The 144,179-nt window shown below is 43.1% G+C and overlaps 1 protein-coding gene across 2 annotated transcripts; it reads left to right on the top strand.

Annotated features, from left to right (window-relative positions):
• The first annotated feature begins 73,045 nt into the window (after positions 1-73,045).
• JADE1 (jade family PHD finger 1) lies at positions 73,046-132,783 on the top strand. Of its 2 annotated transcripts, none has more exons than XM_090036556.1 (11): positions 73,046-73,252; positions 85,964-86,041; positions 100,610-100,692; positions 104,123-104,280; positions 109,473-109,660; positions 112,990-113,201; positions 114,823-114,990; positions 115,838-115,954; positions 119,571-120,101; positions 125,590-125,707; positions 128,946-132,783. In XM_090036556.1, exons 2-11 carry the CDS (start codon positions 85,990-85,992, stop codon positions 129,845-129,847), a joined length of 2,529 nt encoding a protein of 842 aa, XP_089892682.1. In that variant the 5' UTR covers positions 73,046-73,252; positions 85,964-85,989; the 3' UTR covers positions 129,848-132,783. The 2 variants fall into 2 exon arrangements, with proteins under 2 accessions (XP_089892682.1, XP_089892683.1); XM_090036557.1 differs by lacking the exon at positions 73,046-73,252 and adding an exon at positions 77,275-77,618.
• Positions 132,784-144,179: the final 11,396 nt, after the last annotated feature.

Raw genomic sequence — 144,179 nt, 5'->3', positions numbered from 1 at the left:
ATTTTGGAGAGTTCGCCAACACAAAATGAGCCCATCAATGTTTTTTTTCCATCCAGTTGTTATAGGAACTGGTCCTATTAAAGCAGGTATTTCTAGTCAAGGACATTACCATGACTTTCTTCCTGTTGTGTAGAAAATCATCTGTGAAAGGTCATCATTTTTGGAGGTAAAGGAACTGGTGCTAAAAGGTAAAAATAGAAAAGTTTCTGATACTTTTAATTTGGATGACTGAATAATACTTGTTCTTCATCCTAACAAATATCTTAGCATGCTTAGAAATGCCATACAGAAACAATATTATAAAATCTAGACTATATTCTAAACTTTTTGAGAGCTCTTCATGGGATTCTTGAAAAGTACAATTGGAGGCAAAAAGTCTCTGCTCTCCAGGGATTCGATTAAAAACAAATTTGGGAAAACAAATGGCTAAATAAGCCAATCTGTAGAGCTGTAGCTCTGTAAGAGCTTATACCCTGCTTGCTTCTATGTAAAGCAAAAGTCAGTATGGTGTAATCCTTCCTTCAGCTTTTCACCTCTCCCCACTCTTCAACAAGGGCTATAGCTAAAAGGTCTGATACATCTTTCAGTAATGTGCATGCCCTACATGAATATGCCTTTGGATACACTTGAAGAGTCATGTTGTTGCTGCTTGGGGCTGGAATTTATGAGTCTTTGAAGGTTTGATGTTTTAAGCCTGAAACTTAGGCCACTAAGTTACCTTACTTAATTGTTTCCTGCTCCACTTACCATTTCCGCCCTTGTCAGCAGTGAGCAGCAGGAGCAGGGCAAAAGAATCTCTCTCCCTCTGTCCTTTCTGATGAGATGGGGATGGTAACCTGATTCTGTTGTTATAATCTATCAGATGCTTTAAAAAAATCTCCTCTATTACAGTAAAACACTAAATGAGGAGAGACAAGTTCTAGGATTCTGACTTGCAAGTGTATGTTGGCTTTGTCCATGGGAAAATGTTCTGGGGTGAGGAGGGGGCAGGGGAAGGGAATTGGGAAAAATGGATTTTGCTGCACTGCATTCCTGTGTCAGGTGTAAAGAATGCAACCAGATCCAGCAGCTGTCTCCTACTCCTTCTGGGCAGCTTGCCAACATGCTGGCCTGGCACTCTGCTGATGGGGAAGCAGACAGCAGTGCACTCTGATCACCACATGTATCCCGATCTGTTAATTTTATTTTTTACAATATAATTTTGGGGAAGAGAAAAAAATCAGCACACAAATATCCTGATCAAAGTACACCTGCTATTTCTTCGACATGGGGCAAGGTCTGCTACGAATGTATTTTTTTCCTTGTGACGGTTATTTAAATTTTTTAATGTCCATGCTTAGACTATTTCGCATTGCAGGCTATTTGGGATTTTTTTTATCTAGGTCATCCCAGCTTTTCTTGAAAAGCAGAAGGAAAAATGTCCCCACTACATGGTAGCTTTTCTTGCTACCTTTGTCATTATGTTTAGGATGATTGCTATGAATTTTATAATAGAAAATAAAATACCATTGGGAGTTATGGTGATACCATCCAGTACCATATAATCTAGCATAACCATGCTAAAAACGACTTCGAAAAAGTACTAAAAGAATAGAAAGATGGTTAGAGAGGAAAAGAAGGCCAGATTTGGAAAGAGGAGGATTACTGGTAACATGAATGGGGCAATACAGTATTATAAGATGATCCAACTGTTTTCCTGATGGTTTGGAGTGACATGGGTTTGAAGTTTTCTACATGGTGTCACCCCTTGAGTCTCCCTTTGTAAGTTAAATTAAGGTCTATGCATTGTGAATGGGTGCCCAAGATATTGCAAAGTTTTACCAGGTTTGTCCTATCCAGCAAATCTAGCATGGGACAAACAGCCACATGTTTCTAAACGTCAGAATGAAGGGCTAATAATCTATTCAGAAATGTTTGTGCCTGTTCAGAAAAGGCAGAAAATTTCATTTTGAGTGGCAAGTAGCAGTTCAAAGGAACCAAAGGACATTTGCATGAAGTGGAATTAGTTTCATTTCCTCATTTTAAACCCAAACGAGTAGAGTTTTACATAGTTTAAGGGTTTCTGATGAGGTGTTCACACAGCTCTGGTGGTGACAGTATCTTGGCTTCAGTTCTGAATTTTGTTCTAAATTTAGGATTCCTCTTTGCTGCTCTCTTGGAAATTTAGTTCTCCCCTCCCCTGTTCTGTCACAGCAGCTCTCTATCTATCTCCTCCTTGCATTATTCTAACTTTCAACATTCACATCGTTTGTGAGTCCCTTGTATCCGCCATTGCCTTCAATATCAAATACATCCTGGACATGTTGTTGCCAGTTTTACAGACAGGGACAAACTGCAATAGCTGTCAACTGTATTGGGCGGTTAGAGAGCAGTTCCTTCACAAAGCATCACTTCCCTGAGATGAGGGAAAGTTTTTCCTGCTTCTGCCATTTTAGGTAGGTCTTCCATACCTACCAAACTCTCTTTAGCTAGCAAGGCAAAATAGCTGCAAAGCGGTTAATTTCTTGGGTGCAATATTGAATTGTACTCCTTCCTCAGACCTTTTATTGATTGAGGTTGATAGAGATCTGACTCCATTAGCAGTGCTGGCAGTTGTGTGAAACAGCTTGTCTGCCATGTGCAATTGAATCTTTGGCAATCCCTCGTAGTCAAGGATGATTGTCTTCCATGATTGTCTTATTTGTGTGTCCAAAGATAGCTGGGGGAGGGCCTATAGACCTATCAGGGATCAACAGGATGGACATGCGTTTCCATGGAGGGGTGGTTCGCGACATGCTATTTTTGCCACTCCCACTTTCCCATCTCCTGTTGTTGTTGTGAGGTTTCAGAGTACTGAGATTGTTGCAGCAGACTCTTCCTCCATTTGGGGCAGTCCTGGGCAATAGTCTCCCATGAGTTGACATCAATGTTGCCTTTTGTTTAAGTTGGACTTGAGGACATCCCTGAAGTGCTTTCTCTGCCCTTCTCTTGAGCATACAACTTGGCTGACCTGGGAGAATAAAACTTGTTTCCAGAGTAAGACATCTGGTTGACATGGCCGGCCCAACAAAGTTGATGCTGGATGATCATTGCCTTAGTACTTATGGTGTTTGGTTTCAGGAGGACACTAACGTTGGTGCATCTCTCTTCCTACTGGATTCAGAGGATCTTCCGCAGGCAGCATTGATAGTATTTCTCCAACTACTTTAGATGTCTCCTGTATGCTGTCCATGACTGAGCTCCATATAGCAACATGGGAATCATGACTGCTTGACAAATCAAGAGCTTGGTTTCGGATCTGATGTTGCATTGTTTGAACACCTGATTCTTCAGGTGTCCAAAGGCTGCACTTGAACATTTGAGGCGATGTTGGATTTCTTCATTGATGTCAGCCTTCTGCAAGAAATAGTTTCCGAGGTATGGGAAATACTCAACCTTCTCCAGAGTCTTGTTGTGGATCAGGATTACCAGAGCTGGGGTATGAGACTGAGTAGGTAGCAGTCACCAGACAATTGATTGACCAGAAGTATTTAACCCAGTCCTCTGTTATTTATACCAGGATCCATGGTGTTTTACAGCTATCTAAGAGCTTCCTGCCTCAAGGAGCTTACAATAGGCTTGAGTATATCCTAAATCTAGCAAGATCTCACATCTCAATGGCACTAGGTTACAGGAGGAAGAATACAAAATAGATACCTTGCTTGCTAGCTGTATATGTGAAGGGTCAGGTATGCTTAAATACTACTTTAAGGGGTGGACTGCAGACTGGCAATGGAACTTTGGTGTCTTAGATACAGGCCAGGAGAGGCCGAACCCTTATTTATTTAGAGCAAAACTTGAGATTCTAAAGTTTTGCTCATAAATTTGTATTTAGACACTTAAATAAAATGGTTTGATAGCTCCCACTGATTTCAGAGCACTTTTATTTGGGAATCTACCTATGGATTTAGGCAGCTAACTTGAAGAGCTCTGTATTTATACATTTAGACATCTTCATAGTATTATTTCTTAACAGTGCTCAGATTTTTATACACATTTAAAATAAAAATGATTAATCAAATCCCAAATCAAATCACGCAAACCAAAACCCCCCAGCAACTCAGAATATCAATAATGCCAATTCTAAAGAAAAAAGGCGGGGTGGGTGGGGAAACCCAAACCCAAACTAAAATAAAAAGCCTAAAATAGAAGAAAACAGCCTTCTACACAGACCTAATCATGTGTCACACATACACACCCAGAAATCCCCAGATCGGGGGAGGAATAATAAAGAGGAGCCACAAATCTGGAACCTGCACAATGCAGGAAGACTGAGTTCCAGAATCAAAGACACTTCACAAAAGCTTCATGCCAGCAGCTCTTTAAAAACAGGGAGTTGAGTGAGTCTGTTTAACTGCAGTGTTATCACACAGAGAAACATGCCATCATGCCAGGTAGTCAGGTCTGATGCCTCTTCATGATCTCAACTCTGCTTAGAAACTCCAGTTTTCAGAGTACCAGTGTGATATATTCTCTGTGAGAAGCATTGCTAAGTAAGTAGGCAGCCACATTTTGCATCAAATTAAGTATCTCAAAAATACTTCTAGGATGGAGAGCACCATGTCCCATACTTTGGATATACTACATCAGTTTACATACTAGTATCAGATCAGTATCTACAAGAAAGAGAGGTTTGGAAACTCTATGCTAATTAAAAGGTAAACTGCATTCATTGCTTTTTGTACCCCTATGTGACCAAGCAATGATATGCTTCAGGATGCTTTACAGATGGCTTTCCTTGAGAGAACTGTTGACTGTATTTTTGTCATGGTAAAACAACTGTTTTTTAGCTGCTTTGGTCAGCCTGAAAGAATATGGGTCCAAGTTACAGGCCGAGATGGGGAAAAGTGTTTCTGGCTCCTGATACCATCTGAATGTCTAAGAGCAATCAGAGAAATTAAACTTATTGGTGATCCAGTTGACCCAGCTGCTGACACTCAGTAGAGCGAGAAAAGATCTAATAAGCAGAGATAATGAACTACTTTCTGGCCAAGATCAACATGTATTGAAGTTGAGTCATACTGGCGCAGCACTGGGGTGATTATATTGCCATTGCCTGTACTCTACTTGTTCTCTGAATAGAAGAATGCTCTAGGGTTTCTCAGACCAGTTCCTCCCATAAGTGTAACATTTGATTATGATTCTTAAAAAAGAATCAAAACAGTTCCTTCCACCCAATCACAGTTTCCCAAGTAAACAGATATGTAAATGCTAAAAAAAAGTTTTTCAGATAAGAATGGGATTTATGATTCTAGAGTGAATCCCTGAAATGAGTGTCAGTCCACCAGCAGATCATGACCCCATGAAAAATTCTAACCTATCACTACATTTTGACTCATAAAATTCTTCTCTACTTGGACTCACAAGGATGTCTCTGAACTGATGGAATCCCCCTGAGTTCTGTAAATGTTCACATCTCTCCCTCTCTCTGAATCTGTTGGTTTGTTTCATCTCTCAGCACTTGTTTCTATCTGCCTGATGCCCAAACACACCCCTTTGTATTTGCTTGCCACATAATAAGAAATATTTACTCTGGAATTCATGAAACAGTTCATTAACTAGATTTTTTTCCCCAGGCAATATGAGCGGTTGTTGCTAAATGTACAAGTTATCAGCTTGATTTTCCAATTCCAGTATATCCCCATGTTGAGAAGTAAGATTACTTTATGCAAACACTGGGCGTACATTCTGGGGTTTTAAAGAACAAGTTTTGTGGTAAGTGCAATACCTTACATACCAACACCAACTGTTTTTGCTCTCTCTAAGAGGACAGATTTATTTTTGTTTTTTAAACAGAAAAGATCAGAGTGAGGGGAAAAACAGCTCTACAAAATCTCTTCTGGTAATGATGCTCAAAGGGCTATCTCCTTGATTTAGCAAGTTACCAAACTGGTAGTAAAGTCAGAAAAATGATAGCACATACTTTGATCTATTTAGCAGCTGTTACTATGGCAGAATCCTAACCTTCCCAGCAAGATCTGATGAAAATAAGTTTTACAATTGTTTGGCTTGGTGGAGTGGGGAGGTCAGTCCACCCGAGTCTAACAGTCCATTGGGCTAACATGGTTAAGACTCCATCGCGTACCTTTGGCTAAGACAGAAGTTTTATTTATTTATTTATTTAGTTAGTTAGTTAGTTAGTTAGTTAGTTGATGTATATGTCACCCTTCTGAACAAAAGCTCAGGGTGCCTGACAATATGACAAGAGAGCTTATAGTAAGAGAGCAGAACATCTTATAAAACAGGAGAGTGATACAAGCAACCAAACAACTAAAAAGGGAACAAGAATATGAACAAAACACCCTAAACAATATCTCAGCCTAGCTTTGTTTGCTAAATGCCTGACCAAATATGTGGTCAGTAACACATCCAGCCTAAATGACCTGGTAGTCATTTACAGCTGGGTCATCCATGAGTGGTCTTCAGTATGAGCTCAGCGTCAGGCATACCTCTGAAGCTGTAACAAGATGTCTTAACCACTCTGGCATTGTGCCTCTTCTTTGACATTAACAAAATGTGAGCTTTAAAAAAACAAGGTAACACTCTACCCCGTATATGTTTTTGTCTCCTGATTAAATGAGTAGAGAATATTGGCCATTGTGCACCATATGGACTAAATTATTCTGTCAGAACACTTTAGACAAACCAATACAAATACAAATACAGTAGCTTGATGTCCACGTTTTGAAATTAGTTATGTAGTCTTGCTTTTGTGATTATGCATTCATCTTCGTCAGTATTGTCATCTTGCTTGTGCTGGTAAGTATTGCTGCATAAGTGCAAAACTTAACCTGTGAAGCTTTTTTCCCCTTTTACATAAAATTACAAGGCTATAGAATAAAAATGCTGACTGTAGGGAGTGCAACCTGAAAAGCAATTTCATGGGCTCTCGTACTTTGATGGTAATAAATTCTTGAATATCAAAGGAATAAAGACATACTTTTCTGCTCCTGATTTTGTCCTTAGCAAGTGATTGTATTGAACTCTTTGTGGGCTTACTTTATAGTTTAATTCACATTTTTCCTGCCACTTACTGAAGAAGTCATTTATATGTTTAAAAATGCCTCAATATGCCATAGAGCTGGAATTTTATATTGGCTTATTTTGTATTCATGTGGTCTTAAAACTCAGGGCCTGATCTTTCTGGCTTTATTCATTTGTCTGCCTCCTTCCTTCACCCAGTTTTATCTGCTTTCACTCATGCTGTCTCTCATGCTTGGAGCTCCCTGTAAACATCAGCAAAGCTAACTCATTTTTCTCCTTCAAATTCCTCATTAAAACTCTTCTTTGCTGTGGTGCCCACAAGATACTTGACAAGTTAGGCTGCAAATTTGTTGTGATTACTGTTTTTCGTACTGTCTCACTCTTTTCCTTGTGTTCCTCATCTTTCTTTGTCCCTTGTCTTATTTGTAGCATATAAGCTCTTTGGGATAGGCACTGCTTTTTGTTCTGTGTACAGTATCTGCCATAGTGAGATTTTAGTTCTTGAGTGAGACTCTTAGTTGCTACAGCCATATACATAAATCATTTGCATTCACAAATATAAGACTTCACTTGCTCAATAGGCACATCCTTGCCTTCCCCAGATCTTTGTAACTGCTTTGGTCTTTGATTACTATTAACTGTTTTACAAATTCCAACCAGATTCTGCCTTTACTAACACTACATGTAGTGCCATGTTGAGTTTCTTCCTCTTTCTCACTAAATGAAAACAAGACTTTGTTTTTCAAAGGCTATACCATTTTTATCTCAATGTTACCTTTCATTGAAATATCAGTTAAATGATGGTATCATGGTGTATAACACCACATTTTAACACTGAAGGGGTTAACTAGCATTTAAGAGCTCCATTATTCTCACCTCTGTACAGGGGGTCAGGGTGCATTAATAATTAAAAGAGGAGTTCAGGTTGGAGCGTAAAGTAACACATCTATACTAGTGCCGATACCTGAGCTCACCTGGCATGGCACTGCTCTGTGCTGTATAGATGTACCCTTCTGTATAGATGCACTGTGACCCAAGTAAGGGTTGATCTAAGGTGACTGCCTCAGGACAGCTTTGGTATTCTTCTGGAATGCACAGTGTGGTTTGATGCTGAGTGCTGGTCTATAATAATCTTTTCAGGGAGTTTTCTTTGACGGGGGTATGTGTGGAGGATAGAGAATATAACAGATATTCTCTATTTTCATTGTTCAAGGGAATCTGAGAGTCAGGATCCCACACAGAAGTGTGACTTGGGGCCTTAATAGAGATTGTGAGAAAAAGGATTAACAGTGGGTGCATTTACACAAGATGCTTTACTGCGCAGTAGAGCTAATTACTGAGTAGTAAACATCTGCAACTACTCATGCAGACACTTACTGCACAATAATTAGTTCTAATTGTGAGTAATTACCTGCACATGAAAGTGGTAAGTTTACTCGAGATTAGTAACTGCGCAGTAGCACATGTGTAGAACCCTGACTGGGAACAAATGTGCTCCTGGTCAGCAGGGCAGCAGGGGGTAGGAGATTGCTCCCTGCCCCCGGGAGCTGCCTGATGCTGGGGTGGGGACAATGTTCCCCAATCACAGCAGCAGGGAGCTCCCAGGTCCTGCTTCGTGATCATGGGGCCGGCACTGGGAAGTGCCAGCTTTGCAGTCATGGCACTGGTGCTGAGAAATCTTTATTTCCCAGCCTGAGCCCTGTGGTCATGGGACCAGGGCTAGAAGATCTTTATCTTGGATAAGGATCTCCCAGCACAGACCCCTGCAACTGCAGAGCTATCACTGGGAGATAAGAATCTCCCAGCCCCAGCTCACCAATCACGGAGCAGGGGCTGGGAGGTCCCTGCTGGCAGGGGCTGTTGGAGCCTGTTCCCTGACCATCTCCATGATTGCTGAGCTGGACAGTGAAGAGGGTCTCCAGCATGTTCCCTGCACAGCTGTATGATCACGGAGCTGGACAGGGTTGTCCAGTCCCAACACCACCAATTACGGAGTGGGGACTGGGAACTGTCCTGGTGATTGAGGTGCAAGGCCTGGAAAGAGCTGCAGGAGTAAGGCAGGTCCCAGCCTCCTGCCCCATCCGCCAGATTTCTACCCAGCTGGGGCCTCACTGTTAGCTGTCCCACCAGTAGATCAGGACAGGGAGCTGGAGCCTGCTCCTCCCCTGCAGTTCTTTCCAAGTCTCCTGCCCCCAGCTGGGGAGCCAGGCCAGGAGCAACGGTGCTGCCTGGGCAGCAGGTAGCTCCTGAGGGGCAGGCAGCAATGTCCCAGTCCCCACCAGGAGGCAGCTGTCTTCTGAACTTGTGCTCCCTGCCTGCCTCTGGACTGGCATCCAGGGGGAACCTAGAGCTCCCCCTGGCTACTGCAGGGGCCCAGTGCAGGGCCAATGGCAGAGAGAGCAAATTGCTGCCATGAGCAGCAAATCTGTTCCTGAGACACTGAAAGTGTAGGTGCCTGCCTGGGAGCATTTACTCACGAGTAGTTTACTTGCGAATAAACTGCTCCTGATCAAACGCATGTGTAGACACACCCAGCATGAGGTACAAGCAAATGAACAACATCTGTGTTTTTGTGCTCTGCATTGGTCACAAATAACACAAGGCAAGTTGATGCTGTTTAACTATCTAGTACCAATTTTATGGACATAGTTCACAGTTTACACCTCGGTTTACATGTGTCTGTATTTAGGTGGCTCCGCCTAATATAGGTTTAGTTTGCCCTTAGTAAAAAAAATCTCACCTTGTTGATTTTGCTGGAATGTTAAGTCCTGATAAAACTTTCCAGTTAGATTACACTGATTTTTAGAGGATAATGTATTGAAGAACCAAGAACCAAGGGAAGTTTGCTCCAAAGGGAGCCAGCTCCAAAGGAAACCAGCTCCCTTTGCTTTATGCTTTCAGTTGTGGTTTAAAAGAAAAGCAGTAGTTGGTGATTGCAGCTGCTTTGTGAAAATTGGCTTAGCATATAACTAAAATGTGCAGCTTTTAACCTAATTGTGAGTCTGAAACATACTTCAGAATTACATTGAGGACACTAGTATACTGTGCATAAAATTAAAATACTTATCAAATAGGTGTTTTCATTTTCCTATCCTCCACCCATATCCCCCTCAAGGAAAACTCCCTGAAAATCCCACTAGGTACAATAATATTAGATATTTTACTTTGAAATGAAGTATGAGACTGAGAAAGAGAATATGAAAGATGCGAAGAGTATTAGGTTATCATAACTCTGGCAATTGAAAAATCTGCAAGGGATGTAAGAATGTGTGCAGCACTCTCCTCCTCTGGGTCTTCCAGGTGGAAGGCAGGGTAGATATGCACTTTATAGACTAACTAAATGAGATACATACAGTATAAGCTTTCTTGAACTCAAGCTCACTTCATCAGATGTTGTGAAAAGACAAACAGCAGTGTATAACATGGAGTGAATTATTTGAATACAAAAGGTGGGAAGCGAGGTGGGAGAGGAAGGGAAGAAAGGGGGAGGGGACAGAGCTGGGACAGGTAAATAAGTGAAGAAACCATAGGAAGAAAGGGTGTCACAAAAGCTAAATTAGGTAATGAGATAAAACACTGTAGTCCCTGCTTGAACTGTACTTAACACAGTCCAGCTTGTAGATGATTTATTGTTCTTAATTTCTTGTTCAAACTGGTTTTAAAAATTTTGCTGCCTGAGGACAGCAATCCTGAGGTCAGCAATGGGATGTTCAGGGAAACTGAAGTGATCTGCCACAGGCTTTTATGTCTTTCTGCAGCTGAAGGTAGATAGGTGTTCATTCATTCTTACATGTAGAGGTCACCACGTGTCCAATGTAGACAGTAGATGGGCACTGTAAGCGGGTGATAGCATATCTGACGTTAGTAGAGTTTCAGGTGTATGAACCTCATGTTATATTCCTTGTTATTTGGTTCAGTGATTAATACAGTCTGTATTGATGTGGGAGCACATCAGGCATTTGGGTCCATTGTGAGGTGTGGTGCCTCACTGGGGACAGGAATTAGTATGTTGCTTGAGAGATGGCGTTTGAAATTGGTGGGGGCTGTCTGTAAGCCGGACAGGTTTGTCTCCCATGGCTAACTTGACATGGTCATCCTTTCCTAGAATGGATTGGAGGCAGGGTCCCAGACAGAAAATGGTAATTTAAAAATTATTATCATTATCTCTGGAGAACGGGGGCTCAGTACTAAAAGTTCACCCGGGGCCACCAGGAGCCTAGGTATGGTGTTGGTTGGAGGCCATTAATGACCTGTCTAAGGTGTTCAAGTTGGACACCGTCAAATAGGTGACAACCAGAGGGAGTCTGTTGGTCTTGTCCCAGAGTTGGTGTTGTATCATACCACTGTACGATGTGGTGTTACGGCTCTTGTGTGATAGGAATCTTTTCTCTGCAAATATTGTTCCAAACTCTTTCAACATCTGGAGAGGCAGGAGCCGCTGCAATGCACATGTCTCTGTCAGTACCTTTCTTACTATGGGCAGAGCCTGGTGTTATTGAAAAGACTAGTCAGTCAATCAGACAAAGATTTTAGATGTCACGAAGGAGCTCAGTTTCCACCATCAAAGTTACTGTGGAGTAGGCTCCTACAGACCTACACTCAGATGGCACCTGTTTCTCCTACCTTGAGTTCAGGCTCTGTTTGGGTTTGGTGGCATATGCATAATCCCACCTCAAATGGCATCCTCATCTAACTGAAGCAGAGCTGACAGCAGAAAGACAGGGTAGGGGTTCCTCCAGCACTCTAGCAAGCCATCTTCTTTCTGTCCACCCCCAGACAGTCAGAGCTCTGGGTCTGAGTACTGATGAAGATCTGTGAAGTAAAGGTGCAAGTCTTTTCTATATTTTTTGGGTAATATAAAAAACAGAATTTAAAAAATTGTAATAGGTTGTTATGGAAGAAGGAAAAATGATACAGGGCAGGTCAATATTATATGGAATGCATAGTTAGTGAAATGGGAGCAGCACTGAGTAGTCAAAATTGTTCTCTTAATGCTTATACTATTATTAGGGCTTGGAATTATATGTGGCCACTGAGCAGGAAGAAAATGAAATAGGTTTTTGTCTTTTTTTAAATATTAGAATGAAAGCAAAAGTTCTTACAAAAGTACCCAGAAATTGTCTATCAGCCTTAATTCAAGAGCAAGTTGAGTACAGAAAAAGACATCTGAAGAAAGAAAGCATTAGGGCTGTGCAAAGCTTTGGTCCCTGAGTCGAGTCAGTGGAGATTTGGCCTGATTTGGTGGCCAAATCTCTGACTCCAAATGGAATCAGAGGACCCTTTAATCTCTCTGAGTCAAATTGGAACCCTCTGAATTGATTTGAACAGATTTGGAAAGATTCAGTGATTCAGACAGAAACAGTTTTAAATACCTTTAGGGACCAGGCGGCTTGTAAACACTGCGATGCTGGGGTGCATGGAGCATCCCACAGGAGCATGGGGGGCTCCCCAGTGCGTTCAGCAGCAGACTTGTAAGTGGACCACAAGCACTTCCGGTCCACTTCTGGGTCTGCCAGGGAGCATGCAGGGGGGCTTCCCAGCACTTCCCCTGTCTTGGCAACAGCTGCCTTCTCGGTCTGGAGGGTATTTCTGGTCTACTTCCGGGTTCACCACCAAGCACATGGAGGACCTCCCCACGCGCCTGGAGGATGCTCCATTCACCACAGCATCGCAAAGTTTACAAGCTGCACTGGTACCGTGAGGTATGTCGAAAAAACATTTAAAGCTGTGTCTATGTCTGAATTGCTGATTCTCTGAATCAGCATCAAATCTTCAGATTTGGATGCAACTGAATTGAATCAGGGACAGTGATCTGAATCAATGAATCAAATCACTGTCCCCAATTCAGGCTGAATCCTAATCAAATAGGGCCTGCTTCGCACAGCCCTAGAAAGCAGGTATACATGGGTAACTGTCATTCCATAACTATGATTCCAGAATTGCAACATGCCCCTGTGTGCTTGAAGGCCAGTTCCCACTGACTCTAAGGTCTGGAATGGTATGGTTTATAGCCACCACCCCTACTGATACCAAGATGGCCCTGTACAGCACTGTGGCAGAGCACCCATGTTTTTGTGTGGAGTTTTCAGCTGCTCAGAACTTGGGGCAGGTAATCTTAGCCAAAAAGCTAAGATTTATGCCAGGGGTCAGCAACCCCCATCACATGTTCCAAGCATGGCACGCGAGGCCATTTTGCTCGGCATGCCACTGCCGGCTTGGGCTCTAGGCAGCTGCTGCCAGCCACGAAGCCCAGGCTGCTCTCAGCAAGCAGCTGAGAGGCTGCAAGCCCTGCCGTGGTTGGCAGCAGCTACCCAGAGCCTGGTCTGGCTGCAGCCAGGAGGCTGTAAACATCTGCTTCAGGCTCTGGCATTAGCTCCATACCAGCAGGTGCACACATGCCTTGGAGCAGACTTTGTCCAGTGGCCCAGGAGCCCGACTCTGTGTACTTGCGGATCTGGTTCTGTGTGTCTGTGTGTGCACACGTGTCTGGTTCTGGATGTGTGTGTGCATGTGACTGTTCTAGGTGTGTTCTGGTTCTCTGTGTTTGTGCACGTGGTTCTCTGTGTGCGTGTGCGTGTGTCTGGTTCTCTCTCTGCTCTCCTTTTTCTTTCTTTCTCCCTCTCTCTCTCTCTCTCTCTCTCTCTATTATTTCTCTCTTTTTCTCACTCATTGCAACATGCTTAACAAAAAAGGAATACACAAAGGCAACATTTATGATTGTTAAATATACCACTATGCAGTGCGTCCTGCCATGTACCTCCCTGCCCCCTACCCTTATTTTGTTTTTTTGGCATGCCAGCACTCCAACACCTTCCAAGGTAGACCTTGTGGGTTTTTTGGCACTCCAGCCAAAAAATGTTGCCTGCCCCTGATTTAGGCAGTAATAATAGAGAGAAAACCTTGTTTACATTTTTGGTTTTCATCTACAGAAACCACAAAATGATACAGGACATTTTGGCATGTGTTTTTCCAAGAAAGCATGTGTGCTACTACAGGCAGAACTGTGAATTCAAAAGAATTAGTGAGTTATAACAGAACATTTATTAATTATCTACCACAATGACCTCTTAAGGAGAATTTGAGGTTGCAGATGTGTATCAGTGCTTTAAGGACATAAGTTAATACATTATAGATGATAAATCCAGTGGATGCAGAGAAAAGATTGGCATTCTCAGCAAGGCACCTAAATTACCCCTCCCAGATCTCCAGAAGACTTGGGATTCTGTGTTGTCTGCAAGGACTGGCTATATCCTGTACTGCCCTCAATTAAAAACTAATAATGATCCCATGGACTAGATCTCAGCTAAGGGGGTTCAGGAAATCAATGCTTTATTTTTCAATGCCTTATTTTTTTAAATTTTAGGTTTGGAGAAAAAGTTAAGAATTTTACAGAATATTTATGTAGTCAGGATATCACAATTCTGGAACACTTTGCCCAACTCATTTGCAGCTTTGTAGAAATTTGAGAAATCCAATTTTAAGGTAAGCAAGACTTTTTGGTGAGCAGGGACCAAAACTGGGCCTAGACTAGAAATAGTTGTCTTATCTAGGAAGTGACTGCCATGATACCACAATGTCTGATGTTTTCCTGGTCTTTGGCATAACAGGTAGCTCTTGTAAGGACTGCTAACCTCTACGTACGGCTGTTGGCTCGTATTTCGCTCATTTTGTTGTTCTACAGAGCCACATAAAGGAGAGAGTTTGTAATTCTCCTTGAAGCTACTTTACACTTATTTCAGGTGAATATGTTTAAAACACCTGAGCTATTATACATTTAAGCCAAGATCAACCAATGGTTTCCTCTTCTTGCTCGTGCATGAGAGAGAACTTCCTGTAATTATGAATCCATTGTTAACTCTTCTTATTAATAGTATGTTAAAATATAAAGCCTTAACTTATTCTCCAAACTGAGCTTTCAGCTCCAAGGAAAAGAGAATCTGTTCAAGAACTGTGCAAAGTTATACTCTATAAATTGTTTGCCAAAATAAGAGGGCTCAGATTGCAATTTTTGGCCAGACAGAACTCATGGCTTTCTAAGGAGTGCAGTATTAGGTATTGTGTTCCTTGCACCAAATTGTTCTTCACTGTGAGGTCACAATGAACAACAATTTGGTGCAAGGAACACAATATTTATTTAGGGTAGTGTGGGCCAACATTTTTGAGGATCAAGCCTGCTTGCCTGTCCACAGTCAGGACTGGGCTGATGAAGCCCCCTTCCCCCCAGCACTGTCTATAGGAAGGGAGGGTGGAGGAAGGAGGGAGGGGGGGAGCACCATTCTACCAAAAGCAGCTTTCCTGTCTAAATCTCTCCCAAAGCCCCCAGTTCTGAATTATATTAAACATACAATAAAGGGGGGAAACTAAGGAAATAGGATCATACTCATTGTTTAAAATAAATTAATTAGCATAATACATAAGAAAGGCAAGTTCTTTTCTTTGGCCTCAGAAACTCAAAATTGGAAATGTCCTAAGGAGGAACATTATTCCAATTCATAGTGATAATTAGCACTCAAATTTTCCTGTTTGTTAGAAATTCTTATCTATGAAAGAGATACATTAATCTCTCACTGAAATTTTGCTTCAGCAAGTCATTTAGAACAAGAGAAGGAAAATAGAAAACATTTCTTTGTTCTTGGTGTTCTGAATACATTGAGTCTAGCAATTATACTTTAAAAAAGCCCATATGCCAATAGTATGAATAACTAAGAAAAGAAAGGTGGATCCTAACTTTGCTGAAATCAATCATCCAATGAGAACCTACTGTTAACCCATTCAATTTTTCCTTTAGGCAAAGCAGAAATATATAGCTTTGTATGAGTACAACAAGCCAAAAAATCTGCTGAACTTCTAGCAGGAAAAAAAGACTGACTAGGTATTAGTAAGATCAATTAATACTAATACTTCCACGCAAGAAGTTTAACTATAACTGAAAGGTTAAAAAATAATATTACAGAACTTTAGTCAAAATTTGGTCTGTCTTTGGAAACATACAGATATTTGGGGAGTTTAGGGAGAAGTTAGACTGAGTTAAAAATGGCCACCAGATCTAAGGTAGGTCAAGATGGACTCGATGATCTCCCGAGGTCCCTTCCAGCCCTGATGTCTATGAAATCTATGAAAGATGGGGGGGGGGGCTATTAGAGGGGCAAGCAGGGTCTGTGAGGGGGTTGGGGAGATTGGTGGCAAGTGGGGTCTACAGAGGGATTGAGGGGATTGGGGCAGGTGGCATCTGTGGGGGGACTGATGGAATTGGGGGACAAGCAGAGTCCACAAGGGGAATTAGGGGAATGAGGACAGGTAGAGTCTGTGGGAGGGGGGATACTTGGGGACAAGTGGGGTCTGCAGAGGGGTTTGGAGGGGATGGAGGGGCTAGCAGGATTTGCAGGAGAGGGTGGTAAGGTCCAGGAGGATTTGGTGGGATCAAGGGAGCTAGTGGGATCCATGGAAGGAGCTGTCTCCCTCCTGAGAACAGGAACTCTTTTTAGCTCCCTAACCCTCCTCCCACCCTGGATAAAAAATCCTCCTGCATGTCCCCACCCCCAATCCCTCCTGCCCATCTCCCCACCCTGATTTACTTCCTTGGCTCCCTGCACCAGTAAGTGCTGGTAAAACTGGCACTGGGAGTGGCTTACAGGATGGGGGTTTGGTGAGTTCAGGTGGGGTGGCTGATCTGCAGGGGGGGTTGTCTGTCTAGGGGAGGGGCAAGGGACCAGGGAGCTAAAAAGAGCCCTGTGTTAGTGGAGGTGAGTAGGAAAAGTGCAGCCCTGGGGCTGGGGCCAGCAGCTGGGGTTTTCCAGTCTTGGGACTGTATAGAAGTTCAGTTAGATTGTCTCATTAGACTACCTCTAAAGTACCCTTAGATTGGGTTGGCCATTTTTAGACCAATCTAGCCTTCCTGAACTTCTGTTTGGTTCACTTTTAGATTCAGTCTAAGAGTAAGGTCTGGACCTGCATGAACTAAATTGATTATGTGGCCATCACGATGTAACTCACCCATAACCCAAACATCCGTCCTAACCTTTATCTTCTTTTTTCTCCTAAGCAGTGATGGTGAACTGTGGACCTGTACTGATTTCAGTTTAGGTACTGAAATCAGAGATTTTGTTAGTGCAGACCTCAAAAATCCAAAATTCATCTAATTAAGAATTTGGATATTTCTCCATGTGAAAGAATTTGGTTTGTCTGATTTAAAAAAGGGGAAAAAAAGGGAGCAAATGTTTCTGGGGTTTTTTTTACTTTCAAAAGAGAAAGCTTCCCCCTTTCCCTCTCTGGCTTAATGTTCTCTTGATTATTGTGATCTTCAGCTTCCAACTGGCCATACACAAACAATACAACAATCTTCCTCCTTTCACCTTTGTAATCTCTGTTTCATTTAATGACTTCATAGGAAGTTTGCTTGAGTAGAATAGCAGGTTCTGAATGTCTTGTTGCTGGAGTCCTTCCCTATTAAAGTTAATGAGAAAATTCTAGCTGGCTGGTTTGTGAACAGAATCGTGGTCTTAGAAAACACAGAATTATAAACCAGATGAAAGTTTCACCAATTATTCTTCAGAGAAATCCCCATAAGCCTTACTTCTTCCTTCCCTTTTATTCTAGCAGATACATTGAGATCAAATTTCACTAATAGTATATCAGAGGATATACTATCTCACTCTACCGTGTCAACTCTAACACGTAGGAGCTTATGGCTATATAATACAAATATGAATAAATACATGTACACATATAGAAACAAAGTGTTTTCAGAGCTACAGTATGATTACAATGAGCGTTATTCTTTGTCCCCCTTAAATATTACTAGAAGACAATATACTTACAAAATTAAAGGCAACATTTTTCTGAACTAATCTGGACTCTGGGTTTTGTAACCAATGCTGCAGATTGTGGCACATGGGTCACATAGAGATATCACTTATGTCCACTTTTGGGGAAAAAACAGAATATGCAATAGGCAGATTGATAGCACAGCGGGCAGAGAAGAGTATCAATTTAATATCTGTTATACAAGTGGGGACCAACCTTTATGGTAGGAATGCCCCAAATTACCTCCATACCTTCCCCAAGTGCTCCTCCAATCTACTTTCCCTGCCTGATTTGCTGTTCTGCTTTCTGCTTCCTGCTCCATCTGCCACTGAGTTCCCTGTCTTCTATCTAGTCTGCCACATGCCACACAGACAGGCTGCCCATGCCACTTGCACTGCAGGTTGGCCACCCCTGTTTTATGCCATTCTTAGATATCTGTCTTGCAAAGTTTGTCTGATCAAAGTTGGATAAATTGGATAAATTGATAGTTTGGGCCTGGATAAGTGCTGGGCAAGTGTTCTTAAGAACACTTAAGGATCTTTGCAAAAACCTCAGAGGCCACTTTGGGAGCTTAAATATCAAGTGTAAATGGCAATAAAGACAGTCACCATTACCTTCTAAGGTCAAAGATCAACATTTAAAGATATCATGTAAGCAAGCAAAACAGGTTTCGCCATCTTGGTATAACTGTTTTAGTGCTAATTGAGGAAATATGTTCAGGGGTGATGTGTGGGTGGTGCATGCGGGTGCATATGCACCCCATGAACATGGTGGTGCAACCCCTGCAAAAAGGCCCCCTGTGGGCAATCACCGCTCACCACCCCACTGCCGACACTGCCAGCAGCATCTGCGGGCAGTCTGCGATCGTTGCTGGCTGCCGCTGCCGGCAGCGCTTACAGGTGGTCACTGACCCCAGTCAGAGCTTGCCACCCCCCTCCCGCTGCCACCAGCACTGGTGGTGTCTGTGGGAACTCTGCATTTACTGCTGCCATGCTCCTGCTGCCGCCAGTGCAGCCGTGCCCCACCCAGCTGCCAGGGGCATGCGCCTTTCATGAATATGTGAATAGCATAGAAGAAAATTAAAGAAGCTCTGGTTCATAAAGTTTAGAAAACTATTATTAGGATTTCTAAAGAATCAGAAATATAAGTGATTGTTATATAATCAATACATATAATAATATGTCAGAAAAGATAATTATAAAAATACTAGCAAAATGCCCATCATGAATGACAGGGGGATGGGGATGGAAACCAGCATCTGGCCGCATGCCCTCCCCCCACTGCTCTGGTCCTGTCCTGCTCCCCCTCCTCCTGCTGCCACTCTGGGTCTTGCCGTGCTCCTCCTTTTGCTGCCGCTCCAGGTATTGCCCCATTCCCCAACCCCCCTGCTACTGCTCTGGGTCCTGGCCTGCTCCCCCGCCCTGCCGCTGCTTTGGGTCATGTCCCACTCCCCCTGCCACTCTTAGTTCAGCCTCACTCCACCTCCCTCCCCACCGCTCTGCACATGAGTGAGTGTGGCACACGGCTGTGCGGGGGTAGTGTAGTGTATGGCCGCAAGGCATGACATGGGGAGTGGCCAAGGCACAGGGAGTACTTGAGGTCTGCCTTAGGGTGTGGCATGTGGTGGGTGCCGGGGGTGTGGTGCACGGCTGCATGGTGGGGTGGCGTGAGGCCACAGGGCAGGGCATGGCATGCGGAGTGGGCATGGCATGGGGAGAATCAGGTGGCTGCAGCTGGTGAGGCCCTGGGGTATGGTGCAGAGCGTGTGGGGGGGAGTGGTGCATGGCTTCAGGGTGTGGTCACAATGGGGAGAGCAACTGCTGGCTGCGGCCACATGGTGTGGGTCTTGACTCTGGGGTGTGGTGCAGGGCATGTGGGGGGGCATGGTGTGCATCTGTATGGGGGGGTAGCATGTGACATGGCCACGGCATGGGGAGTGCCTGCTGCCTGCATCCACATGGCATAGGGCATGGTCCTTGGGTGTGGCAGAGGGCACGCAAGGGGTGTTGCATGCAGTCGCAGGGTGCTGCCTGAAGAGTGGGCATGGGGGCACCCCCCCATACCCCTTTCCCTCACAGCACCCTGCAGCCATGCGCCATGCCCCCCCTGCATGCCCCACGGCTGCAGTTTCATAGTTTCATGGTTAGTTGGGTCGGAAGAGACCTGAGCAGATCAAGTCTGACCCCCTGCCATGGCAGGAAAGAGTACTGGGGTCAAATGATCCCGGTTAGGTGTCTGTCCAGCCTCCTTTTAAAGACCCCCAGGGTGGGGGTGAACACCACTTCCCTTGGTTCCAGATCCTAGCTACCCTGACTGTGAAGTAGCTCCTCCTGATATCTAGCTTGAATCTACTCTCCGTCAACTTTGGCCATTATTCCTTGTTACTCCCAGTAATGCTCGGAGGAACAGGGACTCTCCCATTGCCTGCTGTTCTCCCTTGGCCAGTTTATAGATTGCCACTAGATCCCCCCTCAGCCTTCTCCTGTGGAGGCTGAACAGGTTCAGGTCCCTTAGCCTCACCTCATAGGGCCTGCCCTGCTGCCCCCGATCATGCGAGTGGCCCTCCTCTGGACCCTCTCCATGTTACTCACATCCCTCTTGAAGTGCAGCGCCCAGAATTGGACGCAGAACTCCAACTGTGGCCTGACTAGGTGGCGGGCTCTCCCCATGCGGGGGGGCATGGTGTGCCACTGGAGAGTGCTGCACAGGTCATGGGGGGCATGCCCCATCCCACAGCTGTGTGCTGCAACTGGCGGGTGCTGCCCATGCCTGCTGTCCTTGCAGCACTGTGTGGCCACGCGGCTCCCCCCTGCACCATGCCCCACCTGTGGCCTGCAGCCAGCAGGCTCTCCCTGCATGGGGTGGCATGGCATATGGCTGCATGCTGTCATGCAGAGAGTGGGCAGGAAGGCGCACCCTACCCCATGGCTGCGTGCTACAGGCAGTGGGTGCTGCTAGCACCCCATATGCCCGCTCCCCATGTGGCACCATGCAGCCACGTGCTCCATCCCTCCTGCATGACATGAGTGCCCCATGGCCACACCTCCCTGACTGCACCATGCAGCCACGCACTATACCCCGCCGTGCCATTCCCCCCATGCTGGCTTCCTGTGTGGCACGTTGCGGGCGCGTACCCGTGCACCATGGCCCCCAGCTTGCGGTCCGCAGCTGGCAGGTGCTCCTCACATGGGGGGGCATGGTGTGGGGGGGCATGGTACATGGCTACAGGATGCTGGAAGGGGAGCGGGCATGGGGGTGCGCCCCATTCCACGGCCATGTGCTGCAGCCAGCAGGCAATCTCGTGCCCCCCTGCCCACTCCCTGCGTGGCATTCTGCAGCCTTGCGCCACACTCCCCCCACACATGGTCGCATGTCATGGCCCCCACATGGCCGGTCCCCCTGCCATGCCTTGCAGTGGGGAGCACAGCCTGGCCCCAACTGCCTCCACCTGTCTGTCTCTCCATCTGTAAGGCTCTGGGCCACTCATGAGCATTTGGCACGGAGCATTACGGACAGACAGACACACAGCCAGAAGTGGTAAGGCTTTCATTATATTAGAATGTGGGGTCTTTTAACATAGTACTGAAGAATATTAATCATAAAAAATATGTAAATCCTTAAGGCAGTAGGTACCACTACAATTTTATCTAAACATTTTCTCATTTTTCTGTAACAGATAGAGATTAAATTGCTCACCATGTAGTCTTACACAGTAGGGGTTGGAAATACTTCAAAATTACCCAGATCAGTCCAAGGTATGCCGACCTTTCCAAAACACTTCTGGTTTTCTCTCTGTTAGCAGTGACTATGAAAATTTGCATCTGCCTTGTTCAGTGTAGTTTCTTACAACATGGGTGATATTTTTCTTCAGTGTCTAATACAAGCATGCTAGGAAACATGTTTGTCATTAACTGGTTATGGTCTTAGCGTCCCTGCTGGGTAATTTTGATACTACAGAGATGGGCATATGACAACAGGATGGACTTCTAGCTATCCCATGCCCTAATATTTTCATCTGTGCTTGAGCTTATTTGGTGAAGATTCTTATGAATTTCCAGTCTCTTCTACTTTTCCTCCTATAGATTCTCTGCTCTTTATTTATCTAAATTCTTTATCTGTATAGCCAAATTCTTCCAGTTCCAAAGAGGGAATGTAATGTCAGTTGTACGGTATCTTAATTGATAAGGGTTCCAATGAAAAATTCTTAACGAGTTTTCAAGAGCTGGAGTTAATATTTGTGTCAGGGGAGATAATTGTTGTGTACCTTGGATGTAACATACTGTTGAAATAATTTCTCCTAAAGCTTCCTTCTGAGTTTCAAATTCTGGTGGGATTATTTTAAAGCCAAGAACTATCCAATCAGTACTTATTGCAGAGTTAACTAAGCCTGGTAGTGTTTAGCTGCATATGTAAACTGAGCTGATCTTCTTAGTCCAGTTCTTGACGGGCAGTTTTCCACAGCATAAAAATATCCCGGCGGGTATTCTTGCTGCCTTTCTCAGCCAAACGGAAAAGTACTGAAGGACTGTGGGAACCAGAACTATCATTTTATCCTCATAGCAGGTCTTTTCATATCGAATGCTGGAGCAATGTGGGGAACCTTGCAGTAACTGTATCTTTTCTGTAGCTGTTCTGGGAAAAGAGTTAATTCTCCATTTTCCAGAGTGGTTAGTTTGGGTCCTCCTTTTACAAAATACTAAAAAGAGTGTTGGGTTTTTGTTGCTTGCTTTGCTTTTCTTAAGAATGAACTAATTGAAGATGAACACAAAGGAGATAAAACCATGAAATAAAACTTAAAAATCATATCAAAATATGAGCACATTTTAGACATAGCAAACTCCATACTCTTATTACTTTTCAAAATTATGACTACACAATGTTACTTGCAAGTGTTTTTACTATTTTACAGACCTTATTTCTCAGGTTTTGTATCATTCATAAATGATTTATTTTATTTGTACATCAGTGGCTCGTTACTATATCTGTTTTCAACATCCAGATCTAAATTTGACTGGACATTTGACAAGAACAAAACTCAGTCCTTAGGACTGATCTTGGTTAGCCTGTACAGTAGGTAGCCAGAACTTGGAATTTCTAACCTTCATCTGAATATTACCTCACCAAAAATATTTTATTAATAAAGGGTTTGGCACTATACATTGCAATTTAAGGGGTGAAAAATCTATTTTAATCTTTAAGTCTAATTTTTATTGGATCCTTGTCACATTTCTAGTCTGCTTTGGTTGAATCCTCTCAGTTTTGTCAGCTTTCCAAAACTTTTAATGCAGTTTAAAAGCAGCTGACAGCATTGCTGGCAGTAGCTAACAGAGTATTTGACCTAGTTGATCCTTACTGTATTCTTTGCATTTTTAACATCCTGATTTCCATTCAGCATCAGAAGAATTCCAGATGCAAGCTTTTATATGGGTGAATGTCTTAAATGAGAGAACTTCTACCAGTGCAGGGTTCAGGTTTGTACCCAGAGGTTCACATGCTGCATCAGCTTCCTCTTAAGGGCCTTGTTGCACAGTAATTTTAGGTGGTTTCTGGAGCTCTTAACCTCTGGATTGGCTGCACGTTAATAACTTTTAAGTGGCTTAAAGCACTTGTTATTTGTCTTAAAGTTATGCCACTCCAGTGTAGACTTATCTCTAATCTGCCTAATTTTGCTCCTGTTCCATTAAGGTGTTGCCACTCGAGACAGCCAAGTGAATTCCTGCAGGATCCCAGAATGCAGTGGCCCCTCCTGACTCAGGGTGAGTGAGGATCCCGGGGTGCAGTGGGGATGGACAATGGTGCCTCTGTCCTGCTACTTCTGCCAGGTAGAGCTAGCGCTGTGTCTAGCAGATGCAGATCCTCGTTAAACAGCTTGCTGTTCCAAATACTGGATCTGGACTCAGGCTGTGGTGCCTGGGAGGGGGAGGGGGGCAGCAGGCTGGTGCTCACCCCCATCACTGACCCGTGATTGAACCTGCACCCAGCTCCACACTCCACTGCAGCATATTCCCCCACCTGGTCCCTCGCTTGCTCTGGGTGTCTGATGGCTAAGGGCAAACAAGACATGAGGGCATCTAAACCCCAAGCCTCTGGGCTTGAGCCTGCAAGTAGGATGCCCACCAAAGGTTTTGGAAACATCTAAAGCCCCAGATACGGGTGGAGGATGTTTGCCAGTAGTAGGGTCACTTATGGTTCTGGACTCTTGAATATGGAATTAGTTTTGGCTAATTTGGCTTTGGATACAAATTAAAAAACAAAAACAAAAAAATAAATAATATATATATATCCCTGGCCGGGTGCCTATGCCCCCAGGTCCTGGACATATGTCCTGGCACAGCCAGGTGGCTGGAGCAGGGTGGAGATTGGTAGCTGCAGTGTGGCAGCCCAAGGCTGGTTCCTGCTGACCCTGTGCTCTGCCAAGCTGTGCAGGGTCTGTCTGCTGGCTTGCTCTGCCTGGCTCACCCATCAGCAGCTATGGCTGGTAGGTACCTAGAGCCCCTGAGCCTCCTGTTGCAGCTGGGAGGCTCCAGGCATGGAGTGTGGGGCTCAGAGCTGTCCATCTCGGCTAGGGCTGTACAGAGTAGGTGGCTGTGCTGCTCATAGCCACCCCCAAGTCCAGCAGGAGCAGCAAGTCCCATCCCAGTTCCCTCTCTGCTCCCATCAGCCAGAGCCAGTGCTGCAGCCGTGAAGCTTGCTTGCTCTGCTCAGTCCCAGTGGTCCAGAGACATGCTGTGTTGAGTGGATAGAGGGACTGGACTTCCCACCCCTGCTGGGAATGGGAGGCAGCTATGAGCGATACAACCTCCTTTTCTGCTCTGTACAGTCCCAGGCTGGACAGGCAGCGCTGAGCCCTGTGCTCAGAGCCATCTGGCTGGTGGGGGGTTCATGGTTTTCAGGTGCCTGCCAACTGTGGCCACTGTGGGGCAAGCCATGAAGGGGGACCCAGTGGCTGGATCTGGCACAGTGTGGCAGAGCACAGGGTCAGTGAGAAGTAGCCTTGGCTGCCACACTGCAGTTGCTGAGCTCCACTGTTCCTGCTGCCTGGGCCTGCTGGGGCATGTATCTGGATCCAGGGTGGCCCCATCCTTTATTTCCTCTGGAGGTCACTCCCCTGTGCTGCTGCTGGTTAGGCTGCCAGCCGGCCAGGTACCACCTGAGCTCTGAGGAGCCCAATCCTTTCCAGAGCTCAGGCAGCATCTGGCTGGCCAGCAGCCTGGGCAGGGGTGGCATGGCATGGGGACTTCAGAGCCCCTCAGAGCTCAAGTAGCAAGCCAGTCCGGGTGGTGGCCGGAGGCACCAAGGCCATTGGGCACTCTGGGGCTGCAATGCTCCCTCTGCCCAGTGGGAAAAGTCATGCACCTTGCAGCTAGTCCTGCCCCTGCTCACCAAGCCTCTATTGGCAAGTCACAGCTGTGCAGGTGGAGAACAGTCAGAGATGGTTTTTCACCTTTAAGGTGTGACTGCTCCATGAAGCCGAACAGCACTAACCGATTGCCATTTTTTCAGTTTACAGCGTAAGGTGTAACAGCACCCAAAATCAGGAAAAGTTACTTCCATTCTTCTTGCTTAATCCCTGTCTTTCATGGACTCCTCTTCCTACTTAACTATATGTGTTGTGAATGTGTGGAGCTGGGTGAAATTTTTCACTTTAACTTTTTTTTTATATAACCAAAAGGAAATGTTAGCTTCTGGTCAGCTGGAATTTAAAAAAAAAATATTTCAGTTTTGGTGAATTGTTTTTATCTGAAAAAAAAAAAAGAACTGGAAAAGGTTCTGAAAAATATTGAAACATTTAATGTGACATTCCCCCCAGTTTTGTTAATTTTGGGTTTTTTTAAATTAAATACTTGAAATTGAAACTAAATGTTCAATTTGTCAAATTAGTTTGACAAAAAGCAAAATTGTTATGAATTGTTGAATTGTCAAAAATGTATATCTTTCTTTGGTTCCAGTGACTGGAAAAATCTCTCCTTCACACAGCTCTGTAACTGGCCTTCTCACTTTAGTTTTTGTAGGTACCTTTCTAACTTTACATTTTTGAGGGACGCTGAGCAATCTACTATCTGCTAAGGCTGATTCTTAATACTAGGGAATAGAGGAATAACCAAGCATCAGATAATAGCCTGACTGATACTGCAAACCTTCTCTTCCCCAATCACCCTCTCTACCCATGCAGAGCACAATGGTATTTGGATGACCTGTGAGCGAAAAATTGAGTACGAAGAAAACATAAATGATGTTGGTGGAAGATATGCTTTCTTAGAGACAAACTTGAACATAGTGAGTTTTTGCAAAGTTATGCTGCTGTCATGGGAGTTGCAAAGAGATCTTATGTCTGTCTGCAAAAGCATAACAAAACCATGCCCCACAGAAGATGTCTGGACTGTAAATTGCTAAGTAAATCTGAAGTGTTTTTACTCCATCTAGAAAATGAGTACATCATAAGAATTCATCTTTTTATTTTATAACAGTCACTTATTTCTATGATGTCCTTTTAAAAAGCACCAAGAAAAATAAAATAAGTGTAGGGTAGGAAGAGTCCTTGCAAAAATCTGGCCCATTTACACAACAGACTCATGGAAACAGTGACTGCACTCTGCACTGTAACTCTCTTCTTTCTGACTACTAAAAGTTTAGATAAGGCCTAGGCTAACAGATGTTCAACAATTCCTTTTGACTGGAGGACTCTACCAGTTACCCAAAATCATCAGTTTTTAAACCAGGGTTGTTGATAGTGTTTTCCCAATGTCTGTTAGCCAATCTCCCTCTTATCAAGGAGCTCAAGCTCATCAAGGAGATAGTAGAATAACTGACTTCAATACTTCTTTGCAAAAATCTTGTTTGTCTAATAAAATATATCATCTCTACTATGAGTCCTGATTGACTTCAATACTAATTTTCAGCCACTGTTAGCATAGGTACCTCTAAGACAGGCTACCGCCTACAGGCCATAATATGGTAGAGAAGCAGCACATATGACACTGGTGATTGACCATCTTTTGTGATGAAGAAGTTATTTCTTAGTAAATGAAGAAATGAAGCTTGCTTCTCTTGAGTCATCTACATGAGACCTGAGGGAGAAATAGCGAGTGCATAGTCCTAGTTTTTCCCTATCATGCTGTGAATGCAAGAGTTGCAGGGATACCAGGCAAAGCAGTGCTAGTGTGTGTTTGTGTGTGGATGTCTTGTTCTATACTCCTGAGTGACTGTAAAAGACCACACCATGATTTGGCCTCATGAGAGAGTCCTTCCTTTTTCTTTTGATGGGGAAAAAAAATCAATTATCTTTCCCTAACCTGATTTTCTGCTGTTGAGAGACTGACCTTTGGCTCAAACTGAGATGCAGTTGAGTTATGAAACCACTAATCTCATCACCACTAATCTCATCACTTTAGCTGGGAAAATCTGTATATGAAGATAAGGCAAACATGCTGTTCTTCCATATTAATCCACATATTCTAAGGGAATAAACACTTAAAAATGTATAGCTTTAGTGATTAGGTCATGGTTCCTCCTCTTCATAAAGCAGCCTTTCTTCTGGCAACAGCATGAATCAGAAGCGACTCCCAGGTCACCCGTCCATTGCAGTCTGGTAAGTCTTGTGATACTGAAAGGGGAAATAGCATAAGATCATCAATACGTTGTTTTCCCTGCTTAATCTGGTTGTGATGATGTTGGGTTGTTTTAAAAATTTTGATTAGTTTAAAATTGAATTGTGTGGACAAAGATAGTGGTTGCTAGTTGCTAGATTCTGAAAAGGACCTCCCTTGTCATGTTTGAAATCTTGACACAGAAATAATGGTGGGTGTAGTGTATAACATTTAAGCATCTAACTGCCTGGCTATACCTGCAATAGTGGGGCATTGCCAATATTGTAACAGTTGGACTTTCTAAAAAAACACTAGTTACCTAAGAGAGATTGGGGAGTTGGCAATCTTTACAGTTGAGTTTCTATTTGAACAAACACTCTTTGTCCGGACTGTAACCATGGGAGGAGGCAACAACTTGGCAAACAAACTTATCTTAAGTTGCCCTTTGTGAGAGCTGTTTATATTTTCTTTCTGAAAGAGATGATAGCACAGCATGGTCTTCAACTCGTGTAGTCTGAATTAGCTGGGCAGGGGTGAGGTGCAGAGAAGACTGTGAAGTGGGGGAGGAGGCAGCAAAAGATATTCTCTTGAGAATTGTTTTCAAAATACATGCTATTTGACAAAAGCTACTTCATTCAGTTTAGCCTCAGAACAACTTGTCCTTGGGAGGGATACTTTAGCACAGGGCCAAAAGGTTGAGCTCACCCTTTTGGCCCCATGGGCCAGGTGAGTGGTGCAGGGCTGGATCCCTCATGGGGTTGGCAACCTCAGCCCAGCACACCTGGATTGAGCCCTAAGATGCCTCAGCCCAGCCCTGTGTGCCCAGTCTAGCTTACAGGGCCATGCTATCTGGCCCTACAGGCTCCCCAGGCATCTGGAAGTCTGGCAGCAGGGGAGTGACAATTATCACTGCCACCCTTCCCCTCTGGACAGACCTGTCAGGGACCTGCAAGCCAGATGACATGATTCTGCAGGCCAGATCTGCCCAGTGGGCTGGGGGTTGGGCACCCGATTTAGCTGGATCCAGAGAGGACAAGACTTCAGTAGAAAGAGGAAAATTGTTCAGTCACAGGTGTGATGGCCTAAAAAACACATAAATGGTACTAGTGCATCTCCACATATTGTCAGGTATAAAATAGCAGGCAGAGTTGCAGCACCTGTTTGAAAATTAGTTTTGTATCCCATCATCTCTTTTTTTAAAACTGAACAGAACTGCAGTTCTATGAGGAACTCCAAAGGTCTATCCCATACCCACTGATGGTTCTAGCACCACGTTATTACATTTCCCAAAACCAAAATGAAACTTAGTAAAACTGTTTTAAACCAATTCACACTTGCAGTTAAGGAAGAACCTTAGACTTTCAAAGAAGTGACACAGATGTGCATTTGAAAACTAACATTATGTTTAGAGGTTTCTTTATCTTGCTCTGACCTCTTTGCATTCAAGTTAATGGAGTGCTATAAAAATTAATTAATAAAAATGAATTTAAATGGAAAAAAAATATCTATAACATTTCTTTACCCTATATGGTATATTCAGAATACATAATGACATATGACATTCAATTTGCTTGTGGCTTTCCATGCGAGGGAAATGCACCCAACTCCAGATGACGATTAAATGTTTAGGCCGCACCATTGCATATTCATGTGCCGATAGTATGGCTGATCATTTTGTTTAGCATTTGAGACCATGACATTTATTCAAGGGTACAGGTAAGAATGTGGTAATATTGAATGTGTGACAAAAGTAACAATATGTATTATAAATTTATCCCTTCCAAAGGCAATGGAAATTGTTTGTTCACCTTTCTGACCATGACATTGCCTTTATTTGGTCCCTTTACTGACTTCCTGTTTCCTACTATATCAGCTCCAGTTTCTCATTTACCAACCCTGTCCCTCTACTTGACTTGTCATCTCTTATTACATAATCCTCTTCTTGTAAGACCTTCAAGAAGTCAGCCAGATAATAATGACTAGATTGAAAACAGCACTTTCATATGAATTTATTCTATATAGATTCTTATACAGCACTTATCACCGTACCTGGGTGACTTCTAGTAGTTCATTAAGTAACATGACTGACATCTACAACATGCTGTCTGTTCTCTCATTCTCTCCCCAGGGGCAGAAGTGTGTGCAGTGGAGTGCCTTTGTTCTGCAGTGCATACATATTACTGTATATTTATTAGAGGGCTCTGACTGTGGGGAGTTCATCCTATCTGGAGTCAAATCTCAAGAAAGCTGTATCCTTTGTGCAGAGGAGCTTTACTCACATTGTAGAAAGTTCTGTTCTGTTAGAGGAGCAAAGTTGTCAACTGCAATCTTCACCCAGAGCTTTTAATGGATCTTCTAGATGGCCTGGGTTCAAATTATTGAGTACCTTGAAGATAAGGAAATTACACCTTAAACTTGATGCACTATTCTACAAGAAACCAGCATGGATTTGATATGCTTACAGTACTGAGGAGATGCCCTGCAATATGGTATAGTAATTGGAGTTTCTATAGTACTATTGAGCACCGTGCTTCAGTACAGCTGAAAAGCGATGAAAGTGTGAATAACTGAGACCAGGTTTCTCAGAATGAGACAGTCTTTCAGCCAGCCAGAACCTCTAAATCTAGAAGTTATGCAGAAGCAAATTGAGCACACTTCATAAACGAATTAAGCTAAATTGAACTGAGGCCATGTTTAATTCATGCATCCACACAGGGTTTTAATGTGGTTTAACTAATCCACTTTTAAAGTTATTTTAGATTAATTTTCTAAATGATTTCTGTGTAGACCAGTGGTGCTCAAACTCCAGCCCATGGGCCAGATATGCCCGATGGAGCTGTGTCATCTAGCTCATGATCTGGAAATTTGGCAGTGGGGGCGGGGAGTGGGTAAGTGGTGCCAGAATTAATTGCTGCAGCTTCCACAGGGTGGTCCACAGCTAGATCTGATGCGCAGGACTGGGTCAGCACACTTGGTTGTACTCATGGCCAAGCACTAACCCTATGCAGGATAAGACCTGTGGATCAACCCCACCAGTGGGATCTGGCCTCCGGACTAGTTTACATCCGTCGTCTGGTCTATAGGGACAAAAAGTTGAGCACCATCGGCATAGACAAATCCTTTATTACTGCTTGTTGGGATTACTTTCCCACAGACTTAAAAACTGGAAGAAAGTTTTGTATGTTTAATTCCCTCTGTCTCAGCTGCGCTACCAATGTTCCTACTGATCTCAGCACTTCTTTCTTCCATGTTACAGTATGGTCAATGCTGATACAATGGAGCAGCTGGAGTAATAAGTAACAGGACGTGAATTTGGTGGCCTTAGTATGCTGTTTCAATGTTCTGTGTTCTTTGTAAAGCACATGCTACTTTTTTCAAATGCAGTCATATCACCACTATGGCATCTTGCTTCCCTCGTAACTGTTACAATTGTTACAAAAAGTAATTTTTATAAAGCACAGCTTAAATCTTTCCAGATGCTTCAGAATGAGCTGTTATCTGTAATAAAGAATAAAATAGCACCTTGAATTGCAGAACAGATAAGCTCCCCTGTTGGTGGTGGTTGCTTTTAATTGATATTGACACTGACACAAAGGCTGATGAGATGTGAAGAAAGGCCTCTTTTGTGTCTAGAGACACCAATGCCCAAGGTACTGATCTGTGTGAAGTACTCTTGTACTCTTGCATCCAACTCATTGGCTGCCATTCAAGGACTGTAGCAGTGTGTGTACCAAGCCATGTCTAAAAATAATTTATTTTCCAGTGTTGCTATAGTGAAATGAGTGGCAATTGCTCATTGTACATGACAGATTACAAGCAAGTTATCCCACACTATTTTATATGCAGAGATATTCACATGGGTTTCTTCTGGTTTGGTTAAAAAAAAGTGCACACACACACATGCGCACATGCACATGCACACTTACCAAAGTACATGATTGTTTTGTTTGCGCTCTGGAGAGCTTGTATGTGTTTATGAAGGACCAATGTACTTGTTCTATTTCCTGACAATCAAAGAATGCTCTCCCCAATGAGGCAAACAGCTGAGTTAAAGACTGTAGCTGACACACAGGAGAGTCGCTGATGTGACAGTACTATGGCTGTTAATGACAGGTTTACTGCTGTTCTCGCTGCCCTGAAGGTTTTTTGCTGAAGGTGGGAATATACCACAGGCAGTGAAGAACCAGAGGGCTGCTGGTTCAGATTGCTGGCTTTGCTTGTAATATTGCTTGGCATAGCTTGTAAGAAGCTTTTTGCATAACCTGAAGTTTGTTACTGTCAGCTCAGCTGCAGGCAGTTCCCTTGTATCCGATTGCTGCTCTGTCTTTGGTGGTGTGAAGAACGTAGATTAGCATCACCTGCAGTGTGGCTTTTTTTTTTCCCTTTGGGCAGAACTTCACAGTGCTGGCAGCAAGGAATTATCTTTCAGTGCTTAATATTCGGAAATGGTTGGGTAAATGCCCATGGCACTGTGTTACGCTTTTTATCAAGAAAGCAGATTTGGCTAAGATATTCTCCCTCAGAAGGAAGAGGACTCTGCATCCATCCTGCTTTTAAACTCTGACTCTGCTGTTCATCTCGTATAGAATCTGAAACATGGCCCTACAAGGCTCACATAAATACACCCTTAGCTTCAAATAGTGGCCCCTTGGGACCTGTAGTGAATCACTGATAGACTTCCAGTGGGCTGCTGGCACTCCTTGAGCAAGAGCTTTAAATGAATTGCAGAAAGGCAGCTTTTCAGTGCTGAAGGAAGTTTGTCAACATACTTTCAATACATCAGATTGTTTTCATCTGAATCTCCTGTTGTATGATCTTGTCATAAAATACAGTGACACTGTTTTGCTTAGGACTTGGTATAAGCCTGTTCTCTGGCTTTCCTGAGATTTCCTTAATCCTTTCCCTTATAGTTTCTCTGGGGAACAAGAATTCACTTAACTAAAATGTATTTTCATGAAAAAAGCCCCAAAGAACGTGGATAACTCAGATCCTTTCAGCTTGATGCCAAATTTTGGGTAGAATTCTCATGTGAATGAAAAGTGATTATGGGGATAACCGAGAATAGACTACTTAGTTTGCGTGTGCTGATCTCCCGGTTAAGGGAAAGTCAGGATCTTAAAGGGGTTTGGTGTAACTGTGAAGCAGTCTTTTTTTACCACCCTTAAACCAATAGTAATAACTACAACAAAACCTCAGCAAAGAATACATTAGTAAAATGGCAGATAATGGACCAAATTCCTCAATCAGAGGAGGCTGAGCTGCAGCTGGAAAAATGAGCATAGAAACCTGACATTTGCAAGTACAATCACTTCCACTCACAACTTTGATACTCACGGGTGCATTCAGTTTTCATATGCAAATATGGGATTGATTGTACATATCTTTGCAGGAGCTTAGATATCTGAAATGTTCATCCTGACTATTTAGGGGTACAGGAATCAGAAAGTGTTAGTGCAACAAAAGCAAATGCTAAGAAACAGACACTTTCCTTCTAAATCTTTTCTTACCATCCTTTTTGGTTCCAGATGCATCTCCAAACAACAAGCCCTACAGCACTGCACTAACTTGTGCTTGACATAGAGGGTATATTCAAATTCTGCTGCTGCTTTCAAAATGAGACAGTTCTTTTGAACTGGTGTAGAAGTGAACCTTGGAATAGGATCACAGGCAGCTTTATTTGATTCTTGAGATACTCTTAAGTGGCAGCATCTGGGAATTGCTAGAAAGCAGTAATATTCCTACTGTCCTCTCCTTGTGCTGTTTGCCAAACTGCAGCCCCTCTCTGATTTGGAAGGAGGGGATCATATAAGGAGATTACGTAGTCTTTCTCCCAGTTCTGCTCATTCCTCAAATCATGCTGCTTCTCTCTAACTCCTTGCAGTTTGTGGGACCAAACAGTGATAAAATATGAGACCAGAAAACTCTGAAGCAGTAAGCTGGGATCTTCTTTAGGGACATTTTAGATGCTCCAGAAATTTTGATTTTTAATGGGAGTTGGACATTTAACTTGTTCTAGGTTCCTTAAAGAAACTCCAGCCTTATACCTTAATTTATATTATGCTACCTTTCTTTTTAGTGACACAGGCTAAATACAGACATTCATGGGGGTTAAGGGGAGGTTAGATCCAGTCAACAATGGGCACCTGATCTAATTTAGCTGCCAGAAGCTGAGAAAGTAAGTCCTGGTGGGGGGAGTGCTGGGAGGTATGGGGACGTATGTTCATGGGGTGGGGGCAGGGGCTAAAAATAGCCCCTGGTCCAAAGTCCTCCCACAGACCCTGTGAGCCCCACTGATCCCAACAAACCCTCCTGGACCCCAGCAACCCCCTGTGGACCCTGCCTTCCTCCCCAATCCTTCACAGATCCCACTTGTTCCCCATCCATCCTGTGGACCCCGAATCCCTCCTGATCCCCCTCCCCACAGATTGTGCCTGTTCTTCCTATCCCCCACAGATCACACCAGCCCCGCATCAATCCTGTGAATCATGTCTGCCTCTCATCCCTCTGAAAATCCCTAATCCCCTCCCCAGCCAGCTTGCCCCCCATTCCCCAACCCTCCCCCCATCCCAATTCATCTTAGATTGGGTTGCCATTTGTAACATGATGAAACCTCCCCTACATCCCTGAATATCTGCACTTAGCCATAATGTCAAAAGAAAACCTGTTTTTAGATGGCCGTCTGCTTATAGCCTCAGGCAAGTGTCCCAAAAATCATGGGACTCTTCATGAAATTTTAAGAATGGGTTTTAGAGGGAACTTTTCTAAGGAGTCCATATATTTCAGTCTGAACCTCCAATATGTGAGGACTACGGGCAGATTCTTCCGTGCTTCCATTGACACTGTGCGACTGACTGGTTTTTAACTATTTATTGTGGTATTAAATCTCTATTTTAAGTAGAATCACATTGTTTCTGCAGAAGTTTCCATCATATGGTAACTTCTTAGGCTCCAAAAAGTGTAAACTAACAGGCATAAAGCTCCCCTTCCCCAGAGTCCAAACCCACTCTGAAATGGCTGTCACCTGAACCTTGTTTGCTCCACTTACAAGGCAAAAAATTGCTACAAATGCTTCATCTGCAGTTAGCATTTGACAGATACTTTGTAGTTAACAGTACACAGTGAGGTGTAATTTCTTTTGTTCCTTTGGTAATTTTGTTCAGTGAGCAAATGTAGGTCAGGTTCTCAGTTGTTTGATCAAATGCTTGGGAATTTTAAATATTTTTGTCAAATGCCAAGGTGAAATGGTCACAAAAGCCAAATAATAGTTTTTTTGTCTTTGTCCAAATGAACAGCTGAATATTCTGTAACATACACACAATTATGAAAAAAACATCTTATGACTGGCCCTTGGGGACATTAACTCCAGTAGCACTTTGCAAAAGCAGTGGAGCTTGGTAACAGTATACCGAGTCATTCACAGAACAATATAGCAGTGTGATATACATTTTAGCAGTGTGTGTGTATTATATAGGTATGTATGTATTGGTTTAATACAGTGTCATACATGTGCTGCAAATTCCTAAATATTCCTGCTGTAGGTACTTTGTAAAGGTTCTAAAGGATCAGGGCCAGAAAAGTAGAAGTGAGTTAAAGATGGCTTATCTTTTGCCTTTTACCTTCTTATTTCAAATTTCCATTTTTCACCCCTCTTCATCCTGAAGATCTAATTCAGCATTTTGTTGCAGGTACACAGCAGGAGAGGAAGCTAAAACTGCAGGTAGATTTAAAACCATGAGACAGCTGTTAGGACAAGGAGCTATATAAGAAGACAATACAATACATAGTTTGAAGAGCTCAGTAAAGAATCTTTCAGTGGTGACAGCTTGCTAAGTCATACCTGTGGTGACAATACTGAAATTTATCTTATTCCAGTAAGAAGCATTATTCCATTTTAGTTGTTGACAAATTGGATTCATGCTTTTTACATTGGAAATATTAAAATGCTAATACTAAAATAGATAATTCATGTCAATAGTAGAAAATATATTTATGGAGTAGGACTGTCAGTCAAGTAATTGTAATTATACAGTATGTGACATTTTCTCTAATAGCACAATTGCTTTCAGTTTATTAATGGCTCAGGATAGAACCCCCACTCATTCCTAAACAGAAAACCACTGGAGCTTCTGTTCTATAAGATGTCTTGCCACTCATAGTTGACTGACAGAAATTTCCATCCAAGCTGGTAGAGTGTAAATGTATTTTTAATTTAAGCATTGGAAAGTGGTAACATAAACTTGAGTTGGATGTTTTGTAATGTAGACATGCAAATAATAGAATGTACTCACAGATCCCATGTGTTCATGCATGACTCCATTTGTACCAGGTATGCCACTCCCTCCTTCAGATCTGTTCCCTGGTTTGCCCCCCACTTTCCAAATGAAGTTCAAGCTGTCACTGCCAAGCCCCTGCAGGGTGCTGTTCCTGCCTACATCTCCACTTCTATTTCTTTCTACTGCCTGGCTTTCCATATCTCTTTGCCTGTATCTTCCATTTTACTGCTCTGTTTTTATCTTCAAATGTTCATCTATCTCCATGTTTTCATCTGTGATGGAAAATATCTTGTTCCAGACCTCCAGTCCACTAAACCTCACCCTAAAATTCCCGTAAAACAGACTTTTCATCTGACTTCAACTTCAGTCCTGGTAAAGTTTTCATGTTAGAGTCAGTCAGACTACTAAAAAAGTTCCACTGGGTATAGAACCTTCTTTCCACTATGTACAAGTTATAATTAGTTTCACTCAGGCTCAAGGCACATTGAACAAGAGGCCCTCAATGTTGTGAAATTATGATTATCCAACGTACCTGCTTTTTGCAGTTGATTTTAGTCAGCTTTTCTGCTCCTCTATGAATGTCAAATAAGCTATTGCTTGCTTACAGTCTTCTGTCCACACTGGACAGGCAGGATGATCCCAAATTGAGAGAATGAACAGACACTGATTTGATCTCAGTTCCAGAAAGACACAAAAGCACACATTAATATTCCTGGATGTTCTTTCGTTCTGTCAGAGTAGCTGTTCTTAAGCAACAAAACTTTAAAAACCAACTTGAAATTAAAAATACATTTTTTAAAATTTGAAGAATTATATGAAATTGCAGAACAAGAAATCTTACAGAGACTGGGTTGCGTTAAGTACAGCCTCATCCTGATTCTTATCACATTAACTGTGCTCGCTTTTATAACCCTCATGTCCCTCAATGGGCCAACTGCTTTGCTGATCCTTTTCAATCTCTCCAACCTACTTTTACTTCTCTCAGCAGTGACTCTTTCTCTTTTCTTCCCTCTTTTCCTTCTCTTTGTATTTAAATTATTTTATTCATTTCTATTTAGTACTCCTGGTCTCTGCAAGTCCATTCATGGCATCTGACAAAGTATGCCATCGCATATGAAAGATGATGCATTTTTGAGTGAGGTAGTCTTTAAGGTGCCACCTTTCTGCCTGACTTCAGACTAACATGGCTAACTGCCTCTCTCTACTCATAAAAATATTATTCATCTTATAACTATTTCTAAAGAGTATTAAGAACAGACTTCTCTGCTCCCTTGTTTTTCTAATTAATAGTGTATGCTGAAGCTGGAGTTAATGTTATCATCAGAATCCCCAAAGTATGTCACAGCTGAGGAAAGCAAATAGGCTTTATAGCATGAGCTGAGGGTCAATGAGCTGAGTGAGGGTCAATAAACCAGATGTATTTTTGGATTAGGAGGGGGAACAAGGTCCAAAGCCAAGGGGCATTCACAGAGCTCACCCAGCTGCCTTTCTTGTGTTTGGGGGGGTCCAGCCCAATTGGTTCTCCTGATGGCCACAATGGCAGTCCTTTCCAGCTACTCAGGGTTTTGCAGCTCAAAATAAACACTTCAGATTACTACCTAGTACTCCATGGGTGCATCAACAAATGCAATTAATGTGAAGCAATAAACTCTGGCACATGTTGCACCACAGTTTATTGCTCCTAGATGCTGCATTTGAACATGTGTCCAGGACCCCAGCATGTTGAGCTGGGTCAGAGCAGCCCCTGCTGGCAGGAGGCCCAGGGGGTCAGCCTGCCAGCTGGGGCTGCACTGACCTAGGTCAACGTATTGCAGAGAGGCTGGCTGGGGCACAAGGGAACTTCATTAGCCCTGTCACAGTCTGCACATGTGATACTGCATAGTAAAAAAACCCTCTGCTGTAGGATAATACTTGCATTTACAAGTGCTAGTCTGCAATGGAATTTATTAGTTTACTCCTGCCCAATAGCCCTGCACATGTAGATGCTGAGACATTTAATATGGAGCTAATTAGGGAACTCCACAGTAAATGTCTTAAGTAGATGCACCCCATATAGTTTCATAGTTGGTAGGGTTAGAAGGGACCTGAGCAGATCATCTAGTCCGACTCCCTGCCATGGCAGGAAAGAATACTGGGGTCAAATGACCCCAGCAAGGTGTTCATCTAACCTCCTCTTAAAGACTCCATGGGTAGGAGCCAGCACCACTTCTCTTGGAAGTTGGTTCCAGATTCTAGCCACCCTGACAGTGAAGTAGTGCCTCCTGATATCTAGTCTGAATCTACCCTCTGCCAGCTTGTGACCGTTATTTCTAGTCACTCCTGGTAGTGCTCAGGGGAACAGGGACCCCCCAATGCCTGCTAGTCCCCTCAACTAGTTTGTAAACAGCCACTAGATCCCCCCTCAGCCTTTTCTTGAGGAGGCTGTAGCAAGAGCAGGTTCCAAAATACTGCTGTATAAAAGATGTAAGTAGTTGTGGCGGTGAGATGACCCCACAAGCTCCCGAAGGGGAGAGGGCAGGCCCCGCGAGCCCCAAACCCCACAAACAGCACCCCCCATGGGGGGACTTACTTCCAGGGGTGCAATCGGAGCCAGCATTATGCCGACTTTTTAATCAGCTGTTCCCTGGGTGGGGAAAAGCTGAGCCAATCGTGGCGGCCAGAAGATTTAAAAGCCCCACTGGAACCTGGGGGGCAGGGAGAGAGAGGGAGCACCCTGGTAAGGGGCGTGCTAGATGTGCAGAGGCTCCTGCAGCAGACAGGAGCAGTGCAGCCGGCTCGACACCAGCAGGAAGAGCAGGGGGAGGCATTTCAGCCCCTGTAGGAGGCTGGGAGGAAGGAGGGAACTCCACACCCCTCTCCTCCCCAGAGGTCTATTTCTTTTGACAAAAAAAACGAGAGACTAGGTGCAAGACTAGAAGTGCCTGACCCAGAGGTGCCGAAGAGGGTGCCAGCCACCTCAAGTTCAGCTTGCCAGTCTCCACAACGGGCAGGCTACTCATCGGGGCATCCTGGCAAGTCCAACAGAACCCATACGAACACGGGTTCCCCCTCTAGGCAAGCAGGGGTCGATCGAGCATGACCAAACCACATCATTGGTGCCCATCTGGTTGGCGAGTGGATGGGGTGTAAGGGAGGCAGAGCCCTGTGGAACATCAGACCCAAGCAGTGAGTACTGCTGTCCCCGGAGACCCCCCAGGAAGAAGATCTCCACTGAACACCCCCCACCTTTATCTAACAACACCAAGTCGTGGTAGTACATCCAATAGTGTTTGGGCCATGTAGAAATAAATAAACCAATATAATGTAAATAGATGTGTCTATGCCTACTTATGGACCTTGCAGCATGCATCTTTAGGCGGTCAAAGTTCTTCAGGGTTTACCTCCAGGTGCAAACCTAATTTACATGGCAGGCCGGTGTCAGGCTGAACCTTTCAGATAGTTTGGGGCCATGGGCACTATGAAGCCCCATGAGGCACTTGCACTTACCTGGCATCACGTGTGCCCCCTTACCTGACCCGGAGCAGAGGCGAGAGCAGCAGAAGCGAACAGAGCAGCAGCGGGGGCAGCAGCAGCTGATCCCCCTAAGGTAAGTGGGGCAGAGGAACAGACGCAGCTGAGCCGGATCTGGAGGAGAAGCCCCCTGGATCCCTCTTAGCTGAGCCGGTAGGGAGCCGCACTCCCGAGCCGTGCAAACAGAGCGCGTAAACAGGCGCGGAGTGTAAGAGCGCACCGGTGTTTGTGCCAGCGTTCGCACCGGAGGGGGAGCAGGAGGGGCCCAGAGGCTGACTCATGTTAGTGCGGGGCAGAGGACCTGAACTCAGCTAGAAACTCAGCGAGTCCTACAATGGTGTTGACACGGAGTGCTGCCAGGGCCCCTGCCTGGGGGGCGCAGCCTTCCCGGGGCTTGTCTGAGGCCTCCACCCAGACGGAGCCCACGGAGGGGCTGGCATCCCCCAACCCCCTGGCCTGTGGGAGATGCCCAGCAAGGCCTGGGGGGGCAGGGACTGGAGACCCCCACACCTGTCCTGCAGGCACCCGCCTTAGGGCCCTGGAGGCGCAGGTGAGGGAGCTCCAGGAGGAGGTTAGCAGGCTGAGGGGAATCAGGGAGGCAGAGGAGGAAATTGACAGATATTGTCTTTCCCTGCAGGGTTGTATGACCAAGGAGGATGCACCTCAAGATGAGCCCTCCACTGCTAAGTGGCAGACGGTCACCTCCCGTGCCAGGGCTGCTCGAGACACGGCAGCACCAGTTCCTCCAGTTCAGCTGGAGAACAGGTACAAAGTCCTGGCAGCCCTGGAGGAGGAGGAAGGAGAGGATGAAACCGGGCAGGGGGCAACTCCATGCTCACCACGTCCCGTGCAAGCTGAAGGAGGCAAGAAGGCCAGGAGGAAGAAGCGTCGCGTGATCGTCATTGGTAGCTCCATCCTGAGAGGTATGGAGGGCCCCATCTGTCGCCGGGACCCCTTGGCACGCGAGGTATACTGCCTACCTGGAGCGAGGATTCAGGATGTGAAAGGGATGCTCCAAACCATAATCCAGCCCACCGATTATTACCCCATGGTCCTAGTCCATGTGGGCACTAACGATGTGGCCAGGAGGAGCCCTGATCGCCTGATGGAGGACTACCACGCTCTGGGGTGTGTGCTGAAGGAGATGGGCGCACAGGTGGTTTTCTCTTCTATCCTGCCAGTGAGTGGACGAGGCAGACGGCATGAAATGTGCATCACGGAGACCAACTGGCGGCTGCAGGAATGGTGCTTCAAGGAGGGCTTTGGCTTCCTCAGCCATGACTGGCACATCACGACGAGAGACATGCTGGGATGGGATAGGCTCCACTTTCCCCCTAAAGGTAAGCATGTGTTCTCTTCTAGGTTGGCGGACCTCCTCCGGCGGGCTTTAAACTAGGCTCGTCAGGGGAAGGGGAAGATGAGGGGTGGAGGAAACATCAGACTGCCAGACCAAACAGCACCCACAACTACAGTCCAGCCCAGACCAACGAGTGAAGCGAATAAACAGGTAAGTGATAGGGGCCAGGGTAACGCTGGGACTAGGGGGTCAGTACACACATCCACAGGAGGCCTCAAATGCCTCTACACAAACGCTCGTAGTATGGGTAACAAGTAGGAGGAACTCACCCTCCTGCTGGCTGACACCAGCCTGGACATAGTGGGGATTACAGAAACGTGGTGGGATGCAACGCATGATTGGGCGGTCAATGTCAAGGGCTATAGGCTGTACAGGAGGGACAGGATAGGAAAGAGAGGTGGGGGCGTGGCACTCTATATTAAGGAGGAATACACATCCTCGTCAATTAGCAAGGAGTCAGGGGAGGGGCACTCTGAAGTGCTTTGGGTTAGAGTACAAGGCAGTCGAGGGGAAAGGGACTTAACAGTGGGAGTCTACTACAGACCTCCCAACCAGGGAGAAGAGCTTGACCAGGAATTCTTGGGTCAGCTCACAGAGGTAGTGAAGGCTAAGGATGTGGTAGTCATGGGGGACCTGAACTTCCCGGACATCTGCTGGGAAGAGCAGTCAGCCAGGTCTGAACGCTCATGTAGGTTCTTGGCCAGAGTGCACGACCTCCATCTAACCCAGGAGGTGCACAGCCCCACCAGGAGAGACGCCTTGTTGGACCTAGTGCTGGCCACGGGTGATGACCTGGTGAGGGGGCTGCGGGTGCTCGACCACCTGGGCGACAGCGATCATCGCCTGCTGGAATTCACCATCCAGTGCAAGGTGGTAAAGGTATGCAGTAAGGCAGCGGCCCTAGATTTTAGGAGGGCAGACTTCAAGGAGCTAAGGAGGATAGTTGGAGAAGCGCTGAGGTCCCGGAGGGGAGGGGAGCCAGGTGTCCAAGGAGAGTGGTCGCTCCTTAAGGAGACGATCCTCCAAGCCCAAACGAAGGTAATCCCAATGAGGATCAAAGGGAGCAGGAGAGCACACAAGCCTCTGTGGCTCACCAAAAGCATCCGGGAATGTCTCCTTGCTAAAAAGGAGGCTTACACCCAATGGAAAGAAGGGGTCATCACCAGGGAGGACTATTCTGCAGTTGCTCAGGGATGTAGGGGGGTAGTTAGGAAGGCCAAGGCAGAGATGGAACTGGGACTAGCTTCCCAGATTAAGGACAATAAGAGGTCCTTTTTTAAATATGTAGAGGGTAAAAAGAAGGTCCCAGGTAATGTGGGGCCCTTGCAGGACGCCATGGGAAACTTGGTCCTCACACCAGATGGCAAAGCTAACATGTTTAACGATTTCTTTGCCTCCGTCTTCCTAAGTAGGGACCAGAACAGCCACCTCCCTGCTGGGCCTCCTCTCGGGCCCCAGGGGAGGCACACCTGGGCCATGGGTTGCGAGGATTTAGTTAGGGAGCTTCTGGAGGGGTTGGACGTATTCAAGTTAGCCGGTCCAGATGATCTCCACCCTAGAGTTCTAAAAGAACTGGCCGAGGTCATTGCAAGTCCCCTGGCACGGCTTTACGAGCACTCGTGGTGCTCTGGTGAGGTACCGGAGGACTGGAAGAGGGCCAACGTGGTTCCCATCTTCAAAAAACGCAGGAAGGAGGACCCGGGAAACTACAGGCGGGTTAGTCTTACCTTGATCCTAGGCAAGCTGTTCGAGAAAATTATGCTGGCACACATCCACGGGTTCATCAGTGGCAGTTCCTGTCAGACCAACCTGGTGGCCTTTTACGATCAGATCACCAGATCATTAGATGCAGGGGTAGCAGTGGATATAGTCTTCCTGGACTTCCGGAAGGCTTTTGAAAGTGTCTCTCACCCTGTTCTCATTAAAAAACTGGGGGGCTGTGGTGTAGACACCCACACAGTCAAATGGGTCGCCAACTGGCTGGAGGGCCGCACCCAGAGGGTGGTAGTGGATGGGTCCTTCTCAACCTGGAAGGACGTGGGCAGTGGGGTTCCGCAGGGCTCGGTCCTCGGGCCCGCACTGTTCAACATCTTCATCAGCAATTTGGATGAGGGGGTAAAAAGCACCCTGTTCAAATTTGCTGATGACACTAAGATGTGGGGGGAAGGGGACACACTGGAAGGATGCAACAGGCTACAATCAGACCTAGACAGGTTGCAAGGGTGGGGGGACGAGAATAGGATGGATTTCAACACAGACAAGTGCAAGGTGATGCACCTTGGGAGGAACAACCGGCACCATACCTACAGTTTAGGGAACTCCCCTCTTGTCAGCACAGAGGCGGAAAGGGATCTGGGGGTCATCATTGACTCCAAAATGAACATGGGCCGGCAGTGTGGAGAGGCAGTCAGGATGGCCAACCGCACTTTGTCATGCATCCACAGATGCATCTCAAGCAGGTCCAAGGAGGTAATCCTCCCCCTCTATGCAGCACTGGTCAGGCCGCAGCTGGAGTACTGCGTCCAGTTCGTGGTGCCACACTTCAAGAGGGATGTCGACAGCATGGAGAGGGTCCAGAGGAGGGCCACTAGTATGATCAGGGGACAACAGGGCAGGCCCTATGAGGAGAGGCTATGGGACCTGAACCTGTTCAGCCTCCAAAAGAGAAGGCTGAGGGGGGATCTTGTGGCCTGTTATAAACTAGTCAGGGTGGATCAGCAGGCACTGGGGGAATCACTGTTCCCCCGAGCACCGCCAGGAGTGACCAGGAATAACGGTCACAAGCTGGCAGAGGGTAGATTAAGACTAGATATCAGGAGGCACTACTTCACGGTCAGGGTGGCTAGGGCCTGGAACCAACTTCCAAGAGAAGTGGTGCTGGCTCCTACCCTGGGGGTGTTTAAGAGGAGGTTAGATGAACATCTTGTTGGGGTCATTTGACCCCAGTATTCTTTCCTGCCATGGCAGGGGGTCGGACTAGATGATCTGCTCAGGTCCCATCTAGTATGTTAAATGAAGTAACCATATTTACTCTTAACAATTGAGATACTTTGGACAGGAACAAATTGTTGTATTGGCTTGCAAGCAAACAATGCTAAGAACATACATCTGCTTTAAAAAAACATGTCTTTTCTAGTACTCAAGCAAGTTTGGTTTGAATCCACGCAATTATCAGATCTTAGCTCTGCTCCTCATGATGATAACAAGGTTTTTTTTTTTCTTCAGTAGTATCTTTTATGCAGTTTGCATTCTGACTATGAGCATCACATTGATGCAGGACAGACTTGTCTTTGTCAAACAGATGTTAAGTCACTCTGTAAACCTAAGCAGCTCCATTTTACATATGGCAAAAGGAATTGAAGGAGTTCCCTTCTTTTATAGTCTTTATCTTTGACTGGTAGATGACTATCCTTTCAGAAAAGACTGTTCTTTCATTCTCATACTTGGATGCAAATTCAGAAAGAAAAGGACAACATTGTAATGGAAAACATTTCACTGGGTTATTATTTTCTATTTTAACATGTGACTCATCAAGAGGGTATGTCCACATAGGGGACATCAATAATAAAGGAGATCAGGTAACTTTTCTTTCAGCTGCACATTTATGCGCAATTTGGTATGCCTAATTTTTGAGAGAGCTGAGAGAGTAGAGCTCACTTGTGGCCTAAATTATACTACACTTACATTTGTATCAAGTCTCTTTATCCAATTTGATACTTGCTAGGCCTGTGCGAAGCAGCAAGTATTTGCTTTGAATTTGGATTCAGCCAATTTGGAGGAACAGTGATTCAATTTGGTGATTCGATCACTGTCCTGATTCGATTTGATTCAGTGCCTATTCAGAGATTCAGTCATAGACTAAACAGGCAGCAGTCTTCAGCCACACTGGACACAGGTGCCTCCAGCTGGTAAGTCTGTTGTTTGTGGGCGAAGGGGGGAGGGAAAGGGCATGGGGGGAGGGGCGACCAATGCCCCAAGGTGAGGGAGGGATTGGGACTAGGTCTGGGATAAGCTACCCAGCCAGGTTGGGGAGGTATGGGACTCAGGGAGGTGGGCTCCCATTGCTGCGTGCTGCTGCTCACTGCCAGTCTGGGAGCTGCTCTTCTGGTGGCTCCTCTGGCAGCTCTCGCCACTATCCAGGAGATCATGGGAGCAGGTGTGTGCTCCCGGATCTGCGCAGGGCAGGCTGAGCTCCTGACTGGCAGTGGAAGGCACTGGGAACGGGGCTATGCCCTTCTGCCGCTCACTCAGCCAGGGTGGAGAGGCACAGGACAGTGTTGCTGTGTTGCCTCAAACAAGCGATGTGCAGCGGCAGGCTCCCTGCATCTCTTGGACAAGCCGCGGCTTTGCCCCACTGTGCCCCAGCTAAGTGAGCAGTGGCAGGGCATGGGGGTGGGTGCGTGCACCTAGATCGGGGTGGGGCCAGCAGCAGGGGCCATGAGGAATTTTAGGGTGGCTGCAACCCTCCCAAAGCCCCCACTCCATTGTGCTCTGTGGGGTGGGCAGAGCCAGGGCTGTGCTCCAGGTTGCAGCTGGGGCTAGCTGCCCACAGTGCAGCTCTGGCACCACCTGCCCCATGGAGCACAGCCCTGGGGGTGGGTGGCTGGGGCTAACCTCCTGGACCGCAGCCTGCCCCAGCCTGCCCCAGACAGATTCGGGGGCACATGCCTGCTCCCATGCCCTCCTGGACTGGCAGTGAGAGCTGCTGGGAGAACCACTAGAAGAGCAGCCCCCAGACCGGTGGTGCATGGTGCTGTGCAGTGGCGGAAGACCCATGCCCCTCTGCCCTGGCTGGGCAGCTTGTCCCAGCCCCAGCCCCAACCCCTCCCTCACTAGGAGGTGTTGATCTGCCCCCCTTTCCCCCTTCCCTCCTCCCTCTGCCCACTACAACAGACTTATTAGCTGGAGGTAGCTGTGTCCAGTGTGGTCAAGGACTGCTGCCTGTTTAGTCTCTGGTCGAATCTCCAAATTGGCACTAAATCTCTCCAAATCAATTTGGACCCTTAATGGGTCTCCCAATTCAATTTGGATTCGGAGATCTGGCTGCTGAATCAGGCTGAATCTCCTCCGAAATGAATTGGCTACTGAATCTTTGCACAGCCTTAATACTTACATATTTTCCCAAGAACATTCACAGGGGAAGAGCCTCTTTGGCACTGGTCATGATGTCTTGGCAGGGAAGCGGCAGGACAAAAATCACCTCCTGGTGACCTTTCTTGCGTGTTGCTAGGGCTTGTTGCATTGCATAGGAACACAGTGCCTCATTTTATGTAGGATAATTCACCTAAGGTAATAAAAATGCTTTACAAAGTGAATCAAACAGAGGTGGAAGGCAAAACTGATATGCCACCTGTGTATGAAGTCATTATATGGACCGATTACAGCTCAGATTTCGGCACTTAAAATGGGGAGGTATTCAATAGGTAAGAAGAGTGGGGAAAGTATTCCTAGACAAATGGGCCAGCATAGCTGGAAAAAAACCAGAAAGACCCTCCACTGTGTTGTAGACAACCTGACAGAGCACAAGGACATAGGTGGATATAAAGTTAGATGTAAAGTGTAATGAAATGCATGGTGAGTCTGGAAAAACCCAGAGGTTAAATTAACTGATAGTTTAATCTTTCCACACTTGCACATCTCATTCAGTTTGATGGAAAAGACATATATTTAACTAAGCAATTGGAGAATATTCTAAAACTATGGCCAGCCTATACTTTCAATAAAACTGGTTTAAATTCAGTTGTAGTGAAAATGGGTTCAAACAAAAGTGTTAGAACAATGTTGAAAAACTGTACTTTGGTCTAGATGTTTTTCCTAGATTAAAACACAATGGCTTGAGCATGCTTTGGTTCTGTCCATTGCTTTATCATTTGGGTGCCTATATGACAATAAAGGCGAAGACTACCTACCTGACCACAACTACTATGAAATTAACTTAGTAATAGGATTTTGGTTCTTGAAACACTAAACAGGAATTACTGTATCTTTGTCAGAAGCAAACTCCCAGCGCATCTGTAGCATCAGAAGGAAATGACTATGGGTGTAGTTCTAATATTGTGAGTGCACCTTTCAGGTCTATACAAAGATACAATTCTTCAGGTTTTAATTCACTGCAGAATTGCTGCTCATTGTTATTTTTCCAAAAGTTTCCTAAAAACATGAGCAGATTAGCAGCACTTTTGCAATTAAATAAAAGGCTTTCTCAGCTGAGCCAAACACCAATACCTTGGCCAATACCATGGTTTTGGAAAGATTTGTAATTGGCAGGGAAATTCTTTGAGGATGCCCTGTCTTTGTTTATAGTATAGGACCTTGTGCCCTATGAAGGCTTTTGTAGAGTTACATAAACGTGTAACTGTGTAAGCCATGTATCAACTGTGAAGAGTTGTGGTTTCCAAAAGAAAAAGGGAGGATTGACCCTGCTAAGCCTAACATTCCAGTATTGGGAATTTAGATATTGCTTCATAGTCCTGAGGATTTAGAATGATTGTTTTTCATGACGCATCTTATTTTAAAAGATGAAGTTGAACACAGCTTTTTCAGAAGGTGGCAATTTGACAGTAGCAAATATTTAAGCTCTCAGCCTGTGTGCAACACCAACAACACCAACAACTATGATACAAGCTTACTCATGCTGCCTTATCAATGTCCTCCAGTCCTGACCTAGGAAAAACTATCTGAGTGTGTCTACAAGTGCTTTTATGTGCACCTAAACTTAATGTGCATTTGCCTAATGCACATTAAGGCAATTTAAGCACATGTCTACACATGCAAGTGTTAAGGCATATTAATGCAGTGTGTGGACCGACTTGGGACTAAAGTTAGTCCCAAGTCAGTCAACATAAACACCCTTCATGTGCCTTTGTGTGTCTACATGTGTGTTAAGGTGCTTTAGCTATTCGCGGATAGCTTAAAATTGCCATTTTTAAGGTGCATTAAGGGTGCACACATATCAACCCATGCCCTTAAGCAGTCTTAAAATTGGCTAAAGTGCCTTAAATTGGCACGTGTAGACACACCCTCTATATACATTAGAGGACAGCTTAAGTAAAATACTACCGTATTCTAAAGCAGTGATCTGAAACAGTGGAACTGCTGACTGTTGATCCCACCTGAGAATTTCTGAGTTTGGGAGTTATCTGGGGGGCACGGATCAACTTTGTATGTTTATGCAGTGAGTAGTACATTCAGACCCTATTTTCTGTTCAGAATTTGTAAATGTCTTTTCAATAGAAACAATATAAAACAATATTATGTTTATAAAACAGCAGACTCTATGCCTGGTCATTCTAAGAAAATTGCCAACTAGGGGTCTGTTAGAACTGGCTTTCGCAACGTGGTCATTTGTCAGCTGAGATTTATATCTGCAGTTTCTTTAGAATGACTAATTGAATTGGATGCTTGGAATGTGCATTTTCCATGTACAATAAAATAAATTTGTGGTGTGTGAATTTTTAATAAAATAACAACCACCAGGAAGAGCTACCAGGAATTAATTTCTAGACACTTATACAGCTTCACACTAGTGATGAGAAGGCTGTAAACTCAGGTGCCCATTTCCATTCCTTTAAGCCATCCAGTCTTTTCTTCCAGATTCATCTTGTTTGCAGACTACATCTTCCCTTGCTCCACAGTTAAATATTCATAGAAGGAATTGTTATAACTTGTGAAAGCTATGTCAGTTTTTGTAAGAATCTTTATGTCACACTTTATGGCTGTTTTCTTAATGAAGCAACTGCACAGCTGTTGGGATGTCATTTATATTCAGTATATTTTCCTTTAAAGAGTCAGTAGTAGAGATGGTTTTTGCTTTTTTTCTCCTACATTTGGCAGTGGCAGGTATTGCAGCAGCACATTGTATCCATCATGGCTCATATCGTTTAGTGTTGGCCTGCAGCCATATTCCAAAAGGTTGTGATCTTGTTACTGTTTGTAAAGTAATCAGGATTGGGTATTGTAACAGGGAGCCTATGGCTCCTGTTACTTACAAAGGAAAAAACAGTAGCAAACAGTGCTCAGGCAGACAAATAAGGCTAGCTGCAAAGGGATAGGAGCTGGAGGACAGAAGCTGAAAGTGCCTATTGCCATGCTAGCTACACAGCAATAGTACAAGAGGACAGAGTATTGTTGAAGCAACAGAGGCACCACTATAGTAGCCAGGGTAGCAACAACTAGCTATCCATTAGAAAGGGAGATAGGCAGCTGTGCCAGGGCGAGCAAGTCACTTGACCGGAAATAGGCAGGGCTTGAGTGGCATGTAAACCAGGGCCTGAGCCAGGGTGGTCAGTCTAGCACTGAAGACCAAAGTGGGGGAAAGGTCTGTAGTAAGATGCCTGTTGCTGAGAGACTGACTAAGATCCTGCAGTGCCTGAAGACAGAAAGTAAGGAGCTTAAAGAAAGTAAGGAGCTGAAGACAGAAAGTAAGGGAATTTGGGCTCCAGGATGAGTACGGGTTTATTACAGAGCCACTGGGCTAAGCATTTAGTTATAGCTAAAGGTCTTATGCTTTTCATGGGAGTTTTTACTGGTGGACTGGGTTTAGACTAATTAGGGGAGGTGGAGGTCCCAGTAGTGCCAGAGAAGGCACAGAAGGAAAGAAAGGGGATCATGTTTGGGGATCCAGCATCAATGAGGGACAAAGACAGGGCCACAGGCCCTGCAATAACAGAGAGAGATTCTAGCTCACATCACTCAAGAAGGATGGATATAGGGTCACGGATCCAGCATCCAAAAGATGGGTGACAGGGCCAGGTACCCACAACCCTAGAGCGGCAAGACCATGGCTAAGGGGCCAAGGATAATTAAAAGCATATAGAGATTTGATAGGGACCTGAAGTAATGAAAATACAGGTATTGAGGCTTGGATTATAGGAAAAGAGGCCTGGATTATAGGAGATTGAGTCGGAGTCCCCGTGGATGTGATTAACACCTGCAAGACATGGGCATAGCTATGGGGGGGGGGAGGGTCAAAGGCTGTGTATAACCCATAAAGTCATGAGTGCCTTGGGAGCCTGTGTGGACTGAGAGACCCACTTAACAATCAGTGGGATCCCAGAAAGGATACACTGACAGGAAGAAAGGGAGAGGCTCACTCTAAGACCTTTGGGCAGCCTCCTTTCCAAAACTTAATTTAGAACATCAAGGTATGGCAGGTAGAAGGGAAGGGAGGGACCTAGAGATAAAGTAGAACAGGAGTTGCAGGGTCACCTGAGAGCATCATGGCTACTCTTGTGACGTGTCCTGCTACAGATATAGTCACTGCTTTTATGTGAAAACAAGATGCTGTGGAAGAATTGGTGATTTGTCCAATAGTTCTCTTCCCCACGAGCCAGTATTTACTCAGTGGTTCAGTGCAGTGTTGGGAGGCACCATCCATCTTTGTGTGGTGCATGTCAAATAATAGGTTTTGACTAGTTCTGATAATGAGATACTTCGGTGACTTCTGCAAATAAAAGAGCATTAGTTCCTTTGTGCTTCCCAGATTTAGATGTGAGCCAGGATGGAAGCAGGGGAGAAAGTTAATCTACAATCTGGATCCAGAAATCCAGAGAGGTGAACTTTGAAAACTTCTCTGTTCAGAAGGTGGAAGTGGAGGGGATGAAGGGGGTACTAACACCTATACACACTGGCTGCCCCATTGATAAACTCTGGATTGACTTTAGTTAGTATTTTTTTGCGATCTGTTTTCCTTTAGCCATCTACAATATTGAAGTGTTTAAAGTAGCAACAACAGTTGATGAAATGCCTACAATAGAACTAAAGCAATAAATATTTCTTCCCACATGACTGTGAGGACAGCATCACAGGAACATGACTCTCCCACCCACCTGCCTTCAGTCCATGGCATTTTTAGAAATGATGTTTCCGATCCCTTGTGAGAAGACTTAGAAAGGTGGCTTTGCATTGTCAGCTAGGAAAGCAAAATTGTGGAGGGAGGTGTGTGAAAGGGAAGTACTTGGAAAGAAACCTGAATAAAACTAACGACTGTGTGTAAAAACTGAAAATAAGTAGTAGCCCTCCGGATGCTAAAATGGAGGATCAAACTGAGCTGTCTGGAAAGATGCTAAAGGGCAGCATGTCTGCTATAAAGGGAATTTACTTCCAAGAGAATAAAACGAGGTTGAGAAATATATGAGTACTTAGAATTCCTGAAACGACAAGGAAATCACAGGTCTGTTGTGTTTTGTTAAGCATTTCATGTCCTCCACCTGAATATTAATGGCTAGTTTTTTAAAAGTGACCCCTAGCTCTGCATCCAGAATTTTGCACCTGCTACCTCCTGACTTTCAGGATTCTGTGCATACAAACAACTGTGAGTGCAAAATCTTAGGCACAATTTATTATATACTGTATGTGCTTCCTGCAGTAGCTTATTGCAGCAGTTAAAGAATGAATACCTACTCAAGATTTCTAAACAGAGGCTGAGCTAGAATTCATATGGACCACTCCATTCTTACCAGTTAGAAATTCCTGATGTTGAAAAGGTGGAGATTGTTTACAGTTCTTATGATAGATATTCATGAGATTAAATTATACTGCCTTTGTGTTGGTGAGCATGTAGACAAGTATTATCCACTAATTTCAGTGAAACTATTTAAGCAGGGAAATGATCATCAAACTACAGAAGGGTTGGGAATCTAATATGTTTTTCAGAGTGAGCTCCTTTAAGAATGAAAGCCAAAGTCAACTCTGTGAGGCCAGATGGTGGTCTAGACAGAATTGTGCTAGGTTGCTTCAAGAAAGAACATCAGCTAAAGCTAGCTAAACTTGTATTTTGAGTTCTTGATTTTTGGAAGCATGTAGATGTTGAACTGCAAATTAACCATTTTTAAGGAAATCCAAATAGTTATTGTGTGACCCCTAACACAGTCACAAAGTAGGCAGCAGAGTGAAGCCTCTTTGAAAAATTGTTCCTAATATCAAAGGAGATTGTAGAGTGCTGGAAAAATTTCAGAGAATTCTTGTATGATGAATCAATCTAATATGAATTCTAGCAAGGGTGAAAGTGTTATAGTCAGTGCTGTAACATCAGGGACAGTGATGGTGGGCTAAATTTAGAGGTGTTATTTAAGGTGGTGTAATTTGACATGTGGGCACGTCAGCCTTAGGCTTGGTGGCACACATCACTGTACAGGCTGAATTTATATATTGGTGAACTTCTAGTGACTTTAGCCAGGCTATGCTTATCTAATTAGTGTAGCTAATTAGCTATATAAGTTCTTTGCAGTACGTGTGTCCCCCCCAGAGGTGGTGCAAGCACCTACTCTGGACTCCTTCAAAAAAACAGCTGGATTTATTTCTTGCTGGGGTCACTTGGTCCCAGCTGACTTCCCACCCATGGCAAGAGGGCTGGATCGGATGATCTCATGAAGCCCCTTCCAGCCCTTAATGTCTATGAAATCTATGAATTAAGAACAAAGTTCTTCTACTCACTGACATGTGATTTAACCATCCTCATATGTCACTTTGAATTTGACTCTACCGCCTAAGTCAATTCACTCTGCCAAACATATCCATAGGGACAAATATGTTTCTTACAAAGAGAACTCCACATCCAAGCAGCAGAACTAATTTCCTTCAGTCCCACCCTTATGTACCATATCATAATTACCAGTGAGCAGCCCCACTGCAGTTTCTAGAGCTTATGTTCCCTTTGGACAGAGATCTCACTCAAAACTTTTCAGCTGTCCCTAAATACCCTCTCAAAGGGATAGGATTTGTAATGCATCTGAAAGATTATCCGATTGAGTCTGGACCAGGGCACAGGAAGCATTCTAGAGGACAGAAGTTCACAGGGAAAACATGCTGCTGTGGCTATCTATGCCTAATGGGATCTACCTCCAATGCTTCTGCCAATCACAGCTGTGATATAATCTTGCCAAGAAGTCAAAGATAGTATTTAAACTTAGTATGAAAAAATATTCATCATTTGTAAATTGCGCAAAGTATCATTTTGTTAAATGTTAGCCGTGCAAACTCAGTGTGGAAGCTCAATGTAAAACTTTGCATGTTCTTCTTTCCTTATTATGCACCATTAAGACTACTTCTGCCTGTGGGATATGGACAGGCATTTGTTTCTAGCACTTCACATTTCTGGGAAATGTGCTGAACTAGAAACCGTCCCAAGAGAGGGAACTTATACGTGTTCCAGCCTGAAGCTACCTTCTTTTCTCTGCTTCCCACACCTTCCCCAGACCAGTGTGACTCCAGTCTGGGGAAGGTGTAAGGAACAACTACAGCACAACTCCTCCTAGTGCCTGGGAGGAGTGGAGTAGTGGGAAAAGGCTCCTTGTAGGGTCACTCTAGTCTAGGGAAGGTGTGTGGAGAGTTTCTCCAGTGCTTGACTCCTCTTAGTCCCTGGAAGGAGTCAAGCATTGGGAAAGTGTACAAATGTTCATTTCCGTGCAAGAAATATTTATGCAGGAAAGATCTTCCTCACTGAAACAGGGAGATGTTTCTTCTGGATCCAACATGTTTCTTGTAGGGGAAAACTGCATGAATACGAGTATACTCCCAGTTTCTGGCAGGAGACCTGCATTTCTCCTTCTAGAAATGTAACACCTGTCCATATCCTTAGGCACATGCACCCACTTTCAATCTTCATCTTGTCTTGTGAGTAATACAATGGCATGGCTTTTCCCTTCAGGTGTAAACAACTGGAATTTAGTAAGCTGATGATGCACAAGGAGAAATAGACTTCAGTTATCTTCCATAGCTGGGTTGGTTCTGCTCAGCCAATAGAAGTTCAAAGGATAAAAGTTATTTTTGTCACTGGAGAAGCTGATATGAGTCAGTATTCAGGGAGCTGTTTTTTGGAGTACAATGGTGCTATTTTTCACATTGGTGACTTTTAGATGAGAACAATACTTTAAAATGTAGGCCTGAATTTCATCTACCGGTGCTGCAGCACTTTTGAGAAAAGGCTTCCTGTTTAAAATCACACTGTATGTAGTGGGTATGGTCTTTTTATTGCTTTTTCTGTGAAATGCAGTTTTTTATAATTTAAAAGAAAGCCAGGAGAACTGGTGGTGTTGTTTCTGGAACAATTCTAATCACCTTGTAGACAGCCTCTATTGCTGCCAATATACTCAAAATGACACCCGTCTGCTGCTGCTGCTGTTTCCTGCAGAGGGAAATAGCCAAGTAGAGAAAGAACAGAGAGAGATCTCTATGAGGAACAGGGAAGAAGAAAGTATGTGTATGAGGCTTGGATGGAAAGACTGATGAACTTGGGAATATGAAAGAGTATGGCATGGATGTAATTAGATGGAGAAGAGTAAGAATAGATTTTATTTTGCAGGAAAGAGTATCCCTCACTGACTGAAGTAGGTTTCCTTTGGAGGAGCCTGGCATTAAAATTTTGGCAGCACATATCTGGCTTTTAATATCTGGTGAACTGCATCTATACAAAGTTTTAATTGTCTTTTTTCAATGAGTTTATAAAGTGTCATTATTATTAGACATTGTACAAGACTGGCAGTTAGATTTTTGTTCACACTGATATATTTACATGACAATTTTGCCAGTCTGCTTTTGGTGTTTAGGTAACTGCTGGGATAGGAATCCAAATACATGCAGGTATTGGGTTTTTTCAATTTTTTTGTTTTTATTTTTATAGCTAGCCTGAACTTCATATTTGTATAAGCTGCAGAGCAGTTTCTCCCCCATTGTTTTATTTATTTATTTATTTATTTTTATGGCTTATCTCTACCACCTGGAATCTCTTGTTCAATTACCATTGTTATTGTTTATCAGGTGACTTGCTTTTCACATAAAATATTTTAATGTTCATGGCCCACACTCAGATTTTAATATAAAAATATTGCTGGGGTATGAATAATCTGAGAAGAAGAGTATGAAATGTTCTGGTACTTAAATTCTGCTCCATCTGTCCTTTAGTTGAATGATACATGACTTTCTTGAATCACTTAACCCTTTCTGCAAATTACAAGGCTTGGTTTCAGATTATGGGACAGGTGCTCCTGTATATTCAAGATGCTTTGGCTTTGTAACCTGGGACTGAACTGGCCCTAGAATTCATTTATAACCCTCATAGAATATCCCAAGGTCATAACATTATAACACAATTTCCAGAGGGGGTTATGTCTTTCTGTAAGAAAACAGACAATAAACCTCATCTCTCAGTTCTGGTGGCCATTTTCTCTTTTCTTTCATAACAGAATAAATAGTCTTCTCGACATCTGATATACAAAACAATAAATAATACATTTGCCTTTTCATATTAAACTTAGCAATCAGCTGTTCTTGTATGGACGATGAAAGGGGCATGGGGCAGGAAATGACATCATGCCAAGCTCTGCATCACCCATCCTACATGTACACAAAGGGACATGTTGTGGTTTATCATTCATCAAAAACCCCTGCTGAGTTGTTTTTTTACATATGTACACACACACACATACATATTCCTCTCCACATGGCTTTGAAAAGGAGTGGAATATAGGATATTCCGTATACAGACAATATCAGTAGATATCTTTTGGGATCCAATGATAATTTCACATGAAAAGAAACTAAACACTATGAAATTTTTTTTCACATGAGGAAAAAAGATTTTAAAATAGGTATAAATATTTTTTTAAATTAGTAAAAATATGCATTTGTTGATGACCCAGTGGCTACAGTAATTTTAGCCCTATAGTAACTGTAGGGTCCATGGGATTTTAAAAAACCTTCGTATTGTAGAGATAATTTACAGTACAGGAGCTGAAAAATTATTAAATGAATAGATAACAAATATATAGATTAATGTAGGACATCACTGAATATTCCTCTGAGCCACACTTAAATAGGAATAAGCTGTGTGTTGCTTTCTCTTTCAAGGAAATGGACAATTGCCTTATTAAGGCCCCAGTCTTGCAAAAGCTTACAATATATCTGGTTTTATGTAAATATTGACTTCAGTAGGACTACTAAAAATCAAGGTCCCTAAATATGTATATATATATTCACTAACATAGGGCATACTGCAAATACCAATGAAATAAATTATTTTAAAGGAAAAATTTGTTATATCATTATATGGATATACATAAACTGTGATCCCTTATATTTCTCAGTACAGATTTTTATCCCCCCCAATCTGTTTTCCTATATTCTTATTTTAATTTTTTGATAGAGTCCCAGACCATAGTCCCAGAGTTCCAAATGGATTCTATACACAAAAATGAACATATTCATTTTAGGGTTCTTCTAAACCAGGAGTTGGCTTTGTTTTCATTACAAAGGTAAATTGAGCTGTGACATACAAATGTCTGATCTAAACTACTTCCAAACTTGGCCAGTCTCTACACCACCCTTTCATGTAGTTTGTTTCATGATATGACTTTTTCCAGAAGAGAGGTTGAAAACATAAGGGACAAATCATACGAGCAGAAGTAGTAGTAGCAGAAGGAGAGGGAGGACTTCCCTTGACTTCCTTTGTGTTTATAAGACAACCCCTTTCAAACTTTTAAAATGAGATTTATCCAAAAATGAAAAAATAATAAGCCAGACTTCCTTCTGTTAGAAAGGAGATGAAGGGGGTGAAATGAATGCAAGATTGCACAGTTTCTATAATGTTCTCTGCACCCTTCTGTTTTGTTTTTTAATACATGTAATTAAGTCACTTTATTAGAAACAGTAAAGATCTTCAGGCACTGAGTAATTCCACTGAAAAAATTCCATGTTATTGTGTAGTTGAGTGACTACTGGCCCATTCCTATAAGGTGTTCCTGGCCCTGTGCACTGCGCCCTTAATGCCTATTGATTTCAGCAGCTATTTATAGGTGCAACATGTCAGTAATTTGCAGTATCAAGGTGAATAACAATGCTCTAAGAATCTTAGAATAATCTTGATACAAGATTGATATAGATTTAGATTTGGAGGACCATGATAGTCCAATTAAACCCTTTGTTTACATGCAGCCTGTTTCAGGCACACAGTTTTGCCCATGTGGATTCAGTTGAAGTATTGGAAGTTAAATCTTTTCCATATAACAATCCAGCGCCAGCAGGGGTGGATACAGGGAGTATGGTCACATGACCCTCCTACTGGGTGCATCTACATGAGATGTCACCATCTATATGAGATGCACAGCAATCACTGCCTAACAGATTAGTCTAATGTGCCAAAGTGAATGTGTAGATGTTGATTGGGAGCAAATTGCTCCTGGTCAGCCTAGGCAGCAGGGGATCACAGGGGGCAGGGACTGTCCCAGCTGCCAGGCAGCTGTCTCCCAGCCACGTGGAGATGGGGACAGGTTCCAATCTCCATGGAGCTGGGAGAACTGTCTGGGTTGCAGGGCAGCTGCCTCCCTGCCCTGTGAAGATCAGGACTCGTACTGATCTCTGTGTGGCTGGGAGGCAGCCAGGACAGCTCTCTCTGACCCTGTGGAGATCAGGACCAGCCCCCATGCCCCCTGCCAGCCTGGGGCTGGCATCCAGGGGAGCCTGGAGCTCCCTCTGGCTGTTGCAGGGGGGCAGAGCAGGTCAGTAGCAGCCTGGACTGAACCACTCCTGTCAGGAGCAAATTTGCTCTGGTTGGACTCACGTTCAGATGTGTGCACAAGTGCAGTTAAATGTGCCTGAATTTTCTGTGCAGAAAATTCAGGCACATTAATTGCACATGTAGACATACCCACTGTGTACCACAATGAGCTCTCTACCCCCAGACCAGTAGGGAACACTCAGGAAGGGCCAGGCAGGGGGCAGGTACAAAAAGGGGGGACCCACCTGATTCTACTGCCCCAGCTCCTTGCTGAGCTAAGCCCCCTGTGCAGTCCCTTCCCACAGCTGGAAAAATGAGGGTGGGCAGGAATTAGGGCCCATCTACCGCTGCCATCATTCTCAGTCAGGACCAGCACCCTGCATACCCATTCCCCACAGCTGGAGTCCCTGGAAGCAGATGCAGGAAGTGGGGACTCACCTACCATTGTCATCACCACCATTTTTGGCTGATCCAGACTTCGGTGATCCTCAAAGCTGCTCCTGCAGCACTCCAGCCAGGGGCTGTAGAGAGTGCTTGTGTGGGGTGCCACAATCAGCTGGGAACAACAGCATTGCATGGCCCCCCTTCCTATGGTTGCTTTGTACCAGGGGTGGGCAACTTTTTGGGCGGAGGGCCGCTTACTGAGTTTTGGCAAGGCATTGAGGGCCACATGACAGGCAGCCAGGGCAGATAAATATTAACTTTCTAAATTTTTTAGGAGCCCTGCAGGCCAGATAGAATGACCTGGCAAGCCGCATCTGACCCACAGGCCACATTTTGCCCACCCCTCCTTTGTACGCTTCCCCCCCCACCCTCCAGGATGGCAGTGACAGTTGTGACTGCAACCTCAGCCTAGGCAAAAATGAGGACCCTCACTTGTTGCTTTTTCTCTTGAGAAAATATTTGTGATTTGTTGTCCCTATTGTGCGGCATAATGTGGCCTCACTCACAGGGATTAAAAATAAAGAACAATGAGAACTTGTGTGGGAAATTACCTGTGATGGTCTCAGCTACAAGATGCCACTGCTGCCCCTAAAGTAAGGGAGTAAAGTGCAAAGATACACTGCATGTGTTTCTTCCCTGCTACTAATTTCTGAACTTTTAAAAGGTGAGATATAAGAAACTAAAATTAGTAAGTGTAAATATGGTTATATATAATGGTTTAGGCCAGAGCTAGAAAAATGAACTAAATTTTCTATGAATATTCTAAAAAGAAAAAAAATACAGAATTTTAAATACCTAAAACTTACTAACCTATGGAGTCTGGTGAATAAGTAATTTACTATACTTAGACTTTTATTTAGACAAAGGTATTTTTGGTCTCTGGTGCTAGCAGCCTGGGTAGGTAGAAAGTATTGTCTTGTTGTAAAATGTTCTTTTCTTTTATTTTCTTATCATAGATGCAGAACTTTTCTGTTGTGTAGGTATTACTTTAGGGCCCCTGGCAGGTACACTCAAAATGTGATTAACCTGTTAATCATGTTGTAAATCCTGACCCTGCCACATGTTGAAGAAATTAATATCACAAAAGATGGAAAAGCAGCCACAAACATATTCCACCAAGTATGTGTAATTTTTGTGGCTGGTTTCCAATTCTCCCTAAATTAAATATGTGGCAGGGTAGTGACAAACCAGAGCCCTGGGAACACACTGGAGTCAGTTCCAGGGGCTGGTTCTGGGGTTGGTACCAACCATTAACTGATTTTCAATCCCAGCCCCGGGACCACATTGTGCAGAACCTGGCCTGGGACTGATAATTAGCTGTGTCAGTCTGGGCCCTGGGACTGGTCCAATTCACACCAGGCTCTGGACACTGAGGGCACCTACACATGCCCAATGACTCCTCTGATGTGTGCTAATTAGCATGCGTTGGAGCACACTCCAGCAACCTCAGCATCATGTGTATTCAGTGTCCTTGTGCTTCAAAATGGCAGCAGGGGCGCTTTAACTAAAGCTCCTCAAATGAGCTTTAGTTAAAGTGTCCCCACTACCATTTTGAAGTGTGGGACACAGAATACACAAGACACTGCAGGTGCTTTAATTAAAGTGGTTCCTAAGAGCCATTAATTATAATGCCCCCCTCAAAGCAGATACAAAGACACCCTAAGCTTTCAACTGCTGATGCAGGGAGAGTCCAGGAGTGCTTTTGTGATCCTGCACTCCTCCTGCACTGGCAAGCAGTAATGGCACCACTGGGATCTGATCCCAATAATCGCACCTCCTGCTATGCATGTGTGGCATGGCAGGAGATATGATTATTGGGATCAGGGATCAGAGACCATCATGCCATTAAATAAACTAGTAAATGTAACTTGTAGTCACTATTTACTTTTTTTTTTCTAGAACAGACATGGAAAAGATGAAAAGATGGTTCTACAAATATCTGCAGCAGATATTCTTTAATGTAGAAAGAAAGGATGTCCATGGACATATATTCCTCTTGTACTCATGCTTCCAGGTAAGTAATTACTTATATACACATGGAATAAAAAGTAAAGCATTTTACATCAAGGTGGTCATCTTAATTAGGCTTGTCAGGGCTGGCCAGTAGATAAAAGACTGTCCCTGTTGCTCTCTGAAAGGCTAGCCCATAAGGTTATGCAGTTTATTCTTGATTAATGAAATTCAGTTGTTTTGCAGAAGTTTTTCTTGCTCATACTGCTTTACAGTGCATGTTGGGATGCTGATGGCAAAGTGCATAATGCAACAACAGTTGTCTTTTTTTTTCATTTTTTGTTTTACTTTGGCTCTTTAAAATCTGAATGACACCGGCAATGAAAAAGACAAAATACACTGTCATGCTTCCTAATAAGAACTAAAATAAGCTAAATTTACTATTGGTTGATCCATATGTTTATAAAATATTTGTAAGAAAGCTTCATTCTGAATGATGGAAAAAGCTAGGGTGCAACTACCTCCCAGTGAATGAACATACTTGTCCAATAAAGCTTTATATCAGATCAATAAATAAAGAACTCTGTCCTTTTATTAATGTTAACTATTACAAATGTTTAAAATATGTTGTTTAAAATGCTTTTCAATGGGGCTGGGAATGCACTTGAAATTATAGATTAGCTTAAATGCTTTGTTAAACTGATTTCATACAAGTGTAGGGAAAGAGCCAGGAGAATAAAGAGCTAATCTTCTAAAATACTCGTGAATAATTTTACTTGTAAGTGAGTTCATGTGAACAGAAGTTAACCAGGTTTGGGTGTACTTTTGTAATATAATCAGGGTAGTAGGCTGTAACATAACCCTTGATAAATATGATTTAATTTGTGACTAGCGTATATGCAAAGTATGGCCCAAAACATTAAAAACCCTATACTCACCAGTTCCTTGTTTAATCTTTCAGGCTGAAATGGTCTGAAATCTTTAAAGAGAGAACAGTATCTTATGGATAGTATGTTGATTTATACAGGCAGCAGTATGTCATTGCCTACAGGTTATAAAATGTAGTCTTGTGGCAAAATACTACCCATGTTAACATTAATGGCAAGATTATTCTTGACTTCAATGAGGGAAGTATTTCAAGTCTTTCTTTTAGTTTTTAAAACTCACAAAGTGTAGTTGCACCTAAGGAACCTTAAAACGAGGCAGATATTAGTGTTTCTTTAAGAAGAGACACTTTTTCTTTTATGTATGTTTGTAAACTTCCTGGCTATCATTTTATATCCAGAATAATATATATGATAATATATATAATTTATCATTTGTGATTTGGAGCTTAATCTATAATTTGCTTCCTTAAACAACTGTACATGCTGTCTAGAAAAATATAAAATTCTGTATCTGAATATATCTGCAACAGCCATAAAAAGGATTTAAAATGCAAATTAGCAACATAGAAGAGCAAAAATAAGTTAAACAAAGACCTGCTGATAGCTTTGCAAAGGGGGTGTTTTCAAAGGGGTGATTGCAGCAGTTTTCAAGACATTCACTGGAGATGGAAGTTGCTTCGCACAGTACTGTAAAACACTCTGTTTGAAAAGCACAGAAGATAAATTAGATCTAATTAGGACCAAGCCCTTCTTCCAGATCCCAACTCCACCCAACTCCAGTAGATTCATGGGAGTTGGAGTTGAGGAATCCTTCCCCTCCGTCCATGGAGATGTTGTTCAGCTATGACATTAAAGAGCAGTTTCTGTACAGTTACTGTAATCTAAAAAGCTCATAGTGTTGGTCAAAATGGCTGCTACTCTGTGTGTTTGTGCATGGATGCATATGTCTGCACATTCTGAAAAGCTGGTGCTCTTAGGCCAAGTACAGACAGTCAAAAAACCCAAGGTGGAATAGATTTAATTTTCACAGGTTTCTCTAAGCTGCATTGCACTTGGGAAAGGCAGGAGGAGGCCTACACTGATGCAAACCAGAAAGTGGGGAGCACTAGAGCATGCTTCCCAGCCTGCCGGCTGTTGCCCAGCCCAGCCAAGTGGAGGCCAGCATATATTGGCAACATCCTGCTGTTCCCTGCTGGGGGGGGGCACCTAAGCCCCACACCTCTCTCTAGGCCAGTCTGTGACCTCCCCCCCCCCCCGGTTCTGGTCTGCCCAGGTGTGGGAGGGGTGAAGAGAATTCCCCTCCCCACCTCCCATAGGGCTGGGCTGCACGAATCACTATCATGCAGTGGAGAGGGGAAAAGGAGTCCCCCCTCCTGGGGCCAGCCCCTGAGCTCAGTGTCTGCCCACATGGGGGGCCCAACACCAGGGATCCCCCTGAGCGTGGTCTGTCCAGCCTCAGGGGGAACAAAACCTCCTACCTTGGTTTTAGCCCCCAAGCTGAGGTCTTCCCAGCTGGGGGGGGGGCTGGGCCCCAGGGTTTTCCCTCCATGCCTGCCCAGCTGAGCTGGCTTCATAGAAAGAAGGATTGGTTCCTGCCACCTGGCATGAGTCCCGGGGGCTGCCCAGTGCATCTTGCTTGGAGCTGCTGAAGCCAGGCTCCAGGGGACATTCCAGGCAGCTGGGGGACATGTGCTGGGCGTTTGGGATGGGAGAACTCCATACAGGGCAAGATCAGGCCCTGCTGCCTGGCACAAACCCCCCCGGGCTGCCTGGTGCATTCCACCAGAGCCCAGCAGCAGCAGCAGGCAACAAGATGTGCTGTGAAACCCTGGGGACTCATGCTGGGTGCAGGGGATGGAAGTGCTCCACAGAGACCAGGTTTGGGCCCAGCACTCAATGCAAGCTCCCCAGGCCACTTGGCACATCTTGGTAGCTGCAGCTGGTGCTACTGCAAGATGCACTGGGCAGCTGTTGGGGCTTGTGCCCGGCAGCAGGGCCTGATCCTGCCCTGTATGGAGTGCTCCCATCCCCACCACCTGACACAAGTCCCCTGGGCTACTTGGCACATCTCACCATAGCCTGGCAACAGCAGCAGCCACCAAGATGTTCCAGGCAGCCCCAGGGGCTCGTGGTGGGCAGTGGGGCCTGATCCTTCTTTCTATGTAGCCCAGCTGTACAGGGTCAGCGAAACATCTCCCTGCAGCTGGGCAGACCAGGGCTGGGGGAGATTCCAGGCTGGCTGGAGGTAATCCGCCAGGGGACCTGCCCAGCTTGAGGACTGATCTTGAGAAGGGGGACTCTTTCCCCACCTCCCTCAGTGGGTTAGGGAGTTGTGCCAGCCTGTGCTGCTGGGAGTTAAACCTTGCAGACCAGGACTCGGGGACTAGGCCAGGGGGCTCTGTTCCCCCACCTCCCAGTGCATCTTGGGATGCGGGGGGCTGAGACATAACTTGTGTTGGGAGGGGATCTGAGACAGAAGTTCCATAGAACGGATTAACCTAAATCAGGAAGTTGGATACTACATCTATCCAGGTTTATCTTAAACTGGGTTTGGCCTTTTTGAAACTTGTTTATGTGCAATGAACTTCTGTTCTGTTCTGTTACAGGTTTAAACCAGTTTATGTGTAACTTTTGTCCCTATCCATAGAGACTGTCTTGAAACCATCTCTTAGGCTGCATCCAGCTAAGCCCGGCCGTGTGGTATGTAGTGAAGCAGATACGTCTGTGCCAGCACATACTGCACATTCAGGTGTTCTCCATGCTGCAAGTTAGCACTGCAGAAAATCCTGGGGGGTGAAAAAATCTTGCACAAGAAAAAAAGTGGGGCGGCACATGTGGGGACAGCCATACTCTGGCTGCTGGCCAGGCTCCAAGTAGCAGGGTTGCTGTTGCTGCCAGTCTCAGAAGGCCCCCAGGATCCCAGATAAGACTGTGGGGGCCAGCCCAGTACTGGCTCCAGCCTCCCCTACCCCACCCAGCATAATCTGCTGCACTCCAGGGGGCATGTGGCAGAGGCCTTCACCAGGGACAAGTAGCAGTGGCATGAGGGAGGTGAATTGCAGAATTTGTTCTATCCCCCCATTTGCAGTAGGTTGCAGAAGCAGTATTATTCCCCATTGTAGTCATCAGGATATAAATGCACATACAGTTGGCAAATTAAAAAAAAAAACATTTAGCACATCCCAGTGCTCACCTTCACAGGGGCACTTGTAATATCCCCTACACTTAGAGAGCAACTTACCTCAGCTACTTCTAGAAATGCAACAACCACAGGGTGGTAAAAACACCCACAGCTTACATGCAGTGAATGAAGAAAAAGGAGCTACTTATGTGAACTGTGTGGCTGTAGGCACTTCAGGTGCAGAAACAGATGTTTACCTAGTGCCAAAATCTGTCAACATAGGCAGATCAGACTTTCTTTATTTTAGATCAGACATTTTTTAAAATGCTGTATATGAAGGTCAAAGCCTACTTTTTTTGCTTGCTGGAAGCAAAGTTCACAGGAGCCAGAGTTACAATTTAATTTTCTAGTCTGTATCATTCCTCATTAGGTACATTGTTAAATATATCTTTTGTAGCCCTGTGTTTAGAACAAGAGCAGAGAAGTTGCACCTTCTAAAATGCAATCAGCCCCTTTGTCCAATGTTTTTTTATATAATTTCAGAATTACTGTTGTGAATGGTATGAAATGATTCAAGGGCCATTTACATCTTGAACATTTCCTTTGTAAGCACTGACAATTTACTATGCAGCTGTTTGAGGTTCTCTGTCTGAATAGGTTTATATGCAAAGACTTTGTACCTTCTTAAACTCTTATGGCAATACTTCCTTAAATTAAATAGTAGAGGAAACCCATAGGTGCATCGAACCCGTCTGTTTTTGAAACTTTCTCATGAAACCTGGAACACAGATTTTCTTTAAAATAGGTGCTGCTTGGAATTACACTGCTACAAAGATTTGACTTCTGGTATTGTGTGTGTGTGCGCGTGCTTATGTGTGCATGCACACGCATACACAAGATTAGCACCAGGAGTCAAAGTATCAATGATCTTTATTTATGAATAACTAAGTCATGATTTGTGCAAATTAATTTATCTCTGTACTTCAGTTTTTCCATTTTAAAAATGTCTGTAACAATTATGATAACAATGTATATAACGATAAGAATGTATTGAGAGGCTTACTTTATATTTGTAAACTACTTTCATATGCAACTCTTCAACTGCTTCAAAAGGAAGTGTTACATGTTAAGCACCTAGCAAAATGTGAGCATAAGTATGTGATTATACCATTTTGTGTGTATAAAAATGAAGGCCAGGTAGAGGCCCGGTTGAGATGTTAACAATATGAATGTCAGTCTTAATAGCAAAATGTAAATTCATGGGGAAGCTTGATTGTGTGTCTATGCCAATTAATACTTATTATACTGTTCATTATGCTCCTATGTACAGTGAAAGCCATGGCAAGCTGAGTTGACCCTTCCCTTGCTGCATTATTTGGAGTTAGGAGCCTTTTCCCTCAACAACTCTTGCTATGTGTAAACACTGGAAAAAATTAACATAATGTAGAATATCTGAACTAGAGCTATTGCCTGTTTATATGCCAAGTGTTCTCTTTATGCAGGAGCAAGAGCATCTCCTGACCCCAGTACTGAATATTTGAATTATCTGAATATTGTAAAACTGGAATTTATGAATATTTGATTTAGATTTCAGGAAAACTGCCAAATTATGGCCCCATTGAAATTGGTTGGCATTTTGCTACTGACTTCTTTGGGAACAAGAGCAGACATTAGGATTATTCCTGCAGATCTTTTGCCAATTATCAAAGACACCTTAAGGGCCAAAGAGATTTACAAAGAAGCTATCCTATGACATGGAAGTGGAGGAGGGGGAATTTTCTTGAGGAAGAAATAATCTTTCCCTTCTCTCTTATAACTGCCTAACTGTTCCTGTGAATTCTTCTTTATTGTATCTTCTTTTTCCGTTGTCATAATCTGGTTTCATATGTTAAATTCTTTATAATTAATGTGAGTGAATGTTGCATGTGATTTAGGATCCGTGCTGGAGATCTGGCTAATACGTAGTGAGAATGGGCCATAGGCCATAATGGCTACTATATCAGTCTGACTGAATACAGATTTTTACCCTGCTGTCTTTTTGTAACATGGGAATCACTTCCCTACCTAAAATATTTACCAGAATCCAAGACGCTTGTTTTCCCCTCATTTAATATGGGGGGGGGGGGTGGGGAATGCCCTCATTTTGGATTTGAGTGCATGGGGGCAGGGGGAAGGTGGCTTGCTGTGTTCCCAACTTGGCCCCGATTTGGAGTCAGAGTGGGAATCAGAGTCACAACAACCACTAGGTCCCTGCAGCTGCCACCTTCCCTTACCTGCTGCCTGCTCTCCTACAACCTGTGCCCTGCCTCCTTCCCTCCCACTGCTGCCACTTACCCTTTGGCTCCAGCAGTGCTCCAGTCCTGATCCAGCCATACTGGAAAGGGCCCGGCACCATGCTGGAGCTGGAGGGTAAGATAACAGGGGGATGGGCCAGGTGGGGAGGACAAGCACAGGGGTGGGACAGGTGCCAGAGGGTGCAGGCATGGGGAGGCAAGTGGCAGGTGCAAGCAGGGGCAAGCACTGTTGGGGCATAGGTGCTGGGGTGCACAGGCATGGGGGGGGCAAGTGTGATGGGGGAGAGGTGGCAGGGGGCAAAGGGGGGCACACAGGTGTCAAGCCATTTGACTTCCCCACTGGTTGCTGCCTATTGCCTGCTCCCCCACTGCCTGCCCCCTACTGCCTCCCCCACTGACTCCATTGCCCTCCCACTGTCCCCCTACTGCAATGATCTCCAACCTTTTTATGGTGAAGATCACTTTTTCTAAGTAAATGGCACCCCAGGATCTACTGCCCCGCCCCTCAGCTGCAAGACTATTGGGAACACCATAAACCTGTGTTCTCGGAGTTTGTCAATAGAGTACATGGCTGTGTGCTTAGAGCACCTTTAATTTTTTTCTCTCTTTTTTCATTGTTGAGTTTGAACTCTTCCTCATTTGCTAACTTGAAATGAAGGTTGTGAACTTTTAGCCACTGTGGCAGACCTCAGTTTTCTTGGGCTAGCATGAGCTTCAACTTGAATGGAATCTGAGTGAGTCATAGTGACTGGAAGTAGCTCTAGGGCAGTTCTGTGAAGCACTGAAGAGAACCAAAGAAAGACAACATAGGACAACTCTTTCCAAGGTTTCTCCTCCTTCCAGAAATTGTTTTCACAAACTGCTGGAGCAACTTCAGCAGCCACTATTGCTTTTTACGTTTCATCTTTTAGGCTCTAAGCATTTGCAGTTGAAGTTGCCACACTTGTAACAAGTTAAATTGTTTTACAGCACTGGATTTCAACCTCCTCAATCTCATTGGTAACCTATCTGATGTTCTTTTTAGCAACAGGTTATCATGATGCCATTTTTCTGTCTTCAGACATCAGGAATGGAAGAGTGGCTATAGATTATTTTGAACTATGTATTGATTTAATCAGAACACCTTTCTTTCATTCCACAGTTGCAGCCTGCACAAACATCACGATTTAACACTGCAGCCAAAGTTAATCTAGCTTGGACACTGTAATGTTGCCTGATGGACTTCTAATTAGGAGCATAGAAGCACTCTGAGAATTGAATCATGGCTGCAGACTTCTTCACATAAGGTTCCGGCAGCCCATTCTTCCTATACTAGGAAGGCACTAGGTTGGTTGCTAATTAAATCTCTCATCATGTACAATATTGAGTTGTTGACTTTAAAGGTGATGCATCAACTTCATCCTGCCCTGCTCACAGATCTGCAAGTTAACTACCTGCTCGGTTGTTCCCTTGAGGTTCTTATTCTGCTAGTTTCCTGTCAGCTCCTACTTTTAAATTGTAATCATTTGGAAATTTGTACTTTCAGTAGCTGTGCTTCTAGATTTTGGAATTCATTACCTTTGGATATTTGCCAAGCTTGTTCCCACTTCACTCAAAATTAAGATGAATGTATAGTTATGCCCCTTTTTATATAGTGATTGAATTGGATTTTAAAAATAATTTTAATGTGTATCTGTGTAAAGGATGCCACAGAGGCATAAACTGTTTTACATTGTACAGGATATAACAAGGCAAGGGAGAGAGAGTTGTTTTTTGGTTAGAGACCTGGACTGATAGGCAGGGCTTCTGGTTTCTTTTCTTGGTTTTATCGCTGCCTTGCTGTATGACCTCATGCAAGTTACTTCACCTTTACACGCCACTGCTTACTTATATGTAGAATGAGTATTATAATTAGGGTTCTACTGAATCACATTTTCGTGCATTTCAAAATTGAGAAATCCATGATAAAAAAGAAGACTTACTAAAAATAAAATGCTGACTTCCCAGAGGAAGCAAGGGGTCCCACAGTGCTGTGGCGTGGCTGCGCAGCCCACCGGGGGAGAAAGGGCCAGGTGCTGCCCACAAGAAGGTAGCACCCGGCATGATCATTCCATGAATATAGTGGCCAGCCCCAGGATCTTGGCTGACCACCGCCTCGAGTACAGTAGACGCCTTATTATAATCCTGACTCTACAGGGACGTCATGAGCTTTACTTAGAACATAGAAGCTTGCCTGTTGTGCTTGTCTTTGTAGAATACAAGTCACTGGGAGCAAACTATCTCACTACTCTGCTCTCTTTACTGGCTGGATATGAGGTTTAAATTGGAAGTTTCATTCCATACTCAAAGCCCTCCATGACGCTGATCCTACCTACCAGGAAAACCGCCTCTACCTGCAAGATAATGACCACTCATGACAGCTCCATTTTGTTAATGACAAGGATGAGACTTGGGAGTCAGAGCTTTCCCTGAAACTGGTCTGTGAATCTTGAACTCACTCTTAGAGGGGATCAAGCTGGCCACAAACATCTGAGCAGTATGCAAAACTTCACCACTTCAACCCACTGTTTCCATTATATCATCCAACTTCCTTCTCCCAAATGACCCAGAGTCAAACCTTGTAGATGAGAGAGAAACAGAGGGAGAAACACATTGGCCATTTGCGAGTGTCTTGGCTACATCATACTAAGTCGGATATGCAGTGAAAGTAATGAGAGCTATCTCAGAAGTGGGTAAGGGGATCATATAGCAGTGGAAGGCCAAAAGTCACTTCTAGTTACTCAGTTGAAATAGTTTCACAAAATCCAGGGAAGTCAATGCTGCAGAAGGAGCCTTATATCCTCTTCTGCACCCTCTGGCTCTTAAAATATTTTTCAAGTATTTATGATGATTTCATGATAGTTTATCTTGGGCCACATGCTAAAAAAATGATTCTGTTTTACAGTATTTACAGGTGCTAAAAATATAGTAATACACACATTTATCTTGCTTACAGGAGTAGTCCAATTGAGACCAAAAGGACTGTTCATGTAAGACAAACAGGATTTGGCCCAGCTGTGTATCTGCCTTATTTCTCTACAGTGTACATATCCTATCTTTGAGAGCAGATATAAGTACTCTGCTGGAATCCCTACTCCTTAAGATCAGATGCTGGCTGAAATCTTGACACTGCTGCTTCAGGTCAGCATTTTGTTCTTGCCTTCAGATTTCTAATCTTGCAAAGACAGAAAGGGGGAAGGGAAAATAAAACATCCTTAAAAATTGGGGCTAAAGGAGCAAAATGATGGATTAGAGTAGTAAGTGGTACTACGGCTGAATTTATCAGTGGGGGGAAACTCAAGTTTATTAGCTCTCCATTCACTTACATGGGATGAGACTCTGCAGGGATTAACATGAAAGATTTTAAGCATAAAAGGAGTAACTGGTATTATCAAATAAAGAATAAAACACAATGAAATAAAAAAGTGAGTGAAAAGGTTTTACCAGATGTTGCTGAAGCATTATATTTCCCACTAAACCTGTAACAGATATTCAGAGAAAGCCACAGATTTCTTCCTTTCTGGCTTTGTGATTCTGCCCAGAAATAACAATAAACAATGTAAAGTAGGAGAAATTAAGCAGCAACATAAAACTCTCATGGATTTGAATAGGTGAGATTTAATTTTAATATGTAATGACTACACTTGATGTGAAAATTAGGGAAGACCAATTTTTATTATGTGTTTTTCTTTGCTGGGCTCTGTAAAAAAAGCCTGGCTCCTAACTGTGTTTTTTAGGTGCTATTTATATTAGAATAACTAATAATGATAATGGTGATTATACCTTATTACTATTTAAAAGACTGAGCCAGGGCTTGAGTATTATTTTGTTTGAAACATATTTTATTAAAACAAGATATTAAGCAATTTATAGAATGGGTAAAAGTCTTAATAAGTATACAGGGTGAAACCCTGATCTCCCAGAAGTCACACTGACTTGAACATAGGTAGGATTAACCCATAATTTTGAGAGCTGGACAAGAGAAGGGTTGAGTAGTGGACAGTTTTATAACATCTATCTGTCATTCAGTCATTTCTTAATTCCAAACTAAGGAAAGCGAGATCCTTGTAGATGCACGGGTTTTATACTAGCATAACTATTTTGTTTAGGGGGTAATATATATTTTTTAACTAAAATGACTATACCAGTGCAAATGCTGGTATGGCTTAATTGCTATTGCTTATTTCTTTTCATATATAAAAATAGCTATACTGTTATCAAGTTTTATATCAATATCATTTTGGCCTCATGGGCCAGCTGAATGGTGTGGGGCTCGTCTGTTGGCTGGCCCTGTACCAGCCCTGCTGGCCCCAAGACCCCACATCACCTCCACCCAGCCCCTGCCTGGCCAGGATCAGGCTCTGGGGCCTGCACTGCCTCAGCTGGCTGGCAATCTAACATGCACTGATCCATGGGGAGTCCCACAGGCCAAATTATACAGTGCCAGTGGCTGGATCTAGTCTGTGGGCCAGGAGTTTAGCACCTCTGGTTTAAGCAATACAGCTTTTTGCATAGACAATTCCTGTCACTGTTCTCTAGACCACATACTGTTGTTCTTGGAAGTTCTTCAAGATTCTTCCCAGTTTTCCAACTTCATCATTTTTAAAATTTGGGTACCAGAACTGGACACATTCCTTCATAACTGTCTTACCAATTCCATATCCAGAGGTAAAATCACACCCTGCTCCTTCTTAATAGTCCCCTATTTATATATCTAAGGATCACATTACCCATTTTTTGCTATAACATTGTACCAGGAGCTAATGTTAAGCTGGTTTTCTACAATGACACTCAAATTACACTTAGCGGTTTTTGGCTACGGCCCACCATCCTGTAGGCACTGCCTACTTGTATGGCCTTGTATAATTTCCAGGTAGGTACTAAATGGTTCTGAAAACACGAGCTGGAATAGAAACATTTTGTTTTATCCTGTTTTTACCTAATATGGGAAAATTATTAAGGAAGAGGAAAAATGAAACTAGGGAATCCATATTGAGGCATACGAATCTATAGTTTTTCTTAGAAGAATATTTGCTAGGAATAGTCACAAGGCAAATTTTTCAGTCTTTTTCTGAAAATGATCAGGTTTTCTAAAACATGATAAGACTGTGAACTCAAAATAATACTAAGTCATTTTTGTCTAATTTGTTATAGGATTTTATACTATACTGCCTATGACAGTGCTATTGGAGCACCTTCTTGATAACAGATTGGTAATAGCAAAGCCCGACAAACTTTGGAAAGCCATGCCTGGGGTAGGATTTCTGTTTGGGGAGAGAGGCTAGTCCACATGAATGTAATTCTAATAATGTACGAATGGTTATCAACTAGGGAAGTTTCTCTTTGGAAAACAAATCATCCTTTTATGAGTGTGCAATGCAAATGTCAAAAGTTAAGGTCTTTGGCAAATACCAAGGTGAGTTCATGCACCTAGTCCCACTGATGCCAGTGGATTCTCTTGTGTATGCAAACTTTCTCTCCAGGAGTAAATATTTGCAGGGTTGGCCCTAAAGTAGACATGGAAGAAGAGAGAATGGATGCACATAAGTGAGTGAATGTGTCTACATAAATAAGGCCCTTACAGTAGTACTTATAGTAGAGCTTCTATGTTTTATTACACCAATAAGATTTTTGCAAAAAACATTCTTTAATTGAAAGCTTTTGGGCACAAACACCTTTCATCAGGCATTGGAGAAAAGATTGTCAAAGTTCTCCTGGGTAGAAATGAAAGTTCATATTTCATAAGATTTCACAGAGGAGGGAAAACTCCTCTGGGCGGTCAGTTCATAGCTGGTACATAAATAAAGTGCTTGAAAGGAATGGGTCCATTCTGAGTTCAAAAACTTGATTTTTTTTCTTCTAATATCATCACCTATTTTCAGAAAGTGGAACAATGTAAAACAAGGCCAATGGGTGGGTAAGTGCGTGAGATGCCAGCATACATTCCTTTTGTTTGTTATTGATGAATAACAAAGCCATCATTCTCCTGAATTAAGGTGTGAGTTTTTGGCACACGAGTGAAAATATGTTCTCTAGGCTGCATTCATTTGTATTTGCATGTTCACCGTCTCTGGAAGAGTTTTACATGGGTAGCCTTATTTATGTGTCTGAGATTCTGTCTTCCCCATTCATTACTGTGCCCATTCTGTGGAATGGAAGTGAGACCGTTTTTGGAATTCATAGCCTGAGAACAACAACGGTATAGTAAAAATAACTGCATTTAACTGTACTTCTTTTTTTTTAGTAATAGAAACCTTAGTAATGGATTTAAGTTGATACAAGGTCAAACTCATTTTGCTTTAAACATGTAGTAAAAAGATGTAAATATAAGCGGCAGAATATTTTGTGCTATTTACATCCTTCTGTCTCTAGACTCCAAACAGAAAAGTTTGGAAAGCCGCGAGGCCGGTATGGAAGACTGAGAATCAAGAAGTTCCTGCCTCTGCCAGTGGTTTACCACGATCATTTGTCAGTGCCTCAGTTTCCCTTTCCCCTGGCATGCTGCTGTGACATAAGCAAAATCTACCTTGCAGGGAAGGCTGTGAGGCATGATTTATTCCTCACTGGGCACGTCTACATAGGATGCTTCCTGTGCAGTAGCCTAATAACATTGTTCAGTGGCGTGCCAGTCAAAAACGGCGCTAAACTACATTGTTCAGTGGCATGCCACTGCAAAAACTGTGCAGTGTTATTAGGGTACTGCGCTGAGCACTGACGCTACTGTAGTTACTGCACATTTAGTTAGTACTTCATTAAGCAAGTACTAAACTATAAATGAATGTGTAGACATGCCCACAACGTAGTAGTTTGAGATTAGATTAATCGGCACCTATTAAAACAATACGTTTTTCCCCCCCATCCCAGCTGCAAGTCTTCCAGGGGCTGCTTTAATGCCGTTTTTATTTTCAGACCGGCTAGGCGCAAAACAAGAAACTTCCCCGAGTGACAGCAGCAGGGAGAACAGGGGGCTGCTCTCAAGCTGTGCCAGTCTCGAAGGAGCGGGATTTCAAGGAAAGGAGCGGGTTGGACTGGAAAGGTCTCCCTGCAACATATTCTTCAGCACAAGAGGGAGATGCTTCAGTGAAATGCAGCCAGAAATAAGGGAGCCTCCCTGCTCCTGTCAGTGGAACATGACATCTCCAGCGAGGCCTGTGAAGAGTTAACCCAGACAGTTCCCAAGTGCTGTAGTCTCTCTTCTCCTCCCCACCCTGTTTTTTTCCTCTCTCTCTCTCTCCTTCTAGTTTTGGCAGGGGATTAAAGTAGCTCCCCCCTGTGGCAGCAGTGACCCAGAAATGAGTTTGATTCACAGAGTCCTTCCTCCATAACAAGTAAAAACGTCAGTCAGAGTGAGAGAGTGTGTGTGAGTGTGTGTGTGTGTGTGTGTGTGCGCGCGAAGGGAGCCACAATCTGCTCCCACTCTCCAGTGCTTGCCTGAACTCATGAGGCAGCACAGACCCCTTCGCGCCGAGCAACTCCAACCTCGCTGGCAACCATCGCAGCGGCAGCAGCAGCAGCAGGTAACTGTCCAGATCCTGCCTTTCCTCCTCGCCGCCGCCGCAGAGTGAGCCGGGGGAGCAGCCAGCACAGCCATATTTGATGGGGTTTTTTTTTTTTTTTTGGTTGCTTCGCTTTGGAGTTCTCCAGAAGCAGCCAGAGAGCAATTTCATGCCGAAGGTCGCTGCCTAGTGGAAATAATATAGTACGTCATTAATATGGCGCCAAAAGATTTGCTGCTCGATATGGAGCAAGGGGGAGGCAGCGGAGTTGCAGCTTCACTATCCCACAAGCAACTTGTGCATGGCTGGGGAGGGAGGGGGCGGGGAGGAGGGAAGAGGACGGTTATTTTGCAGCGGGGAGGGCAGCGCTGGGCGGCATTTATTTTGCTGCAGACTTCGGCGCTGGCAAATCAGGAGCTTGCAGCTTTGGAGGTGCCCCCCGGAGAGGGGCGCGCGCTGCACACCCAGGGGCGCCTCTGCTCCCTTGACTTTGCTGCAGTTTAAGATAGACATAGATGTGTTTGGAAGGAGGGCAGGTGTGTGTATGTGTGTCGGGGGCGGGGGGATCCCGAAGTGCATCCGTGCTCCCTCCAGCCGACTTGAAAAGTAGAAAGCATTGTACCAACTTGGGAGACAGATGGCAAGGGCAGGGCGTGGGGGTGGCCTTGGCCAGGGCTTGTCACTGTGTCACCCGCATGGCCAGCGTCGCCCATTGCATCTAGTCAAGGGCGGGTGGGGGTGGGGTGTGTGCCAGGGGGGTGCTTGGTGGCTGGGAGGCAGCTTTGCAGTTGCAGTGCCCCCCCCCCCGGGGGTGTGTTTTTTTCGCCGCGGATTAAAAGGCCGGGAAAGCCGCCAGCCTCCCTCGGCGGGGAGATGGTGTCTCCGAGCAGGAGGGTGGGGGCCGAGGAGTCGGAAACTTGGTGCCCGCAGGAGGCTGTCTCCGGCACTCCCGGGCGTGTGCTTGTGGAGCGGGGGGGGCGTGTGGTGTCTGGCCACGCCGCTCATTATTATTGTTGATGATGATTATCGCCCTTATTCGTATTCCCAAGTCTTTCTTTCGCCTTGCGTTTGAAGGGTATTATTTTATTTATTTGTTGGGGTCCTTGTTTATGATGCGTTCTTCGCGGCGATCGTCGCAGCCGGGCGCACCGCGCCTCTCGCGGGGAGAGCAAGTTGTAGGAGCCTGGAAGTGCACGTGTTGGCAGAGTGTGAGTGTGTGGAGGGAAGGGAAGGGAAGGGACGCGGGGGGGCGGCGTGTGTGTGTGGTGTGAGTGCGCGGGGGGCGTTGTTCGGCGGCTGCTCGGCTGGGTGGCAGCAGCTCCTCCCGGTGCCCCGCGCGGCCGGCGGCGGGCTGGTGCGCGCGCACGGGGGGGTGGAACGTTGCCGGGGATTCGAATCCCGTCGGAACGGCCTCATTTGCTGCAGGGATTCGCGAGCGTCCCCGCCCCCCCACGCGGGAAGGAGCCGGCCCGGGCGTCTCGGACGCCTGCGAGCCGGGGCAGCAGCAGCAGGTGCACGGCAGCGGGAGGCTCCGGGACGTCTCCCGTTCCCGCGCCGGCCCCTCCGGCGTGCACCCGCTCCAGGGGGGGTGCACCAACCAAAAACACGTGCGGGGGAAACTTTTGCCAGCCCTTCCAGACGCTGCGTGCTGGTGGGGGGTAGTCACACGGATGCACCCAGTGCGTGTCTGGGGAGGGGGCATTGCATACCCCCTCCCGTGCCAGTGACGCAAGCATTCTCCCTGCCTCTGAATTGCCCAGTAGGAAGGGAACAAGTGGCCGGGGCTGCATGAATCCCGGGGAGGGGAGGATACCCGCAGGGGCGGGCTGGTGCCCTCCCTGCAGGGCTCGCCCAGCACCGCCCGCTAGGGCGAGGAGACAAAGCCGCCTTCCAGGCTGCGGCTCTGCAGCCCGCGGGCCTGAGGGATAGGGGGCGTGTGCGCGTCCCCCCGCCCCGCCGGGCGGCCTCACCCGGCAAGAGGCTGCCGCGCAGTTTCCAGAAGGGTCTGGGAGTGGGAGGAGAGGGGAGGGGGAGAGACGCGGGCTCCAGCCGCTGCCGCCTCCCAGCTCGCCGGGCCTTCCCCTCACGCTGCAACATGGAGGCCGGGGGAGGAGGCGCTGCCTGACCGCCGCGGGCACCGAGTTTGATTCGCAGGCGGCCGGGCGCGGAGGGAGGAGCGGCCGGGGGGGCGGCGAGCTGGGCACTGGCCAGCGGAGACAGACACACGCACACGCAGAGCCCGGCGCCGCTGCCCCCTCCTCTCCCGCTCTCTTGTTTGTGTCAGATGTCCCCAGAGCCGCCGCCGCCGCCGGAGGAAAGGCTGGCGAGGAAGGCGGCAGGCCGGCAGCGGAGGGAGGGGGGGCTTGCAGCGGGGATGAAGCAGGGAGAGGTTTGGGGGAGACCCGCAGCTGCATCGCCTGTTTGGGGTGGGTACCGGGACCGGGGCTGAGGAAAGGTTACTTTGAAATCAGCTGCCCACCCGCAGCAAGCCGGGGAGCCTGAACTTGAGGGTTACCAGGGCTGGGATCCAGCCTTGAGAAGGGCAGAGCTTCAGGCCAAAAAAAGAACCCCCCCCTTCCAAAATGCCTTTCACCTAATGAGCTGTGGGGGATACAGCAGCCAGCTCTCCGCTCTACCTGAAGTGCTAGATGAGCAGTGTTTTCCCCTCAATATTGCCTTTAAGGCAGGGTATGGAGTATGAGGGTGTGACATGGTGTCTCAGCTTCATATTAGCCAAGGGTGTTTGTACCTGAAAGCTTGCAAAGAAGATTTTTTTCCCCCTTAACTGAGTCAGTCTAATAAATGATATCGGATTTACCCAAAGAATCTTGCCTGCCTATGTCTTTAGACCAGGGGTGGGCAAACTGTGGCTGGCGGGACCCCTAAAAATGTAGAAAATTAATATTTACCTGCCCCTGGCCGCCTCTCGTGCAGCCCTCAATGGTTTGCTAAAACTCAGTAAGTGGCCCTCCACCCAAAATAATTGTCTGCCCCTGCCTTAGACCAACACGGCTGCAACCCATACCCTTGAGATGGTTTCTGAAATTAATTTGAGCATTCAGCAGATCATGGGCTACTGGTGCCACCTTAGTCGGGGTGTATATGCCCCCCAACGACCAGTCATCAACCAGGGGCGGGGTCCCCTGTGGTCAGTCTCGCTGACTGGGGGTGGGGGTGTCCCCTGCAGCTGATCGCGCTGAGGAAGCGACCGCGGTGTTCCTGGAAGTGGCTGTGGCTTTTCATCTGGCGCTCCCACTCCCTGGCCGGTGCTTGCAGGGGGGCCTCCCTCGCCCATCGTCTAAGCAGGGAGTGTGGCCTGTCAGGGTGCGCATGCACCCCCTACACTTTGCCACTGCAGCAGATCAGTGTTTTTCCTTTCAAAACCTTTCCTGTGTGCCCCCCCCCAGCACTTTGTTGTGTTTTAGTAAGTTTATGTGATGGCCAACATGGGGAGACTGTGTTGGCTGCCCTGGTTCCTGCTTTACCTATGGCAGGTTAGGGGGTTAGGTCTGTGTTGTGGTGGGGTCAAGAGTTTAGATGATGGTTGTGGATGGTTTGGGTAGCACTGATCCTGCCTCAGGCAGGTGGTTGATCTAGATACCCTCTGGAGGTCCCTTCCAGCCCTAGGACTCCTAGGAGAGCTGTCATTTCTCAGATAAGGTGACAACCGTCATCCCTCAGATAAGGAGGAGCCATACCTTGAGGCACAACAAGTAACAGCTTCGGAAGCCCCACACACATTTAAAACACATAGATCGCTGCTCTTTGCATAGCTGTTTTCTTACCATCACCCTCAATATTCCAGTCGGTTATCAACACCTGCTTTTTCTTATCTTTTAACTGCATTTTAACTTTATTTTACACTGGCTGGTACTCCAGTCCTGTTTCCAAAGAGGTTTTGCTGGGTTTTGGATTAACTTGCCTTGCATGAAGTTGCTGACTTCTAAAGGAATAGAAACCGGTCTGGTCTTGGAAACCAAAGGTCTTTATAAAAATTGCGCCAAATATGCTTGTTAGGATAGTATTTCTGGAGGCTCTGGAACACAGCAGGATATTCTGTTGCAGCAGCGAGGGGCATGCATTTTACTGACAGGATTCTCCCTGTGGCTACAGATTCCACCCCACTCCTTGTTTTGAGCTATAGTTAATACATATGTTTAAAATAAAATAATAATAAAAACCCTTCCCCTCACAGCTGCAAATTTCCCTTCCAGCTTCTCTGGTTTCATTCCCAGTTCACAGAAATATTATGTATAAAAAAGCCAGCATTTCCTCAATGTTTTTTCCATGTGCTCAGAGCTGGTTCTTCACACCACTGCTTCCTGATAGAATTGGCTCAGGTGACAACTTTCTTGAGATTGAAGCAATTAAATCTAATGGAAGTGAGGTAGGTTAATATAATACTTAGGGCCCAATTCATTGTGTCTGTACCTTGGGCACTGCAGGGTGTTGTGAAAAGCTGCTAGCCAGAATGATAGTGTATCATACTCGCTTTGCCCCAATGTGTAGATGAGGATGCAGGTTGTGTGGCTGTTCTGAGTTGAGCTGATGGAGTCAAATTCTGCTTTAATTTATCTTACTGTAGATTTTGAATGGCTCTGCTGAAGTCAATGAAAGTAGTTCATAAAGAGAACAGATATGGCCAACAAGCTTTTTTTTATGCAAATGCAAGAAATTTGTTCTCTACATAGATGTCTTTGGCTTGTTGCATGCCTTAGTATTTCATTCAAGATACAGTTCTAGCTCAAGTCAGACTTTTTTTTTGTATACATGAAAAATGTGGAGAGCAAAATATTTTAAATGCGATCAAGATGAGTTGTCGAGTGTCTGGATGGTTTTTAGTCAGATCAAATGGCTTTTGATGTAGTTTTATTCATCTTTTTTCCTTTTGTTTCTGTCCATAGCATATATAGGGCAATGTTTCTCTTGCTATCTTGGCGGTATCAAATGATAGAAAGTAAAAAGAACACAAAAACAAGCTACTTAAAGAAATTAAGTAATGGGAGCCTAATGTCTTCATCATCTGTCCAGTTGATTAAGACTAGATTATGCTTTATTTCTCATTTGTGCAAAAAAGAAGGTTTGAAGTGATCTCTTGTGTATTGATGGTAATTAGGTCTCAGTACAGTCAGTAACATTGCAGTTAGTGTGTTACTTTCAAGAAAAGCTAATTTTTCAATCTGTCTTCAGGGTGTAGATCTGTCATAATTTTGCTTTCTTCCGTTACTGTCTTTGCAGCTGTTCAGAGCAGTTTATTATAGTGACACCCCTTAACACTTACAGTTAATGGTCTGTCAGAGTTTGAATTATAAACCCTGTTTACCCAGAGGTTTATAACATCATTCAAAAGCACTCCAGCAGGAAATATGGTATCTATAAGCTTTGACCTGAGGATGCACATTTATTTTTTTATAATAATTAAAAAAAAATCTATTCCTGCTTAACCATTAAAATGAAGAGTTTGACATTTTTTAAATGACATTTCTGTCCTCAGCTGTCTGTCAATCAGCAACAACTTCAGGTCAAACTGGATAATAGTACTTACCATGAACTCCTTTAGTAGGCAACATAGGCATGAAAAGTTGTGTGCACGTGTGTGTGCATGTCTGTGCACACATGTCTATTTACAACACTAATTTTCAGCCAAGGTGCCAGGACACCTTGGGGTGCTGTGAGATATTTTAAGGGTGCTACAGGGTGCTGCATAATATTAGCACTCCTAGGCGAATAAACAGCTACTAAGGATTCACAGATAAGCCCAGAGATTTCACAGAGGAATCCACAGTGTCAAAAACATTCTAACCTGTTGTGTTTTTTCTGGGTTTTTTGCAACCGAAGAATTGCTCTATTATTTTTAGTCAAAAAAATAAGTGGAAACAAGCTGGCATTTTCCAAGGGTAGCCTTAAATCCAAAAAGGTTGAGAACCAATGGCCTACGATTTAGTTTATATGGTACAAATTCTATTTTGAGAAAGTCAGCAAAAAATTGGGTTTAAATTTTACCCTCAGTTTGATGTCTGTGCCGTCTCACTGATGTCAGTGTGGAAGAAGAAAGATTGTGGCACTGGCTGTTACTTTAACTAATTCTTGATGTTTTGTATTTCCTTTTCTAAATTAGTTTCTTACAGTGTTGAGAAAAGAAAAGTGCAGCAATACATATTGATAAGAATGGAGGATTTGCTATACTCTGTCAGACCAATTCAAATCCAGTGTGCTGCCTCAGGGGCAGGCAGATATATCAATATCCCTTAATACACCTAGCCAGTGTGTAAAGCTATCTGTAACTTCACCTCTGCAGAGATTTGTAAACATGAAATTACTCTGAAGCAGCTGGCATTTGCTTTTGATGACCATTTAGTCATTTGTTTGCAAATGTTACAAATACTTTGTCCAATATGGATTGTCTCATTTTTCTAGATACTTATAGATCAGAAGCAACATCACAGATTATTAAATGATGTGCATTTAAAACTAATCAGAATAATACTTAACAGTAGTACAGTGTAGTACATTCAATGTGTGGTGCTCATCTACTGAGTTAAAGCTAGATTATAGCTCTAAGAGCCAAAGCACTGAATGAAGGGAGAGTAGAGAAATAGTGTTCAAGTGATTTGACAAGTGGTGGTACGTCTTTGTAAGATATTTTGTATGTCTTTGTGAGGCTTCATAGGCTCTGAAAAGCATGGTGAGCAGTAGCACTTACTGCATACTGTACAAGCATAATATCAGGGCTGCTCTGATGTTGCTAATCATTTTGCTTGGTGGTAGTGGTGGATCACCAGGTCATGAGTGCTTGCCTTATGTGGATGTGGCTTCACTGAGTGTCTACACATGATATTACTATGCATGAAAGACCTCTGGAATTTATTGCTTTGGAGTTTATTGCTCCCAGGCATGCCAATTTGAAGTGAACACACCGGAGGGTAGGGAACGATTGCAGGCAGACCTGGACAGGTTGGAAAAGTGGGCAGAACACAATAGGATGAAGTTCCACAAGGACAAATGTAGAGTGCTGCATCTAAGGTGTAAAAATATCCAGCACACTTACTGGCTGGGAAATGACCCTATCAACAGCACAGAAGCAGAAAGAGATCTCAGAGTCATAGTGGACTCCAAGATGAACATGAGTCTGAGTCATCAGTGCAATGAAATCATCAGCAAAGCTAACCACACTTTTATCATGCATCAGCAGATGCATGACAAATAGAACCAAGTGATACTTCCTCTCTGTGTGGCATTGGTCAGACCGCAGTCAGAGTACTGTATCCAGTTTTGAGGAACCGTACTTCAGGAAGGATGTTAATAGAGAGGGTCCAGAGGAGGTCCACTCATATGGTTACAGATTTGCAGGCCAAGCCCTATGAGGGACCGGGACCTCTTCAGCCCCTGCAAGAGAAGGCTGAGAGGGGAACCTGTGGCCATCTACAAATTCATTAGGGGGGCACAGCAAGGAACCGGAGATGCTGTGTTCACCTTTTGGGTAGCCTTTTGGGGTAACAAGGAACAGTGGTCACAAACTGACAGAGAGCAGATTTAGGCTAGACATTAGGAAGAACTTCTTCATGGTAAGGGCGGCCAGAATTTGAAATGGGCTTCCAAGGGAGGTGATGCTCTCCTCTACCTTGTGGGTCTTTAAGAGAAGGCTGGATAGGCATCTGGCTGGGGTCATCTGACCCCAGCAGTCTTTCCTGCCCAGGGCAGAGGGTCAGATTTGATGATCTGTTGAGGTCCTTTCCGGCCCTAACATCTAGGAATCTATGAATAAGCTCCAGAGTTTATTCATGTGCAGTACATGGAGCTAGATGGAGCAGCTCCAGCTGGCAAGGGGGCGCAGGTATCAGCCTGCCAGCTGAGAGGCTCAGTGTGCTGTGGAGGGGCTGGTTGGGGCATGAGGGAGCTTTATTGTGGGACTAGCTGGCAGGCAGCCTCTGCACTGAACCACCCTCATGCAGCCACCAGCTTCTCCAGCGCCTACACATGCACTGCTGCAGACTTTTTTACTCCAGAGCAGAATAGAAGTACTAGTTTACTCCAGCCTAGCTGGAGCACGTGTAGCTGCTGAGATGTCTGCTGTACAGCGTAGTCATCTCGTGTAGACGCACCCGCTCTTGTGTTAAATGATATAAACTACTTGCACTGAAGTATAAACACATTTTATGCCAAGCCAAAGCTTAGATTACATCACTCAAAGGAGGAACATTTTAAAATTTTGCAAACCTTATGGAAGGATTTTCAAAGGAAGCAAAGGGGGGGGGAGGAGGTAAGTGCCCAAATTTTAGCCTTAGAAGAAAAGGAATAGAAATGTGGTTCTCAACTTCTTTAGACTCGAGGCACCCCTTGAAAAGCCAGCTCTTAATTTTCACTTGTTTTTTGACTGCACAAAAATAACAGCAATTCTTCTATTGCAAAGAACACAGTAAGACCACAAGGCAGAAAGTTTTTAACACTGGATTCCCATTTGCTATCTCTGGGTTTATCATGTGAATCATGTTTGCACACCTAAAAGTGCTAACATTGGTTGGCATGCCATGTACTTTTGAAAGTATCTCAAAGCAGCCCAGGGTGCTGTGGCATGCTGGTTGTGAATCACTGGAATAGGATGATAAACACTAGAACTCTGGTAAGGAGAAAAGTTCAATAGTATAAGCAGTTTTCTTTCAGTGTTTTTATAATTGTAGATGTTCCAGACAAATTTTAGCAGAATGCTATTACCAGTGTCCCTGAACTTGTTTTAAGCTGAAAAAGTTGCTGTGCGCTCAATATAGCATTCTCCACACACTTGTAAAAGGTGTTTATATTGCTGAAAAGGGGAACAAATAGTAAACAACATAGTACTCTTTCATTCAGCACCTTGCCATTACAATGCATGTAAAATGTTACTGCTGCTTACCATTTGATGTCATTTTTGCATGATTGACCATAGTATTTGATAGTAACTGCTATCAGAAAGGAATTAATATCCCTTAAAGCAGCTGCATTTCAGTGTGGCAGTTGTAATTATCATTAGCTTTTTAATGCTCTTACCTGCAGAATCTTTTTACTATATCATAGGTGGAAGCATCTGACTGGAACAGTTTAACATAATTTTAAGAGCTGAAACCTTGTTTTTGACCATTGCGATTCAAAATTCCATAGAAAGGGTATTGAAGTTCCTCCCTCCTTCCCTTCCACCAGCCATATACTTACTCTTTTGTGCTATTCTTTGAGCCAGGATTTGGGGCTTGCCATAAAAAGCCAAGTTCTGCCTTTGCATGCATGGAGGGAGGAAGGAAGAGATGAGCATTTACCCCTCTTTCACTGCTTAGAGTGTCTGTAGAAGGTCACAGTTAGGAGAAGATGAAGAATATGCTTCTCCCCCCAAAATGTACTTTCCCTCAAAGAGGTGGTGGAATTTCTTGGTTTTAAATTGGTGGAGATGAATATAGTATAGCGCATAATGTGTATTTTTTGTTCTACATATATAAAATCCTGTTGACCAGTTGGGAGTCAGAGAAGAACCACGGAATCGTGTCCAGGACTACGAGTGTATAGGAGGATACTTAATTTTTTCATTATATCCCTCCGCGCCCTGTTTACTTCATGGGAAATATTATTACTGGAAGAAAATACACATGCTGCTTTACATGTGTGTCAATAATATTCTTTTTAATTTTAGATAGAGCAAGTGGGTAAGAGGTGTAGGTTGAGAAGCAGTTATGCTTCCTTTGGTGAATAAGCGCAGTCCTTGACCCGAGCAGATGGTGGGTGTGCATTTCAATACTATTTTGGGCAGAAGGTAGGGCAGGGTAGAATTTTGAGACTAGTTAGTCTCCTAACTGCTTCCCAACCTACACCTCTTACCCACTTGCTCTACCTAAAATTTGGATTTGACTCCATCCTTATAATGGATCCTTACGAATCCTTGGATGTGAAGCCTCTAAAGTTAATTCATACCTGTATTCATATTTTGTGACACCAGCATGGCTAATACATTTATTGATCCTTGACATTTATAACTATTAATGTGTAAAGTTCTGTCTTGTTCTGGAACTGGTGTTTCAGAAAGAGTTTACAAATTGCAGGGGGTTGTATAATTGGTTTATATTCTTTTACCCAGAAATTATGTCTTGTCTTTTGCTCTATAAAATGTCAATGAAAGGTCTGGATGAAATGAGCCATTGCTAACATCAAAGATAGTTTCATTTACTCTAATTTCTGATAGGGTAAGTAACTGGGGGAAATCATCCTTATGTCAAAGTTAACATAAATTAACACCATGAAAGTGGAAATCCTGTAGCGCACCAGCTCTTACCAGGAGTTTTAACACATCAGGGGAAGTCACAGGCCAGATCCGCCTCGGAAACTGTAAGCCCCCTTTAGTATTGGGGGCCACTAAAGATGTGTTACAGATTTCTCTGAATAAATAATAATGAAAGCAGGGACAGCAGTGAAGGTCAAAGGTTCATAATAAGAGTGGCAAGGGGAGACGCTGAGCAGAGCTCACCAGACCAGCTCTTACCAGGCTTCCTGGAAAACTATGTTATTAATGAGGATAAAACTATTAATCAGCATAAAACAGAAATTTGCTGGGAAATTAATAATCTTAATTCTTTCTGTATGAGTTGTTTTGTTTAAGAAGATATTTATATGGATACATTAGAACTTAGACCAGATTTTGGTTTAGGCTCTTTTTTTCCTTCAGTGTAAATTAATTTTACACAAATTAAAAACACAAACAGACTTAACAGCAGACTTAGCAGTGTTTAACCATTCACATATTGGTAACTGGTAATACATGTTTAACCAGTTGAAGGGCAAGCAGGAGGGATGGAGGGGCAGCAGGAGGGATGCAGGGAGGAGCAAGGAGGAGGGTAAGGGGGGAGAGGGGGACTAATACCTAGTACAGTGTGGAAGTGGCAGAGGAGCTTTGAGGCAGCACAACCCTGGCCCCTTCCCCGCTGTCTGCCCTAAGGCGTGCATGCACTCACTGGTGGCAGTGAGCCAGGCCAACGCTCTGTAGACCCTGATGCAACCACTTGCAGCCACCTCCACAGAGCCCAGGTTGCTCATGGCACACAGTGGGGAGGCTGCAGGCAGCTGCACTGGGGTCTAAGGAGCCCTGGCCTGGCTCGTTGCTGGCAGTGGGTGCACGTGTGTTGGGGCGGACGGTGGGGAAGGGGCAAGAGCTGCGCTGCCACACGAGGGACCAGGCCTCTCACAGCTCCCCCACCATTTGCCATGAGGCATCTATGCACCTGCTGCTGGCAGTGTGGGGCTCTGTGGATCTAAGTGCAGCCACTTGCAGCCTTGGACTCTGGGCAGCCACACACCAGTGGCAGCAACGGGTGAGGGGCTTTCCTAGCCCACTGCTGCTGCCCATGGCTTCATGGGGATTGTGGTGGGGCTCAATGCTGCTGCTTGTAGCTGGCCCTGATCCCTGGGTAGCTGTGTGCCAGTGGCAGCAGGAGGTGAGGGGCTTTCCCAGCCTGATGCAGTTGCTGGAGAATCCCAGGTAGATGCATGTTATCAGTTAACTGTTTAACTGCTATAGTGAAGCATATTTTGTTTCTGAACCATAGTAAGTTGAAGCTGCTATGTTTGTATTTTGTAGGCTAATGGAAGTGTTGCTAAAAGGTTTCTAGAAACCTCAGTTTGCATGGGAATAACACCTCTGTTTTGGACACTGGATTAAGAATTAGAATTTTTCACCTTTTAGTCACTGAGTCAGTCACAGTTCAGATAGTTGATAGCTTGTGGATACTGTTAAACTTCCACAGCCTTCTAGAGCAAGGGCTGACAACTTGTGGCCCCTGGGCCATATCTGGCCCATGAAACCTTTGGATCCAGCCTGCAGCTGCCAATGCAATGCTTAGGTCTGCATTTTAATGGCAAATGAGACAAAAATTTTAAGCTCCTCTTCTGCAGCAGGGGGCTTTCTTTGTGGTCATGCTCCTGGTGTGGGGAAAAGTGGTGGCAGCATCCAGAACCTAGTGTCCGCCCATCCACTTTCCTGCCCCTGATACAAGGTGGGTCATTCTGGCCTGCAGCTGGGAAAGGTTGCCTATCCCTGTTGTATAATAGGTGATGAGTTAGTGGTCTGACTTGGTCCTAGAGATCAAGTATCTGACATCTGAGAAGCCACTTTTATGATTGGGATTGGGCAAAGAAGCAGGGAAATTGTGCGCGTGTGGAAGGAATGATTCTCTCATTCAAGGGATTCCTTCTAGTTTGTTATTGGTGCATGTTTACTGGCTCATGGGGAACCTTGCACTGCCTTTGCCTGTTCTGTGGATTCAGGCTTATCTCTAGTTGTATTAGTTTGGCACCTTCCACAAGGAATAAAATTGCTTCAAGGCATGCCAGCCAATGTAAATATTTATAGAAGGAATAATAGCATCATTGTATTGCCCATCTAGTATCATAATGGGTAAGAGGAAGTCTAGCTGCTGCTGTTACTTTTACTGTAGATGTTTAACTATTTGAAGACTTCTGAAAACAGTAGAATATGCTTTCACACCTTGGGATGAGGACAGCCACAGGACTGTCACTAAACCTCCAGAAATTATATTTTCACCTGTCATGTGATGTAGGTTTAATTAAGCACTTTAAGGTTGTTTACTGCTTATATTTCAAATGCTATTTAAAGCTGTTTGTTTTCTTTTCTGTGCTTTAAATCCTGGAATGCCATCTGAAATACAACTTGATGATTCTGTATTATTATCTTGGGTTAAGTGCTGTCTCATTGCTTTGCAGGCCACCTGCTGTTTCCCGTGGAGATCATGAAACGAGGTCGGCTTCCTAGCAGCAGTGAGGATTCTGATGACAATGGCAGTAAGTGCTCCTTTATTGTAGAGTGCAATAGGTTATGAGTTGGTTGAAAACATGTTTAATATAATACTCTACATGATGGAGGCATTTTGCATTTCAGCTGGGCCATAGAAAAATGGGGGGAGAGTACAAACCTTAAGAAGCTGTTCTTAAAATCAAACACTTCCAGTGTAGGTGAGCCGTGGATTAGAGAATCCCCAAGGACTCGCTATTGATTATACAGTGTTTGATGATGTAAAACAAGAAAGAAAGATGTCTCTTTCCTGCAAGCAATATAATTTATTGTTATGAGAGCAGTATTTGCAGAAAGTCATTTGTTAACATTGTCAACTACTCGACATTTAATAGAGAAAGAGAAGATTGATCTAGGGCTTTAAAGTTATTTCAGTTATTTCTTGTGCGCCTTGTAAAAAGGATAGGGTATAGTGCGTCAAGCTTGATGAGAAGAACTTTGTGTTTTAGGGACAGTACCATCATTTGATGAATAATAAAGTTTTATTATTTTATTTCTGTTGTTAATGGTATTTGAGGACTAAGGTGCATTCATTTGCTACTAGGGGTGTCTTCATTCTTGGTATAATTAACTTGAGCTACATTAAATATAGCTCTTGTGTTTAGATTTCATTTTTTAAAATGACAGGCAAGATAGCAGCGGTGGTGGGAATTGTGCTAAGATGCTTCACTTGCCCAAACAAGCAAGTTGCTCATATTCTCCATCTGTGTAATCCATGCAGTTATAAGAGACAGTTTCTTGGTTCTGATCTGATCTACTTTAATGCAAATATTTTGGTTTGAAAGATATTACATAAATTGAAAGTGTTACTGGGACAAACCTTGTTAGTGCTTAATCCAAACCCTAGGTCAAAGTTATTGGAAGGCTTTCCATTTACTTCTGAGGCTTTAAATCGGGTTGTCAGTCCCAGATGGTGTTATTTGATCTCAGTTGGTGGATTCCTTCATTGCTGTCTGCAGAGCCCCAGTGGCTTTACTTGGGCTGGAACTTATAGCAGTAACTACACCTTACCCCCTACTTAGCATGCCCTTCTTTAAGGACAGTGCCATTGAATTACATGAGTACAGAAAGGAGCAGAGGAGGCAGAATTAATGGCTTTACTGGGAATTTGCCTGAGGCTTGAGTAAAAGACTTTAAGAACCTTTAAGATTTGCCCCATTATTTGAGTAGGGCGAATCCTGAGGAATTGAAAATTTTGAAAAATCTACTTTGGTCAGATTATTAATGGCTGTTGTTACCTCACATTCCAGAGTGAAACCCAGTTTCATTTTATCAGTGATAACTTTGACCAACTTTGGGGTTTTGCAAAAAAATGTTGCTAACGTAAATTTGATTCAGTTTCCCCCAAAGATGAATACAAGTACACATGTTTTTAGTTGTGAAACTGATGCTCTGTGTAACCCCCTAAAGTTTTCCTTACCCTTCTCCAGTGTCCTTTTTTATATTCTCTCTGTGCTGGTGTTTCCCTTTGCTTGCATTTTGCTCCATTTTCAGCCTCTTTCCTCATCAAGTTTTACTCTTCTATCCCTTTTTTGTTCCTCCTGTCCCAGACTCTCCTACAGAAGGCAAGAAATAGCTGATCTTTGAGTTGAACTTCCAAATTGCGATAGTTGATTGGGTTTGAAATTAGGTAGACCTGGGAGATTTAAACATCCAGGAGGACAAAGCCTCTTGACAAAGTACAGGTGTCCCTTGCTTTATGCTGTACATGCATTCCTGGAAAATGGCTCATAACTCAAATTTGCATAAAGGGAACCCACTTTACAATGTAACAAACTGGATAAGTTCCAAGACCTCATCTGTACTAACCCCCAGACCTATTTCTCCCACTTTTGCAAGACAGTTTTGGTACTCACCAACAGCAGACACTACACACAAGCACAGGGTGGTGGTGAATGTTACCATAATGGGGATAGTAACTACAGAAACATGTGTCGCAGACAACAAGTGGGGAGCACAGATCCATACAGGAGACTATATTTTGGTGCGTGTCACTCCCACAATGCACTGCACAAAGCAGCTGACTGCAGGCTTCCACCACACCGGTCGCATAAGAGTGGATTTACCTTGCATATAGCAACTTTTTTGGTATAAAAAGGGTCACTGCATAAGAGTGAATTCACACATACAGAACCCACGTAAAGCAAGGGAAACCTATAGTTCCAAACCTCCTTCCCACATTTGCCACATTTGATTTCTTCCAGGTACACAAGCAACTCTTTGCTACTAGGCTTGATTTTTGTTTGGCTCTGGGTGGAAGAACCCTCCTTCTATTTGGGAGACACCATTATGTTCTCTAGGCTGAAATCTGAACCTCCCAGTTGAGAAGGAATCACAGTAGTTTGTCTCTGGGACCTTGTGGATCCAGGGACTTCCCAGTACATTCTTGTAAGTTCTGTCATAAAGGCCAGGAAATCTAGGATCTAGCATGTTGCTACAACTGCATATAAAGAACAGTCTTTGACACTCTGGAGACACTCAAAGCTTTCCCACAGTTTTCCATGGTTCTTTTACTAAAGGTAGTAAATAACACAAGCAGTAGGAAGCGATGCAAAATTACAGGTCTTGTTAGGCCTTCAAGCTGAGAAATCTGGTGTGTAGCATAAGCTGCGACCATAGATGGTTTCTTTTTCATGTGTGTCACCTTCCCGTCTTAGTTTCTTCTATTTGGTGAGATTATTAATGGCTGTTGTTACCTCACTTTCCAGAGGGAGACCCAGATTTATTTATCTATCGGTGATGTCTTTGATCAACTCTGCTAGTAGCGCCTCAAACAACATTCATTTAGCAGATTATCTCAAGCTTCCCTGTTTGTTAAAGCACAGGTTACAGCACTGTATCTGTATTTATGACTTCCACACCTTTTTTGTTGAAGTCTTCAATCTTTTCACTAGCTATTTTTCCCTTTAGAGATTCTAGAAGCGTAAGACAATTAAATATACTATTTTGAGCACTTCAAACAGTTGCCTTCTCATTGAAAAATTAAAAGTTTAATCAACACTGAGTTGGAATCCTCTTGTCTAACATCTGCTTCTTATCAGTCATGAGTACCTCTTGACCTCCAGTGAGCTCATTGCATTCTTGCCATGCTGAACTCTGCATTGCTACAGCTATAGAGCTTGACATTGCTGTCAGTCAACCGATTTACGTTATTGGGAGCAGGATCGGGCTCCAAAACCCTGAGCTAATTTGTCTTACAGTCATGAGTCTTTCAAGATGCACTTTAACAGGCTTGTATAGCCAGACATCTTGGATTCATCATGAGTTTGATTGCATATAACTTTGAGCTAACTTTATAGTGATGCTTATGTAGTGACTGACACTTAACTAATCACCTAATGCCCACTCCAGCTGCATTTAAGTTAAAGGAATAAGTTCTTTATTTTTTGGAGCATGGAAACCTAAACATTCACAAAATATAGGTAGTAATGAATACTTAAAATCCACTGAAATGTGAAGAAAAAGTTTGGGATGTGAATTTTGTTTTATTTTAAGAATCACTGGACTATGGAGTGATTTTATACATTTGGCTTGATATGCAGAAGTAAGGCTGTGTGTTCAGGTTTTGCATAAATGCCATTCTCAAGAAAATAGGGAAACATAATGTTAGTTTCCTGCCTTGTGACTCATGTAACCAGAGATGAATATTGATGGTAAGGGTACTGTAACCATGTAGTTATTAAAGAAACTTTTATTCAGTATTCAGTCCAGTAGTTTAACAAAATAACCAAAACAAAACAGCTCATCTGTAGAGCAAGTTTAGCTGTAAACTAGTTTTTAAGAATCAAGAAAAAAGTATCTTTTCTTCATTGACAGGAGATAGAAATGAGAAATATTTTCATTTATTCTGTGAATGTGTGTCAGGTATTTGAGTAAGAAACTGACTAAGCCATAACAATATGGCCACAACTCTGGAGAATATAAATGTGTGCAGTTAACTATCTATGCAGTTAATTTTCTATTAAATAAAATAATATTTTATGTACCATACAACAGTAGTTTAATATAAAGGTCTGAGTCTTCAGTTTTCTGATCCCTCTTTCTGACCATCTGATGTGATTCTTTCCAGAAACTACTTTGCAGAAAATGTAGTTCTCATATATGTTGCAAATTACCTTGGGCAAAACTTTTGCTTGTGGCAGTCTAAAATCAGATTTCTAAATGTATATTTAGATTCCAAATTAAGATGGACCTGTTACAGAGGGGACGGAAGTTGTTCACAGTGCTTCTGAAAAAATCATTCTTAGATGTCTTGGATTATGCCCTCAGAAATTACAGTGTCTGAAATTCAGTTGCATTTGAATACTATATCCATAAAATTTAGTTGAATGTAAAATTGTTACAGGTACACTTGGGTCTGGGATCTTCATTTTGCCAAGTAACTCCTTCACAATAAGTTGAAGACTCCTTTTAGACTCCTACACACTCAGTAAAAAAACACTCCGTGCTTCAGAGAAAATCCTCTTTTGCCAGCTTGGTAGTGTGACTCCCTCTCCAGATAATTTACTGTGACGATAATATATGGTACTGATAGATTTTTCACAGGGATTCTTCTTTAGAGTATATGAGCTCTTTGTGAACATCTGTATAAATTAATTTTATTTACTTCAAATTCGGTTATGTCCTCATTACCTATCTTTATGGATATTCATGACTTGCTATTTTGGAGCGATTCCGTTTATGTTGCAGTTCAACTTATTTTCCAGTGCAACAAATTTCCTCTTTCTGATTCCAGGTCTTGTGCTAATTCCATATTATATTTGGAGCTTACTTATCTTTTCTGCCCAGTGTTTCTCTGCCTTTAGTCTTCTTTATCAGCCATGGCAAACTGTGCTGAATATACCACATTTTCCTTCCACATCAGATAGGCTATATTGTAGCATGCCCTTCATTTGCAGCTCCAGTATGTTCATGTTTCACGAAGTCACCAAGCACCTGGTTTAAAGATGGTAGTTGCAAGGCCTGAAACTCAGGATATTGAGGTCAATTGAAGCTTTGCCTTTGATGTCAGTGGGATCAGGAATTCACCCATTGCGTTTTTCATGTGTACTCATAATATTTTTTTGATCATCGCATCATATTTGGTAAAGAAGTGACTGAAACCAAAGTGTCTGGAAAGAACAATTCCAGACACCAACTTTTATGGAGACCTTGACTGTTTCTGTGCTTTGGCTTCCATGATTAGCACTGGTGAGGCCTCACTCTGAGTACTGTGTCCACTTCTGGGCCCCATACTTCATGAAGGATGTGGATCGATTAGACAGAGGCCAGCAAAGAGCCACAGAATTTTTTAGCGGCCTAGGAAGCAAGACTTATGAGGAGAGACTGAAAGAACTAGGGTTATTTAGTCTGGAGAAGACAAGACTAAGGGGGGATTTGATTACAGTTTTCAGATACCTGAAGGGTGATTATAGAAAGGATGAAGATGGGCTTTTTTCTGTGGCTGTAGGGGAGAGGGCTAAGAGCAACAGACTCAAGCTGCAGCAGAGGAAGTTGAGTTTGGAGATTAGGAGGAACTTTCTGACTTTGGGAGTGGTCAAGGTTTGGAAGAGGCTACCTGGAGAAGTTGTGAAATCTCCAGTCCTGGAAATTTTCCAGAGCAGGTTGGAGAGGGTGGTTTAGTCAGGAATGCTCCTGCCTTGAGCAAGGGTTGGACTAGATAACCTTGTGAGGTCCCTTCCAACCCTACTTTTCTATGATCCTATGCTTCCAAGAAGTAAATGTTGTAATAATTAAGGATCTAGTTGTATAAACTTAGATTGAACTTTAGTGGTGGTATTTAAGTATGCAGAGTGTAATTGCCTAATACGGAATTTGGAGTGAAGACAGAGGTTAATTTTTACCACCACCGTTGTCACACAATCTTTAATGACTACAAGTGATCAGGCAGGACTTCAGTTTTTCTGTGAGACAGGGTATATCTCTTTTGGAAAAAAACACCTAATATTTTTTTTTGTCATTCTGTTCTCAACCAGTGTGCTGAGGCACCTTGGAAATCCTGTTAAAGGTGCTGTGGGGTGCTCTGCACTAGTCACATTGTTACCTGTGCAAACAGCTACACATGATTCACAGGATAAACCCAGAGATTACAAATAAGAATGCATTGTGTCAAAAATTTTGGATTTTAAACTTCATTGCAGAACAACAAGGAAGGTTTTGGTTTTTTTTACCTCCCTGCCTGCCATCTGACACCTCCAGGGAAGGAATTCTACCTGATCAGTGCATCAAAGAGCTACTCAGCACAGCTCACAAAGACATTCTCTTGGACCCAGAGGGACAGCCTTCCATCTTCAGCTCTCTGTGTGCAAAAACGAAGTTTATTTCCTACTTATGGGGACTTTTGACCATCTTGTACTATCTACAATTTCCCAGAGCCTGACGAAGTGACTTGGATCCTGAAAGCTTGCAGGAAAGGACACTTTTCTTTCCATTTTCCAGTTGGTCTAATAAAAAAGGTATTATTTTGGAACCAAGAGTTCTAGTTTTTTGTGTCTTAGTGTCAAAAACGTGTTGACCTGTTGTGGTCTGAGTTCTTTGCAACAGCGGAGTTGCTCTGTTATTTTTTCTGTAGTCAAGAAATGAGTGAAAATTAAGAACTGGCATTTTCTCAGGGGTGCCTTGATTCTAAAAAAGTTCAGAACCATGGCTCTAAAATAATAAACCAAGAGACTTTACTTTTAAGGGGCATACTGGTTTAGTCCTGTGTTCTTAGGCATCAACTCAGTACTGATTCAGGGAAATGAGCATCTGCCACCTACCTATCATCTCCATTTCTTAGAGCACCCTTATTTTCCCCATGAGACTTCTATTCAAATACTGATGGTACCTAATTTTGCTTAGGTTTTAAAATGGAATCACGTGATATGGAGGTAGGGCTGGTGATATAGCAGATGTTCAATAGCTATTGAAAACTAGCAGCCAATCTAACACTACAACTTTAAACACGCTTGCCGTGGAGCAGCTCCATGAAGGGATCCATGAGCCCTGAATAGAAGATGATTGGCTGGTACAATGGAAGCTACCAACGGATCTAAGAGTTCTCTGAACTTTAGAGAGGGTGACATATAATGAGGTATATGCATATGCAATCTAATGTGTCTTGGAAAAGGTCATGAAATATTCAGGGTACAATACAGAGAGAGAGGAGGAAAGGAAGGGACTTGTATTAAATTACTGTGGGAGGGACAAGGTTGGTGAAAGTTGATTGGTTCTGGTATGGTATACAATGTAATTGTTTAATATTTTTGAAAGGTAGCAGGAGCATCATTTAGAGCGAGATGCTGCTCAAGAACAATAATTGAATAGTTCTTGGTGATATTTTACTTCTGTGTAGTATCACCACTGACAAGACGGGGGAGCTTATTTTTCATGATTTGTTGAATGGGATGTGTTCTTTTCATTGCATAAGTTACTGCGTAGCAATATGCCACTATAATGACACATCAGTTTAGCAGAGGTCAGTGGATCAGCAAATCTTGCAGCAACAGAAGCATGAGAAAATGAACATGGACTTGTGAAACTGCTTTGAGTTGTATTTGCATTCAGGCCTTGCTGTACAGGAAGCAGCTTGTGGACTTGTGTAATAGAAACAGCCTGCGTATAACAGGGAAAGTAGCTCCAGATTCTCTTACTATTTTCTTTGTGCCCTGTTTGCCAGATCTGTCTTGAAGTTTGAGGATAGGCAGGGTGTATGGATGAGTGAAATACAGCATTACGAAGGATCACAGCCCAGGCAGTAAAAAGGGAGACTACTCTATGCATTTCCATTTTTACCTTAGGCTACAGATCTTTCTGGCAGTGTTGCCAGCGATTCCCATTCTACCTCAAAGCGAGTCAAGAAAGAGCGTAGGCAACTGGAAAGGCTAGCATTAAGCAGAAGTAGCCGTCAGGCATGCATCCATGTCAGAAATGTTTTGCTTTCTTGTGCTGAATGGTTTAGTGGTGTAGTAGAATTGTGTTTACAGTAGGAAATGTGTATTCAGACCCCAGTGTTTTCAAGCTTTGAACTGTTCAGAGACTGTAGCAGCTTGTAGCTCTCCTGGGACACAGCTGGAAGCCTTGCAGGTGGTTTTACAACAATGTTATGCATGTTACACAGTGTAATTGAACCTCTTCTGCACATGCTGAGCAGCATATTGGTTGGTGGGGAGATCTCCCTGAGGTTTTGGATGTACCTTGGCAGTCTCAAAGATTTTTCTTTTCAGTGGGCCTTCTAAAAACCGAAATATGTTTTTGACTGGATCATTTCACAAATTGAGATAGAGACAGATATCTATGTCTTTCCAAGAATTCTGCATTTTTTCACAGGTATGAAATAGGCCTCTCTCTTCTATCTTCCTGATTTACCATTTTCTTTTAATATTGTGGCAATGTACTTTTATAACTTCATTAATGTGCAGGTAAATGAAGTGTGATAAATAACTTTTGGCTAGTGCTTGGCACACAGTGTTGGCAGACCATAGCTGAAATTTTCTGTACATGAGTCTTGTTCTAAGTCTCTTGGTCTCTCTAGCAATAGTTGTGTGCCAAGGTCTGGCCTCTCTTGACCAAAGGCTCCAAATTTATTTTTAATTATGTGTAGTTAAATATGTTTCCAATATGGGTAAATATGATCATAATACAGAACAGAGACCCATAGCAAAGGTCTGATTGCATTCTCATTGAAATCAGTGGGCTTTTTTCCTGTTAAAAGACTGGTAGAAGCATTTTTGCTGTCCAGAATGTAACATGAACAGACCCTTTTTTTTTTTTAATTACTTTTTTGAAGTCATCTCTGCTCCAGGTGATGTTTGTGTGATTTATGTATATGACTTAATCAGTATTAATATTAATTCCTTGCTTGCATACCTTGCATATCACAGGACAGAACAAGTCCCTTGAATTATGTATTTATACCTGGTTTTCTAATGATGAATAGATTGTGTGTTTTGGGTAAGTTTTATTAGTGTTGTGTTTTGTAGTTGTGCATTTCTTATTCACTGTAGATCCTGCAGGTTTTGGCAGTCTGATAGAACTACTGTTTGTCATTAATTTTCCATCTGTTTGTTTGTTGAATTAATTCATGTAATATACAAACAAGATTTTCCCCAGGGTGAAATGTTTGGTTATGGATGTTTTACTTTTAAAATTCCAGCACTCTACATTTTCTGATATTTCTAGTATTTTTTTTCAGAGACTGGAATTTAGCTCTAAAACGTCGTCTTTTTTATGACTTTATTAGTCCTGGGGATCGCTATCCCATGCTTTAGTCTTTGAATCTGGGAAAGGATGTTAACTGTGATAGGGAGAAGATTGATTTTGGAAATGTCTTTGTGACTGTTTTTAATACAAGAGGTTCATGTCTTGCGAGTTTATCCACGGAGTATACCAGACAAGAGCACCATGTTGCTTCTACACTTGCTGTACAACTTTTATTTTGGCCATAGCAAGTAGCCATTTTCTTATACTTCAGGATGTCCTTTGATATCTCTGTTTGGACACACATATCAGGTCTGTTTATCAGTGAAGTAACAGTAATTGGTGATGAACACTTTCTTTAAATAATTATTGAGGGATTACCTTGTTGCCATATATACATTAAGAAAGGAGATGGTGTGATTTATCATTCATGCTTCCATCTTTTTTCTTCTTTGCCTGAGTTATTTAATTAATATGTATAATCTTGGTTTATCCCTAAAATGGACAGTTAAGTTGATTTAGTCAAATCCCTTTTTGTTAAAAATATCACTTCACTACAGGCATTGGTATCTTGCCATTGATTTTCATTGAGCAGATTTGAAGTAGGGATGTGAATGGTTAACGATTAATTGTTTAACTGATCAGCCCAGTGATGACTAGTTCTAGCTTACTGGTTATCATTTAGCCTGGGGTTGGGCATACATCGGGAGGGAAGAGAGGGACAGGAAGTCAGGCGGTGCCCCGGCAGAAACCAGAAAATAGTGGAGCAGGAGGGAGGGAGAGAGGAGCAAGGAGGAGGGGTAGAGGTGACTAATACTTAATAGCTATGTTCCACGGACCCCGGTACAGCTGCTTGCAGCCTCCCCACAGCATTTCACAAGCAGCCTTCACTCTGGGCAGGCCCCTGCTGTCTGCTGTGAAGCTGCTGCCTGCCTGGCAAGACTGTGCTGCATGCCTCTCCCCTATCTCCTGTGCTGCAGCAGATTCACTGGTTGCTGCCACCTATGGCTCCTGGGCTGCACTGCCTGCCTGGTGGGGCTGCTTGGGCTCCCACCTCTCCATGCTGCTATGGATGGTGCAGCCCCTCTTCCATGGCAGGATGGGGTGGGGCAGGCACCTGCCCGGGAATCAGCACCCCCACCATCTGACTTTGCAGCGCTGTGGGCTGGAGCCTAATGTCACTGTGCCTGTCCCCAGCCTTATGCCTGGCTGGATCCCGTGCTTTCTGTTGCTACAGCTGCCGCTGGGCCTGGCAGGGGACAAGGTGGAGGTAAGTGGGTGCAGGGTGAATCCCCTGGGCCTGTGGCTTAACCCCACAATGTGCCCTGCCCACCCCGTTTGCACCTGGATGCCGGCTCAGAGAGGACCCACCCACCCACCTGGCTTGTTGTGAGGTGCAGCCCTGGGGAGCTGCTGAGGCCTTAGTGCACACTGGGGGGGCTGGAAACGCCCTGCTGGTGCTGCGCTGGGAAGGGGTGTCCTGCAGGTTGGACCTGAACAGCTCCACGTGGGCCAGGCCAGGGGTTGCCATACCGATGAATCGTTTAACCATTTTAATTACAACAGGTTAAATGAGTACTTCTAAAATCAGTATTTACACCCTTAATTTGAAGTGCTCCTCTTAAATATTACAAAGTAATTATATTACTTCTGTTATAGGTTCCAAATTATCACTTGTCTTGCTCCTGTGATTTCTAGTACAGTAGCTGTACATCTAAATAGTGTTATCTAAATCTATCAATGTTTGCACTTGTTGTCCTCCATACTTAACTGTTTGATACTGTGTTTATTCATTAAAAGTTTTTTTATGTTGAAATGACATGACATTGGCCATCTATTTCCTACAGTTGTGTGTCCTAGACTGTGTCCAGACAAGTATGGCTGTGTGGTATGTGGTGATGCAGACTCATCTGCAGCACTGCATACTATACGTTCAGCTCTGCTCTGCACTGTGCATGGGGTTTTATTTTTTTTGGGTTTTTTTGAAACCTGAATACCTGGGGGTCAGAAAAACCTGTGCAAAAAAACCTGGAGCGGTGCACACAGGGACAGTGTGCGCTGCTCAAAACTGGAACCTGCCTCCAAGTGGCAGGATCACTGCTGCTGTAGCCCTAGGAGGTCCCCAGGTAATGCTGCAGCCCCTCCTACCCCACCTGGAGTAACCTGCTCAAGGTGTCCCGCTGCTAGGTGTCTCTTGGGAACCAAATGCCTATGCTCATGTGGATGTGGCCCCTGTGATCTTCAGTTCCTCTAGAAGGTCTTTACATTTATTGCTTATTTCTTCTAGTCAGTACTTTGGGGCCGTACTGGGAGAAGGGTTAATACATCTCCCCATGGATCAAGAGGTGTAAGTTTGAGTTGTGCCTTGAACTTGAGCCTGGGGAGTAAAAGGTGGTTGGAAGTGATGCTGCTGACCCCATTGGTCCTTTGTGCGGTGCTGGCTGTAGAAAAGGGAATGCCTTAATCATGCTGTCTGCTGGACCATTGAGGCTTGGAATAGACCTTTGACTGTAACTTGTTTATAAATAGTCTGTTAACTTGGCTAGACAAATGCAGCAGTCTAAAAGCACTTCTTTCTATTATCATCAACTTCTGTGTGTGTAAGGAGGCAGTCATTTTTTAATAATGTATTTTCTCACATACAGCATGTCCTGACATAATATACACACCTTGTTTATGAAAGGCAGAATGAAAACAAAATCTTCCTGTGTAGTAAGCAATTGAGTAGCAGCAGCTAGAGAGCTAAGCCTGCTCATTTTTGTGCCCCCTGTAGATCATACGCAGGCTTTACTTTTAGATTTCCGTGGTAAGCAGCTGAAACTGCTCCTGTTGTATTTCTGGCATATAACATACACTCCAGTTCTCAGCAGCTGTTTGCCTGTGAGAAAACATGGTATGTTAAAAAGCTCCCACCTTTCTGCTGTCTGTTGTAGAAAGTTGTTGGGTATTGGGAGAAAACTAGTTGTCACTGAAATACTCTGATATGTTCTGGTTATATTTGAATTATCCTTCCAAATAAAGGGCTTTCTTGGGTAAAATGTTCTGATGAATACAACTGTGAAAAGAAGAAATGTAGAGAATGGTGGTAAGATTGGACTCTTCCTCCTGCACTTAGTGGTTAGTTAGGCTAGCCGAAACATTGAGCACTATTGACATTACTAGAAGTACACATAGAGGGTGCTACTTTATATTGTAACCAGCAGATGATACACAACTGAATTAACCCAAACAGTATTAACAGGACAAGTGGAGACAGAAGATAAGTATTATTTTTGACCCTTACCCCCAGTCTGCCCCAAATGACACGCAAACAATCTTGAAATCTGTTCCTTAACAACGGGCTTGGGAGAAGCTGTACAAAAAGACCATATGTTTGCTTACTGTCAAGTATACCAGTTTATGTAAACTTATCACTAGAGCTGAATGAAAACACAGAGTTGAAAATCTAGAAGTATATCTGACTGCTGCTGCTCTAATTTTGCCAGACACATGCATTACTTGTGAATAACTATATCAAACTTCTAGAGTTACTAGCTCTGTTACTGGCACAGGCTACAGAATAGAACAGCGTTTTGCTAATGGAGCCTGTCATTTTTTATCATTACCCTTCATGCAAAAAACCAATATGTAAGCAAAACTAGCAGTCATATCCACATATGAATTAGAAATCTCAAATCAGCTAAATTGCTGCTGCAGCTATCTAATTAGCCAAATATTTCAGTGGCAGTGCTGCAATTGATAAGACATGCAAGTTTTGTAGATGAGGACAAAGTGTCAAGACTTGAACAACTTGTCTCAAGAGGATATCCCTTAAAGGGGCAGCATTGACTTAGAAATAACAGGTCTGAATTTCTTTTACTTACAATTTTAGAAATAACATCTATATTCCACTTATGGGAAGGGATTAACAAAAACATAAATCACTGTTCCTCACTTACATGTTTTGTGCATTTAGCTGCACCTTATGGTTGGCTTTGCGCTCCCCTACTCTCTCCCTCCCCTGGGTGATTTAGCTTGACACTCACTCTTGTGCTGAGTGATTACTTTGTGGAGACTGCTGCACAATTTATGTTTATCTTTACACCTCAAAAAAGGGTGTGCATGGGATTTAAGTGGTGCAGTGGTGACTTTTTGTTTGCCTTTTTGACATAAATTAGTAATGGTTGGTTCATTTGTTCAGACCAAGATTCCTTTTACCATCACACTTATCCATTGACTCTTCTTTTTACTGTTGACATACTTTGACTTTTGCAACATTTGTATACCTCATCACACCAATAAACTCTGGCTGGATTAAATTGAATTGATTAATACAGGCTTTCTGTAAGCAGGTCTTGATCACAGGTTATATTCTGTTGTCACAGCATTTCCAGCAGGATGGTGTACCTGCATCCTGACTTCTGCTAGAATTAGCTTTCTAGAAGTAGATTGAGGCAACCGTTCTTCTTAAAGAATCCAGATATCCAGAGAAATAATTTGTTCTGTGTAACAATGACAAAGAATTCTGCATTTAAAACCCCACAACTATGCTCAGATATTGTCTTATGGCAGGAGACAGATAGCATCACAAAAACTTAAGAAGTTTTTGCTATAGATATTGATATACATTCTGTCTGAAGTTGAGCAAAAGCTCATTGTAGTGGAAGTCAAGAAGCATATTGGTGTCATCCTGGATATGCTGGGACATCAGTGTGGTAACTTTAGAGATTTCACCTCAGGCTATTATTAGATCTCCTGGTCATTTATTAATGGCCAGGAAGTTGACCCTTGTTTAGATTACTAGTACTCAAATAGAGAACTGTTGTGCAGAAGCTTTTTTGGAATAATATCTATAAATATCTGTATTATGAAGGCAGTAAATGCATCTAGAGGGAATAAGAAATATAAGGAAGGAATCACAGAGGTGCTGAACTAAGCCACAGTTTTCTCCTGCTAGTCTATTATGAAAGAATCCTTTTCCATAGGGTTGGGTAATGATGACTGGTCAAATAATGTTTGGTCAATTGGCTGGTCAAATATCGGTAAAAAATTGTAAAAAATTGCCAAAAGGTGCAAATAATACACAAACAAGCACAATTTTTCCTTTAAGAATATGCCAAAAAGCAATAAAATAAAATTTTATCAAGGAACCTACAAAGATATGTAGGTTTTGTAAAATTGGTATCTTTGATCGGTCAAAAATATACAGTAAATTGAATGGTCGGTTGACAATATCTGACCAGACAACTGAACAGCTTGCCAACCCTACTTTTCAGGTATGTGGTGTAAGGGTGACTCCTGCTTGTCTTACCATGATGGTCCCATTGAAGCTAACTGGTTTACTTGTGTGAGTGGAGCCCTGACACGTGCCCTATTTTCAGTTGATCCTTTTTGTATCCTAGGCTTGTCCACCTGGTCCCAGCATTCCAGATCCCGACATCGGCGGAGTTCATGTTCCAGACACGAAGACAGAAAACCTTCCGAGGTATTTCAAGAACGATAGTTGCATTTTGCTATCTCTTTCTGGTAAAATGTACTTGTGCCTTGTTAATGAATACATTTCTTCCTAATTATATTTTCTTTCCTTTTCTGCTCCATCTGAACTGGCACACCCAACACCTTTCATCTGGCCAGGAGATCAGGGAGGTCAGCTGATACCACAGTCACTGCCAGTACCAAGTTAGTTTTTAGCTATGAATATTGGGTTAGTTTGGAACCAACTTAACATAGCTCTGACATTTTTTTTTCTTTTAAAGTTTTGGATGATTTGACTTTGATTTCTGGTGAACTGTGAAAATTTTATTTTTAGCTGCAGTAGCTTCCTAGCCATTATTTGACCTTAATGAATAATCTTTGTTAACAGACTTACCAAACCAGAAATCTATCCCTTTTAAGCTTCATATATGCTGCTTTGAGGAATTTGAGTCAAGGAAGGAAATGGAGATCAGTTTGAATGTTTTTTTTGTGGGGGAGTAATCATTGGCACCAAATGGATACCATCACTTTGCAGCTGCCATTGCCAGAAGTGGTCTGAGGCAGTCGCTAGACTTCAGGTTATGTGGGAGCAAAACCAAGATGGAATTTCTTGGGTTTGGTCAGCATCACTGTGTCCAAATGCTTCAATTACTGAAGTTAGGAGAAAAGTTGTACTTTGCTGATGAGAATATACTTCCTGAGACTTCATGAATGCACACTATTCAGTGTTAGAAATGCAGCTAGAGAAGCCGCTTTTCAATGAAGTAAATAACCAGGGGTAATGCTGAATCCTGATTTTTGGCTGTCTTTATCCATTCTTGTTTTTATGGTGTCTTTTTGTTTCTTCATCCACACTTGCTACTCTGCAGTTCTTTCTGCCTCTTGGTGTTTCCTCCCTTTGACTTTCTTGTCAGTCTGAGTAGTCTTCTGCTTCCATCTGCAGCTTTCCCGCATGTCCTTTTCTCCTTGTATTGTCTCTGCCTGCAACAGCATGCTTCTGCTGCTTCCTATATGCTGGCAGAGAAGTGATCCTCGTTGTACTGCCTGGCTGAAATCCTGGACCCATGTAAGAATGGCAAGATTCCCATGGACTTCAGCGAGCCAGAATTTCACCCCGCATTTTTAAAGTGCTGCAAGGCTTCAGAGATCAATATATATATTTTTTTATTATTGATGCTCTGGGCATATTGATTGCATCAAAAATTACAGCAGAAAGGACTGTGATGCGAAGCAGTGAATCTTGGAAAGGATTTTCTTGATGGTCATTAACTTCTCATCTAGTGCCCAGAATAGCCAGCCCAGAGGTCCAACACAGAATCATAGAATAATCGAAATTAGGATTGGGAGGGACCTTAGGCTGTCATCTAGTTCAACTCCCTGCTCAAAGCAGGAGCACCCCCAACTAGCGCCAGAATCCCATAGCTATCTCTGTTAGTTTACTGTGAGATCAAGCTTATTTTGTGGAACGTTTTTCATTTCTTGGTTCCAGCCCCATGGAATTGATGCTTGGATTGTTTTAACCATTTTATCATATTTACCTTGCCTATACTCACCCTTTTCTCCTTTTCTCGAATAACTGTTCTAAGTTAATGTTTGATTATAGTGGGAATTTATTTAAAAAAATGCAGATTCACACCTGAAATTACATTTGAAAAATATCCCCAGGAGCATTAACTGTTTTGAAACATAGGAGCAAATCATGCTTTGATAGTCCCTGTTGAAGAAGTCAGAGGTGTAATGGACTGGGGGAACGTGTTCATGTGAAGTCAGGCTAAAGGGGTAGGGCATTTAAAAAGGTTTTAGGATACGACATGGACTTTTTTCTATTTTTCTTTTATTTTTTGAGAACTAAGTGATCCAACTGATCCTAAAATGGCTATAAAAATAAATCTGTTGTCATTTGAAGTGCTTTAGAGGGATATAAAATAAGCTACCCTCTTCAGGGCGTTCTGCCTTATGAACTGTGTAACTACAGATGAGGCGCACCTGCTTTATGGATCTGTGCTTATTCTGACACGTGATGTCTCTGGCTGTGGGTACTAACACAAGGCCGCATATATGTAGGTGTGGTTAAGGATTCCTAGTGAGTGTGTCAAGTGTGACATAAATTTGCATCACTAGCAGTGTTTGGAGAAGTTAGGGACGATATATTATCTTCCTGAAAATATGCTCACAGCCTCATAACCTGGTGATATGAAGCTGGATATGTGCTTTGCTGACTCTACCTGCCATGAACTGATGCGTCTGCAGTAGAGCTTTTTTTTGAGATGTTATCTCTCTTGTGGTTTTCCTGGCTGGCACTGGATGGGCTGATTCACTTATTTTGTTTGACAAAGGACATGGTTTACAGCCTTACCTTTTCATTTTTGTAGCTTGTTTGCTTTTTAACCCATTGCATCTCTTTTGTGGCATTAATAAGTTAATATTTGCAAAAAGCTGAGCAGGTGAAACGTACTCTATTAATTATCGCTGTAATGTAACAGCTTTGGTTGCTGGATGCTGGAAGAAGTGTGGGCAAGTACAGTCTTGCTGTTCTCATGCCTCTGATATCATCATTCCCTTTCCGTACTGCTGACAGGAGCAAGTCTGCAAGAGTAAATCCATTTTTATTTCTGTCTATGGCTGGTTAAAGACAGCATCCTTGCTTATTTATAACCAGTAACCTGTAACTCACCAGACATCTTGCTGGTTTTAGAGGCAGATGCCTTGCAAAGGCAAAATGAAGTTACGGTTGTAAGGCAGATGTGTGTGTAGCTGGTAGGTGGACAAACACAACTGCTGAATATGGAGCTGCCCAAGAAATCTAGATTGGGGTTTGTTTGGCTAGATCTTTTGAGTTACTTTTAAAAATATTTGTAAGAAGAGCTGCCTTGTTAAGAGTTTCCTCTTGCAGCTGGTCATTTTATAGTCACACTTAGATTTCTGCCACAGAGAATTTGTAGAGTTTTTTTTCTACAATTCCTTCATAAGTGCTTCTAATAATTCAAAAAACTTGGGACTCAGTTCTGCTTCCATTTTAAGTCAGTTGGGCTCCTAGCACATAGCTGTCAAGGAGCAGGATTGGCTCTGTGCTGTTAACTAATGCTACTGTTTTGGGGACTGATTGTGAGAGGCTCCTCTGAGCTCCCACAGGTCTTATTAAAATGAGAGAGAAGTACAGGCATGCAGAATCACCCAGGATTATGCCTCTTGTGCAGTGGGAGCATCAGGGATCATAGCTATCAGCTGCTAAGTCTGCTGTACTGATGTCCCTTTCCTTTCCTCTGCCTCTGTGCTGATGTGAAGTTAAATGTCTGTCCTGTAATAGGTCACGTTAGTTTAGTGTTGATACAGTGACCTTGTTATGCACTGTGCTCCATGGCTACCCTGGAGCTGTGAATCATAGAATGTAAATATCAAATGTCAGTGTCTCTCTTCTCTCTCGGTCGCTCTCTTTGCAGGTGTTCAGAACGGACCTGATCACTGCCATGAAGTTACATGACTCCTACCAACTGAACCCTGATGAGTACTACGTGCTGGCAGACCCCTGGAGGCAGGAGTGGGAAAAGGGAGTTCAGGTGCCAGTTAGCCCAGGGACCATCCCCGAACCTATAGCCAGGTATAGTTTGGAGAAATGTAAACAAATACACATAAATTCAGGCCAGCAGTCTTCCCTCTTGACGCAAGGGCTTCTTGAATAATATTTAGATTTCTGGTTAGAAATGGCCCGAATTTTCTGAGGCATTGAACAAATCTACTTCCTCCTACTGAAGTCTGGGGAATTTGCAATTACTCAAGGTCCTTAAAAATAAGGCCACTTTTATTTAGGTGTTTTATAAATGTGACATTGATGAAAATCTTGACCTTTTTTGACATTGCTGTGACCATGCCTAAAAAATAGTTTCCACTATAAGCCTGACTTTGGTCACATCCAACATTATTAAAAAAAATCTGTATAATTATAATGCTTAGTTTTGAGTCAGAGAAAAATGCTGTTTCTTTTTTTAAATTTTGGATTCAATCAGAGAAGCCAGATTTCAATTACACAGAAATTGCTGGTTGTTTCATTTGTTTATATGATATTTTTGAGCTTTCTTCTGTTTATTCATTGCTTAAAAATTAGTTTCTTGTACAACACTGCAACTGCATTGAGAGCCATCAAACCAGCAGAACCACCCTGTTATGCACATATCTAGCTATTGTAATTATTTAGTTTCACTACTTTTACCTAAGGTAACTTTATCTTCCCTACCCTCTTTGTATACACAGTTGTTGGGCCTTGTTTCACATGAAGTTGTATGCTCATTAGGGAGGAGCCTACTGTAAAACATCTGTATCATATTAAGTAACTTTAATATACTACTCACTTATAAATATTAATTCAAGCACATTAATATTGTTTGTTTTGTACTGTGGCAGTGCCATCCCAGTCATGGAACAGGAGTCCACTGTACCAAGCATGGCACGTGTGCACACACAACTGAAAAGATGATCCCTGCTCTGAAGAGCTTACAAACTAAGTAGCTTATTGGCTGAAATCTTTGAGAAGATAAAAGGAGGAAAAAGCATATCATATGCCATTGGTTTTGGATTTGTCTTTAAGAATAGTACATGCTGAATTTTAATTCAGTCATAGTTTTTTGGTCATGGTATATGTCCATATGATATAGTGCATAATAGTTGATACAGCAGCTATCTGAGTCTGCTTACCTGTGCTCAGCATTAGGCTGCTGCAGTAACAACCAGTATTGGGATAGATATTAGTAGCCTGTCTCTTGTACCTTCAGTATGTTACAAGGTTTGTGGCTGAAGGCCAAGTGTCTGTAACAAGCTAAGAAGAGCACTAGTAGCTTATTAATGCATGGTGTACTGCAGCTAGGGCATGACTCCTTACATTAAAAAAATCCTTTTAAAAACAGTTTTAGGAAGTTTTATGTAATGTCTCCTTTCACTGTGAAAAGTGATATTGAAAGAGGAAGAGAATGCAGCCTTTAGACATTTATATGTGTAACAGGAATATCTGCAGTTGCTTTAGGTGGAATAAAAATTTATAAGGATCATAAACCCTCATATTTCAGGGCATAAATTAACCACTAGCTTCTTGAGTCAGGAAGAAATTCCCCCCTTGGGTAGCTTAGTGCATAATTGTGTTGTCGGGTTTTTATACTAATATTTGAGACATCGAATGCAGACCACTCTTGGAGATAAATTACTAGACCACTGATGTGATCCAGCATGGCAGCTTTGTGTGTTCCTAGAGAGTAGTAGTAAGAAAGCTTCCTCTGCATTTATGTACTTGTTACATTTATTTTTTGTTATTTTATGTTATGATTCCACTCACATGGCAAATTTTAATTTACTTTCCTTCTTCCCAGTCCCTTTATGAAATGTAGATAGAGGATGCATCTATGTGTGCGCTGTACTGCGGAGTTGACTAATTAGCTCCTCAGTAAAGCATCACTGTCTACATGTGCACTGGTATTAGGGTGTGGTAAATTAATTAACTCTACCTTAAGATAGTACTGTTGGGGACAGTACTATCTTATGGTGGAGTAAGTAAGTACAATGTATAAGCCATGTAAGCGGAATCGTAACCTAAAATAATAAAAAATAAATGTAACAAGTACACAAATGCAGAGGAAGCTTTCTCGCTACTACTCTCTAGGAACACAGGAACTCAGAGGAAAATACAATGTATTTCATAGATCAGCGATCCCTATTATTACAGTGCCTGAAGCACAAGATTGTAGGAAGAAGCAAAGGGACAAAGTCGTTGGCCCTGATGTGACTAGTAAGGGCAACAAATAGTGGGGTGCAGGGAGGGACAGAGAGAGTTAGGCAAGGGCTGCCATGTGTTGATGCATTGTGAACATGTGCTTAGGTTGATGGCTCAAATGCATGTGTTTTTGTGCATATTATAATTTCAATTTCAGTTTTATTTTTTTCCTATCATGAACATAATAAAAATGAAATCCTTTGCAAAGGGATTATTCTGAGGCCAGACTACCTGTTCTCATCCATACTGTGTTGCCACCACAGTTTCTTGGTATGGAAACATGAACTAGGATAATTATGAGAAAATTAATCTTTGTATAGAAGATCAAGAGAGCAGTGGTCAGGGTACGACAGTGTACCCCATGACATTGTAGTCTGTGTTGCTTTATTATGGTACAGCCAGGAAAACTCAAATGTATCTTCGGCTCCTTATAAAGGTGTTCAGATTCTGATTCCCTCTTCCTTCCCTCAGGTGCAAAGCCGAAGATTTGATTTGATTTTCTCCTTCATTGTGTTTTAAATTTCTACAGTGTGTTAGATCAGGGAATGTACTGTATTGCAGGAGACTGGAATAGACAGAGGAATATGTCCAGAACTGCGTATGTGCAGTGATAAAGGTGATCCTGGTTTTCTGCGTCTAAAAATGGCAAATTCTCTGATATACCCCCCACAAATTCTCTGATTTAAAAACCCCAACATGTGTGATTAAAATGAAGCTCCACTATATATATAGGTATCAACTGAACACAATATTTTGTTGATATATTTACCATTTTAAAGCAATTTGGAAGCCTACCAGAGCCTCAATCACTATAATAAAATAAATTCTAAGTACCTCTAAATTTTGATGTTTGATTTTAGGTTTTGCATCATGGAAAATTGGCGCTCCTTCTTCCCCCTTCGCTCACCAGGACTCGGGTCCAGGCCCCTCACTCCCAAGCTACAGCCCCCCAGCCCAGCTGGTGCCCCTCACTCTCCACCCAGAGCCTCACCAGGAGGGGGCCCCCAGCTGCCAGGGCTATGGGGCCAGGCACCCAGGTGTACAGCCCTTGCCCCCCGCAGCAGTGCCTGAGCCCCAGCTGCCGCCCATGGAAGGCGGCAGCTGCTGCAGTGGATTGGAGCCCAGCTCCCCCTTCCCCATGGGTGGCATGGCCAGAGCAGAGCCCATAGGGAAGGTGACGGTGGGTGCAGACTGCCTGCTGTGGGCTCAGGCTCCCCGCTCTGCTGCCCTCCCCTCAGGTGGCATGGCAGAGCAAGGCGAGGTGGAGAAGCTTGTTGCCACCGTCGGGAGTGCCATGCCACCATGGCAAGGTACCCCCTGTCTGCCCAGCAGCAGCGAGGGGCACAACTCTGTGCCATCAGCCCACTGGGGCTCTGTGGCTACAAATGGCCCCAGGCCCTGAGTCCCATGCACCACCCCAGCTGGGCAGCAGCCTCAGCCCCTGCCCAGCTCACTCCTTCCCTCCCGCCATTCCTTCCTCTCTCTCTGCCAGACTTACCTGTGGGAGCTGCTCTCCAGGCTGCAGGGTAGCCAGGTGCATATGTGAGAGTGCATATGGTGCCCCCTGCCTGACCGCCCTTCTCCCGCTCCCCTCAGCCCCTTCCAGGCTGGAACTCTGCCAGCCTGCAGTCAACTCTTTGCAAAAGTGGAATATCTGAGTATTTCTCCGTTAAAATGAAAAATCCGTATTTCTCTTGGATACAAGGGAAAATCTATGTTTTTTCCATTTTTCTGTGGGAAACGGAAAACCTGGATCCCTGGTGATAATGGAACTAGGGGATCAAGGTTTATTAAACAAACAAGAAAAAAAAATTTTTTTCCCCAGCTTGCAGTAGAGCAAAGGATATCTCACGTCCCTGTGCCGCCAAAGAGCTGTCTCTGAGGTTGCCTCCTGGTCTGCATCATGAGGAGCTAGCGTGTGAGCAGTAAAATCATATTCTTGCTGGTGAGGATGCCATAATGGAGGGCCCCCAGCAGCTGCAGTTTTGTCAGCATTGGCTGGAACTGTTCCAGATATAATCTTTACATTTTTTATTATTCTTCATAGAAATGGGATCTCAGAGTGCTTAGAGAAAATGGAGTCTGTGGAGCCTCCCTCTCCTGGAGGCTCCACAGTTCCGTGCTGTGGAGGGGGAAACGGCACCTACCTCTACTCCTGGAATCATGCTCAAGCTGTCGGCTGGTAGCACAGCCTGTGTCTGGAACAGGGATTGCTGCCCCTCTCCAGTCCGTATGCATTTTTCCTTGCTAATAGCCTTGTGTCCCAGGCACTAAAGAAGAATTAGTTATACTATTTTAGGTGTCCTGCTGCCTCCCACACCTCTGCAGTCAAGCCTTTAACAAGTGTGCTTACGTACATTTTAACTATACTTGCAGCCAGAATAGCATTTACTGTGGTTTGGCAGGTCATTGTATTAGACTCCCTCCAAACCATGTTGGAACATATTTAACCTGTAGTTGGTTATATAAGTGGTAGATGAATTTTGTTCTAAGGTCCAGGCCAGTTTGGCTTCAATGGTTGCAGTAGAAGAAATGTAGAATGCTGAGTGCCAGGCCTTAGACATGATAAGTGGATGTATTTTATGTATTATCAAGGCCTTTAAGATGTCACAGAGGTGAAAATTATAGTTGACTTCAGAAATTAAATGGGGTTCAAGAGGAATGTTGGTCAAAACTATGCAGTGTAATTGAGAGATGCTGTGTCCTCCTGCATATTGGTAATCCTTAAAGTCTGTATCCTTAATGAATTTGAATTTCAAAAAGTGTTACCTTTTTTGGTGGCACTGAAGGTTACTTTTGAAAATATATGTGTATGTATCACATTTTGTTATATGTACCCATCTTTCTTCCCTGCAGCTTTGTACAAAGTAAGTTCTAGAAGATTAGTGGGGATATTTAGCCACCTGGAATAAGGAGGTGGCTTTTTGAAACCCCTAGGTACTAATCACTCAGCAGGATTGAGATTTCCCAATATAGAACTAGGTAATTTATGACCTGTGGTAAGTAATGCCTTTTTTTTTTTACTCCCTTTTCAGGGTTGTGTCCGAGACAAAAGCAGTCACATTTACACGCCCCCGGAAATACATCCTTTCATCGGGTTCTGAGCCTCCTGAGTTGGGTTACGTTGACATCCGAACTTTAGCGGACAGTGTATGTCGCTATGACCTTAATGATGTGGATGTAGCGTGGTTGGAACTGGCCAACGAAGAATTTAAAGAGATGGGTGAGAAAAGCCCTCAGTCATCTTGTTATCCATGTTAAACACACCACTGTGTTTAAAACAGGAGGTTATGAAGGCTTGTGGGTGCTAAGACTGAAGGGAGCAGTTTTTACATGTATACATTAGGATGTAATTATTTGTGATTTTACTTTTAAAAAACACCAGCCCTTACTCTCAGGGTGACATGGTTGCCACACACCACACCTGGTGTGAATGTCAGGCCTGAAGCTCCCTTTAAGGTCAGTAGATTTGTAACTTTTTAGGCCAGATGAGATCTTGGTCCTAAGATTTTACTTTCTGCCCCTCGCATCCCTCTATATGAATTCTCACAGAGCATTTTCTGTCATCATTTAGCTCCTTAGAGAACATCAGAGTTGGCTGTTCAAGTAGTGAGTCTGTTCATCCACCCATTCGTTTGTTTTGTTCCTGTTTCCCCTACATCTTTTAGGTAGCTGTATCTATTTTTATGCCAGGAATGAAATAGAAACAAGTATTTGGGAGGTTCAGAAACAGAAGCCCCACTGAGGTTGCTCAGTGAGTGACACAGTAAAGAATGAGCTTGGTGATTCATTTGAAAACCTCCCAAACACTTCTACTATGTCCTTAGTTTCCAAACAGGAAAAAAATGGTTTGTCATCCTGAGTCTGAGAGTTCTGTTCCCCTGAGGAGGGGTGGTGTGTTTGAGAAGGGAATAAGTGGAAGCACCTTGTGGATTTCATTGGGATATTGTTCAGGACACGATGTACGTAAGTCAGGACAGAGTTTTGACCGCAACGTTTACATGTGGGGAAAAAATATTACGCCAGATGGAATAGGTTTGGAGCTATTGGAAGGCACAGATAATACTGTCAATTCTTACTTTGTGACAGTTCCCTCATTTGGGTTAGAGTTGTTAGTTTTATGGGTTTACCTGGACATGGCCCAGGGACCTGGCAAGCCAGGAAGAGGTTTATAAATCAAATATACATTTAAAAGTTTCTACTGGAAAAAACAACAACACACACACACACACACACAACAAACAAAACCAGCTCACCCTGGGTCATTTTTCCCAAATCTCAGAGATGAATTTGGAAGACCAAAGATGTGACTTTAGCTTGAAGTTACATTTCAGGCTGATTTTTAAAAACCATTCAGCTTTATTTAAATAAACTGTAAGAAGAGAGTAGACAGTCTGAGAATCAGGCATTCTCTCCACCTTTCTCTCCTGCCCTTTTTCGACAGGGAAGGAAGAGAGCTGTTGACATTGTAGCATAGATTACAGTACTGTACATAAAGTACAGCATGACATTAATTCCATTTGTTGGAAGATCTGTGTCTTAGGCACTCAGCTCCTACAGATTTCCTTAAATACTTAGGGCCAGATTTAGCTCTTTGTAATGCCATTATAACTTAAGTGGAGCCACACTGATAAAACTTGGGATGCATTTTGGTCTTCTGTGATTTAAAGTAGCATGGAATACCTAGACAGGAACCTTTAAAGTCAGAGTCTCGTCCTTAATACTGAACTGTCTGGATTCGACAGGTTCTACTTAGATGCTTAACATTCTCTTATTATAGATTTTTGTGACTGATCTGCTAGTGCGTAGTAGTTTATTTGCTATAAATCTGTACACATGCAGTTATACAGGAGGGAAGTTACCGTATGTTCCCCAGCCGACAGTGTATGCAGGACCCTGATATATGATGTTTGAGTACGCTTATCAGATTTTAATTTCTATGGATATTATTTATGGCCAGTAAAAAAAAGAAACCTAAGCTGCTTTTTAATCTTCAGCTGTAGGATTTATTTGATGCCCACCTGCAGTTGCGAATTCCTTTGGTTAACTGTGGCACTCTCTGGAATGCTTTTTGGTATTTAGAATGCATATTCTTTTTCCTAAAGAGCAAACGTAAATGATAAAACTTAAAAAAAAATCCTTAACATTTCTAAACTTAATTACCATTTAATCACAATATAGACCAATTTGTGTAGAAAATTCCAGGTAACTAAGCATGTCTTGTAGGTGATATAACAGTTTACAGTTGAATTGAGTGCCAGTGTTAAATTGCTTTTTAACGACATGCTGTGCTAACTCATCTTTCAGTCCATCACCTCCTCCTTTGTCACTGGGGCAAAATCTCTTTTGCTCCAAGGGTACAGAGAACATTATAAAAGTGTTGAGGGGGAAGCAGAATTTGGGATACTTTCTGTGTGGTTACCCTCTGGCTCTTCAGTTGAGAGAAGCGGTGGGCTGAACCAGGCAGGGCATGTACTGCGACAAACGTTCTTCAGTCCATTTCCTGTGGTGTGGGAAGTTATTTGGCTGGAGTATACACTGGCATTTATACTGTAAATCTATGATCTGGGGGAATGAGTAATTCTTTTTTCACCTTCTTTTGAAGCATCTCAGCCCATGGCTGAGTGATTGACACTGAGAGTTGAGGAGACGATTGGCTCCTTAATATGACTGTCAGGTAGCTGCCAATTGTTCAGTATCTCACAGTAAGCATCAGTTATTGTCAACGGTCTTTTTTTCCAAAATGTACATCTTGTTGCAGACTTCCAAGAATACCTCAGATTGGAAGTGCTTACATTAAACTAGCATTGGAATGGGAGAAGGATTGCGTTGGGGTAGCAAATACATTACTGGTTTCAGTGTAAGGAGGTTGTGTAGAAATAGTTGCATCACCAACTTGAAAGCATTTCTGGCCCTGCAAAATGGTGCAAAATCTGACATTTGGGTGCTGTATTTAGTGCTGAGCTTCTGATATTTTTTGGAATATTTGTGTCTTGGTACTACTTGTTTCTTGGCTAGGGATTCTAGTTCGGATCAGGCATCATAAAAATGTCCCACTACCAATAAAATACTATTTTGTCTGGTTCAGGTTGTTGATTGGGTTGCACATGGTACATTTTGTATTTGACTGTTGTCATCATTTTGACAGAATGCTCTTTGCTTGTTTGTGAGTGCTTTGACCCTAGAATCACTCTCAAGAGTCAACATTTCCTGATATGGTTGATGTTGCAAAGTTGAAACAAACACTTTTAGATAATGTTGTACAACAAGGAGGAAAAGTGAGATCAGGAGCAATAAGCTAGAGAAATAGGAGCAATTGTGAAAACTCAGCTTTCCCTACAATTTCAAAAGTTCTTTTAAGTGAGAACATTTCCATTACTTTAAAGCTCCAGGGTTTTTGACATTTTTTGCCATATTTACCGTGGTGAGCTCAAAACCACAGTTTATTTTATATGTTAGAAATTATCCGAAGAATTGAGGAGCCACTGATTAGAGGAAGCAGGTGTTGTATGCTATTAAAAATTAATCCCTTGTGTTGGATTCATTTCCCAGGGATGCCTGAACTGGATGAGTACACTATGGAAAGAGTCATGGAGGAATTTGAACAGAGATGCTATGACAACATGAACCATGCTATTGAGACTGAAGAAGGGCTTGGGATCGAGTATGATGAGGATGTCGTCTGTGATGTTTGCCAGTCCCCAGATGGAGAGGATGGCAATGAAATGGTGTTTTGTGACAAATGCAATATCTGTGTACACCAGGTATGCCCGTGGAGCAAAACTTTCTGGGCAGCTTTTGTGCTAGGAGTAGGAGGGAAGTGGAACCTTATTGCAGAAATGTATCTAAACTCTTCTTGGTAAAACAAGTTCAATGATAACAGGACACATTCCTTCCCAGAGTGACATTAATTTTTATTAATTATGCCAAAGGCAAATATTTTCCATATGGGCAATATTTTGAAAGACCATAATGAAAGACTGGGTTAGCTTAAATATGTCAGTCACATACTGAGAGCTAAATTGTAACAGGAAAACCAATCGACCAGAGGATGTAAGATGTAAAAAAAGTATGGGGGCTGCATATCTGACAACCTCCTGCTGATTGTTTTCTGTGGATAAATGGTTGCTTTCTTCTCACTGACACTGCTCCCTACAACTTCTAAAAATTTTCCCCAAATGCTTTGTTCCGCAGAGATGCATGACTTTTTTTTAATTTACCCATTCACTTTTCATATGAAAGCCATGAACTGCAAAGAAATCCCCCACTTTCCTTTGTGGGGGGAGAAGGGACAGTATATTTGCAATGTTAAGTAGTTTGATTAATAAATAAAAAAGGGGAAATGTGAAAAATACCCAACAGGTAGGAAAACAGGCAGGTTTCCTACAATAGCTTTATCTTAATAAGGAACCTGATGACACCCATTAAGTGGACAAAACAGCATGATGTGACAGCTTCTGGTGCAAATTAAACAAGTCCTTTTGACATGGAAGAGGCATAAATGCATTTTTAAAAATATATCTGGTTCTTTGGTTGCTTCATATTGTGGAAGAGACATTGCTGTGGGTCTGTTCCCAAGACTTAGAATGTTTGCTTGGTCATTTAGTGCTTGGGCAGCCGTAATGTTTGATAAGCAAAGAGCAGCCTTTTTTGTTTTTCTTCTTCTGGTTTTGTTGTTGTTGTTGTTGCTTGGGTTAAGGGTTATATAAAGGCATTTGCATGCGTGGTAAAGAAATGTGCCCTTATCTGCGGTGCTGTGGAATGTTGCTTATCCTGCAGAGTGGCCTGAAATGAGAATTGCAAATTGGCCCCTTGATAAGCCTGTAGCTTTTCTACCTTGATATGTGAGCAGATCAAATCTTACAAGCTCCAAAGGGTCAGAAGTGTCAGCGGTTTGGTCAGAGGCCTGCATTAAGAGACTGCCATTTTTCTGCAGGAAGTAATGTTTGTTATTTAATAGGCCATACTCTCCCCTTTGAATAAGTATTGAACATCTGCCTTAGGGCAGGCAGAGACACGTTTTATTTCAGTGTCTCGGCTTTTGAGTGAGATGAAAATCCAAGGTCTTTTCACTTGTGGTCTTTGAAGTGCTCCTAGTACTTTTCAGCTTAGACAACCTGGCCAAGCTCTAGCTTAGATAGCTGATGGCTCATGTAGCTGTCTGTCTGAACTCCTCCTGCTGTGTTTGAGTTGCTTAATATAGTCTTCTTCAATTCATGTTATAAAATTGTGGAAGGTTCTACATGAATTTAAGTTAATATTATTAGATGGAGTCCTTGATGCTTGCAAAAGACTGGAGATAGATCAGTTAATAAAAAGATAATGTTCTCATTGTGGTTCCCTTTCCTCCTTTTTCCTTTCCCTTCTGTGTAAATGTGAATGCAGGCATGTTATGGAATCCTGAAGGTGCCAGAAGGCAGCTGGCTGTGCCGGACCTGCGCGCTTGGTGTTCAGCCAAAGTGTTTACTGTGTCCCAAGAAAGGTGGAGCTATGAAGCCAACTCGAAGTGGAACTAAGTGGGTCCATGTTAGCTGTGCTCTGTGGATACCAGAGGTAGGTCTTGATTCACCTGATATACCTAGGCCCCTGCCACATGTTATGCATGTTAAGTAATTAACTGGTTAATCCTGTAATAAATGTAGACCAGTGACGTGTGCAAAGTAATTATCACACGATACAAGTGACTGCCCATCTATAAAAAGGCCCAACCAGCTATAAAGTTAGTGCTTAAAAATGTGTAACAATTCTATAGCTGGTTTCTAACCAGCTTTAATGTGAATGTGTAGCCCCCATATTCAGGACTGGAGCAGTCTTGAGGAAAACCATGTCTGCTCCAACACACCCCATCTGATATGCGTTGCTGTGATGACTGTAATGTCCCCAGAGTATTTCCTGTCAGGCAGTAGACAGGAGCAAAAGATAAAACAGAGAAATATTTATTTGCAGTCAGACACAGGGGACTTTGAGTCTGCCAGGACTGTACACGATTTATGAGAGAGAATTCATTACATTAGTATGGCCAACTGTAATACAAATGGTTTATAGGCCTAAAAAAGGTGTACTGCTAGGAAAGCTAACTTAGTGAGTAGTGTTTTAACTAGTAAACTGAACTGTAGAAATTGAATAAGAGAGTGGTAGGCAGCTTGGAGCCTTCAGGAGTTAAGGTTGTTAACATTTATATCCACATTCTCTAAAATCATTTTGAGGTGATGAAGTTCACTTTATAGCTATTTCACTTTTATTGGTGAAAAAATTGTTTAAAAACTAGACTTTCTGCTCTGTAAACTGAAGAATCTGGAACATATGAATTTGGCTTCGTCACCAGGCAGTGAGAGATTCCTCATGGAAAGGTTTGCTTTTACTGCTTAACATTCATTGTTCCCCAAAAACCTTTTTTCAGGTGAGTATTGGCAGCCCAGAAAAAATGGAGCCCATAACAAAGATCTCTCATATTCCCAGCAGTCGATGGGCATTAGTGTGCAGCCTCTGCAATGAGAAGATGGGAGCGTGCATACAGGTAAGGAATATGCATATGTGTCGTGCATGTGCACATACGTGCGTGTGTATGTAGTTTACACAAAACTGCAGAATTTCCCTGATTTACTGTTTCATTAATTAGCACTTCCCATAGTTAACACCCAAAAATGTTGGTTTCTATTTCCCAGGAAAGTTTTAATAGCAGATGATAGTGAAGTTTGAAATTCTAAAGGTTCCTAATTTTCACACAGTACAACTACCAAATGTGAAATGGCTGTACTTGTCAAGTTATTGAAAAAAAACCAAACATTTTGTGCTGTGTTCTCTTTGCCTTTTAAATGGCATTTGTTTCTTTATTTGCTAATTTGCATGAGTCACTAATTTGCCTTGGGTAAAATGTTTGAACAGATGCCAAAAAATCCACCTGTAGGCACCTTTGTGGTAAAGGCACCTTGTCAAAGGCACATGGGAAAGTTAGATAACCAGCTGCATGTACTATCTGTGTCCTGCACAACTGAAACGTCTGTGTGTGGCTGTGCCCCTCCTTATGTAGTTAGTGACATCTGCACTGTGGAGGTGTCAAACGCTAGCTCTCTTATTTTGAGAGCCCTTTTACACATTCACTTAAAGGCACAATAGGATCTAATGCATGATCCCTCCCCACTTGAGGGGTTCCCAGCCATGGGGGCACCCCATGCACCTCTGAGGCTTAGGGATTGTGGCTGTTGTAATTCCCTGGCCCCAGACGTTTCACGCACCCCAGAGGCTTTCACATACTTAAAAATAAGTAGATCTCCATGCGGTAAAGAATTTATCTTTTGACTCTGTATCTAGCAGCAAAGGACGAACATCAGTATCCTGTTTCATACCAACAAATTGCATTCTTGGCCAACATCCAATTTGTGTCATTGCATACTTTCTCAGTTTCCCCCAAACTTTCAATAGGATATGGATTCTTCACTTCTTATTATAAAATGCACTATGTGGCTGTGTGCTGTTAAACACTGGTTTAATCTGTCCGGAAATATTTGCATTTTAGAAACAAGCCAGGTTATTTATTGTTTGTAGGCTATAGTTATCAGATCGATAAAGTTCTTTGAAATGCAAGTTGCTAATAGATCTTATTATTTTTAATGAGAGTTAACTTTGGGATTAATTTAACATAGTATACATTACTTAGATCCAAATCTTGGATTTACATCTTGGATTCAGGACCCACTGAAATTACTGAGAGAGCAGGGCTAGAGATGTGTTTGATGCATTCTGAAACAAGTGATGTATTTGTTTTGCTGGAAAAAGTAAGGGTAGCTGAGTCGATTGTGGGCACAGAAGTACTAGTACCAGAATAGTAGAATTTAACATTTACATAGTGCTTTGTATCTTTAAAGCCTTTTATATTCTTTAACAAATCGGCTATCGCAGAATCCCTTTGATGTAGGTAGGAAAACATTACTATCTCCATTTTACAAATAAGGAAACTGAGGAAATTGAACTCTTGTTGTGTGGCATATTGCCAAAGGCCAGAATGGGTATTGGTGCTAATGCTGGGATTGGGTGAGAAACATCCCTAGCTTATAGCCCTTTGTTCAGATCGCTGGATTGTGCCACCCTTTCCCTTGTCCCATTGTGTGTTGAGTCATGTGACTGGGGTTGCCAGAAAGAGTTGTAAAACAGCAGTTCAGCAGAAGTTCCAGTGAAATATAATGTAATAATACATACTAGCCTACTAATCCATACATACTGAGAAAAGGAATCTCTCCACAACACTTTAACAAACTTCACTAAAAGGTTCTTGCAGATAGGGTTGTCCTCGTGGCAGCTTTTACATAATGGAGTGATCAAACTAGTGTGTCTTCCTGATACTTATTTTCAGGTAATTTTGCAGCTTCATCGTCAGAATATGTATTTATTTTTACACACTTCTGAAAAAAGATTCAGTCACATGGGGGGAATATGCAGGTTATGGTTGTCACTTTAGGCATTTTTTAAACGTCATTTGGGGCAATACTCTTGATCCTAGCTGTGTGTGACACTGCCCAGGAATATTGTAGGGTATTTGTATTATGAGGATTGTGAATGAAGGAATTTTTGATGGCTTGTAAATACATACATTTGTGCTATTAGACTTATACAGCTGGGAGAAACAGTATTTTACAGAGTTGCTATAATAAAATCGGTAATAATATCAACTAGATGAGTTGAGGGAGTGAGGCAGTCTCTCCAGAGATGTTTTATGTTATGAGATGTTCACAGTGATTTAAAAATCGAGCAGCTGGATGTGTGCATAGGGATGGGCAGAAAGCAGCTGCAGCAAGCTGGGAAAAACGAGACTGCTTTTTCTTCCAAGTTCAGCAGATTTCCTTCCGATGAGACAAGGTTTCCTCTCTCCTCAATAAAACATTATCCACACTGCAAGCTAATTATCAGAGGTGATAGAGACCTGGAACCCACAGCAAAAATTATTTCTTTAGCATAATTTAAATTCAACTGGGCTGCTGGTGCTGTTTGTCAGCAAAGCATTTCTTTGGAGGAAGGGAAAAGGCAAAGCCGGTTTGACCATTTTTGTATTCTTTTATGTATTGATTTTATTAAAGAAAATGTATCTGAAACCTCTGTAGTTTTAAACTCTAGTGTACATTAATGTGACATCTGGCTGCTGAGTCAACCTGAGCAGGAAAACCCAGAGGAGAAAGATATTTGGCTTCCTTACAAAGCACTGTATAAATATCCTGGCTCAGTGCATTTCTCTTTAAGGTTAGATCACTTGGGTTAAGTATAGTTGCGTCCAGTCATAGTTAATATCAGTGACATTAATTTCCTCTTTTAATTTATTTCTTTTCATTGGGGACACGGGTGTGAATCAATAGGGGATTTTTTTAAATATTATTCTCAGTTTATGGCTGGTTATGGCCATGACAGCACTTCACTAAAGAAAGTTATTTATGGTTAAAATGAAGTGCTAAATTGGTTGAACTAGTGCCCATCACTCCATGATGGCTGGGTTCACTGCAGGGGAGAAGTCTTAGAAAATGACAAAAGCCGCAAATTTAAGTTTTGTTCCTCATGTGAACTAAAGGCAATAGTCAGTGTAGTGGGATTGTTAGTAATTTAAAATGTGACACTGTAAGCTGATGATAAAAGAGAAGACTCCCACCCAGCTCTTGCCATTTGGATTGCACAGTTCCAGGTGCTGGGAGAGACTTTAATTAAAGTATCAGACTGGCTCAGAGCCACTGGGTTTTTCCCCCTCTCTCTCTGTTTCTCTTTCTCTCTCTCTCTAGTGCTGGCACAGCTAAAGTGGGGATCATTTTGCTTCTGACAGTACTGCTTTAAGTGACTAGCTGCACTCACCACAAGGAAAGTCCTTGTGAGAATTTTTTGGTTATTGAATAGCATGATAGAACTGGGAGGAGTTAATCACTCATGTCCCTCTAGGCCACTTGATTGTTGCCTGAATGGAAAGCATTAAATTGTAAACCTAATTAAAAGAGAGAAAAAGTACACATCTTAGAAGCAAAGATCCAGTAAGGTTACAAGCTGTAGCAAAGCTGCTTTGCTACAGCATTGATCCCAAGAGTCCTGGCTGCATTGGTATTTTTGTATGATGTGTGGCTTTTTATTTCTAATGAATGCATTTTTTTTTAACTTTTCCATAGTGTTCAGTGAAAAACTGCCGGACAGCTTTTCATGTCACCTGTGCATTTGACCGCGGCTTGGAGATGAAGACCATCCTGGCGGAGAATGATGAAGTCAAGTTCAAGTCCTACTGCCCCAAGCACAGCTCCACCAAGAAACCAGAGGATGAAAACTTCAGTGAAAGCACCAGCCAGGAGAATGAGAATGGGATACTGGACAGCTCTCCTCCTACCCGCCTGGAACCCTTTCACAGCATTGAGACAAACCAGGAGGAGGCCCACAGGGTCAGCGTCCGCAAGCAGAAGCTCCAGCAGCTAGAGGATGAATTCTACACATTTGTTGACTTCTTGGAAGTGGCCACGGTCCTGCGGTTGCCCGAGGAGTCTGTGGAGTTTATGTACCAGTACTGGAAGCTCAAGAGAAAAGCAAATTTCAACAAGCCCTTGATAACCCCAAAGAAAGATGAAGAGGATAATCTGGCCAAGCGGGAGCAGGATGTTCTGTTCAGGAGGCTACAGCTCTTCACACATCTCCGGCAGGACCTGGAAAGGGTAAGTCACTGCAGTGCCTACACTTACAAGGAGGACGGTGTTAAGTTCCTAACCTAATGAATATGTTCACTGGTAATAAATATCCTTAGTCTTTACCATCACATAGGACCTTTAAACTTTGTCCCAAGCCAGGGTTACATTGTCAGGCTACCAGGACTCTGTGGACTGCATTGAAATTTAATAGAGCAGAACAGGTCACCCACAGAAATAACAGGTCCTGGCATTCAGTATGCATCCTGATGTTTCTGGACAGTTATATTGCTGGTTGCACTGTTTATTGATGACACTGGTGGCTTTTGGGCAGCATTATATTTTCAAAATTGGAAGCCATTAACTCTTTTCATGTGTCATGTCTTTCAGACAAACTTTTGCTGTATCTTTGACTTGAGGCTGCTTGTTTTTTCTATTGACAGTCTTTGCAGTCTGACATTAGCTGTTCACTGGGGTATGTTTGGTATTCAAACACATGGTATTCTACAGAACTGGGTTTTGACTACTAAAATTTAAGGGCATTGATTCAGTATTTTATCCTTAATACATCTAGCCTAACAAGGACTTGAATTCAGTGTTTTTCTCCTGGATTAGTCAGTAGAGAGATTTATAGATTTTAAAGCTGGGATGGATCACCTAGCCTGGCCTCTTGTTATAATACAGGCCACATAACCTGACAAAATAGTTTTTGAATCATGTCTATTGACTTGTGGTTGAACTAGAGTGTCTTATAGAAAGATACTCAGGCTTGATTTAAACATGGGAGTAGCCACCACATCCCTTCATAAATGCTTCCAAAGACTAATTACTCTTACTGGAAAACATTTGTACCTAATTTTAACTCCTGTCTTCTTTCTAGCTTTAACTGTCAGCCAGTGGCTCTTGCTGTATTTTCTTTCCACAAAATTAAAGTTGTGTGCAGCATCAGAAATCTTAAATTTATATAAGTACTTACAGACCATGTGCAAGTCTCCTAACCTTCTCTTTGTTGAGCTTAGTAAGTTGAGGTCCTTGAAACTCCCTCTGAGTTCTCTAGACATCAGGTTTTTCTTATGTCTTGTTACTGCACCTTCTCCAGTTTCTCAACAGCTTTTTTAAACATGTGGACCTCAAAACAGGGCACGTTATACAAGCGGGTGGTCTAGAAGATGATGTACATGGAGGTAATAGCACTATATTGCTACTTTGAGGTGATACTTCCATTGTTTATACCTCTAAGGCTGTAAACGGACCCTCCTGAAAAGCTTTTTGTGCCGGGTTCCTATATATGTTCGTATCCATTATCTCGCTTCAAAAAGCTGTGAAGTGTGCTGGATAAAATGATAACACTTTTCTGGGACATTTTGTGTCTGTAAGTTAATTGCAGCTCTTTAACTTAATTGCCGTTCATTCCATGGACAAGCTTTGGGCTCTCTCAGGCCACCTCCTGGCAGAGAAACAGCAATACAGCTTGGAAGGGCTGTGTATGTAAAGGGCTGTGGCACTCAACTGTTTTGAGCTGCATCAAAATCTTGACGCAATTAAGACTGCCTCAGATGAGCTGTCTGTTTACAGCCTAAATTTAATATTAGTTTTCTATCTTCAGCATCACAGTATTAGTTCATATTCAGCTCATTATCCAGAAGGACCACAAGTTGTTTTTTTTGTTTGTTTTTTGTTTTTTTTAGAGTCACTGTTTTCCAGGAAATAGTCAACCTTCCTAGTTCTGTGATCTACATCCTTGATTTAGTTGTATTAAAATTTATACTTATGCCAAGCTTGCCAAGGGAAGACAGATCTTTATAGATGACTTGCTGGTGCTTGAATCTTTCTGCTATCTGCTATGTGAGTGAATAAAATGCTATGACCTGTGTTATACAGGAGAGCAGACCAGATTTTCTATAATGTCCGTTTTCTTAAAAGCTACAGGCCTAAGAAAATGATTATACTTATTTTCTAATAGATTACTTATAAAAGTTCTGATTGGCATTGGATGATGATTTGTTCCTGTGAGTCCTTACTCAAAACAACCATATGTATTGATAATTTTCGGTTAACAATTGTATTTGGAGATCAGTCAGTTAGCCAGTTTCAGTTCATTATGGGCCATATACATCTGTTACAATATTGATATTTTTAGAAAGGTATGTTGTGTTATACTGAGTCTAAAGCCACAGAGAAATCTAAGTGTGCTACCTCAACACAGCTGTCTTTATCAGTTAAACTTGTCATCTCAAAAAGAATACATTTGAATGTACAGAAAGAGGACATGCTGGACAGTGTGTCTGGGATGTCAGCTGTGATGCTAACTTTTCATGTGGTCCAAATCAATAAGAATAAAATAAAGAGAAACAAAGAACAAATTCTGTGAAGTTAGAAATGTGTTTTTCTGTAAATCAATCAGTCAATCAATCAAGCAATACAGAGGCTGATGAACAATAAATAATTTGGTTACAATTTTAATCCCTGCAGCATCCCCAGTAGGGATGATCTGCTTGCAAATATGGTGGTGCTTGGAAATGTGGGAGGAAGAAATCATAAACATAGAATTAATTATCCTAAGGAAAGGCCTGAGCCTAGCAGAGAATGGACAGTAGACTTTAAAAGTTCAGATTCCAGTTGACTTGGAAAAATAATAGGTAAACTCCCACAGATAGACAATGGAAAAGGAGGGCTGGCTGTTCCATTGAGACAGAAATTGGAGCCTTACCAACAAGTCACTTTAACACAACGGAAAGATAGAAAGAACTGTAAAAGGCCAGTGTGTAAGCCAGAAAGCCAAAGAGATGTATACAAGAAATGGAAGGTAGGGTTTGCTCTTAGTAGGAATATAAGGGATTAACATAAATATGTAGGAGCAAAATCGAGAAAGCAAAGATAAAAAATGTTAGACGTCAAAGACCAGGTTCTACAGATATTTAGAAAGCTAAATCAGAGACACTGAGTGCTTTGAGCTTGCTGCCCAGTGGAAAAGGTGAGTCATTAATGAAAGAAGGTAGAACTGCTCAATGACTATTTTGCATCAGTCTTCACTACTGACATCTGCAAATGTTAATAAAAATATGGAAGGGGAAGGGCTGGAAATCATAAAGATAGTGGCCTTCAGAGAACTTTTGACAACTTTGAATGAATTTAAGTCAACAAACCCAAGGCGAATTGTAGAACTAATTGAAGAAATCTTGCCAATGTTTGCAAAAGCTTAGATGAGAGGCAAAGTTGAGTAGACTGGGGAAAGGCTAATACTGTGTCCATTTTTAAAAGGAAAGAAAAGGAGGACCCAAGGATTTGGAGACTAGTTAGCCTGATGTGAATATCTGATAAATTCCTAGAGACAGTTTACAGTACAACCTCATTATAACGAACCCTGTTCATGACAAATCTGTGCCTTAAAAAATCCCAACAGCAGAAAACATTTTTAAAGTAGTATTATGCAGGAAATTAACTAACCTTGTTATAGGAGACATTGTTTTCTAATGAGCTTTTCTCCCAGTCGCATGGAATTTCATACAAAACGGTCAGTTTGTAAAATCTTGGAAGAGGAAGAGGTGATCACAAGAAGTTAGCCTGGATTTGTTACGAACAAATCATACCAAACCAGTGAGTAACACTGAATGAGTGGAATGAGTTTTAACAGAATATACCTTTATTTCAGTAGAGTTTATTACACAGTTACACAACATTTTCTTGAGTGGAGGAATGCGAGCTAGATAGGATTGCCAGTATGCGTGGACGCACAACTGCATGAATAACTGCAAACAGAATACCTGTCAATATATCAGACAGGTTTGGATAGGCAGGAGGCCTTGAGTGAGGTTTCACAGGGTTCTGTTCTTGTTAATACTTCAGACATGCTTTTACTAATCATTTGGATGCAACAGTGGGTGGTATGCCTGTCAGATTAGCAGGTAACACAGAATTGGAAGGAGTTGCCAACTCTTTTGCGAGCAGGGTTAAGAGTCAAAGAACCTTGATACATTGTGGAACAGAACTGTGGGGAGCAAAATGCAGTTCAACAAAGACCAGTTTAAAAAGTTGCCCATTGGAATGTAAAACAAATAGAGAATAAGGGAAAGTAAAACTGCCGGGAAAGATCTGAGGGTTATGGTGTATCAAAAGCTCAATCTGCGTGAGCAATGTGATAATGTCACAGAAAAAAGTAAATATGGTTTTGGGTGCATAACAGCTAATGTAGGTAAGAGATGGGACTTGACAGTGCTACTTCATTCAGTGTGGGTTGGATTTTATCTGAAATAATTGTGTCCAGTTTTGGGCATAATAAGATGGATGTAGAGAAACTGGAGAGAATCTAGAAGCCAGCGGCGAAGTTATATAAAGAAAGGTTGAAAGATTCAGGTGTGTTTAGTTTGGAGAGAAGGGGAGACATGAAGGCTGTCTGAAATAAGATGGATTTTTTTTGCCATAGAGGGCAGGACATGAACTACCAAAGCAAATTTAAATTTACAGCAGAGCAGATTTAGATAAATTCTCAGGAAAATCTTTCTGACTAAAAACCGAATGGTAGGGGAACAAGCTGCTTTGGGCATTTCTGGAATCTTCTTTGGAGGTTTTTAAGAAGAGCTGCATAGGTATCATCTGCCTGGAATAGTTTGGGAAGAGGGAACCTGTGTATCTGTGCAGGGGTTTGGACTTAGATGACTCCTGAAGGTCCCTTCCAAATCTGTGATGAATCATATTTATATTTGTGCTACATCTGTCATGGGGTAGCATACACAAATCTAATGCATTTACTATTGACCCATGTGGAAGACTCATGAAAGACAACATATAGTACCTTAGTTCTCCAAATTTTGGTCCTGCAAGCCATAAAGCATCATTTGCAAGTTTATTTTAATAATTGAGTAGAGGAGTTTGGAGGGAAGGTCCTCAACAAACCCTCACTTTTCACTTTATTTGTACCCCACAACATCAAGGACCTAATGTTGATGTCCTTCCTCTATGCAGGCATGTTTCAGTGCTTCCCTGAACATTAGGGAGGTCACTTGAGCGACACAATGCCTCTACAGCTTGCTGGCTCAGGGAACAAGGAGCAAATTGGTTCCTGCATTCTGATCCTTCAGGCCAGCTTGGAGCAATTTATAGTTGGGTTTTTCTGAGAATTTCCAGTCTCTCTCGCTTTTTGTATATATTATGTGAGTATTTATAGCTACGCTATTACCTTATTGTGGGCTTTTCACAGTCCTGCCAAGTTTTTGACAAATTACTCTACCAGTGATTGGGTCTACGGATTCATGTCTGAAGCTTCCAAGTACCTTTGTGACAGCTAGGCTTTACCCAAGTTTATTAACACTGTGAATCTAAAAAGTTTGATTAAAAATAGTTAGAATGTTAACAATCTTGTGTTTACAATAAATCCCTGTGCATGCACAGGTTGGTTCTCTTTAACTTTTTTTAATGGGATTTTACTAATTATTATTTCTTTTTACTTGCAACTCATGTGAATAACATAACAATTTAGCTTTTATAAAACTCAATGATAGCATGATTTTGTGTTTTCTAGGTTCGTAATCTGACTTACATGGTGACCCGAAGGGAAAAGATTAAAAGGTCTGTTTGCAAAGTGCAAGAACAGATATTCAATTTCTACGCAAAGCTTGTGGAGCATGAAAGAGTTTCAGGTATGTTTCACTGTTACATCTTAGCACAGAATAATGAGCACAGTCATCAAATGATTTAATCAGAATATAATGCCTAATCTGAAGTGCAGTGAGAAATGGTTTATTTGTCTTACATTCTTATGCAGTCCCCTTTGTATCAGGAGACTGGAGGCAAAGATAATTCAAACCAGGAGAAGAACCCAAGATCCATTATATTGTAAAGCAGGGGTGTTAAATATTTGGCTCATGGGCCAGATTGCCTGTGGAGCTGCTCCACCTTGCCTTTGGGCTACTGGCAGGCTAGAATATGTAGGGGTGGCATTGGCAGAGGCGAGACTGCTGCTGAATCCCAGACCCCATTGGACATGACTGTTGGTGGCAGGGAGGTGAGCAAGGGCTGTGCCAACACACTCCTGCTTGCCTTGTGGCTTCTTACACCACAAATGCTACATATTCTAGCCTGCCAGTAGCCCAAAGGCAAGGTGGAGCAGCTCCACAGGCAATCTGGCCCATGAGCCAAATATTTAACACCCCTGCTTTACAATATAATGGATCTTGGGTTCTTCTCCTGGTTTGAATTATCTTTGCCTCCAGTCTCCTGATGCCTTGTGGCTTCTTACACCACAAATGCTGTGACAAGCAGCTGCTTGACCTGCAGCTCTTTCCTCTGCTGCCTCAGTTGCTAGCCCCACTGCAGCTGCCACTTGTCCTGCTGTTGCTATAGTTGCAGTTTGCCCTGTGGATACAGCTTATAAGGAGTCCTAGGGTCCTGTTCCAGCCCAGGGCATGGGTGAGTTTGATGCCCCTGTTCTAAAACTTCAAATGTAAATTCAGGTGGCAACACTCTTAAAGACGGTCACATTAGAATTGCTGTAGACACAGATAACGAAGTGGGCCTGGACTAATCAGCTATGAGGGATGGTATGGCTCTAAGCAAAGAATGGGATGAAAAATTGTTCCTCCTTACCTTACTTCCTAATTCTTTGAAATTGGTATGATGAATATGTTTTCCATGCTTAATGGTAGGGACTATTACTCATTATATCAGTATAGTGCCCAAACACAGTGAAGTCCAAACGAGTTTGGTAGATGCCTTGGCACTACAAATACTTATTACTAATAACAGCTGTTTGGCCTTGGCCCATGATGTAGTGCACAGGTGTCATTATATCCTACACTGGTATAGGCGCATCTGTCAAAAAAAGGTCAAGGACTCAGTTGACAAGGAGAATCTCTTCTTTGGATCTACAAGTGTCAAGTGTGAAGCTCATTGGTTTAGGAGTATTTAAAAACGATGTACTATTGCTGTTAATGCTGAAATCCATGATCTTCTCTGAAACCATATGACTAAATCAGCATTTCCTGACTGGTGTGCCATGGCACACTTGTGTGCTGTCAGGCACGTCCAGGTGTGCCGCTGGTTTTGGAATGGAGCCACCCCCCTGCTTGCTGCTGCTGAGAACACAGACAGATGGGGAGTGTGGCTCTAGCCAGGCAGGGAGGCGTGGCTGCAGCCCAAAATGCCATCTGACTGGTTGTGCGCCACCCCTCCCCGTCAGTGTCCGGCTGGCTGTGCAGCACCCCACCCCTCCACCCACCCGGTCGGTGTCTGGCTGGTTGCGTGGCACCACCTCTCTTCCCCCCACCCCCCACTCTGCATCCGCTATACCGCAGTGCTTTTTTATTTAGGTAAGTGTGCGGTGGGGTGAAAATGGTTGAGAAAAGTTGGACTAAATCATTGTAACCCAGGGACTTAATTTTATCTAGTTTTTTATTTAGTCCCTTCAACATTGCTTTCTTCATCATCAGACCCATTGTTTCCCTGCACAGGCAGTTTATTCTGATGTGTTTATGTTGGTCTTTTTTACAACAGGGGAGAGAAAACATTAAAAAAAACACAAAGAAAATATGCTGCCAAAACAGCAAATAAAGTCAGTATGGACACAGCCATGGATGTAATACTTCATATGCTTTAAATTCCTATTTCTTTAAATTGAGTAGATTTCAAGTGGATGAGGTCCCTTTAAAGAAGTTAAGAAGAAAATGAGCTATGTGTTCAAAAAAACTCACCACAGTTCTTAAACAGATTTTCATTTAATTTTATTTGTTGTTTACCCTTTAGTGATTATGGATTATTTCCCAAATTCTTTGGCTTAGATTGCAAAAGTAAAATTCTAGCTCCGTGCATATCATGTTTTGTTAGTGTAACAACGTTCTGTATGGATTTGTATTCATATTTTTTATAACTTGACATTTTATATCTGTAGTAAGAGGAAAATTGCATTCCAGTACCCTGCACTAGCTTGTCAGAAACCTTTTCTCTTCCCTGTTAAACTCTTTGTAAAATATCATTAGAAGGGACTTGGGAGTTGGACCTAAGGATGCTGCTGTGAGTTGCCAAGGGAAAGGCAAGTTCCCGTTACTTCTAATGTAGTTCATAGGTATAGCCTGGAACTGAATTAGTCTGTAAGCCACAGAGTGGTCTGAAGTGGCATGAAGAAAAGTGCCACAAAGTGATTTTTAAAAATCACAGCTATTCCTATTCACTTATGCCTCACTGACCATTGTCCCTTCTCATGCCAGAAAAAAAATTGCATTGAAAAGGTGAATTCTATTATTGTTAAAGGAGTTAGGCATTAGTCAGATGAAGAGATTGTACTGTCATAATCAATTGGGACAATAAAACATAAATTCTTGTTAGTTTTTTTCCCCATCTAGGTTTTTTCCTAAGGAATTTAATATCTTAGTTCAACAGAGACCAACCTTTTTGGCAGGCATGCCACAGATTAACCTGGCACCTCCCCCAGTGCCAGTACCATCCCTTCCCCTGCCCAAAAGCTACTCTGCTTTCTGCTCCCTGCCATATGCTGCTGTGCTGCCTGTCTCCTCCCTGATCTGCTGTGTGCCACACATAGAGGCTCCCCACGTCACTTGTGGCACCTGTGCTGCAGGTTGACCCCACCCCTGTCTTAGTTCATGTGTTTGTGGATAGTGTGGAAATTGCAACCGACTAGAATTAGAACGATAGAAGATAGAAGGATTACTGAAGCTTGATTGGTATACTTACTGTATGTTGAACAAAAATACTGAATATACCATGCCACATTGTGTAGATTTTGGAACCAAATTCTGGTCAGACTGCAGAATAAGTCTCAGGAAGGGTAAAAGTCAAGAGGATATAAAGGATGTCAAACTCAAAGTTTATCAGAGAGTAATAACTTGTTTTGGTTAAATTGAAATAATTTTTGTGTCATTTTAGGTGTGCCTTCCTCCTCCTCCCGAGTGGAAAACATGGTTTTGTTCAACAGTCCACCTTTGGGTCCCGATGCTCCCAAGATAGAAGATTTGAAATGGCACTCTGCTTTCTTCAGGAAGCGAATGGGCACTTCTCTGAGTCAGTCATTGAAAAAGTCACGTAAGAGAGACCGAATAAGGAATAGCTCTGGGAGTGACAGCAAATCCCTGCTCAAGCACCCCAGCCAAAGGGAAGGTGTTTCCAATCCAGGTAGCTTTTTAAATTTTGAAAAGACCTTTACAGAAGCACGAATTGTATCAGCACAACAGAAAAATGGGATAGTTATGCCAGACCACAGGAAAAGAAGAGACAATCGTTCCCATTGCGAGGTACTAAAGGAGGAACTGAAGGAAAAGCCTTCGAAACACAACCACAAGCCGCTGAGACTCACGGAACTGTCTCAGAGACAGACAGAAAACAAACGGTCTGTGAACCACGCCAGTGGTAGGTCTGCACCCGGCCCGCGGAGGGATATAGTGCCTAAATGCAATGGATCCCTCATCAAAATAAACTATAACCAGACTGTAGTTAAAGTGCCTACTACGCCCACGAGCCCGGTGAAAAACTGGGGCGGATTCCGAATTCCAAAGAAGGGGGAGAGACAACAGCAGGGAGAGATCCAGGAGGAGACCTGCCGCCAGAACTCTAACTATCCGTACTTGGGCATGGGCAGAGTTTCGCCTAAGGACAGGGCGAAAACCAAACTAAAGACGGACAGCGAGAATGATGGGTATGTCCCCGATGCTGAAATGAGTGACTCAGAAACTGAAGTGGCTGAGAAAAAGTGCAGACAGCAAAGACTTAGTCCAAACAGCACTATCAGCAGGAGGACAGACATTATTAGGAGAAGCATCCTGGCTTCCTGACTGGACAGTAAGAAACATTGTCAGCATCATGGTCAGTAGAGTCACTGCCTGCAAGCCAACTCCACATTATTTATTGGTGTGAGGACGAAGGGGGAATTCTTAGAGATGACTGCAGACTGACGATTTGATAACCTGTTATTCCTGAGCTGTATACATTTGTTTACATGCACTTAAAACTGGTCTTGTCTCCTTCTCCACATCCATTTCTGTGAGAAATTTGAACCTTATTTGTAATTTTCTTGAGGAAGCAGAGAAAACGACGTCACTACTAAAATAGAGCCTGTGATGAAACACTAAAAGATTTCACTAAACACTTTGGAAGGGGGTAGTTTCCATCTGTCCCTATTTAGCTGAACAGCACTGATAAGATTTTGTTTCTCTTCCCTGCCTCCCAAAAAAGCACAAGCTTTTAATTTAACTAGTGTGTCCTAAATCATATATGGTTATTTAACCATCCTGCACTGCTAAACCCATTACAAATAGTCACTTTTCTTGGACTGTGATAAGTCTTTAAATCCTATTTGTTTGCAGAATGTTTTTGTTGTATTGGGTGTATATGGCAGCTCTGAGCCTTCCAAAACTCCAGTGAGTTCATATGTAAGTACACGCAGCAAGTAGTCAGTTTTAACCATGAGTACTGGAGAAGAACGAAGGGACAGTTGAGAGCTGTAGCTGCCTGCTGATGCAACGTAACAGTATGAGAAAACTCAGATTGAGCCTGGAGAAAACTTCCAAGCTTTTCTGACAGGGTGTAGTTTCTCTTTCAGTTCTGATTTCATCTTGAAAGTAGTTTATCCGGTTCTGAGAAGAGGGACAGGTTTATGGCCTCATGTACCTTGTGGAACGATCCACAAAGCAGCTTTAGCGTTAATCACGTGTCCTGAAATGATGACAATTCAAGTGGGAATGATAATTTTAAGGCACTAGTCAGCAGGATTTCCCAAAGAACCAATTATGCACTAATGGTTTGTATTGGGAAATCCAGGCTTCTGACACTAAAGGTTACTTTAAAAATGGACATAGGAATATATATTTTTAAATATAATAAAATGAAAAGGCAATACATTTGTGATTAGCTCTTTACATTCAACCAAGAAAATAAAATAATTTCATTCTATTCTGGATTAGATTTGATGGAAGAGGGAGCTCACGTTCTGATTATGTACCTTTTTTTAAAAGAATAGTTGCAAATGGCAATAACTAGTGAGTAAGCTATCAGCAATAATAACATTAACAGTTCTTGAAGAGACTGTTTTGTTCTTGCACTGAGTAGAGTGCATATGTATTATAACAATGGTTAGTTATAGGAGCCTGTGATTTTTGGAATTCCATATAGATGCAAGTCAGGCATGAACAAGATAAAAGAAAGTTTTTAAGCAGCAGCAATGTGTTACAGAAATATGGGCATATGGAAGAACACCCATTTTCCTCCCAACCTATTGCTATCAGTATTCCTTTACATAATGCATTTTAGTGTTCACCTCTTTCCACTTAGGTGGGGAAGAATTTTGATATTTTAAATAAAGAAATATTAGAACTCTGCCATTAAGTTCAAGTCTTCCAGAAGATTCGACACAAAAAGGATTGATGTCCTGTCTTGCTATGCAAGTATCAAATAATTAAACACATCAACAGAATTTATCCCTATTACCCCTTTTACTTTTTAAAGCTAAAGTAAGTCTTAACTTTTTGACAATAGGATAGTCCTGGGAAGGGGAGATGTTGGTATGGTGGAGAGGTGTATTTTGTTAAAACTTGCTGCTTCTGAGAAACCAGATTATTCTCTTCATTTTGGGTGGATTAACTCACCGTTGCATATATCAGATAGGTAACAGTGAACCTAAGTCACACACGTATTCAATCTCGGGGTGAGTAAAAATCATAAGAGTTTATTTGATTAAAAAGCATAGCCTTTTTCCTGGTCATAAGGAAAAGAGGGAAGTTGATTTCCACCGTTGATTTCACTTTCAAGTATAGCACCATTTCCAGATGAGGGCTAAGTTAGTTACTGTAAAGAGCTTGTGATGTAGGGAATTGTTTGTCAAGCCATAGAAAGAATAAAGTAAATTTGATTCTAAGTAAACATTTAACCTCACACCATTTTGAAAGAGGTACCCAATTCATTTGCACTATTTTGAATGCTACCATTGTGCAGAAAAAAAAAATGCCTTATCTGTTTTGCTCCCCACACATTTAGGTTAATAAGCTTTCTAATGTTCCAAGATATGCTGAACCAAAAACAAAACAAAACAAAACAAAAAAAGCGCTTTTTCCCATCCCCCTAATTGCAAAATGCTATAAGGTAAGATAATTGCTGTATGAACAGAAGTATAAGTTTCATGCCATGCTTAGTGCTCAGCAGGAAAGGAGTCATAAGTACAGCAGTGACAACTCAGACCCATCCCTTGTGTTTTATTGGTATGGAACATTTGCTAATATTTTTTTTAAGCTTTACCTTTCCTTGTGCAGATTGACCAAGAAATCTGTTTGATAATAATTGGTGTTTTACGTCAAAATGTAGGCTAGTTAAACTTTTGTAAAGTTGCCTGGAATGCCATTTGTTAGGTTATAAACACAAATCTAAATGAAGGGTTATACGTGTCATGTGTACAAATATTAATTATTTTAAAAATTTGAAAAAAAATGTCATTACATTTGTAAAACCTTGTACAGAGGATTTTTCACTATGTGCCTAGCTTTGGTGTCCATTCAGCTAAAATAAAAAGGTGCATGAAGAGAAACAGATAGAATCAGAAATTAAAAAGTATATGTAGAGATGACTATTTTATATTACATGGCCCAATCCTGTATTTATTTTCCCCCTTTTTTGAAGTATTTATAAAAACCTAGTTGAAGACAGCTGTATTTTTTGTTAAAATATTTAGTAGAATTGTGCCTTTTTGTCTGTATGTGAATAAATGCTGTACATTTTGCAATACACTTGCAGCGTTTTGAAATCTGCACTTACCTATTCTGGTTTGGTCGTCATTATCATATCTGAACGTCTTTCAAGATTAAAAGTAATGAGTGTCCTGATCTTCCAAGTGATATTCCCGTGGTTAGCTTCATGCACCCCATGGCTCCTGAAGGTGGTTAATTTGAGGTAATCCTGTGGTTAGCTTCAGGTAATCCCATTTGCTTCATTCTGATGACTTGCGTGCTTTAAAAGTGCATTTGCAGAATTGGGGCTTTTGGGACCAGCAGCTACCAAGTTGGACTCACTGGTTTATTATGTTCACTAAAACGTTTAGTACGCACAAATACTGTGTAGTGTCTATGAATTGTTTCTATGTAGTGTACATGTCCATCATGGCAGAACTATAATATTACCTCAGTGCTTGCCCAATGTTTCTTTTCACTCAGAACATTAATAGCAGTCCAACAACTCACAGGCAGCTGATAAGGACACAGGATCAAGATGCAAGATCATTCTTAGATTGGTTCTGCAGTACCAGCACTAATGAAATATTTGAGTCCTTCAGGTAAGAGACTGTGATTCACTTATTGGTTTGCAGTTACTTAAACGAATATTTTCATTGAAATCAAGGGAAACACTCATGAGCATCTGCTCAGCAGCAGAGACTGTGCTGTACTGTAAGCAGCTGTGACTGGTAGACAAATACAGTTGTTTTTAGTCAGAACTATCAAAAGTGCACTTTGAACTCTAAGGCCTGGATCCTCTACCATTTAATAGACATTGTAATGCAATCCTATTGCTTCAGTCCTTGACAGCTGTTTAAAGCTAAAGGTGGGTGCATGGTCCTTCTTGCTACTTATTGCAACTTACCTATAGGGCTAAAATGAAAGGGTGTCACATAAGGAAATTCATTAACAGTTTGCCATGGACCTAAGTAGGGTCACACTTAGAAACAGATTCCTCATAATATATGGGATAAAATATGGCTCTGAATCAATGGTTCTTAACTTTATTAGACTCTTCATTAAGACTCAGAGTACCCCTCGTTAGATCTGAGGCACCCTCAGAAAAGGCTGGCTTTTAGCTTCTCTTGTTTTTTGACTATGGGAAAAGAGTAGAGCAATTTTTCTGTTGCAGAGACCACAGAAACACCACAACAGGTCAGAGTATCTTTGAAACCATGGATTTCTATTTGAAATGTCTGGGTTTAATCTAGTGAACCATGTATAGGTATTTCCACAGCTAACAATGCTAATATTTTATGGCACCCTCAACGTCACAGCACCCCAAGGTGCCTCAGTTGAGAATCATTGCTCTAAATTTTTATCCTCTTATTACACATGTGCAGGGCAAGTATAAGTCTTCACAGAAATTTGATTAAAAAGTTTTGAATGAAGCCTGTAGAAGGCAGTAATAACGTAGTGATAAATGTAAATTAAGGAGAGGGCCTATATTTTTATAATCTATAGCATCTATGGAAGCTGCTGTATTTGAAATGGCATGTATCTGTGGACCTCTCAGTGGTGGATTCATTAGTGGTCTTTGTTGTGCATCCAATTTACCCTTTCTAAATGGTCTGTTCCCAATATTCTGCACAGGCCACTGCTTCTGGTGTTTGTATTGCCAAATCTTGTGGGGTGCATTGTGGAGCTACAGGGCATTTCAGGTGATGATCCATGGTTTGCTTCTGACAAAAACGTTGGTTGGTTGTGTAGAGGCCCCATGATTTCATGAGAAAGTTGCCAAGACTCGCTTTGAATTCATTCAGGCTCTGCCAAGTATGCCATTTGTAATTGGAACTAAATGCTAACTCCTCACTGGGGGTAATTCCTTGCCAGCTGCATTTAGTAGCTTTGTCACCTAATTTCTCCCATTCATTTTGCCAGAGGGTAGTTCTGACTGATTCTGGTGATGTGGTCAATGGTATGGTAGAGGACAAAAAAAGGCTATTTCTCAATGAGAAATGACAGTGCATTGGTTGATATCCATATAGTAGATGGCAGTTATCTGATTCTTGTACTTGCTGCTCAACGTCACCTGCTACTTTCCTCCTGAGATACAGTGTATAGGCAGGGAACAGGGGTGGGTTTTAGGCAGCCTGTTATAATTCTGCATGCATCATTTGAGTTGGTGTTGATATATTTACTGTGACTTACCATCCTGAAGTCATGCAGGCATATTCAGCCACACTGAAACAAAAGTGCTAAGGCAGTAGTGTGTAGGGTGGATGGATGTGCTCCCTACTTGGAATCTGCAAGCTTACACATAATATTGTTTCATGTGGATTGGCTTTGGTATTTAATATGTGCTTTTTGTAACCAAGTGTACAGTCCAATGTTACCCCTTAGTAAACCAAGTGTTTCTGAAGTTCCACACCGGCCCCCCCCAGGTGACATTCAAGTGTTGTTCCATATCCAGGTTTCATATCAGATGAAAAGCACAGATTTGAGTTTTGCTAGGGTTGGGTTTGAGATTAATTGTTTAGGTAGTAATCTATTCATTAGTTCACCAATCTAATCCAACAGCAGGCTGAGACAGTGGCATCATGCTGTGTGTAGAAACATTCTTCTGCTTCTCCAGTGGGGAAGACAGTGGCTATTGTCCATTGTTCAAAGCCTCATGGCAACACAATACCTGTGTCAGGGACATATGCACAGCAGCTAGGTGAACCATGTAATCTCTGTGGTGAAAAATGATTTACCAACTTGCAGTTGCTATAAAAAAAATTCCAAGGCCAAATATGAAGAAAATCCATCTCCTAATACTATACCAGCATGCATATTGATATAAATTATTTATTATTATTAAATTAATATGAAGTCTGCAATATTAATAGACTAAGCTCCTCAGCAAAGACAGCTGTTTGCTTTACATAACAGCAATTATGGTGGGTACTTAACATTGTGCCTCCTTAACTCTACTTGCCTGTGTGTATGCATTGTAATAATCTTTCAGTTTAGAGCATATTAAACTATTGCAGATGATAAAGTTCCAGGAAAAAATGTTTTTTAATCTATATTTGGCAAAATAGTTTATATTCACATATAGTGAAATCCAGTTTATTAGTCAGTGGGATAACTCATCACTGTGGTGTTGTTAGTCATGCACCAAGTATCTGCCAGGGTCCTATTGGTTTACATGCAGAATGCTTTGGCTAATTCATCATCTATTAAGTATAATTCGTTATTTCCAAATATACATGCATGCTATATCACAATGGAATTCACCTCCTGATAAGTAGCTATGTGTAAAGCACATGCACGTGCCATGGTGGGTGCAGATGCACCTCCTGCACTTAAGGTTTGTGACTTCAGGCCCTAGCCAGTACCATGCCCTTTCCCTCTCAGGTTCTATGCTGGAGGCATAAAGGTTGGAGCATACCTCCAACTTCTCACTCGTCTTTCAGTAACACAATCCCAGGATGTTTGGGGGCTCGGAGGAAGAGAGATGGAGGGCAGGATGCATCATGCACATGGACAACAGGTCTGGAAGAATTCCGATTAAGTAAATAACTTTTTTTTCCAAGTGATTTGTCCATACGTACATTTTACTGCGGGTGTCTCAAATCAGCATCCAGTCTAAATAGATGCTGAAGCTTGGAATCAAAAGGAAATAGTTGACTGCAGGATCACTTTCCAAAATGTAGAGTCTAATCTGGAAGCTTCAGGAGCAGCACAGGTTTTGTGAATGTGTAAACAGAGCTCCAGGTAGAAGTCCTACAGATACCTGGAATGGAGAAATTCTAGAGAGGGACAAAGTTATGGCCTGAGGTCTGGTGTTCACTTTTTAGTCCCAGCATACCTTGATGCAGTCAGAGATCCAGTTATTCTCTGACACTGCTGCATTCTTTGATTTCTCTGCAATGGCAACAAATTGGTCTGGGGAAGATCTGAAGTTTGATTCTTGTTAAGCATAAATAGAAACTTATTGAAATCAGGTGTTTTCTGTGAAAAATAGCAGGCTCTGCTGCAGGAAAAAAACAACTTACTGACAAGCTGAGAAAAGGGCAGGAAGCCCTGCAGTCTTGAAGCATTGGATGGGGGGAAAGGGAGAAAAGGAGCAAATCAGGCTGAGCCTGTGATGTAGGGTCAGTACAGGTGCCAGTCAGGGAAGCAAGAGGATTTTGGCACCGTCTTTTAAGCAGCCAGAGGCGTGCTGCTGCAGCATGCTGTGACCTGAGGAAGATTGATCATGGATGAACAAAATCCTCCAAGAGGGCCAAATATGTTTCGGCTCTGGACTGTGCAAGCCAGTATCCTGCAGAGATCTTATATACAGATGGAGGCAGACTGTTCTCCTGACAAAAACATTGGTCCTGCGAAGTGACTTTGGATGTACTGAGGAACACCAAGTATAGGTCAATCTGGGCTCATAGTAGAGGTGATATCTTTTATTAGACCAACAAGATTTTTGCAAAAAAAAAAAAAAAAAATCTTTAATTGCAAGCTTTCGGGCACAAACGCCCTTCATCAGGCATTGGAGAAAAGATTGTAGAAGTTCTGGAAGAAACGAAAGCTCATATTTCATAGGATTATTTCATATTTTTTCGTATTTCATAGGATTTTTTGTGAAAATCTTGTTGGTCTAATAAAAGATATCACCTCTACCATGAGCCCAGATTGCTTTTTCCTCTAGACCAATACAGCTACAACCTGGATACCTGACACATGGAAGATATCAAATTTTAGCCAATTTTTAAAAATGAAATCCTCATATTTTCTCGAGGAAGCAACTATGATAACCTGAAACCTGAGATCCTGCTCCTGCCTTTGTTCAAGCTAATTTGCATCATTACAGAGCCTCACAAGAGAGGCGAGAGACTCCTTAATAGCTAAGACCTGCCTGCCCAGAGGAATTTTCCAGCTATTGACTTCTCTGTGAATTCCTATGAAATACGAACTTTCATTTCTACCCAGGAGAACTTCTACAATCTTTTCTCCAATGCCTGATTAAGGGTGTTTGTGCCCAAAAGCTTGCAATTAAAGATTTTTTTTTTTGCAAAAATCTTGTTGGTCTAATAAAAGATAATACCTCTACCATGATCCCAGATTGCTTTTTCCTTTAGATCAATATGGCTACAACCTGGATAGTTGACACCAGTATAGATTGACACTTAGAGTCCGAGGTGCACCTGAAGTGAAAGACTGCTGCAGAGGTTCAAGGTCAGAGCAAGAAACAAGTGACTGTCTCCTTGCTCTTTAAAAGGACCACAGAAAGCAGCTTGGCAAGGCAAGAGGTGGCATTTGATTTTCCCTCATGGAGGCTTTTGTGGTGGCAAACATCTGGCTAGAGAAACTTGATCACCCAAAGTTAAGGGACTACTTGAACCAAAACATGCCACATGCTGGCAGTTTTTCGTGTGCAAACAAGCTTTGGCAAGACTATCTCCCTGCAGTGATTACTTCACGTGTACAGTCCACAATGTTTGCATTGACTGTGTATGAATCCTTCTCCATTGTGGCTGATGAAGCCACTGCCCCTCAGAATAACTATGTGCTACACTACGGGTTTTCAATCTTTTTTGGTTGGGGTACCCCTGGCAGCCGGTCGAGAAGCAGGGAGTCCCCTGGCAGCTGATTGAGGGGGGGAGGGGGTGGTCCCCTGGTAGCTGGTCGATGAGGGGGGTCCCTGAGCGGGGAGAGGGAGGATCTCCCAGCATGGCATGTGGCAGCAAACCTGGAAGTGCTGCTGGTAAAACCGGAAGTGCCAGTGGCTTTTCTGCTCCACTGCCGTGTACCCCCGGGGCCTTTCAAAATACCCCCAGGGGTATGTGTACCCCCAGTTGAAAACACTTGTGCTACACATTTTATTTGTATTGAGGAGCTGGACAGACTGGAACCTGCCTGTTTTTCAAACAGAGCTGGTCTACCTCACACCTGTCCATTATTCTTCCGTGGCTCAGGCTGTAGTGAAAGCAACTAACTATGGCTTAGAATTTAACAAGATTCTGTCTAACAATGTACATGTGCAAGGCTTTTTCTAATGTGCTCCACAGAATGCTGCCCAATGTATTTCAATGCCCATTCTGTCTTTAGTAAGTGACAGGTGGTGCATGCAATGTGGATATCCTGGTGTCCTTCAAAAAAGCCTTCAAGCACTGTCCAGTTTGTAAGGTTTGATGCAGGGAGTCTGCTGCCGGTCAAAGTGGGGAGTCATACGCGACTGTCACTGCCACCAGAGCCTGTGCTCACAAGGTGGAATTCATGGTTCAGTATGGTCTGCTACCAAGCTGAGCATATGCAGTACTAGCAGCAGTTCATGAGTGAGGAGCTGGAAATCACACCCAGCACACAGTGCATGCTCAAGTTTCACTATCTCCTGATACAGGGAGACATTCAAGTTCAAGTGAAGTTTGTGGGGGAAAATGCTACCTGGTTCATGGAGATTCTAATATGGTTTGAAGGCCGGTAGACTGCGATCCAACATGCATACAACAAGCTGATGGACTTGATAAGCAGTCAAAGATACGGCATCACAAGAACTGTCAAGCTGTCATCACCAGGGATCCAGGTTTTCCATTTCCCAAGGAAAAACAGAAACCTGCAGATTTCCTGGTTTTGCAAAGAGCTCTGTAGGCTGGCAGAGTTCCAGCCTGCAAGAGCTAATTGCAAAAAGGGTAAGAAACCCCCAACCATGACTGGAGGGGGAGGGAGCAGACATAAAGGCAGGGCTTGAGGCTCTTAGTTACCCAAGGCGTGGCTCAGGCTCCCTTTCTTTCCTCAAGCCTGTAAGGTAAGTGGGGCTTGCAGGGGGCTGGGCGGTGCAGGTCAAGGCTGGGGGGAAGCTGGCTAGGGGCTGAGCTGGCTGGAAGAGAAGCTGGTTGTGGGAAGCTGGCTGGAGGCTGAAGGGGAGTGGGGAGGTGTTAGGGAAAGACATGGCGCGCCTGCCCGTCTGGCGGCATGTGGACTGTGAGTGGCGCGGTATTGGCCTGAATGGGGTCTGTGCCTCCATGTGCAGCTTCCCTGAAGGGCCAATAGCACGCTGCTCTGGGTTCTATGCTGCTGGCAGCCAGGCAGGCACTCCTGCGGGAAGCTGGCTGGGGGAGTGGGGAGGTGTTGGGGAAAGTTGCACATCAAGTGCCCGCCTGGCTGGCAGCGTGTGGACCTGAAGCGGCATGCTTTTGGCCTGAGTGGTCTCCGTGCTTTCCTGTGTGGCTTCCCTGAAGGGCCAGTACTGCACTGCTCTGGGTCCATGTGCTGCTGGGTGAGCTCTGGGTACTCCGTGTCTCTCCCCAACACCTCCCCACTTCCCCACAGCCAGCTTCCCGCAGGAGTGCCTGCCTGGCTGCCAGAGCATGAACCCAGAGCAGCGTGCTATTGGCCCTTTAGCGAAGCTGCACATGGAGGCACAGAGCCCACTTGGGCCGATACAGTGGCACTCATGGTCCATGTGCCGCCGGGCGGGTGGGCACTCCTCAATCCCTCAGCTCCCAGCCAACTTCCTGCAGGAGTGCCCACCCAGCTGATGGTGCGTGGACCTACAGTGGTGCGCTGTTGGCCCTTCAGGAAGCTGCACACGTGCACCCACCCTGTCCCTGCCCAGATCTGGGGGGTGTGGGTCCCCTTTGCCCCCCAGAAATGTGCGCTGCCATTGGGAGCTGCCCTTGTCCTTGCCCACTGGCAGGCAGCAGTGGGGGCCGTGCTCCTGCTGCTGCAGCAGCTGCTGCCTGCTGTGGAACTGGGTCCCTGGCCCCATAGCCCCAGCAGCTGGGGGCCCCCTCTGGCAGGGCTGGGGGGCAGGGGCTATGGGTGGGGGGCAGAGAGGACAAGCAGGGCTGCGGGGGGGGGAGCGAGAGGCACCAGTTGGGCTGGGGGGATGTTGTGTGGGGAGTGAAGGGCATGAGCAGGGCAGGGGGATGTGGGAGAGTGGCGTGGGGGTGCTGTGGGGGGCCTTTAATTTTAATCACGGATTTTGGGGCTTTTAAATCAGAGAATTTGTGATTTTTTTTTATCAGGGAAAACCAGGATCCCTGATCATCATGAAAACCAGCAGAGAAGGGACCTGTTCTAGGCACTAGATGTGAAACTGAACCATATTACAGGTATGACCCAACACTGCCACCATGGTTCAGACAACCAGCTGCCTCCTTCCTTAGTGCTGTTCATATTTTGGACTGCAACCAGGTGCCTGTTCTGAGTTGTGACCCTCAGCTACTGAAATCAGTCCCTGGATGGCAGAAAGAGTATAAGATTATGTGAACTTTGTCAAAGAGTGCCAGGTGCCTGTACCTGCGTTTTGGGACTCTTTGACTGGTTTCTACATTTATATGTGCTCTGACAAAATGCTGCCTTACCATTCCCATGAACTCAGTGGACGTTGAGCATGTCATCTCAGTGTATGGACAAGTGTGCACCCCACAGAGACAGAAAATGTCAGCAGCAGCTGCCGATGGATGCTTCATGCTAGCGTTTAAGCTAGCATGAATTGCCTGTCTGTCTCAAGGTTAGCATTCAGCAAACTCCTTTTGACAGTGTCATTTAATAAGGTGGTATTAATAACATGCTATTAGTTTCAATTCATGTTGTGTATAGATTCAATTTCATAAGACATTTCAGTTTAGAGTTTAATTAAATGCTTATATTTTTTAATAATGTTTGCATTAATGACTTCCATGGGCTTAGTCAGGGTAATGAAGTTGCCATTTCGGATCATCTGTCAGTCTGCAGGGAGGGATGGGTCTAGCGGGGTCTGTTGGCCAATCAGAGACTTGTGAAAATGGCAGCCAGCCCTGCTATCTGCCTGCCTCCTCGATTTGGGTAGGTGCCTGGGTATAAAGTAAGACCTCCATGTATCCAAAATACGAAATGACGCCTCTGATTCTGCCCTCTCCCCAGTCTTGGCGAAGGCTGTCTTGGTTTCCATTCACAGAACTGGGGAATCTTACCTAGGTGGTTCTAATAAAGCTGTCAACATTGTTCCAGTTTTTTTCTGATGCGTATTAGTGTGAGAAGAGCTCTTCTCTAGAACTATAAAAGAAAGTGCCTGAGCTACCAAAGTCTGCATCAGCAATCATGCTAAAGAAAGGTGGATCTGCTACTTTCATTGAAACTCTGACAACCTTGGGCACAGAGGATGTCCTCAAGGCAACCTTGTCCAGTTCAAACACAGTACATGGAGGATCTACCATCAAGACTTGGACACTTCCTATTTTTCTTTCAAACATTATGGTTGCAGACATCAAGGCCATCTTCATAGACGGGTGAGGAAGACAGCAAGTTGCCACAAGTTTGAAAGAGTGGACTTATCAGGGCTGTAAGGACTATGCTGAAGGACTGGATCTCTTGCTGAAAGGATTAGTCAGACCCGTAAAAAATTCCAGTGTGAAGTTCCAGTGGGAAAAGACTAATGGTTCTCTATAGGAAGATGATGTCTGAGATGCTTATGAATTATGTGTGTAACAGGAGGGCATCCTAGAGGTCGCCATGCTCTCCCCTAATGCCCCCTGTACTTTGCCAAGTTAGCCTAAAGCACCCTCAAGTCTTGCCCACCACATCTTTGATGTTAATGTATAACAGGGAGGCTGCCTTTCCATCCGCTTGGGCACAGTTATCCTGTTGTACACTGGCTCATTCTGTAATGAGTGTTTCTGTACACCCCAGCCTCATGGGCTATATGCATGGCTCCAACCATCCCTTTACCACACCCCAAGCCTCGCAGATGTAATTGATGTTGTTCGGTCTCGCGCTGCCTCCTCTCTGGGGCTGGGGTTCCTACGCTGTCGTGGGTCCCCTATGGGGCCTCCTCCAATCCCTAATAGCCTCACCCAAACCTTCAGCTAAACAGCAAACAAAACACCAACCCCTGGGCTATAACATAAGTTCATGCCGCTTGGCTAAAACATCGTTCAAGCCACCCCAAGGGTGTTCCATCCCTCACCAGGATCAAGCTGCTCGTGCAGTCAGGCCTCTTCCCTGTACTTGCTCTGGGAGAGCTCCTTCCCCTTTGGCTGCCAGCAGAGAACTGCCCACCTGGCCTCAGCCCTGGAGTTTATATGGGAGCCAGGCCCTGCCCCTTCCAGTTAGCTGACCGCTAACAGATGTTGGTTACTGGCTCCCTCCAGTTGCTCTAGCAACTTGCACCTGGGCTCCTTCCTCACTGCTCCAAAAGTAGTAGGCACCTTAGTGCCCTGCTACAATATGTAAATCATTATACCATTATACTTCAGCTTCCTACATTAAACAGAAACTGCTTAGAGTTAGTGGCTGTATGCTACACCATCCTGAAAACCTAATTCAACAAGATAGGCATTATATTTCTAATGGAGCATTTTCTGCTGTTGGTTAGTATATCCCTGATTTGAATAAGCTGAATATGAGTGTGTGTGTATGGGGGGGGCGAGAACTAGTACATCAATGACCTGGCAGATGAAGAGGTCAAAAGTTGTCCTAAATAATGGACTCCTTGACATAGTATTTGTGATTCAGGGAGATGCCTGTTCAGCTGTCTTGGAAAATGTTTATGTGGATGGTAGATATAGATCTGATGATAGATGCATCCGTTCCAGGATCTTATTGCCTCTGCGTGTATGAGTCTGTATTTGTTTCCCTCTCTTTTCAGTATATTTACACCTCAATTATTTCCTAATTTAAGGTATTTTACAAATTGTAATGCATCGACCATATAGTGCTTCAGGCAAAGTGTAAAAATGCACCTCTCCAATTCATTAGGACACCTAGCCCCTATTCTGCTATATAGATGTCACCTTCAAAAGGCCTTTTTAATGTATACCAACTTCCATGCCAGTGAGAGATGTGTAGCAGTACTAAGCCCTCCTTCAGGCTGGTTTTACCGGCTATCATCTGTAGTAATTATAAATAATTTACTACACAATTTTTAATGTACTAAAACCAAAATGAGAGAGACTAATTCTTCCTTGCTAAATGCATCATTCCTTTGACTTTTGGGACTATTTTTGCAGCATAGTCATATTTATTGTTGACTGTTCCAAAAACTCAGCAATATGAGAAAACACTAGGTCTTTTTCCTATCTGAAGATGAGTTGTAGGAAATCAAGCGATTAAACTGCAGAATCCTGAAGTGAAAACGCTGAGGAGACACTATAAGATTAAGAGATCAGATGCTATACAAACTGCTTGTTTAGTAACAACCAGTTCTGTGAAAAGAACTAGTGCTCATATTCTTTGGTCTAAATGGGATTGACAAGATTGGGCTCAGTAAAGGGCGACTGGCTTTTAAATTCAGTTTCTTTTGGTTCTCTATTCAACTAATTTTGCAGGAAACCTCTGTCTTCTCCAATTATTTGTGAGCAGAAGTTTAATGAGACTTGTATGGTGAATAGGATGGAATCTGAGGTTTGAGAATACTTAGAAATGTTTAAGATGCTTAGAAATTACCTGTCAGTACAACATACAATTCTTCTCTGAAGTCTAGAGTTGGCGGTAACAGGAGACCTTC

This window comes from Crocodylus siamensis, chromosome 2, assembly GCF_052110815.1.
Source record: "Crocodylus siamensis isolate JL-2025a chromosome 2, ASM5211081v1, whole genome shotgun sequence".
Taxonomy (NCBI): Eukaryota; Metazoa; Chordata; order Crocodylia; family Crocodylidae; genus Crocodylus; species Crocodylus siamensis.
This window is presented reverse-complemented; position numbering and strand designations above follow the sequence as displayed.

Coding starts and splice junctions, on each gene's coding strand:
- JADE1 (XM_090036556.1), top strand. CDS start 85,990: ATGAAACGAGGTCGGCTTCCTAGCAGCAGTGAGGATTCTGATGACAAT. Junction 86,042..100,609: donor GGATTCTGATGACAATGGCA/GTAAGTGCTCCT, acceptor TTTGTATCCTAG/GCTTGTCCACCTGGTCCCAG. Junction 113,202..114,822: donor GCAATATCTGTGTACACCAG/GTATGCCCGTGG, acceptor ATGTGAATGCAG/GCATGTTATGGAATCCTGAA.